Below are 110963 nucleotides of genomic sequence, written 5' to 3'. Positions count from 1 at the left end.
ATCGCAATCCCGATAGCAGGAAAAGAAAATAGGAACAATAGCGTAATTTTAAAATTTTATTTTATTTTTAATTAATATAAATATGATTTTTCTTAATACCGTTAGAACAACCGTTATATTACGGGCATTTATACAATAACAGAGTTTTATGAGGGTATACATGCAAATATCAATTTTGAAAGGGTAGTCATGCAAAATCTAATATTTAGAAGGGTATCAATGCAAAAAATCCTTTTTTTTTTCTCTAGGTTTTCTCAAACCAAAATCGAGACCATGTTGCCATTCAAGACATATATTTAGAGAGGCTAATATGGCTACGAATTAGGTGGCTGCCACGTGGCCAACCATTCCGAAAGTACTATGTGGGCCGAGGAGGGGAGCTGTCTCCGGTACTTCGTGAATTTTTGTTTTCTGATTTTATTGAATATATTCATACACGTACTATATGAAATACCTGCTTTAGAAAAAAAGAAAAAGAAAGCGCTATGTTTTCCCACCATCTTTCCACCATCAACCATAAGGCCTGGCGACGGTCTCCATGGGATGGTTTTAAGCCTTGTATGATGGAAAGCAAGGAGAAAAGGAAATCAAGAGCAAGCTTCAAACTGTCCTCGATTTCTTGTCCAAAGATTATCTCACGTAAACAATTATTGGTTCTTTGAAAAAAGTAATTTTATTTAGTGATTCAATTAGCCTAATTAGATGGTTTCTATTGATCACATATATTTTGAAATATTTGTAATTTTTAATGAAGCGTAAGATTTTTCTAGTAAATTCTGTTTTCTACTTGTTGGATCATTTTGGATATCTAGTTAGCTATATATTTCTATAAATTCTATTTCAATTTTTTAGAATTATTCATATTTAATTTAATTATGTAATTATGAAAATATTCTTGATGGTATCATAATGTTATAGATCATGGATGTGTTAAAATAGTTATATTAACCATGTTAAAAAGTTATGATACATATATATAATTAATACTTGATATGTTTATTATATCATGATGATGTCATTGATCATTCTAGATTTGTTTGATGGTCGAATCGGTAATCCATAACTTGGCCATTTTATTGATTCAATTATTACTCTAATTTTTAAAGTATGTGGTATGGAGTGGTGATAATGGTAGTCATGGTGTAGCGGTAGTTGCTGCAATAAAAAGGATAGCGAAGGTGACAATAGAGATAATGATGGTGAAGAGTGGTGGAGGCGGAAAATGGTGATGGTGGTAAAATATATGAGTTTCTTATTTTAAAAATAAAATTAAGAATTTACTCATTTTATTATTTCTAAAATAATTAAAATGATTTTTAAAAATAAAAAAAATAATAGTACCGTATATATTTTTTGTCTCAGTTTTAGTGATGCTACTTTTAAAAATAAAAAATAAAAATAAAAGATGCCAAATAGGCCTCAATTTTAATATAATATATAAAGTATTCTCGTCAAACTAAAGGATTCATAAATTAAAGAGGGACTTCTTAAATATCATTTCATATGTTTCATAGAGTGATTCTAGAATAGTTAGCAAAATATTAGCCTTGTTATGATTATTATTTTTTTCTAATGTTATATATAGTGACTACAAAATGATGCATCATTATATATGTGGACATGACTTGAAACATGAAATTTTTGTTCTAATATAATCAATAAATGACAAAGGGACCTACTACCAAATTTCATTTCATATGATATATATTGTGATCTAGCATGGTTTTGTGAAAACTATATCGAACATAAAATCAAAAATCTTCTAATAATCACTCAGTTACAGGGGACTTGTCATCAAATTTTATTTCTTATGTTTTATTTGGTGGTCTTAAAAGGGCTCTATAGTCTGTATGGAAGCATGAAAATGAATCTTGTTACAATTAATGATTTCATTTCACATGTTTTATATAGTGATAGTAGATAGTTGTGTGGTTATTATTGTATTTGTGGATAGTATATGGTAGCACAAAGTTTAGGTTTCGATATAATTATTAGTTACAAAAGGAGTTATTTTTTATATTTTATTTCTTATGTTTTATATAGTAATCACAAATTCTACGGTTACTATATGGAAGTAGGAAAATTAATTATAGTCCTTGAATGATAAAGAGACTTGTTATCAAATTTCATTTCCCTATACTCCTTATAGTGACAAAAGAATGGCTTTTGGCTTAGTATATAGAAACATGAGATTTGGGTATTGAAATAATCAAAAAAGCTATATAGGGACTGTGGACAAATATTATCTTTTATGTTTCATATAATGAGTACTGAATAATTTTGTGGTAACCATGCAAAAACATAAAATTTTGATTTTATTATAATCAAGAATTACAAAGGGACATACCATCAATTCGTTTCGTATCGCAATACCAAAAGTTTTCAATGGCCACTATATGGAAGCAAGAAACTTGAACTTTAATATAACATCATTAAATTTCAATACCATTTTTCATATAGTGACCATGTAGTGGTTTATAAGTCCCTGCAATGATGAAGTAATACATTATGATTCACTAAGGTTCTCATTTGGTTTAATTCTGTTGCATGATAGTAGTCAAAGGGATAAAAAGAGCGACATTACAAGTATTTACCGTTCAATAATGATACAATTAAAGGGTAAAAAGTTGAGGATACGTAAGTTGAACAAGGAAACTAAGAATACACCTTTCAGATTGCAACTATAGAGCTGCAAGTTGCTAGTTTATTCCCTTTATATATTGGTTGCAAGTTGAGGATAATGATGCACCTTCTCATTTTAAATTGGTGGTTGTAGATGATAATTGACATCTTAACATCAAGAAAGAAAGAAACACACACACACACACACACACATGCATAGCTTATTAAATTCTAGAAAAAACCTTCAACATTAATTGAGCTAATTCCCCTGTTGGTGCATTGTTTCTAAGAACATAGGTAAAATAAGCATATTTGTTGGTTGAATGCTCCTAAACCAAGCTTTGCCACAAACCAAGAAGGTTAGTGGATTAAGATTACATGATGAAAGCTACAGCATTAGATTGACTTGATGATGGGCACTGGCATGTTTAAAAAGTTTGCCTGAATTTGTGATGTGAGGGCGAATAGTTGTGCTCAAGAATGCAAGAAAATTTCCATATAGTTACAACCTTGATAGCATGTTATGTGAAAGAATCCATATGGCAACACCTTACAAATTTCTGTTCGTATACTAAGTGGCGAATCCAGTTCTTGGAAAAAATAGCAATTTTAATTACGATCATGAAGAAAAAATAATATAACATCAACTGGAAATAAATTGCAACTACAATATGCCACTGCTGATGTAAAGTCCTCAGGTATGGACTATATGCATGAATAATTAACCAGAGATAAATTGCAGGGCATATGATACCTACAGATCTGAAGCCAGAAAGGCTACTGAAATAAAAGAATGACTTTAGGGTTGGTATTGCCTTTAAAAAACAATTTACACAGTTCTTAGAATTTTGAGTTAGCTTGAGGACTTTGACAACCTATACCATCTATTTTTGTTAGCATCCTCTAATAAAAGAATCAAGAGATCATGTTTTAGTCTTCATAACTGAGCTGGGAAATCCGCACATTTATTGTCTTCCCCATAATAAAAAATAGTATATCCCATTCCAAACATGTATTTACATCAGCCAGATGTTTTAAAAATCTGTAGAATTGCCATTTGGTGAAACCTGGAGTCAGGATTCACTATAGTTCCTTCACAAAGCAAGATCTGACAGTTTTTACAGCATCATTGATAAAATCGTACAGGATAAATAGCAGCTACAGTACCTGAAAATAGAAGAGAAAATTTGCAGTTTCAGATACTAATGAAAACCTTAAAACAATACAAAGTTGCTATAATAAATGGGACTAGTAATTCACAAGCAGCTTAAGAAAACAGTTGCATGTATTCTTACAGAATAGAAAGGTGAAAAGAAAAGAAGGTAATTGCTGCGGCACGGAAAGTTGATTTGTAACCATATTTGTTGCCATTCAAAAATATCACAAGAATGCAATCTTATATATCAAAAAGTGACCCAACCATTACTCCATAGGACTGCCAACAATTAAATAATGGATAAATTATTATGAAGTAAAGAACATTGAATTTTAGGGAAACCCTTGGAATTCTAACTTGGGTTTCTTACTAAATAATTAGAAAGAGAAGTCTTGTTTCTCCTCTTAGGAGTTGGAAACTATATACATAAACATGACATTTGTTTACTGGTTTGAGACAAACACAGCTCAGAGACAAGAGAAGTACCTGTGCTGACTTCTCAATGTTTGCACTCGAGATCGTGACGCAGATTTTTTGCTGGAATACCTAAATGAAAGATTAAATCAGCATCAAGCGCATACAACACAATTATTACTATGCTAAAGTAAAGTGTGCAAACCTCTTTAAAATGATCCAACTCTGGCCGTAGTTCAGCCTCAATAGTTTCTGATTTCAGCTGCACATCATGAGAAACTAGCAAATGGTCCTTTAGTTTACTAAGTACCTGAAAACAACCATTGAATTATGCAAAGAAAAGATGCTTCTGTTCTTTACTAGATAAAACTGATAAATAACCATCTATAGCCTCTCCTGTGTACAGGTAAGTAAAACAACTGTGATAATAATCAGCAGATGGTCCATGTGTAAAGTTTGGGACTCAGCATAAGTAGCAAGACGACGACCGATTTCTTTAACATGCATAATAACTATCAAGGAGAGCTTTTTCATTCCCTTAGTAGCCAGAATCTTTTACCCAGGGTGATGCACCTACTTCGGAATTTTCTTGGAATCTCAAACCTGACACGATTCCTAAGTGCTTCCTTATTGAAACTGTTTCTAAAGTGTCCACTTCCCTGCACCGTCTCCCACATCTACTTCCAATTGTGGAGACTAAGATCATTTCTTTGATTTAAGTATTGGATATGTAAAACCAAGTCCTTGATAATAGGACTGGAAGACTCCACCAAGGACGTCTTTGACCTTGGGCACCTTCAACTGGTCTGTATCAGCGAGATTCTTAAAAACACAGACTCAGTATTGAAAAACATTCATTCTGAGGTATAGTCCCAAAACAGAAGTGGTAGAGATCCTTGAGGTATTTTAAGTACTAATGGTCCTATCCACCTATCAACTCGAGTTTCCAGGTAGAACTTTGTCATGGTATCAGAGCCATGATCCCTCTTACCTTCTGATGGCTCCACACCCCACTTTAATCCATGTGTTGCCGCTCCCTCCAGGTTCCCTCCTTCAGGCTCTACACATGAGAGGGGTGTTAAGAAATAGTCCCACATTATAAGTGGAAGGGATCCTTGTGGTGTTTGAGTACTCATGGGTCCACCTATCAACTCGATTTTGTGAGTCAGACTTTATCAATTCAAACATTCTCCTTTCTTTGATTGGTAGGTAACATATGTTCAAGTGTGGGATCTTAAGTAGATGAAGAACAAGAAAGCAAATACAAAACAAAGCATGGACCGACACCATAAATAGTGACACTGGAAGACAAAGATGATGAGAGAAAAGTTCTCCTCAACATTACGCTGATATCTCATTTTTCCCAATAGAATTCCCTAATCATTCTTATCGAGTCTTTTTGTTCTTATATTACTTGTCCAATTTATGCGCTGGAATGCCATTGAAAGCACTTGACAGGAACTTCAAAAGCCACGAGGTCATATTCTCAAAAAAATCCACAAGTTCCAATGTGATTCAATCAAGTCAAGCCACAAAACATCAATGCCAGTCCAAGGAACTCTTCAATGCCTGGCAGCCTTTGAAGATAATAATGTATGTTGTAGTTCAGAAATACTTTCTCATTCCAGTGGCATCCAGTAAGGAAAACAATAATTCTCAGGCTGATACCTTAATACACTACCATGCAGAACAGCATAACAGGAAAAAATGATTTTATGCTCCACTAGGGAAACAGGTCAACCTAGAATAGAACATGGCATGAGAAGCATACAACATAAAGACTATACAACCTGGGTTTTGTGTTTTAAGTGGCCATGGTACACGTACACCTGGGTATTACAGTATGCCAAGAGCATCATCGCCCTAGCATTTCCCATCAATGGTTCAGATATAAAGCATGACTTGAAGTTGAGAACAGATTTTATGACCGGTTTACAACTGTACACTTCAGATATTGGTGCAAAATTCCTAGCAAAGGCAAATATTGTCAAGAGAGGGCTTGCTATGAAACCTGTTATGGCCAATTGGTTGTTAGGAACATCTATGTTATTATCCACAGTTAAATCTCATGCAAACAAAGAGGCAACCCTTCAAACCCCCCTAGACTTAGAAAGAGTCTAGACAAAAGAGAAAGATGACTTTTGATGTAGGAAGCCATGAGCATAGATGAGTCTCCAATTGGTTGAGCAAATGGTAAGCAAATTATCTTGTAATGAGAAGGGTCAGGTGTGGATTCCACATTGTGTCTGTGTACCAATCTGTGCACCTGTGTCAGTCTGAGTTCACCTTCACATGTTCCAGCATAACTAAGTAATAATTTAACCAAAATACAGTAATGAAGCGAAAAAGGTGATGGCTGTATATAATTTTTCAAGTAAAAGTTGAAAAATTATCAAAACAATGTTGCTCCTAGTGAGGTTCAAATCCATCCAAACACATACCAGTTTAAAAACACCACCAGTATGAAAAATTTCCAGTCCTTGAAATATCACGCATTGGCATTTTTGTAGGGCTAGAGAAATCCGCATAATTGCACAAAGAACTCTAATCTTCTTTTTCATCTGGAAACAAGAAATGACAATGAAATCACTATAGCCATTCTAGTAAATCGATGTATAATTGTATGGAGCACTAAAAAGAAAGTGAAATGAAGTTAATGAAGAGAGAAGAATAGAAGTGCAACAATAGGAGTTTTATCTAAGGAACCTGAGTACATGCCTTGCCATATATGCAGTGTCAGAAATCCAACTTGGCATTATTTTATATGAAAAGTTAATTATATTACAAATACTCTTTTCTTCATCTGTTTAGTTTAGTTACATAGTACAGTGTACTTATGCAGAACCTTGCTCATGCAATAACTTGCTTTACAATGCACTTGTATAATTTATAAAGGACTTTAAATGTGACTGATGTTCTAATAAGTAGATCGATGTCAAACTCCTGCTTCAGCTTATCAGTTTGAAGAGAACATTATTTGCTCAAATTCAGAGTTCACATAGAATAGCCAAGTTCCAGGCACATCTCTGTTTCTTTGTTTCTCCTTCTTTGAGAATAATGGTGGGGGCACCATTTCAAAGAAATGATGTGAGAATTACCCAAAACACTTGAAGTACCTCCCAGGGTTTGGACCTAGAACCACTTCCACATGAAGGAGTTCAGTCTCATCTACAGCTCAGTCCACTAAAAGCACATTTTTTTGCAGATATGTTCATCACCAGTGGGACATTTATTAAGGACAAGAACCACAAGTACACATGAAGTAAATGTTCCTGAATGTGACATAAAAAGTAGCATATCAAGTACTTATGTCAAAGTTATGGACTAAATAAATAAAATTAGGAAAGAAAAATGTAGACAACTGTATATGTTTGCATCATAAAGTCTCATCATTGTAATGTCTAAATATCATAAAAATGCAGGACTCCGCATGAGCTAGCCCTGATCAGGGTCTACAATTATGCACAAAGAATGTTGGACAAAGACAAATAAAAAATGTACAGACTGAAAGGTAAAAATCAGATTTTAGTACAGACAATAGATGAACATGAACTTTAAACTTTGATTATGTCCTGCCACATATGCAACAACTAAAAGATGGTATGTAAATAAATTGGGACTAGATGCTCCAATGCTAGAAAGGAAAAGTCAAAACATGAGACCATGTGAAGAACAAATACAGAGAGATACCTCCTCTGAACATTCTTTTAGAGAGCCCTGATCAGCTCTTGGAAACTTTTTCCGGTGAAATCTAGCAAGTAGAGCAACAATCTGTGAATTGACAGAAAGCTATTTTCAATAAAATGTAGTTATATTGATCACCAAGGATTGAGATCATCTGCAATGAGTACCTCTATCTCTTCAGAACTGTAACCATGAAGATGCACACCATTCTGTAGAACATATGAAGTTTTTAGGTGGCAAAGACTGCATATTGTTCTGTAATTTAAATATCATTACAAAAATAAGATATTCCATGTTCAGCAATGAGTACCAAGAGTAACATAATGGTTTAAGGTTCACATTTCTATGGAATCAACAACTAGTGAGCTCAAAAGAAAAGGTATGAGACCTTCTTGCTTTTATATTTGTCTACCTTAAAACAAACAAATAGATACATGATTCGTTCTATGAAGGGCTGCTTTCTTCTATAACCAAACTGTGTCCAAAATTAAAGTGATTTAGATATATCCATCCCTGTAGTCTTAATTTAGGGTGTCCTCTGTAATAGTAAAGCAGGGTGGAAGAATACTTAGATAAATACAAAGAGACAACTGCCAAGATTCCTTAGTCAATAATTGCCTATTATAGTGGTCCAAATGCATCAGATAGGACAGTTAGGATTCATCTGGTTCTAGCTGAACATCACTCAGATAGTTCAATGCAGCATTGCCCATGCCAGAACACCTTTGGATAATAAGTTCAGAATTAAATATGATTTTTTCCATATCTACTGATCAAGTCAATCACGTCAGATTAAAATCCTAGAGCACAAGTACAATCAGAGAAGATCCTTGTCATGCTGGGCATGAACCTGACTAAAACATTTGGAGCATTGAGCAAAGTATTAACTCTTGAATCACAAGTTGCTTAAAATTCTTAGAGATGCATACCTAATGGCGCGTTTATTAATTTTTCTTCATGAGATGTGGTATTTGATCATTAAAAAAAAATAAGAGCAGATTTGGGAACAAAAAAGGAGTAGCTAAACACCTTCTTTATAATAAAATCAAAATCATGTCATTTTCAATGAGAATACGTTTTAATATTTTAATCTTAATTATCTAGTATGATCCATAATACCTCTAAGGAAAGAGATAAATGATCTAACATGAAAAATTTGCTGTTACCGCTTTGTGAGTTCATTAGGATGTTAACCCTAGACAAATGAGATCTTTTCAACTCGGTATGCTTCATTGATTCGCTCACAAAGAAAGCTTCGTTGAATAAAGTTGGCTTCCTCAATCCTTACTACAATATTAGGAAGCAAAATACTGAACTTACAAATTCTCTTTGTTTCCTACTACAAGATATATAAAGATAATTGAGCAAGTTATATCTAGATGCATACTCTTTGAAAATCAGGTCCTAAAGCAAGTACCTTGATTATCTTGTATGAGCGTTTGTGATAGCCCTTCTTGTCGATGAGTAGTCCAATATTATGAAGCAAGATTGCAGCTTCGAGGTACTCAAAATCTTTTTCATCCAAACAAATTGCAGCTTTACTCAAGCAATTCGTGAGGTCATCACATCTTCTAATACCATCAAAAAGCTCCTGGTTTCAAGCATTCACTTCTTGTATGTCATATTGAAAGATAAACAGAAATTCGGAACTAAAGCTTCAAGTAAGAATCTTAAGGGGAAGAAAAAAATGATACCTTGGCAATGCCAACACACCGTGCAGCCAATTTCATCCTGTTATCACTGTCAAATCTCATTGCAAGGCCGATCACTGATTGCCAACGAACATTAGCATTCACATCAAAATCCATGCACTCGCTTGCAAGCATCTCAGAGATAACCCCTTCCCCCAGTGCATACCCAGAGACCTCCATATTCTCAATGCCAAGAGCTTCAAAGATTTCCAGCAACAAGACACCGCCAGCAACTATAAACTCCCCTCTCTTCTTTGAAAACCCTAATCTCCTCACTCCCTTCACGTCTCCCAACCCCAATCCAAGAAGCTTGTCAACAAGAAGCCTCAACTCCTCTCGACTGAACCTCCACTCCCTGCTGAATTCTCTGCTGCTCATAAGATCGTCGTAGCCACTAAGAAAGATCGCCCTTTCTATCGACCGGATAGTTCCCGAGGACCCGACGGCAACCTCGAATCCGAGCTCCCTGATCTTGATGAGTGGCGATTGGCGGAGTGCCGACCGGATGTGGCGGCGGAGATCATCCAAAGTTCCATTTTTGATGAAGGATTCGGTCAGAGAAACGTGTCCTAGGTTCAGGGAGGTCGCGAATTGAACCTCCCCGCGCTTCCCGACGACGAATTCGGTAGAACCCCCGCCGATGTCAACGGTGAGCACGGATTTCCCGTAGACGGGGAGGAATTGGAGGACGCCGAGGTAGATAAGTCGGGCCTCCTCCTCGCCGGAGAGGACTTCGACATCGAGGCCAAGGTCAGAGCGGACGATAGAGAGGAGGTCGGCGCGGTTGGGGGCGTCGCGGACGGCAGAGGTGGCGACGAGACGGGGAGGGCCGTGGAGGGGGAGGGGCCGGAGGGCGGCGTCGAAGGAGCGAAGGGCGGCGAGGGCACGGAGGAGGGTGTCGGGGGAAAGGGAGCCGTCGGGGAGGCGGCCGCGACCGAGGAGGACGGGCTCCTTGAGGCGGTCGAGGGCGAGGAGGCGGCCGGAGGGGAGGGCGCAGGCGACGAGGAGCTTGAAGGAGTTCGTGCCCACGTCCACGGCGGCGAGGAGGCGGTGGTGGGGCGCCGTCGCGGCCTCCATGGGCGGCGGAGGTGGCCGCTGGGGTGCCGGAGGGGGTGCGTCCGGAGAGGAAGTTTGGGGAGTCGTTAATGTATAATACGGACGGTATCGGGGGCGGGAACATACGAAGCGGGATGATCTGGAGCGTCGACCGGGGGGTCGAGGATTGAGCGGACGGTGATCTTGGAGTATGGTGAGATGAGGCTGGCGTGGATGCTTGGCTTTCGGTGCTTAAGTGTATGCTGGTCCAGCGAAATGTGGACTCTCCAGAGCAGTTAGGGTCTGGTTTTGGGTGCCGTCGCGGTGATTTTTATCTATTACTAGAAAAAAAAAAAAAGTTCAAAAAAAAAAAAAATCTCTGCCTTCCTAATGGTGATTATTATCCATTACTTGAGAGAGAGAGAGAGAGAGAGAGAGAGAGAGAGAGAGAGAGAGAGAGAGAGAGAGAGAGAGAGAGCTCTAAAAAAAAGAGCATTTCATATGAATTTACAAACACCTTCCTGCATATTCAATTGTATTATAAAATCAATCTTATATTTTATGAACTGTTACAACGTTATCCACCCTCTTCCTAATTTCGATCAAAGCTTGCCAGCGATTCTTACTTGTCAGCTGACATAGAGGTAATTAGAAGATAATTGAATCTAGACATCATCATCACCCTCATGAATAAAACCCACCTCCGAGTTCTGACCCTAACTCCATCTCCTCCTCCAACCCTTCTTCCTATGATGGCTACACACCATTGCCACCCCCGTCCTCCTCTTCTCTTTTCCTCTCTTCATTTTCTTTTTTCTCCCCTCTCTTTCCTCCTCTTCTCCATTAGAAGAGGGTGAGGGAGAGAAATTTGACATCTATATATGTTTTTAAATTTGAGACTAAATTTAATATTTTGGAGTGGTTTTGGTTATTGAAGAATATTTGAGTGGTGCTAAATTTTGCAAAACAGTACATAAACTATAGTTGTTTGGTGCTATAGTGAAAGTAAAATTTTTAAAACAAGATAAAGTTATAAATTCTGCAGAAATCTCATGAAATCCTTTACGTAGATACATATGGGGTGGTCTAATTTATAGATGTTGTTTATCTTAATAAACTATTATCATGGAGCCATCATTGAAAGTTTATAGCCCATCTTTATCTAATATAAAGCATATAAGCTCGTTGTCCAATCTCTAAAAGGATTTTCTTTATCTAATGAAAAACTGAGAGATGGAGAAATATCTGTTGCTCTCCTAACTCATCGGTGAGTATCATTATGTCTGCCTTTATCCCACTCACAAAGCAAACATACATGCAGAATCTGACATTTTGGTCATGTCATCCTTTAACTAATTAAAGTCTAGCTACTTTTCAATATATTTGATGGTATATTAATTTTTTGTTTATAGTTTATGACTAAGATTTTAATCAATTTTTTTTCTTTTTTTGAAAAAAAAATTAATCAGTTTGCATTAAATTTCAACTTATCCCCAAGCCCCCTCTCCACATGCTTACTTTTCTAGTTTTCTTTTCTTTTTGGCAAACCAAGAACTAGTGGTAGGCCAGTTAGACAATGGTCACATACTGATGCTAGGAACCAAATACTCATGAGAGTCTCTTGTCTCGGTATTGGAAAGTAGGCCGATATTGGAAGAAGGGATTTAAAGAAGATGGGTGTCGATACCTGAAAGAGACAACTATCCAACAATTAGAAAAGAATCCGTATAAATGTTAAGTTAAAATTTTGAGAAGAGACCCTCCACCAATTCAATAATAAGTATCTTTCTTATTTTACCTTTTAATTATCCTTATCATTTATTTTAGAGTTCATAATTCTTAGTTCGTAGATTTGTGATTCATAGTCACCACTTCCTTCCACAAGAAGACGGCATTTTAGTAGCAAAAGTTTTTGAAGATCAAAGCAGCAATACCCGCTATTATGTACCCTTTTCGATATGGTATGCCTGCATACTTATCCAACCCAATTATTGACCTGTTTTCTATCCATCTCACCAATAAGAACAAGCAACAGTTTCGGGCATTAGCTCGGATGGTATCACCTCTCGCCTCCTATATGGGATGATGGCTATTTGATACTCTCATTCCAGCTTCAGACCTAATCTATCCACTGGACAATGTTCTAGCCTATATGGGATATCCCAATGCCTTCCCTATCTGAAAAAGGAGGAAGAAGAAATTATGGCATGCATAGAATTAATCCACCTTCTTCTTCTTTTTTTTAATTTTTGCTGCCTCCTATTAGTTCTAGACGCAAAAGAATATTTTTCTTCCGCTGCATAATCTTCCTTACCATAATTTTGATTGGGAGATTAGCGTTCCAAATTTGAGCTGGAAAAGGTGAGTGGGGAGTGGCTCGGACGACATTGTCAGGTGACATGGTGGGCTTTAGATCTGCAAGAGATCTACGGGGTAGGGCTAGCTTTAATGCATGGTTGGGCGATGAGGATGATCATGCCCCGGGTGTGAAAATTTCCCTTTTTCTTTGGAGGAGTACGTCTTGGATCTCTCAAGTATATCATACTTAGAGACATGCTTGGGGTTAAATGAGAAGTTACAGATTATTGTGGGTCAAGGCCCTATTTGGAAAGCTCCAAAATGGAGCTTGAGAAAGCTAAAATAGATTCGCGAAATTTTTACTAAACACTTTTTTTTATCCAAAAGTATTTTTGAAGGATCAAAAAATACCTTTTAGCCATTCAAAAACTCCTCCAAATGAGGCCTAAATAAAAAGTCACACTGGTAATGGCCAGGTGAACTTCTCATGTGCAATTAACAAGCACCTCAAAGCATTTTCTAGTTTCTAAAACCACATCCATACGTTACAAATGCTGTGAGAAATCTGCATACAGTTTTAAAAAATTTGTTATGCAATGTAGAGATTTAAGGTGTTTTTTTTTTCTTTCTTTCCCTCTTAAATAATAAGGTTCTAGATGATTACAAATCAACTCAAACCTTACATCATCCACACTAGAATAAAGGAGAATCTGCAGACTGCCTTTTTAAATTGATAAACTAAAACAAGCTTTATAAATTAAACTTTTATTTAAACGAGAATGACGACCTGAGTGATTTTATCTTCAAAATGCCCCTTTCTTTTATTCATTCAAGGACTACCGTGAGGACCCGTCCTGGCGGCTCAACTTCACCAAGAGGGACACCACGGATTTTCCTTCGGGATTCCAAAAGGCTAGTTTGTGGATTTTGTGAAAACAACCCCCGGCCTCTTAGAATTTTTTTTTTTTATGTAGCTTTTTGTAAATTTGAACTCTGTTGATGGCTCTCTTGCTCGCCTCAGCACGGCATCAATAGGGCAGGGTGCAGAGAATGCGAAACTTGGAGATGAAGTAGAACTTTTGACAGTGTTGATTTGCAAGGGCAAGAATAACCAGACTTCTAAAAATTCTACATCCCACTTAAAAAAATTCTACAACAATCTTAGCTTTGGCAATAACATTTCGCTAGTAGTACGAGTAAAATCTCATCAAACCTGGCCAAATCCGAATTTAGACCAAGAAACCAATCAATCACCAGGTCAAGATTCTAAAGTACTCCTCTCTCTCTATCTCTCTTTATCTAGAATAAAATAGACTTGTCATGCATCTAGCACGAATGGGACCACCATGCAATCCTGGAAATGATTCTAAAGTAGCTTTCTTCAAAACAAAGTTTCATGAACAACCTTTAGGAATTTCTCATCAAAAAAGGTGGGGAAAAACAAGGTGCTGCATAACCAAATATTCAAAATAGCCATCTAATCAGATATTTCAAACCAAAATACAAAAAGGAAACGTTGTTTTTGTAAGTTTAAGAAATCATTGCCATGTAACAGGCCAGGAACCAATCGCTGGGAAAGATTAAAAAAAGGAACAAATAACAAAGGAGAATACCAAAGGGAGGAACCTTCTCTATGCAACCAACAACAAAAGAACAATAGCAACGTTGTTTATGCTGCCAACACCAATCTTAAGTCACCCAATCTACATAGTTTGAATTCAATGTAACTGCATGCAATTATATTTTACATGCCTAAAATACCAAATGGTAAAAGCCCTCTTTGTCAATTCCACAAGTTCTCTTTCAAAGAAAACTACCAGTCATATCTTTGTGATTTCAAAAACATATCTACTAAGGGATGGAAGATGCTAATTTGTTACAAACAGAGTAGAAACTGTATGCCACGAGCGTTTGGAATCACAGGTCTAGCACCATGACTTGATCGATACATTATCCAACTAGAAAAAGAGGCATTTACAGAACCAGAAAACTCTCACCTCCTAAATGTATTGTAATGGGAGATAAAAAACCAGTAGTCAGGATGATCTACTTGTCGAAGGCGAAGCCATTCATCGGCAGCTTGCAGCAACGAGCTTGCTAGCTGCCGCTCATGCAGTCCATCGGACATCCAAATTGAACCCCTGAGCTTGTATGAAGCAAGCCCAAAGGCACGCAATGGTAACTTTGTAGACATTGCAGTCGAGCTGTTGACATTCCTTATACTACAGGAGCCAGCAGCCTCCATATGAGCAACACTGGTATCTGCCAAAAAAAAAAAAAAAAATCAAACATCAAAACTCTGACACATGAAACAGCATGAGCCCAAACATCTCAACGTAGATGCTACTCTCTCACTTCAGAAGACGAGGTGACGATCTACCTGGCGCTCTTAAAATAAAATTGTTTGGAGAAAGATGGTTATGAAGGACATGCATTTACTACAGAACCCTCTCAGTGTATTCTTTCAAAATAGACTTATAAGAGAGGATTTTATGGAGCTGTAAATGAAATCCCTACTCTAGGCTTACCCTAATTATTACAGAATTGAAACCTAAGTTGCCTCCAGGGTCATCCTCTGGTAAGCATCTCCTCTCTTTTATAATTGACTTGTGGATTACTCTCCATTTGGAAAATAAACAGTCACAGAGGTGTGAACATGGGAGAGCAAGGGAGTGCTTTTACAAACCCTATATGTGTGTGCGTGTCATCAAAAACAATGTCTCATGATATTACTTCATCAAAGAATAATATGCATTTGCATGTTCTTAACGGTAGTGCTTGCTTCATTCATGTGATTCAGCCTTTGCATATGGAGTCTCATCAGGTCTGAAATATTAGTTATAATTGATTAAATTGTAAGATATATTTCTACCCTTTTGTATGCATTGGAAAAGTGGTTAAAAGACACTTACCTTTAGGAGGTGTAGCTAGTGAGTGGAACGTCAAAAAGCACGCATCCAGATCCTTTAATGTCGGTCCTGTTGGTATCCTATATATCGGGTACCTGCAACAAAAACATTGTACACAGAGATCAGGTGTACATACATTATGAATTATGCTTTACCGGTGAAGGAAGGTTACTGAACAGATCATCCAGAACAGAAATATATAGCAGCATGTAGCCTCTACAAAGTGGCTGCCGGAGAAAGATGATTATCAAGGCTGTCAATAGAGTAATGAAAATCGTACCATGCAACAGACATCCAACTACATTGAAGCAGATCACAGCTCTTGTATGTCTTCAGCTCTGTAAATTTACTTGCAAGAACAGATATCTGCAAAACATGTCCGTGTCAGATGGATGCATTAATGGTTAATCTGTTAACTACTTAAGATTAAACTTGCCTTGTCAGCTAACGGTTCTCTTCCATATGGTGGATCCCTCTCTAGGTATTCGAATACTGGGAGGATCGCTGGATTGCAAGCCTCACTGTCATTGCTTAGAAAGCCTTCCTGGCCCATGCTGCTTGTAGTCCCCAAGGACGCCATTCTTTCCCTTAACTGGTCAGCTTCACTCTCGCTACTGCCCTCACTGCTAGTATCCATGTAAGGTTCCCCATCACTTTCCTCACCAGGCCGCCTTAAAATGGGCAAGAGATAGTATAAATATATGACACCGTCAAGACCAAGCAATCATATCAAATTTCGTATTCTTGCATGCACAGCACTTAATGTTTTAGCATCATGACAAAAATGAAAAAAAAATGTTTCAAGTTACTCTAACAAGACATATGCTGCTTTGTGACACCAAATTGAGAAATTTTTTACTTAGTCCTGTAACAGTCTTTCTAAATAAAAATCGATGCGCATGAATATCACACTCATGTACGTGAGTCCGATTAAGTTTTTGATTCCAATATCTATCTAATCTGCTTCACCTAATATTCAGGTACATGATCAACTATTCATGTATTTTCATTTGAAAAAAAAAGCATTAGGGAACACAGAAGAGCAACTATAAAGTAAATTCTCCTTCAGCTTGCTTCTGCATAATATAAGTCTGCTTAATTGGACACCAGTGTCCAGATATTGTGGTAGCTTGGAACGCAGTTTTTTTTTATTGGAACTGAATTTCTATTCTGTTATCCTTTACTTGACATTTTATCAACTATATATCCACTGCATTTCAAGTCAGAACTATTAAAAACAATATAGTAGATCATGATCTATCCCAAAAGAACTTTTCCAGCATGCTCATGTCATCTGTCTTTATAATGAAAATTGTATACCACAAGTATACTTTGGTTATCAGTGTTCGTGCTAATTATTTGCACATAAGTGTATCTTCCACTTCTCTAATACCGTAAAATTTCCTGCCAATTTCTTTTTATATTTTAAGTGCAGAAGGAATGAAGGGAAATTATCTCACATTTTTATTGAACTTGCAACAAGATGGATCCAAATTAAACATTTCTTATTTTACCCATGAAAAGAAGATGAAGCTATATTTTACATAGCATCGCAAATATAGTGCTTTAGTAATTCAAATTGTAATGAAAATGAGTAAAAAGCCTGCTTTCTCAAATACCTAGCATCAGGAGATATCTTATATGATAGCAGTTGCGAGTGGGTCTTGTGATGTTATATTTAATACCTAGTCAGGCATACTACATAATAGGTCATAAATATTGAGTCCATAAGATGTAGGTTTTTTTTGCATGTATACCCTCCTAAATATACAAAATTGCATTAATGCCCTCGTAAATTACTATTTGCATGTATATCCTTCTTTTTTTCTTTTTTGCATATGTACCCGTACCATTTAACGTCGTTAAAAAATAAACATCTTAAAATTAAAATAACTGAAATACCCTTATGGGTAGATGTGCAAAAAAATACTATAAATGTTTACACGCAAATAGCAACTTTTTGAGGGTATTCATGCAATTTTTCATATTTAGAAGGATATACATTCAAAAAATCTATTAAAAAAATTAAAATTCAGCTGAAATTTGCAAAGTCTTTTATAATTCAGTTGGATCGATAAGTCAAAAAAAACCCGACTCATATTGTCGTTTTTTTAAGATCTTGACTTGGTCGAGTTGAAATATTTGGTGATCATTTTAGTAATGCTATTTTTCATTTGATTTTGGTATAATAATCATTATTGAATCTATGGCATCTACATATCTTTCTTTATTTATAAAAGATTAAAGCATATCAAATTTAAATTAATTATAGATGCTTAGATTAGTATAATATTTTTTAGTGATTTGTATATGTTGGGTTGTTTGTTTTTGAGGCAAAAATTTCATAAAAGCAATATGATTTATCCTATAAGAGTTGATATTAATATGATTTAATCTTTTTTGTTATCTTTTTTTATTAATGAATTATCTTTATTGAATTTTGATCATTTTTTATTGGACTTTTTTAAGTGTATACCCTCCTAAATATGCGTAATTGCATAAATATTCTCACAAAGTTGCTATTTGCATGTATATCTATAAAAAATTTTTTTCATGTCTACCTGTAAGGGTATTTTAGTTATTTTAATTTTAAATCGTTTATTTTTTAACGACATTAGATGGTTTGGGTATATATATATATATATATATATATATATATAAGTAAAAAAAGGGTATACAAGAAAAATAAGTATTTTATGAGGATATACATACAAATAGCAATTTTATGAGGGTATTCATACAATTTTATATATTTTGGAGGCTATATATGCAAAAACCCCTAAGATGTATTAAGGGTGAAGAGAAAGGAATGCAAAATTTGTGAATTTAAGAAACATCAAGAAGCAGAGAAAACAATTTAAAAACTATTTACAGGAAGTAGAAGACATCAACAACAGTAAGGCATGCAAGATGATACAGCAGAACCAGAGCTCAGAAAGCAAAAACAGAAGGGCCTGCTGATCTAGTGATCTACCCCGAACAGCCTGTGGATGTATTTCCTGGTATCAATATAGGTAGACAATTGAGAGATATTGCAGACAAAGCACAGAAAATACAATGCACATAATCAGAATGACCCATAGGTAGCACGAACATGGAACAAATCTGGGTCTGAGAACAGGGAAATGACACTTTGAAAATACACTTAAAAAGAAGGAATTTGTAGAAAAGTATATATTTTAAAGTTCCTTGAATATTTTAAAATTTGAAACTTAAAATTAGGTAGTGATGTTGACATGTCGTTATATGAGGGACTCTAGGTATGCCACTTTTTTTTGGTTGCTTGAATGACAATCAATGGCAGTCTTTAACAAGGACAGGAAATACTAGTAAATCCAAAACAAAATATTTTGGTCTTGATATAATAACATAGCTGACTAAAAAGAAGGTGAATTAGCTGTAAAGCATGTACCAGAGTATGAATGTGGCACTTTGAGGTAAAGAAGGCATCTACGAATAAGAAAACCTTGAATATAAAAAGATGTAGGCTAGATCAACTAAAACATGGAAGAAATCTTCCACTTTGGCATTGAATTGGATATAACCACAACTTTGAGCTAGAGATGAATCAAAGTCCAAGACACATATTGAGATCAATGCTCTAATCTTTATGACATGTATCAAGGTGTATCACAAACTCCAGTTGTCTGATGATAGCATCAAGTAAACAAATACTCTTCTTCTAGGAATTCTGACCTATTCTGTATTTGCAGACGGACTCTTAGATCCCTTAATAAGCACATCTGCCATCTCATTGGCATTCATATAAGCATGATTGCCACAAATATTAATAACATCAATGATCTAAATAAGATTTAAGAACTCCTATGATTTACATTTCCCCTAACTTAGGATCTCATATTATGACATTCATAAATTTAGGTGCCATTTGGCATCACTTTAATTTTTTTATTTTCAGAAATAAAAAAAATTGTTTCTGTTTTTTCTCATTTTCAAAAATATAAATCTTTTTGGTATAATTAGTTATTTTAAAAACAAAAATAGCAATGGCAGCGAAGATCATGGTAGTAGCAGTGGAGGCAGTGGAGGTAGCGGTGTGTTGGTTACTGAGAGGCACCAATGATGTCAGCGGTTGTCATGGAGATGGCGACTGTAGTTATAGCGACAATGATGGTGGAGGAGTTCGCTATGTGGTAAAGCTCACGATGGTAGCAGCAGCGGTCAGGGTGGCAGCAATGGCAACAGTGGTTGCAATGGCGGCACGGTGGTAGAGGTGGCAGTGGTTGTGGAGGAGGTTTTGGAGGTGGTGGTAAAGTATGAGTTTCTTGTTTTTTAAAATATTGAAAGTAAGAATTTCTTACTTTCATCATTTCTAGCATCAAACATGTCTTTTTGTCTCGATTTCTGGAATTTTGTTTTTAAACCTGAAAAACAATAAATAAGGGCAATGCCAAACAGGCCCTAGTATCAAAAATCAAGTGTTTTACTCTCTTTTTTTCAAAAACATGATGGTTATTTACCCTGGCTCAAGTTTGAATCCAAGATCTCTCACTTAGTGAGAAAGGTATCAACAAACTAAGCTAAAAGTTGTTGATCTAACAAAACATAAAACTCCATGACATCGATGGCATTTATTTGACTACATAAAAGGCATGCCTCATGAACACCTTGCTATCGTCCACATCCAACATTCCATGGATGTTTGTATGAGCGTGAGTGCACAAGGTGCCACATAAATCGGTAGCATCCCTAATCTACTTTAGTTATAAAAGAAGCATCAATAATTCTCCCTTATCTAACCTAAATATAACAAACTTGAATTCACTTACCGCAATGGAATCACCATCAGAAAATCAAAAGCTTCTTTGAGACATCTAGCATTCACCTCATCATATCTCTTCAACAAGTAGTCCAAGTAAAGAGAGCATCCACTGTTTTAAGGATCTAGATCTCAAAATGAGATTCCATTGAGGTTCTATTGGAGTATATAATTCAAGGGAGGATTGCATGTTGTAATTAAAATGGTGGCCATGTCAAAGTCACCGATAATCATTATGCTACATCAGAATCAATGTTCATAATTTTTCTTTGATTGGAAAGCAGATGCAAAGTAATTCAATACTCCTTACAATGATCTTAATAATCTCCAACAAAAAGAGTAGACATATATCCACTGTAAATGCTCCACAACCTTGTTCTATCCACTATAAACGCCCAAGAACCTTGTTCTCAGGTCTCCACATGAATCTCATATACAGCTCCACTATTCCGAGAGAAATAAATAATGTATAGTGGTTTCTGCTGTTCGTCATTTTATGTATGCACTCATTGTTTGAATCTGACATCTTTAGGTATTTCTGCAGTAAGCTCCGTCTATAACTGGGATTTTGTTTAACTCAAAGAAAGGCTGGATTTAGGGGATGAATTGATTTCAGATTAAGTATGAAAAAAATGTTCCAGAGATGGAAGGGAATTACATCCCAACTCAGTTGTCCTGCCTCTCATTTTCAATTAAGAATCTGTACCACAGGAATGCAATAATTTCTTTTTCATTTGAACAAAATTTGGTAAAGGGAAAACACACTTTAACGCTTCCCAAGAAAAGAGGGATTCGAGAACATCAGAATTTTTAGCTAATTGACTAGTTAAACAAGGTATATAAGACTATCCATATTGTATTAGCTAAAAGAACTACTGCATTGTTTAGACGGTGACAGCTCCTAATTATAGTGTTTTTGGCAGGGAGATCCTTCTGGGAAGTTTCTTGGAGACACATAATTGTGCTATGATGCTAGACATTCAAGCAGAACTTATCGTTGTCCATAGACTGATCTTGAAAAGCATATAATGAGATTGTCCGGGATGGTCTTGTTCTATCAGCATCATGATTTAAAAGGATGTAGATGGGATGGACTTGCACATGTATTTTATCAGCATTTTATCTAATCACAATCTAAATGCTATATTTCCATAGCAGCAGCTTGAGACAATATATCTGTCTTTGAAATTATAACCTTTAGTGTCCAGCACTCTTAGTAGGTTTTGGTTCAAGGACTTGCCTCAAAGGTTTTTGTAATTCTTTAAGCAGGTCTGTAACCATCAACTGTTTACCATTTTTTGATTAAATTTTAGTATTTTGCCAAGAAAAATATATGTCTCTTAATAGTTCAATAGTTCTTCTTAGATGTTTTGCCTGCTACAAAGTCTACAAGCTGACTAGAGGAAGGTGCAAAAAAGGTGAACATGATAATCACTTTGTATTGTTCAAAAATCTATGAGATAACTTGAGTATGAGCGCAGATAGGATGGAAAAGATGGCAGTCATGTTGTCTTTAGTGGCAGTAATGCAAACAACAATGTGAATATCACATATTAAATTATTGGGCTCGAGGGTCCATCTACAAAGAGAAGACCAGCTAATTTGCATCAAGTTAAAACATCAACTTTTATCCCCACACTTAACATCAGCACATCCAACCAACAAAGCAAGCAATGCAACTTAAATGTCCAAAACAACCTTACTTAAGCTCTTGCCACTAACAATTCCTGAGCAACATAACAGAGATATCCTTCTACAAACCTCTCTCAACATAAACCTCTAGCCTACAACCGTTGGCTTTGGTTGACATGACGATGGTTCTAGTCTACCCACTCTAATAACCAAACTAATCAATATTTGAGAATTCATCATATGAGAAAAAGAAGAACAAGTTCTAGCATCTCTTGTCCCAGGATAGAGCACAAATAAGGGTATCCCATGGCAGATGTCAGAAGCCTCATAGACGTTTGGCTTTATATAACAAGATTAGAATATTAAAAAAAAATATCACATCAAAACAATAGGTGAATAGATTAAAAAAAATTATCTTATCAAAATAATCAAAAAATAGATGGACCAATAGATAAAGATGACAAATAAAAAAGGGAGGAGAGAGATGATGAATTAGAAAGAAGCAAAGCATAAAAGGATAGGGAAAGCTTTAAATATGTGAAGAACATATAGGGTATGAGAATGGGAGAAAAAGAAGTGAAAATGATGACAAAGAATGAAAGAAACTAAAACATGAAAGAGAGAACCATCTAACTAAAGAATTGATTACCAAATTTTGCAGAGCATCTTACAACAAGAAATCTAAATCAATGTTGAAAACAATATTAACAACGAGAGAGTTCCCGCAACTGCAACTATAGTGTTAAAAACAAAAAAAAACTCTTTAACACAGACACTACTCAAAATAGAATCCATATAGACAAAAAAAGCAATTTTCTTTTTCAAAAATAAATTCCTAAATATTGAATCTTTAAACTCCAACAAAGAGATAATAACAAGTTGCATCTCTCAAGATTTTGCCAATACCCTTTCTTATCCTAAATATTGAATATAAAAACGAAAAATACAAACAATATCCCGAACTATCCTCCCACACCACCAAGCCCTAAGACCCTCCCCATAAACCCAAAAACAACTCCTAAAATTCCACCAACCTGACTTCCCATTTGAAGCATGCCCACCACTCCAGGCCTAACAAACAGAGAGATACACACTTATAGATATAGAAAAGAGAGAGAGGGAAGGCCAAAATATTTCCCTCCTCACTTAGATACTCTATCCTATTGGTCTAGCACCCAACAGCAAACATACAATAAACCCTCCCTGCAGAATTTCACTATCCTACTAAACTAACAAACCACTTGCCACTCGCCACCACTTTCTACTCATAAGCCTCCTAATAAAGAAAAGCTAAAGAAGATAATAAAGTCAAACTTCAAAAAGTTAAACCAGATCATGTAAGTATTAGGATGCCAACCACTGAAATGAAGAACTAGTGAAAATGTTATCTTACAGGAAGTTCATCCCTTCAACATATTAATATAGCCATCCTTCCATCCACTCCACAAGATGAAGATGAAAAATGATATCCATGCCAACAGCAATCTAACATGCATAATAACCATAACCAAGGAAAAAAAAGGGTTCCCCTTCGTTCTTAGAGGTTGCAGGGTTAACTCATCCACTAGCTGCCACTCATCCACCAATTATGGACCAGACATGGACCAAAAAAATAGAAATGAGTTGGCGCCCGGTTCTGTTCAAACCCCAACAACAGATCCACAATAGTTTGATTTCACAAAAAAAGGAAATGGCAAAAGAGACTTAGAAATAGAGAAAGCTGGGGTGAGTCTTAATGAAGTAACAGCTTTCTTGCATGGTTCCATCTACTAAATGTCAAAGATTTTGGAAGAGCATTAAAAGATGGATATTTATAAGATATGGCACTATAAAACGAACTTGCAATAATCCATGTGTAGCACTACTTCTTCAATATACTTTTAGTTGATAAAGGACATGGTAGATGTTACGAACATAACCCTAGGGTCACAAACTCCAAGTTGCACTTATATGTGTCTTCTTGATGTAGATGTCTTGAGATACAGTAAAATGGAGGTAAAAAACAAGGTCAGACTATTTGAGGTAATAATGGCCTTTTCCATTAATTACTTACTTTGGGTTTGAGCTGGTTTCTTTTGGGAATCGCACGGCATAGTAAAATATGATTGTTGGTCAAATTACATGAAAATCAATGCAGGAGTTCAGCTTAAAGTTACAACACAGGTTAACGTACTTCATTGTCATTTACAAAAAGTTTTCTTTCTTTTCTTTTTTTTTTTCTTTTTTTTTTTTTTTTTTTGCAACGTTCACAAGAAACACTTTAAGAAAGAGATAGTGTTCTAATAATCATGATGATGAAAATGACGAACACTTGCAGGACTTGAGATAATGCCTTTGATCCTTCTACAATATGCAGCAAGAATACAATGAAAAACAGGTCTACATGCCTACAAAACTAGAAGCTATTGTGGCAGCATAGCCAAATATAAAAATTCAAGACAGGTAATAGATGTGCTGAAGCATGCTCCAGAATATTCAAGTTAGCAGCCAAGCTTCACGATTGGGCAGACTTAATGACATCTATCAGTGATGCTCACAAACATCTCAACAAAAAATAGGTTAGCCCACTGACCATGACTATAATTTTCTCTATAATGAAGCTGAGTGAGGTTTAGATATTTTCTGCATCCACATTATGGAACAAGAGGATAAACAAAAGTGTTGTAAATCAACCATGACACGACTAAGGAAGCTATAGACACACATAAGAGGGTCAAAGCATGCATGACGCCTGCATTGTAGGCAAGAAGTGGGCAAGAAAAAGGATACAACAACAACAACAACAAAAAAAATAAATTACCAAATTATACCCAGCATTAGCAGCACCAGTAACAAAACTGTAACAACAGTGCTTGAACATCTCAAGAATCACACTGAGCATTGGACTTTTAAATTCTGTTAGACATAATTAGTATGATTTGATAAAATTTAATGCATCAAAAAAAAATCTATTTTTTTATCAATGTTAATTCATTAAACAGAACAGACTTGATGAAAAACTGCAAACTCGAGAAGCTGCCACATGAAGAACGTCATTACATGACAGGCCATCATTTTGAAAGATGCAAATTTCATACCTCAATCTTATGGAGGGCCTCGACGGGTCAGCATAAAGCTGGATGGCAGAGAGGTAAGGCACATAATATTGAACAACACAGTCACTGCCATTTAACACCAGCGGCACTCCAGCACCATAAGCACTCCACTCCTTGAACGACTCCCAAAGATCTCCAAGGCAAAAGTAAGGCTGTGATTTTTCGTAGTTCCTCCACCCGCTCACGCTCGTCCCCCTTACGCTCGTCTGCCACAGGCCAGGTCTCCAACTAGTCAAACAATCAGATCATACAAACCCTACCCCCACCCGAAAAACAAAATCAACTTCCTCACCTTGGGGAGGTACTGAATGGGGACGACAGGAGTTGTGGACTCCAGAAACCGGTCAAGATTTCCAGCAGGAGGCAGTGGCCGGGGCGGGGAAGAAGAGGAAGAGGAAGAAACCGAGGGTTTCGAGGATGACTCGTCCAATTCGGCCCGGTTCTCGGCCACCTCAATTGGCGGCGGCGAGAGCACAAGGGACAGCCGGGCCTTCGGCCTCGCCGGCCGCTGCGGCAGCGATTGCTGCTGCTGTTGCTGCTGTTGCTGCTGCTGTTGCTGGAGCTTCTGCTGCTCAAGCTGCCGCCTGACCGCCGGCGGGTTGTAGAAGCGATCGACGCCGTGGCCACGGGCCGACGACGACGACGATGAGGAGGAGGACAAACCCCCGGAGCCCGCCATCGGACGTCGAATTGGAGGAATTCGAAGCCTGTAAAAGGGGTTGCGAAACCCTAGATTTGGGGGCGAGGCAATCGCCTTTCAAAGCTCTCGAGGTCGGTAATGGCGATCGGGGAATTAGGGTTTTGGATCTGGAGGAGAAAGTGCCGGTGACGGGGCGCCTGTGGTTCTCCGCCTCCCGTTCCCTTATTTTACCCCTCCTATTCTATTCTCTTATTTATTCTTTTCGTAAGGAAATTTCGCGGTCCCGTCACCGTTGGTGTCGATTACCCTCAGTCCTCGCGGTAGACGGATGCCGGCTGGCCCGTTTCAAATTTCTCTGCGCTTGAGTAGAATCTCTCATCTCAACCGTCCATCCCGGGCGCCGCCTTCGGCTCTCCGACGGAGGATCAAGATACGGCATAATTAAAAATATACGGAAGTACGTAAGTTAGATAAAAATGAAGATATTTTGCTTTAAAATATTATTTTGACTAGTTTCGTGACCTTCGTCCACGTGTTAAGTTCGACGGTGGATGTCCATCGTACCCTTTTCGTTTATCGCGATGATATCGATATCCTGAGGGTTACGTTTCGTTTCTAGAAGATGCCGGACATATCTGATCTGGAGTCAATCAGACGGTTCTAATAGGGAGCGGTTCTTGTTTCGTATTTCAACTGGAACGTAGAAACTACTACAGTAAAATTAATGTGAGGTCCAAACAATGGTGGCAACGAGTGGCTGCCAGTTATTTCACACGTCGATTCCAAAGATGGAGTTACAAGTTATCTAGGCAGGTCTTCGATATACGCGGCAGGTATTGCAGGCCAATTTGATCATTTTGGATGGCGATTCGGCCACAGTTATCGGATAGATTCGGAGGGGGACGAGGGGTAAGAACACGGACCACCCCCTGATCCGGGACATAGGGATGATGATGATGAGGGATAGGGTGGCCTTACAGGCCAAGTATGTATTTAGAGAAGCCAACGAGACGGCCGACTGGGTGGCTGCCTACGCGGCCCATCACTCAGAGTGAAGGGTGGCAATCGGGTCGGGTCGAACATAAACGGGTTGGGTCAGATGCAGGTCGGATCAAAAAATCATAAACCTGATCCCGACCTATTTATAAACAGGTCAGGAATTACAACCTGAACCTGTTATGTTTAATAGGTAACCCGACCCGTTAAATAGGTAACCTACTAACCTGTTTGCCCTCCTCTTTCTCCGCTGCCTCTAGGAATGCCTTTCCTGCTCCTTGTCATCGACCTTGGGATTATTTTTCAGTGGCTTTCTATCGAATTCCGGTCCTTTCTCGATCAAATGCCGGGCAATGACGTCCTTCAGGTACAAAAGGTCTTTCTTTTTTCGCAGCTTTGGGCTTCTCCTCCCCCTCTTCTTCATTGGAGGAGTATATTTTTGCATCCTTTTGGAGGACAATGGGGTCCTTCTTTCGAACCCTGACAAGGGCATCAAAGAACTGGAGGTCCCCTTTTAGCAAAAAAAAAAAAAAAAAAAACTGGAGGTCCTTCTTATTGGAGTCGACGAGATCGTCGTTACCATTGTCGGACGAGGACTCGTCCTTGTCGAAGTCTTCAGAGTTGTCGACAAGGTCGCGCTTCTTGAGCTCCTCGTACCTCTAGAGAGCCTCCCGCTTCTTGTTGTGCTCCAATCGTCGGGCGTACTGCTTGTCGCCCTCGATCTTGGAGAGGTAGACGTCCTCGGTGCCCGGATCGCAGGAGTGGAAGAGATCGATCCCCATCGCGGAGTGGAGATATGGATCTAGGGTTTGATCCCCATCGCGGAGCAGAAAAGGATATGCGAGCCAGAGCTAGGGTTTGATCTCTTAACAATCGATCGAACTTCATTCATCCATCTGCACGGATCTCAAAGCAGCTAAAATATATCTACGGGTTTTCATATATTAAACGGGTTAAAAGGATCAGACATCTAAAACCTATATTCGATCCAATTAATAAACAGGTTAAACGGGTCAACATGTTTAGGCCAAACCCAAACCTGGCGGGTCGAACACAGATCGGATTGGCGGGTCGGGTCATATTTTGCCACCTCTACTCAGAGTACACCTTCTGGTCAGGAGAAGGGAGCTGCCATAGGCACTCCACGAGTATGTATTTTTTAATTTTATTGGATGTACTCGCACATGTATTGTATGAAGAATTGGAAAAAAAAAAAAGAAAAAAAAGAAAGAAAGAAGGCCCTACGTCACTGGCCGTCCAAATGATGGTTCCCAATGTCGGTGACCACGGGCGGTAAGAATTTTGGGAGCATAGGAACCGTCTGATCAGGATCAAGTTACGCGTGTTTTGAAGCTCGAACGACGAGCGCGTATTTTCCCCAGGAAATAGGATTGATTTAATTTACAAAAGTAGCCCTTGGGTGATGGATGCTGCTCCATGAGAGTGGCGGACTTGTAAATACATATGTAGATCGGATTTAGTTTGCGCAATCGGTTTGATTAATTTACTAAACTAGCCTTATCTGTGGGGAAAGCTGATTCTCCAGAGGGGCATTCTTGTATATATGGAAAAATCCAGGATCAGAGTTCGGTTGGTTGACCATTTTACCTGTAAAAAAAGCAGCAAGCTAGGGTCTGTCTCGGATCAAGTTGATCTGAACCCAAGCTCGGCTTATTTACTAGGTGGCCCTAATTTCAGGCTCAGTCTGGCCTGTTGAGGTTAAAAATCAGGTCCGACTGAAATGCTCCGGGCTCGGGCGAGCCAAATAGGGCGCTCGAGGTTTGAACGGGCCTAATCATGGGCGGTTGGAAGATGGCAACTCAGAGGAGTTTGACTTCAAATTTCTATCCAATCCATATTTGTGTCTAGGTAGACTGCATCAAGTGGCCAATATAGAGCCCAATCCGTATCCATGCATCTATCATGGGTCAAAGGATTGGTTGCAATTGGCTCGATGGCCCAAGGCAATTAGTTAACCGAACTCATTTTTAGAAATTATTTGGAGCCTTGTAGTTGAAGTTGTTCTCTAACAAAGAGACATTGGGTATCTTATCAGGTGTTAGATCAAAACACTTCGACGTACATGAAGATAAGAGTACTTTTGAGTGTCTATGAGAAGGAAGCAGGCAATGGTACAATCCTTAGGGAGGGTGTGGAAGGTAAAGGAAAAGAGCGAGGCAAGGGAGTACAAAGAGTATAGAGTAATGTAGATGCCGAGAAAAAGACGCAGTGAAGGAGAGAAAAAAAAGAAAAAAAAGTATTTTTTACATAAATTAAGGTACCTATTTGAGTGGCTCTTTTTATATAGTTTTAAATTGCAGGTTAATGGTTAGCTCAAATTAATATGTAATTTAAATTGTAGGTATATAAATAAGTTGGCCTATATCAGCAATTTGAGCGACCTGCAGCTTGTCCTATGGGAATCCAAGCGGTCCCTCAGGAATGAAACAAGACACGTACTAAATTGTCTTGTTGTAACATTAGAAAATAGAAATTCGCAACATTATTAATTCGTACCGCAAACTTCGGCTCCCATCTTCCTCCGTATGCGACCCCTCATTGGCGGGGTTCCTTTTGGGGTCGCGCGAGCAGCTGAGTTACCTGATACCCGACTCCGACTCCGTCGACAGAGCGAGCGAGCGAGCGAGCGAGCGAGTGAGAAAGGTAGAGAGAAAGGGAGCTCTGATGCCCGACTTCTCTCCATTCCCCGGCTCTAATCGTTCTCCGGCCATGCGACCTCGGCCCCCCGCCATCGTCCAAGAGGGAGCCCTAATTCCTTGATTCATTCGGTTCGAGTCCCTGCAATGCCCTCGGAGCTCCATAGCGCCAGCACCAGGGACATCGACCTCGGCGCCGCCTCCTTTGGCTGTGGCAATCCCAAAGATGGCAGCTTTTTGAGATTTTATCGCTCAAGGTTTTGATTGAAGAAGATGAGAATGATTTGGACATTTCTTTAATATTTTGGACAAAACTGGGGGGTTTGTTTGAACGGGGGGAATTGCTTTACTTCGTTTGCGCTTTTGATTGGAGCCCTTGAGTCACTGAAGGCAGGTTAAAATAGTGCCAAAGGTGCCACCTTTGCTTTCTTTCTTTCTCATTTCTTTCCTTTCTTTTAATAATTTGGGGTTAGTTTGTTTATGAATTTGGCTGTTGGGAAAACTCGGGAAACTCCGAGGGGAAACATGATGGAGCTGTGAAACAGGAAGAGAAACTTCTGTGAGCTGGTTTCCACTGGTTTCTCTGTGGTTTCCCTATGATTTCTGGTGCTTCTCGTACAATTACCCATCTTTGTTGCTTCATGTCACATATTATTCTTGACTTTCACCGTCCAAACTTTTAACCTTGCTATTTTTCTAGCTTTTTATCGCATGAATATGTGTTAATCCTCACACTTCTATTTGCTCTTCATCCTTCTCTTTATTAATAAAGAATTCTTACAAAATTTAATATAAGAGAGGAGTTTTTGGTCCAGATTTTGGATTTTAGTAACAAGCTTCTCATGTAGAGCCCAACAAGCATTATTTTTTGGATACGTTCTATTGTTCTTGAATTCCTCGTGCACTGGATTAATGACCACTTTGTAGCTCAAAAATGGTAATCTAAGACAGGTTAACAATATTTTATTGCATACAAAGATATTCTTCATAATTCTTAGTGATAGCTAATCCTTGTTTAACTGGTTGACTGGAAATGCTTTTGGGCGGCCAAGTGGAAGGATGATATATCGACAACCTTCTCCATTCTGATGAATACGAGGACATTTTGCTTCCTTGAATTCTGCGTATCTGTTTATTTATTTTTGCATACCAAAACCTGCTTCAGCTCTTTTGCTTATATAATTACTGACTATCGATATTTTTTTTTTCTTTCCTGAATTGAGTTTTGGTTCAAGAAGTTGCTGTGATAGGACTTAGAGATGGTTGAGAGGGATTAGTTTTTAGAATAATTAATATTGGTTTGAATAAAGAAGTGGAAAGATCTAGGAAGAAGTTTGGTTATTTGTGTGAAGCTTCCTTGAAAAACTTGTTCAAGAAAGAGCTTGTTGATAAAACACTATTGCACAATTCCTGATCTCTGTTTGTTTTTTAGTTGCTTAATAAGGGGTACTATAATTGATACTGCAATCTGTCCCTTGTAAAGTTATTTCTTTTCCGCTTCCTCACTAAGGGAGCATTCACAAGAAAAGCAAGAATGATTTTTAAGGAGAAAGCGGGAGGGTATTGGAACCATCAAGATTTTATAAAGCTAGAAACACTTTAATGAGTTAGTGCAACAAAAAATCATAAAAAATGTCATTAATTTTTTAGTAATTAAAAATAAAATTAAACTTTGACTTTAATTCTTTAATTTATGTGAAAATTGGAAAAATGTTAGATGGAAAAAAGCAATGCACGATTAGTAGTAGTATGTAAGGAATTATGTCTGAAGCTCACTTTTATGGACTAGCTTTCTGTTCTCCTTGTTTTTTTTTCTACATGTGCAACTACTGAATACTCAAATGAGAGGCTTCCACATGTGCAACTACTGAATACTCAAATGAGAGGCTTCCATTTGTTTTCACTCTATAAATTCTGGTCTTCGTCTCTTTGTGCATGTAATTTCATTAGGGCTAACCAGCAACCAATGTGTTCAAATTAAGTGGTCAACTATTGGAGAATGTTATTGAGGAGAATGGCCTTTTCTTACACCTAGGAGTTCTGAAAATAAGTTGACATTGTGTGGTCTTACTGTGTATTTGCACAATGAGGATTATCAGGGCAAATCCTTACAAGCTGAATGGGTTCTTGGTATGTATTATTTAGAAGGGTTTTATGCTTTTATTCTTGCAAGTAAGTATGTCAGAACTATAAATCAAAGTGGTTCATGAATTTTGAAATTGGACCATCTGAATGACCAAGTGAAAGGGACTAATCAGATTTGCCCTTTTAAATAACACAAATCATGCTAAGAGAGGTGCAGTTTTCTTTTTCTTTTTTTTTTTAAAAAAAATTAATATTTTCTTAACCTGTTTTGTGTAGCAATGCTTTCCATGTTTGTTGGTCCTGCACAGTCATTTCTAGGTGTCAAACAGATGAGGTCAAGACCCTTTCCATTAAACTAGATGATAAGATGGTTTTATGAATTGTTACCTAATAATTTTTCCTAGTCTTCAATTCTTTGATGCTTGAATCATGTCGTATTTACAGAGGATGTCTCATAGCTCTCCTTTTGATGAAGAACATACGGGAATCAATGATGAGGGCATGGAGTTTCCAGCTATTGCAGATGGACACTTTGTGTTTGAGAAGGATAGTTTAATTTATAATGAAGAAGATCAAGTACGAGATGAACTTGAGGCACAACTGGGAGAAGAAAGTCAATCTGATGTTAGTGCAACTGTGTTATGGAAACATGTCATAAAAGGAAAGAAGTGTGGAAATGCTCATGGAGGTTCCCATGTCTTCAAATGCAAACATTGCCAGAAGATATACCATGGCACCTATACACGTGTTTATGCACATTTAATGGGGCATAAAAAAGGTGAAAGCAAAGGAATTGGCTATTGTTCCATTGTAAAGGCAGACAAAAATCTACAAATGCAAATTAAGAGGGAAGTTGAGCAAGTTGAGAGCTCACCAAACATTGTTCCACTGAAGAAGTCAAAGCTCAACACAAATTCTGGTATGACATCACAGGGACCTTCTGTAGCCCTTTCCTATGTGGGTCCATTTGAGAAAGATTATTCGACTCAAGATAGAGATGATGTTGATTCTAAAGTAATACGCTGTTTGTGTGCTAATGGCATCCCTTTAAGTGTGCTAAGGTCACCATATTGGGAAGAAATGGTATCAGCAATTAGTAAAGAATTGGGCTACAAAAGCCCATCTTATGAAAGAGCACAAACCGTCTTGTTGGAAAATGAAAGGGACAGGGTTGAAAGGGAACTAGAGGATTTCAAGCAGAAGTGGCCTCAATATGGAGTTTCAGTTGTTTCAAATGGTTGGACTGATGTTAAGAATCAATCCTTGATAAACTTCTTGGCCTCAAATCAATTTGGCTCTATATTTCTACATGCCCTTGACTTTTTACTGGTTGAGAAGTCCCATAAAAGTATTCATGACTATATGCTTGAAGTGATTGAAAAAGTGGGACCATATAATGTTGTTCAGTTGATCACAGATAATGCTACAGACTGTAGAGCTGCAAGTGAGGAAGTGGCAAAAACATATCCTTACATATTCTGGACTCCTTGCATGGTTCACACACTCAATTTGATATTGAAGGACTGTATAAATGCCCTCCCTTGGCTTAAGCAGACTTATACAACTGCTAAAGGTATAGTGAAATATATCTTATATCATTCCCAAACTGTTGAAATTTTCCAAAGTTATCCAATGTTAGAATTATTGAAAGTTGCAGCCAGAGGGTGTGCATCACACTATATCACTCTTCATCTTCTACTTGATGTAAGGGAAACTTTAAGGGCTGCTGTCATATCTGATCAATGGGAGAGATGGGCTGGTTTTCCAAACCTAGATGAGAAAGCAAAGCTTCCTGGAGACACTGTGAAGGCAGCAGTCCTGTCTGATAACTTTTGGGAAGCAGTACAGTTGGCTCTTTCTATAATAAAACCAATATATAAAATGATCAAATTTACTGATCAAGATGGCCCCCTTATTGGAGAGGTATGTGAGAGAATGGACAATATGTTGGGAGAAATCAAAGACAATTTGAGAGGAGAAGAGGACACCTTTATGCTTGTCAGGGAAAAGGTCTTTTTAAGATGGAACAAGGCAAGTGTTCCATTGCAATGCTTAGCTTGTGCCCTTACCCCAAAGTATTATGATGAAGAATACCTCCAAATACCATCCCCAGGGGGTAGGAAGAGGTGTCCTCCAGGTAGATATTTTCTTCTTTTCTTTCTTTCCTTCCTTTTTGTCTGTTACTGTATTCGTATTCTCTTCTGTTACTGTTACAACATTTGACTGTTTTGGCAAATCCTTGCACTAGGTATATTTCTTGCCTTCAAAATATCAATAATATTTTCCCTTTTCTTAACGACAGACCAAGATGATGATACATTTGAAGCTGCCATGACTGCAATATTTAAAATGCACCCAAATGTTGATCAAGCAGATACTGTTCGTGTGCAGTTCTTGTCTTTTGTGGAAAAGAAGGGAAAATTCTCCTCTGCAACAGCTAAAAGAGATGCAAGAAATCCAAAAATCAATGTTTTGCAGTGGTGGAAGTTTCATGGAGGGGATACAAAGGAGTTGAGAGATATGGCATTTAGAGTGCTTGCACAATCAATTAGCACTTCATCTATTGAGAGACCATGGAGCACCTATAGCTATATCTACAATGCAAAGCACAATAGGCTAAATCCAAGTCGCGCTGATGACCTGATGTATATACATTCCAATTTAAGATTACTATCCCGGTAGAATGCCTCTTTTTTCTAATTTATCTCAGAATGTTGATGCTGATTCTATTTCTGGTTTAGTTTCTTACCATCTACCTATGCATGTTTAGGTTTAATTCAAATTATAAGTATGGTCCGCATAGAAAATGGGATATAAATCCGGAGCTTCCTCTTATGGATGAATCTGCTTTACAGTGGGAGGATTTGTGCTTCATAGGCCTTGATGATGAGGACTCATTGTTGAAACATGCTGCTCACTCTAGTAATCCTATACAAGAGCTTTTAAGGATCATTGAAGATGCTCCTTCAAGCAGCGATCAATGTGGTGAACAAAATCTGATCATTAGCTCCATGCATGCAAGTGGAGGGCGAGGAGGGAGAGGAGGCCGAGCTGGTGCTAGTGGTAGGCTTGATCCAAAGGGGAAGACAAAGAAATTCTTGTAATGTGCCTTCTCGCCCTCTTTTTTATTTTTTTTTTTTTCTTTTTTGCCTGAAGATATATCAAGGAATAGAATATCTAGTGTCAACTGGTTTTACATATGTCAAAATCAAAGTTGTCAGAAGTTTCTCCTTAAGATTTTAGAACTAACTAAAGTTATTGTTACCTTCCATCTCATGCATTGTCTCCTCAAAGTCACTAATGTGACATACTCTGTTTTTTTTACTTTCCTTGAATCTTGTGCATCTTTTTCATGTATTAGTGTAATTGAGCTGTCTGTTACCCCTTCAAAAATTTAGTTGCTTTCTATAACCAGAATGTATGTCTAAATCAGAACATAGCAGATCGTCGAAATTAGCATTTCTTGCACATATTTCTTTCCCAACTATTGATGCATGACCTTTCTGTGTTTATATCATTGAGATTTGTTCAACAATGTAACCACCTTGTTTCTTCAAAATAAAAAAAGAAAAATCGACAATGATAAGAGGACAGGTTTTTGACCTCCTGTTGCTACATACATACGTCCCTACCTCATTTCTTCCTGTCTCAAAAGTTTTTTCCTCTGATTTGTGTTGTTTCTTTGACATTTCCTTTCAAAGCTATATGTTTGGACTTTCACCAAAAAGTCATATGGACCTTGGAAATGAGGTAACATTTCTACTCCTGAGTCATGAAGTGGCCTTTGTTACACCTTCAGCAAATAACGAACAAACATCTGGAACATGGCATTTCTTGCAATGGAAGCAGGTTATGTTATCAGCAGTGGATGATTCGATTTCAACTCGTATGCCTCAATCACTGTTTCTGTTTAAAAAAATGCCAGCTGTTTTCTTCTGCCATTTCTTAAATCATTTTTAATTCCGATTTTTTGTTTCAGAAATGGCTTTTGAAGTAATTTGACAGCTCCGCATGTGGGGATTCATGGATCAGAATATTTTTGGTTCTCTGGTATTTGTTAATTATCTGCTGTTCTTTTCTTTGTAGTTTTGGCTTGAAGGCTTCTATGCTACAGAACAAGCCCTTTAAAGATACTTCTTTGGGTAGACTTCTTCTTTTCTTCATCTAAATAGATTCGAAGATTTCTATGTTGATAAGTGGTAGATTTAGGAGGGAAGGAATAAAAAGACTCTCTTGCATGTAAAGAGCTTCTGATACTTAACAGAAAGGAGTCATGGGCATAAGAGGCATGGAATATGAGAAGCACTCTCAATGTGTTGATACGGGACAACATTAGGGCAGTGAATCTGCTTTTAGGTGATTCAGTGGTTTGTGTGCTTCAGATGAAATAGAGCTGGTAGGTTATTTTAGGTGTTCTTTTAATCTTAGAAAAGGAGATATAAACTTCAGATTCTCTGGAAGTAAATTCATGTGGAATGTTGCAATTCACATGTTTCAAAATTGTGAAGTATGAGTACAAACATCAACTTTAAAGACAACAAAACTAGTATTTGACATGTGGAATGCAAGTGAAGATGGAGAGAGTTTGACTGTTCTACAGAGGGGTATGTAAGGCAATTTTTATTTTAAATAAAGTTATGACATGCCAACTGCAATGCATGGTTAGACTCATTTCTTTTGTAATTATGTATTTATAGACATTTCTTATGCAATTATATATTTCTTATGAGAAAAAAATTAAGTTTTAGCAACAGATGGCTTTCCCTGGGGATGGTTCTAACCAGCATGGCAGTGATCCCTACTGTTGTTCTCTGAGAAGTGGCATTTTTTCCCCAGGTTTAGCACTCTCTTTTGAGGGAGATTCTCAGAGAAATGGTATAGTGTCTCTCCCCCCTTCCCCCTCCTATGTCAAATCAAATTGCTAAAGAAAGGTGGTATTAAGTTGAACACTTCATCAAAGACATCCATTCTTTTCTCCATCAATTTTCTTTGCCTAATAATAGCTCCATTTAATGGCTGCTATTTTTTTTCTAAGGCAACTAGCTTAATCTGAGGTCTCCTGCAATAAACCCACTAAAACTTAATTTAGCAATGAGAGGTGATTATTTGAGGGATGAATCATCTTATCAAGCTGAGAAGTCTCATTCTTGGGTCTGCTCTGATCTTATGATATGTGCATTTGTTGGTATTGTGGTCGATATCAAAAGAAACTGATATAATTATTTTCTTGGTAGGAAATCGGTTATCGCGTGCAGATTTTGCCTTGGATATTAGAAGTTGGAATCAAATGTAGCCATTGACCTATTGTTCAGTTGTCAGCTTCTTAAACACTAAGATAATGCAAATTAGTGTTTCATAATGAAAATATATTATACTTATGAAAAGTCAATTCTTTTCATATATTTTCCTTTGATAAGAAAGGAAAAATGAATATACTTTATGCCATTCTTTATGATATTTTCAAATTTTATTTTTAAAATAATAAAAAACCATTAGCTTCTACATATTCTTATATTTTACATAATTTTTTCTTGCATGTTTCCCAAACAATTAGATGTTATTTTCTAGCTAAGCTGTAATTAATGAGCAGTGTGGAATTTAATTCCATGTAATTTAAAGGGTGTATTTAATATAAAAATATTAATATTTTATATTATATTTTAATTTAAAAAATATACTTTTTATACAAAATACAATCCAACCAACCGTCCTAGCATTTGGACTGGTGATATGGTGACGCAGATCCTTAACCGTATTGGAATGGAATTATGCTAAAAATCAGATTTATATCCTAAATAATAGCCAACTTATATCCGTATTCAGATAGCAAAATATACATATAACTAATACTCAACTTGTATTTATATTTATTTAGAACATATATATATATATATATTTAATATCCAACTCATATTCAGATTTGTTTACAATAAAAATGAATACTAAATTTTATATATGTTTAATACTCGTATCTATATTTATATCCGCCAAAGAATTATGAATGTAGATATAACTATATATTAGCCATTTTCAGTCCTAGTGCTCATTTCTTATTTTTTGTGTGCATGCCGGCCGTACCATCTCTGGATATATTTTTGTTTTCTCAAGTTCAAGAATCCTATTGAAATTAAAAAAAATAAACTTTTTTTATTTAATTAAAATTATACCATCCATAGATCGTTTTTGGAAAAAAATTGCTTGCCGTACATGAATTCTAGTGTGCATTTTTTTTTCTCGATAGAACCATATTCATTCAGATTCATCTCACATGCTGAGATCTAGTATGCATGATGCAATTGCTAATTGTGTCCCCAATGGAAATTGACTCAAAGTTTGCTTCCTATTTATTATAGGTTCTTAGGAACTCAAACGAACCAGATGATTTTTTCAACTATACAATCATGTCACATATCTAAAAGATTTTGGGTTTTTTTTGCACAAATACCGTTCTAAAAATTTAAATTTGGGTGAATACCTTCTTAAATTTATATTTATTTCTATACCTTCATATAACACTATTTTTTCACAAATGCCTCTAATACAACAGTTCTTCCAATACCATTATTAAAAACCATATTTATTTAATTAAAAATAAAAAAATTTTGAAAATATTTTTTTGTCGTCTATCACGATCGCCTTATATATTTTTTTTTGCATATCTATCTATTAATGGTATTTTAGTTATTTTAATTTGAAACCGTTAATTTTTTAACGGTATTAGATGGTGTTAGATGACGTGGGTACATATGAAAAAATAAGAAAAAAAAATAAGAATAGTAAAATAAGTATTTTAAAAGGCTATACATGCAAATATCAATTTTGATAGGATATTTAGGTAAAATTCGATATTTAGGAGGAAGTTTATGCAAAAAAAAAAAACTCAAAAGATTTTTATGTAGGAATGGTTGGGCCATGCCTTTGCACACTTTGTTGGGCCATCCAATGCAAACATGACCCCCTTAAAGGAGCTTCATGTGAAACTTATAACTTCCATAGATGGCTTCCTCCTTGTTGACCCCTCCATGGTGAGACAATTGTTTATCTCACTAAGACTTGGTTTATCAAGCATCGTTCGTGCTTCGCCGCCGTCTCTTAGGGATTCTTTGGCTCTGCCAATTGAGTGGAATTCATGCCATAGATCTTGTCTAATGAGCTTCATGCGCAAATGTATAAGAAGCATTGGTGCTAGATTTGATTCAATTAATTTTCCAATTCCAGTAATAATAGACAACTACCTAGATTGTAACTCATATTGCTTCAGATCTAGTCAGTGAGCCTGCTAAATGCATAGAAATTGAATATGAGAAGCCTTTTTTTTTGTACATTGTTGGTATGACATTTCTGCTTTTTAAATGCAAAGAAATTGATTATCAAAAGTTTCTTTTTTTAATCCAAGTTTGTTCCTATTTTATTATCAGCATGACTATCATCCATGATTCTGCCTTTTAATTGAAAATCTTTTGACTAATGATCGAACATGAGTTTGAGGGCGGCTTCGGAGCGTACGTTCATATATCGATCACGAAAACCACATCATATTGCATGAATCTTCTTACCATGTTAACCATGCTTGTGCCTTAACCTATTGATCGAGCTTTATATCATTGACTCATTTTGACCAACTATGGTCCGAGTTTCCTGGCCACGATAATGCCTACTACCACCACTCTCTTTTCCTGCAAGCAAAGCAGCTTTGCTTTGAGTTGAGTTGTCCACACACTTTTTATTAGATAATCACAAGCTAAGCTGCCCACCCTTCTTTATGTGATGCATCATAGCCAGTACACTAGTCATCTTATTGCATCAGCATAGGTTAGAGTGTGGCTTTATTTTCAAGGAGATAAAATAAAGTATGGCCCGAGTCGCTCCTCAAGCCAAATGGGAGTTTCCTGGAGCGACTTGGATGATACTCATCTCTTGAAAGTTCTCATCTCCGAGTTTTCTCAAGATCAACTTTGATGAGAGTGTGTCTGATGGTGGGCATAGGGTCGAAGCGGAATTCATCATCAGGGATTTCAACTCTAGATTGGTGGCGGCTGGTGGCAGGTGCATCTATGATGTCTTGGTTCTCGGGGCAGAATTGAAGGCAACCTGCAAGGGCATTACCTATGCAAGGAGTATCTTGGGAGCATACTGCATCCACCTTAAGAGTGACTCGGTGATGGTGGTCGGATAGATTCAAGACCCATTTGGAGCAGGTGGGGAGCATCCGCTGCTGTAGAACATCCACAGACAGATAATGGATTATGCCGTTTTCCAGATCAACCATGTGTACCGAGAGGCGATCATGTCAACTGACTGAGTTGTCTCCTATGTGGCCCAACATTCTGGTGGTTGTCTGTGGGACAGATATGAGAATACTCTTCCTCCTCTCCACCTTGTTTTATTCTCCAACCACTGTGGATGCACTTACACTAGACTTGTATGGTCCATCCGCCTTATCAAAAAAAAGAAAGAAAAAAGTAGATAGAATAAAGGTAGTACTATCTTTTCATGAGTAGGAGCATGGTTGATAGGAGACAAGCCTACTTGAAAAAGCAGTATGATTAGGCCACACAAAAGATGATACTAATCATCTCAACACACCATTAATTGCTATGTGATGGTTGTCAATATTTCATATAAGAGAAGGTTATCCTTAGTGCCTAGCCGACTATATATGTGAGGTATATGTCACAATAGGTGAATCATTGTAGGTTCGCCTTTCTGGTGCATGAGGCTAAATGTGAGCCAGTCATATGAAGCAAAATGGATCCAACCATCTCATCTATACATGGTTGTTTAAAAGGTGTTTTGAGTGTTTCATAATGTCAGCTTATTTTATGATCACACTTGGAACATGATAGCGATCATAGCTATCAATTTCAGAAATATTCAATGAAACCAACAAGTAAGCTTTAATTTGGTGAGCCAAAAAAAAAATCTAAAATGATCACTAGGCTAGCTGTTTTTAGTCTTGTTCATCAACATGCGATTGTGAGGATGCCCATAAGCATAAAGGAAGCTATGATGGATATTTGAGTTGGTTTGTACATGCGTGGCATAAGGGGGAGGCAATCAGACAGCCCTCGTGAAGGGTTTCTAAACTGGTAAAAGACACCTTGAACTCTACTCCCAACACCGTAAAGTAATGGACTACAACTTTTCTCGCAGGATCAATGCCTAGCTACTATTCCATCACTCACTTTGTCTCAGTCCTAGCCTTTTTGCCTCGATGCCTTATCTTAACCAGCTAATAGCTCGAAAAAGATGTTGCTCTTTTCGGACCACTTATGTCTATCGAAAAACGATTAGTACTGCTGACTGGGTCGCCTCCTTTGTGACTCATCATTCTAAAGAGATCTTTTCGGAGAATCTAGCGTTTGTTCCTTTTCTCTTCGCTAACATTTTTTTTTTTTCTGATTTTGTTTGCTGCACTTATGCACGTTTGGTGTGAGTCGCCCTTATATAATAAAAAAAAGGTGAGGTATGAAAATGATGAATGTTAAGATCATCCTATCTAAAAAAAATCGGGCATTTAGATGGATGAGCCCAAGAGCATAAAAATACCACAAGAGTTCTGAACCTATTCGATATTAGATTAATATGTTTCAACACCTTCTCTCATGTATAGAGCTTGAGGAATGGAATCCGAAATGAGGGGCGACAAGCAAATTAGTAGGAGCATCGAGGTTTTAGTAGGTAAGAAAGATCGGTAGGCTTTTATATTATATTAAGATCCTATCTAAAAGCTTGAGCGATGAATGAGTCTAAAAATATATAAACACCATAAAAGTTCTTGGCCTATCTAATCTAACATTATTATTTCTCAGTGATGAACACCTTGTTCAACACTATTGAGTGCGAAAGATAAGAGTAAATTAGAGGGCTCCCTTCCATTCTCACCGAAGCTGTTCCTTGTTAGACCGGTGGGAAAAGGGGGACAACTAGGAGGAGGAAGGGTAAAACTAGTAATGCAATGGACACCTACATGGATACTGCACCCTCTTATAGGACAGGTGTTTACGTGGATTTTTGCTGTTTTTCCATGAGTAGGCGCTCCTTAGGATTTTTTTTTTTTTTGGCATCTGGGTGGGTGGATGGCCGAGGAAGAATTGATGCAAGGACTTCGATGCATAATTTTATTTAAGGGCATGGTCCGCCTATTTGGAGCAAATGATGAATAGTTCTTATCATTTTACGGTAGGGTTTGGAGGAAGGATTCTATTGAAGATGTTTTTGGTTTGCTTCCGAAATCGAAATCAACATATTTTTAAATAATTTTTTGAAAAAGATAAATCAGGTAGAATTGAATTTGAATACTGAAGGAAGAATCAGGATTGAATTTTGGAGAATTGGTATATTCCCATTTCCCTAGAAATGAGAGTGACCAAATGGCTGAAGTAAGAATCGCTTATTTTCATTTCTATTATAGAGCTTAACTCCGTCCAACCAAACATGTCATGAGTTGATATGAATCGGTATTCAGATTTATGAAATAATGCTTCAGTTAGGCTTGTTGGCGAATTTGCTAGGTCTACTTTTCTCTTCCATATTAGTTGATTACACGCATCTACATCCATCGCTCTAGTAAAGTGGCATGAATATGAATGGATGATTGCATCCATTTAAGACCACCTGATTGTTTAAACAGAGCACTTCAAGATGTGCAAAGCCCTAAAAAATTCAATATGCAAAGTTTGATTTGGAGGCCCACCATCTCAAATTGAAAGCAATCATCAAATCAAATACCCTACAATTTATAAAATCACGAAGAATTATAGCAGTTGCTTCATCTAGTTTTTTATTTTCAAAAATTCTTGAACATGGCAAATGGCTTGATCTTGAAGGTAGCTCAAAAGTAAGGTCAAAAGCAGGTGAAGTAATTTTCTCACAGAAAAAAAAGCATATGAAATCTTTTTATACTACTTTCATTGTGGAATAGCTTTCTCTTTGGAGGCCACCAACCTAAAAAAAAAACTCCATTAAATATTTGTCGAATGTTACTGTCTTTTTTATTTTGTATTTTATATGCCATCTCTCCTCATTATTGTTGGGCCTTTTGTTGCTCTGTTCATTACACTGCACTGACCACAAAATATGTTGATACTAATCAAATTCTTACTTTTCCCATCAGTCGCATGATGCACCCATTCTTTATATTGTCAACCTAAAGAGTTCTTTGTCATCCGTATGGACCATCAGTCTAATGGACCACAGCTTAGACAACCCTAAGATTATGTTAGCATGATCAGTAGATGACATGATATCTCCCATTGAATGAGTTAGGATGGAGATACCTAAACCCATTTTGCGATTAATTACATATGAGGATCCAGGTGCGAGCCTGCGTTTAGTTTTACATAGGCTATCTGTTGGATAGATTTTGGATACTTATACAAGATAAAGGAATTCAAAAAAATATCTTCTAGCTGAGTTTTTTAGGATGAGGTTTTAGGTTGTTACATTACATGCGTGGCGATCTTAATCACTTACTCATGTGGTATATACCCCAAGAGATGGCCCATCAACTATGCTGCGAGAAAAGGCTGTTCATGTATGGTGTACGTAAATCATCTCACTAGATCTTTGCTAAATGATTTATTGAATATTTCATAAATTGGTGCCAAATGATTTAGCAAATTTAACCTTGACCAAACTATTTGTCAAGCTTTAGAATTTATGTATATTTGTTATTTGGTGAAGCTATATGGTCTATATGAGTGATGTTTTATACCAATAATTTTTTTTCTTTTTGAGGGAAGAAGTAAATTAGTAAACAATGTATGTGATTAGTTATTGTTGCTCTGGTACTACCTATCTCATTTTTATTGTTTTTAGTATAGAACTGTGTATGATGTTTTTCTTTTACATATTTCAAATTCTGAATTTATTATTTTCTTTGTGCATGTTTCTATGTGTGGGTGAGACCCTCCTTTTCTACCAAACCCAGAACCTCTGTTAATTTCTTACTTGAACCCACCAGCATTATATTTTCTTATTATTAGATTATGTAGTATATTTTAAGTAGTTTATATATATATATATATATATATATATCTCGCATCTTTGCTAAATTTCGACTATATTTTAATACTAATTTTTTTCACATTCATTTGAGGACTAAATATATTTTAAAGTTTTAGTAAGACCAATATTATCGAAAACAGGCCTTTTTATTACGACAAAAACAATAACTATTACTACATTATGACAATAAATGATAAATTATAATCTTCGACTTAACTCAACACAATTAAAACTTAATTTCAGACCAGCTTGGGCGGTAGCTGACCAACCTTAGAAGGTAGAATGAATGACCATAATAGTACAAATAATAAATCTTTAGATTATTGGTACAAATCTCACCAATCGGAAATTTATAATTACCGCTACCTATATTTTGTATAACTATAGTAATACTCTTATTCTTTTTTGCTAAAATGAATGATTCATACAGTTCTACTATAGATACATTCAATAAAAACGAAAAACAATAAGTTCCGGAGCGCTCCAGATAACTTTTCTTTTCTAATCCACAGGGTATCTCTAGATTAACTGGCCACATACAAAGCCACCCAGTGCACAGCCCATTAACCATGGTAATATCTTTTTCATCAGATAAGCACGCATTAGAAGATGACATCATTTGATCTAACATATGGTAATACAACCATGATTCAGAAAAGAATATTATTATTCCACAGGAGATGTTAATCTAAATCTAGACATATTTATTTTGATGAAAAATGGAAAACTATATCATTTGCGATAATCCTCACATCGCTATTTGGCCCGGTCACGCTTTCGCCATGCCGTGCCAGCCAGGTGCGGGACGCGGTTCTCGAGTCAAAGACCGCGCTTTCTCGCCGCGCCCCAAACCCAAACCGGCTAGGTTCGGAACCCAGGCCTGAAGTTTGAATTTTTCGAACGTTGGAGTCCGGGAGCCTATGCGTTTTAATCCCTCTCTTCTTGAAATTTTGTGCATACGACGCGAGATCGACGGACCCGGGGGATCGTTAAAAGCTTCTAACCAGTCTACGTTGCTTGGTTTCCATTGACGAATACCATTTTTTTTTGGCATCTAACCCCCTCAATTTAAAATTTTTATGAGTAAACTCTCAGCACAGCAAACTGATTACAAGAGATTCCTATTGGTGTATAAATTCCACCATGAGCACATAATATGTGATGGATATTCCTCTACAGAAAACATCTTTGGTTAATCAATGCTTTAGTAGATATCATTTTTTTTTCTTTTTTTTTTGGCTTTTTCTTGTTTTTCTTTTCCAGTTTTTGCAGCGAATAGTTTGAAGTATTCCAAGTTTGGATATTTTCTTCCCCCATGGTTGATTGTGGACAGTGGAGAGGCTGATGAAAGGAAAGGGTTGTTAGTAATTGATGAGAAGACTTTCCTTCTTCACTTTTATATTAGGATAAAATCTTGTATATATCTATTAAATATAAGGTCATGTAAGATGGCTATTTTTTTATAAAAAAATTAATCAAATCTAGTAAGTAATCACATGGTGATCCTGCTAACTAGCGGTCTTTAAGCCACAACTATAGTTTGTTTTCTTTATTTTCTATTTTTTTTATCAAACCTATCGAAACATTGTAGCATTTATTATCTATGAGAGTTACTCAAAATGTATTTTTTTATACTTAATATACCATGCTTTCTAAAATTGTAGTCTTTCGAGACATATTGTTTCCTTGCAATGTTGTATCCTTTGGTAAGTTGAACATTGTATCATTGGAAGTAAAATATTTGATATTTTGACCTACTACATTTCTATTCAAAACTTTATTGTAGGGTGGGAAAACAAGAGCAAATTTATTGAGTTTGGGGCAAGTAGAAAGAATGTTATGATTAGAGGTAGCCTCTCATCGATTCATTTACTTCCAACTTTAGATAGTATGAAGGATATATGCTGTTTAGATTGGCATGTAAGTGTTTATACCATATCTTAACAATATTCTATTTGTCAGCCAGTAGCAACCACTACGGGGATTAAGTTTGATCAAAGTATGCAAGAATTACATGACTTGTGCTAAGATTGGATAGAGTTCGGTTATGAAAATCACACAAAGAATAGAGATCCAAGCCGAACAGATAGAATTTGACCATAATATAGATAAGTAGAATAAAAAAACCAAGTTTTGACTGTGAAAGATGATCGGTAGAAGATCGAGGTGATCATATAGGTCACAAATTTTAGGAATAGATATTGAATAAAGAAAGAGAAGACAACCAACATGAGCTATATCAGAATAAGTTAAGGACCAATATGATATGAGTATCGAGTCCATAGTTGCAAAATAATTGTACTTGTGCACATGCATAGTGATAAGAGAATTGGTAGCAGCTACTAAAACCATCAGAAGTGGAGACTAAATATGAGAAGCAACTATCGGAGTGGATAGTTATTGTGTTTGAAGGCAATTGTCATGTAAGTATAAATAAGTGGAATCGTACTCTGTAAAGGACCTTTGGTAATCAATCTAGTCAAATTACCTTTATCTTATCTTTGCTTTAGTCTTTGTCCTAGGAGTAGATATAACTTAGATTATCTACTATTGCCCAATGCTATAGCCTTTTCCATCCTTCTACCATAGCCCAGTGCTACACACTTCAACTGTAGCTCTGTGCTGCATCCTTATCCAATTCTATCTCTTTTGAATGGTGGTGTAACGGTGAAAAGTTTTTGAAGATCAAGACATCTAGACTCATGCTACTTTCTATCCTCTCTTCAGCCGACATCTTTTCGGCTAGTTCAACATAGGTAGCATGCCCGCACATGTATCTAGTTCTCGTCCAAGCAATGCGCTCTCTGCTCCAATTACTGAATTTTCTGAGGATCTCAAGCTCTTTGGTTCATTTGAAATAGGATGGAAAGGGTGGCAACAATAAGAATATATTTTGTTAAGGAGTAAGTTATCCTAGAGTAAATGGATTAACTTATGCCTGACCAACTTTGCTCTAGAATAAATTACTCCACCATGTAAGATGGAGTAGTTTGCTCTTAGTTATATAAAAAATAGCTTTATTTTTAAAATACTAAGTTTACTTTCAAAATAAACAAACTAATTTTTAGTGTTTAGTAAGTTAAGGTGGAATAAGTGAAGTATAGAAATAGTTATATCGTCTTGCTCAATGCTAGTGTTATGCCTGCATATACATCTAGGTCTCATCCAAGTAAATTTGGCGATGCACCGTCTCCTCCGACCAACCAAATTTTTTGAGGATCCCAATTTTCCCAGCTTGTCAAAAATAGGATGGAAAGGATGACAACAATAAGGATGCATTTAATTGAGAAGTAAGTTAAACCTAGAGTGAATGGAACAACTTACTTCTGACACTCTTTACTTCGGAATAAATTACTCCACCATGTAAGATGGAGTAATTTACTTTGAGTTACATGAAAAAGTAACTTTATTTTTAAAATATCAAGTTTAACTTCAAAATAAATAGGCTAATTTTGTGTTCAATAAATTAAAGTGGAATAAGAGAAGTAGATGAATATTTATTTCATTTAGACCATTTTTAATCCATAACCAAATGCTGCTTAAAATTATGGCAAAGCTAGCTAAAAGGCATTCAACTTACGAGGCTACCATCAGTGTCTTCAATTTCAGATCCATTGTGGTATGTATAAAGTAAGTTAGTAATAGTTAACTGATTGCTTGACACTGATGTGCTGCCCTTCTCTCCCCCTCTTTTCAAATTACAAATGAGATATTTTTGCCTTGGAAACAAAGTAGAATGCTTAACAACTTTAATGCATAGCTATATAAAGGAAAGGTGAGTTAATGATGAGATATGTGCCTGACATTCTTATCATTGGAGAGATATAATTAAAAGGTTTGAGCTAATTGGAAGGAACATTTGTCATTCAACATGTAGTGATGTTTAAATTAAATAAAACTTAAATTTGTGTTGGGTGAGGGGAAGTCACTAGGGAGGAGATGAGTCATGTTCCAAACGCATATATATATATATATTACAGATGAATATGTATGTATGTTTGTATGTATGTCCCTCTCTTTATATATATGGATGGATAGATATATTTGGCTACACTCAAGAGGCTTTATGCTCAGATTTAGTGAGATCTAGATCGGACGACGGGGGTTCACATCGATGATTTGAGCTATTGGTCGTGATCGACTGTCTCACAACTGTTTATTCACCAAAACTCATATGATTTAGAGATCTCTAACCTATGCATCAAGCGACAAAAAATATATTATTTTATATTATTTAAACTATCTAATTTTTTGACCACTTGATGTATAGGATAAAAGTCTCCAAATTACATAATTTTTTAGTATATAAGCAATTTAGAGGTAATAGATCACATATATCTCATTGTTTGATCTAGATCTGATGGAATCTAAGTGGAGATACATCTAGCATTTCCAAGTCCGTCCGTTTGTCTCTCTTTCTCTCTCTCTCCCACTCTCTCTCACACACACACTCTCTATGCATGTCATGGTGCTTTATTTTTTCACTAGGTCCTAGGCACAACTTGTAAGAAAAAATATATAGAGATGTTGATTTGGTAGGAGGGTGGGGTTGGCTGGTATACTACTTTTCTAGTTGATCTTAGGCACAAAACATGCAGAAAAAAATATATCGATGTTGGAGGAGGGGGGATACCATTTTTTTTTATAAGGTTCTTCTCCATGTGAGAGCCACATGGAGGTCTTAGGTTTTGGAGATTTTTATTATGTTTTAATAGAAATAAATAGGCAATTATGTTATCTCATCAATTTAGGACCGACTATGCATATTCGTCCGTTAGCCAATATTTACTTTCTTCAATCCTTTTTCTCCTATTCTTTCAAGTAGTTTTTTAGATACCTAGGATGGAACCCCAAAAGAGTGGCACCCTTCTAAATGGAATAAGGAATCCAATTGGAGGGTGATGCCTTTTACTCTATTTGTAAGAGGGTGTTACATCTAGATGTTGCAAAAATTTCCCCCTTGATATTCTAATCCATTTCAAAGGCATCCTTAGACAAACCATCATCATCATGAAATAATAAAAAATAAAATAAAAATTCTAGATATATATTCTAAATATAAATCTAAGTGATGTTATATAAAATAAATTTTAATTAGTCTTTATTGCTCAAAGGAGGTATGCATTTGAAATATATGAAGGTTCTCTAATACTTCAACCCTAATCCCCTAAACTTAAAGGCATGATATGAACTAAGTTCTAGCATAACTATAAAGATACTTTATCACCTTCGTAAGAGTGCACCTTTAAGGCTCTTGGAGCTACTTGGATTGGAATTTGGTGTTAGAGATTTTTGGTACAATGCATTGTTGGAGATTGTAGGCTTTATATCTAACCTTCAAGTCTCACCTTCATGTAAAATTGACTTAATTAAGTTAGCAAGAGAAGAGAGAAAAATATCAACAAATTAGTAGATAGAAATATAGGTTATCCAATATGATCATGTGTCACTGAATTATAGATCCTTGTGAAGAAGGTTTGGCAATATTTAGTTACCTACATTGCCATCTAATCAATTCAATATTTTATGAAGGTTCGTGGTAATTTATTTTTAACTTGGATTAACATACTCTTAGTATTCAAGGAAAAAAAAATCAAAATAAGCCTTATTTCTATTAAATTGGTTTAAAAAGCAAGAATAAGGGAGGGATAGTAATCTTGGTAATGCTTGCTTATTTCTTAAATAGTTATTCCAAAGGTGATCTGGAATAACTTCATGCATATTCTATTCTATTCTATGGACAAAATTATCTATAGCCTAAGTTATTCTAGAGACTATTAGAAATTCAAACACAAACAAAAATAAGTTGTGAAATAGTTACTTCAAGGGGAATGAATGTTGCTAATCCACATTTTTTTATTAAACCAAGCATAACCTTACAATAAAGAGACAATTTTAGGGTTATTCAAAGGCTAATGGTTCTAGCAGTATAGAGAATACATGGCTAATTATATGGTGATTTCTTTCACAATTGGTTTATAAAAGGATGCAGAAAGGCAAATGGGGAGATTAAAACCTCCATGTCTTCCTTATGCTTCTGGTTGAAGATTAAATAATAAAGAGAGACCTAAGCTTGGAATAAGTCTTATTCCTACTAAATGAAAAAAAAGCAAGGATAAATGGAAGAATAATTATTCTGATTAAATTTATTAATCTCAAAAGAACCGTTCCAAAGAGGGCCGGAATACATTTATTTTTGGAATAAGCCCCTCTTTTATTCCTTTTGATACCTTTATATGGACAAAAATACCCTTACCCTAAATTTATTCCAGTCAAGAAATAAATGATTCAAGAAAAACAGAATAGTTGTTTCCGCTCCACTTTTCTTATTCTTGAACCAAACATGGGTGTATTTATTGTTTTTCCAAAAATAGTTGTATCTAATATCTATTATTAGATTTGGTGACTAAACGTTCTTTAGTTGGAGATTAATAGTCTACATAAACTCGCTTCATACACCGCCAAATTTGGCACCAAATACATTCAAGACTTTAAACCTTTTTCTTTATAGTGATAGGTGTATTTTAATTATTTCTTCAACTTGTTAGCAAAAGAGAATACAGTTTCTTTTTTTGGTAAAAGATAGGAGGGGGGAGAGGAAACCATACCCACGTAGCAGCCCCCACTGGGCTCCCTTTCCACCAGAAAATGTTCGATATAGGCCGCAAATTTTTACGTACCCTCTCCAACCCATGGGCTCCCTTACTGGTTCATCACCCATATGTGAGTACATCATCCCAGCACCACCTCAGTATCGACAGACCAGATGGCGACTCCATCGGGCAAACCAAGCGAAGGGCATCCGGTTTCCATATTTTTCAATATGACTTGTTGTGCCTTATTTTTGCTAGTCTTATTTATATTTCAAAGTGATATTTTTTAACAAGTTATTGCATATTTTTATTTTTTGGTAACAAGTTAAAAATTATAAGAGAATGACAATTATATTTCAAGAAAAAAAGGTAGGAATTTATTCTTAGAAAATATTTTTAGTCTATTAACATTCTTTTTTTGGGGACAAGTTAAAAATTATAAGAGAAAGACGGTTGTATTTCAATGCATTCTTTAACAAGTTACCAAAAAAGAATAGCTATTTATTTAATATGCATAATGCATGGGATACAATTTTTTCTTCTCTTTCTGACTGCTTTTGAAATGTAATATGACAATATAATAAATTACAATAAAGAGAAAACTTCTACAGCTAAATTTTTGATTGCACATTAAGCAATTAACTTTAATGATAGCCGAACATATCAATACCGGCATCTTCAATATATGTTGTATATTAAGCAATGAATTTTAATAATTGCCTAACACATTAATATCGATATTATGTTGTTAATACCGATATATATATATATATATATGCGCGCATATGTACATACGCTATACACACATGCATGGATGAATGCCAACAAATCCTAAATTTCTCCCCTCGGATCAAAATATACTCCATAACAAGTTGAGTTTGCATTGCATAATCAAGAATGCATTAGTGACAACTTATCGGCTAATGCTTAAGGTTTTGAAAGTTCCATTGGTTGGTGCAAAGTTGGTTATAAAATATTCCATAACTGATAACATGTTGATCCTTAAGATAATTGTTTATATGGAAAAATGACTTGTGCTTAACCTTTCAATTGATATGGTCAAATCCAAGCCTTAACAGATATTCAAGGTGGCAATCAAGTTGCCTATATTAACACACTAATTTAGGCCTTCAAGCCCTAAAAAACCTTGGCCTTGTGCTAGAAAAAAAATCATAAGTAGTTTTTTTTTCCAATAAAAAGAAGGTGAAATTTGTACTTCTTACCTCCTACTTTTTTTTTAGGTCGACGTGAAGTCAGCGAGTGTAGGACGAAGGACTTTTTCGTTATCGTACTTTTTACTTTTCTTCTTATCCAAAAAATAACATGATCCATCTCTAATGAGTCCTACTATAAAAATGGTTTCATTTGAAGATTGCACTCAAAAAAGTTGCTTAGTAGCTACTGAGCTTTTCTATTGCTCCATTATTTGGCAGATTGCATGGTGCCAATTCAAAATGAGCAACAGAAAACTCTACAGCTGTTGAGTAAAACTTGTGAGTTGCTAGAGCATTGCTCATCTCACTAAGCACTCCTGGCATTGTCCAAAAGTAGTCAAGCCCCACAAAAAATCTCATGGGTAATACTAATGGAAAACAAATTCAACTTGCCATCCCTCAACCATTTCATGCATTGATATTATGGTAATACAACCCCTACATTCCTGGGAATTTGTAGGAGAGAATATAATAATAGCATTAAACATGATGGAGAAAAATAGATCACCACATCATCCCCCACCACATCAGCCAATCAATTAAATAGAGCTCTATATACTTGGTTTAGACCAACCATGTCAAATTTCATATCCATTCCAAATCCCATGTTCCAGCATTAGTAGTCAAACCCTAACATAGCTTGGAAAAACGAAACCCTAACGAGAACTCCATTTATAAAAAGCTTTATACAATGCCTTTTGAATTATCACCACACAAGTATGCCATTAAATCACTGTTGCCAACCTAAATCGCTATATATATATGTCAAAAATATAAAAAGAATAAAAGTATATATTGATGAGTGCTTGCAATTATTGAACGGCATGCTTATGGAGCACCAATTTACATGTTCAATAACTTCTTTCTACAAAAATCATTATTAGATAGTTGTTCACATATACTCGGAACCAATAAGATAATGAGGGGCGGTATAAAGCCAATAAAAATTCGTTAAACCTGTAAAGAAAAGCTCGATTCTCTAGTCAAATTAGTTAACCCTATTTGTCGGGAAACAAAACAATCTCATAAACCCAGCCAATAAGTGACACAAAGATAACTAAATTAGCCCACCAATAAAGAAGTATGAAGAATTGTACAGACGTGTGTTTAGTCCCACATTAGTTATATACTGGATAGACCTTGGGTAAGCTACATAATACCTTTCAACTAGTTTTCTTAGGTAAGATTTTAAGTAGTTACAAATAGTATCAAAGTGGATTCAGTCTATAATCTATGTGGATTAGAAGACACCGCAACATAAACATAAACCCTTTAAAGGCTGACCATTGACCGATCATAATATTTATGATTAGATTTGATTGGACCGAATTGGATTTATATTTTTAACCTAGCAAAAATTGTAGAGATTAAATAGAGAAAGTGTGTGAGAATGTGCAGGTGTATGTTTAGTCTTATATTGGCTATGCACAATAAATTTTGGAATTAGGGTTAAAAAATCTAAATAGTATATTTTGGTCTTTTTTTTTAATGAGATCATGCGGGCTGCCAGAAGTGTGTGGGCTAGCAATCGCTGTACCTGGCCATGTTTTAATTCCAAGCCAGTCCTCGTCATTTTTTTCTCTTACAAGTAGCTCCCTCCATCAAACAAGAACCGCCTCGGTCCGAGCCGAGAGGTTCCGACGGAGGCTCCTTTCGCTCCCTTTTTAATTTGCCGAGACCGCCAGCCACCAAACAAGAGGGGCCGAAAGCACCCCCCTCTCAGCTCCCCTTCTCTTTCCTTTTTGCTTCCCCGCCTCCCCACCCCCTCCCCATGGCGGAGGAGTAACCCCGAGAGCCATCCCTCCACCCCCGTCCCTCCAAAATCAGGGCTTTCCCTCCCTTTTGCCGGGGTTTCTGGTTTTTTTCCCGGTGTTTTTTGGGGCCGGAATGGTGGGGAATTCTTGAATCTGGGGTGATTCGGTTCTGGTGGCTCTCTTCCTCGATCGGGATTCTTTTTTCAGTTTTCCCTTCTCTCCAAAATCGTAGCTTTCCCTTATTTTTCCCCTTCTCTCTCTCTCTATGCGTGTTTTTTCCTTTGGAGTTCTTTGGGGGCTGGAATGATTAGAGAATGGTGAATTTGATTTGAATTGGGCAAGGGTTTCTGTTATTTTATTGGGGTTTGTTTTTGGGTGGATTTGTTAGTGAGGCTATGGCGTCGGAGGGGATTCTTTCTGTATCAGTGGCGTCGGCGGTGGAGAACGTGATGAATCAGCATAATTCGAGGCTAAGCGACAGCAGTTTGGCTTCAAGAAAGGAAGAGGAAGCAGGTGGGTCGATTTACATTTGTTCTTTGTTTCAATATTTGAAAAATAGGCTAGTTTTCGTGATCCAATGGCTGGCTTTTGCAATGCTCTGTTTTGTCAATTATAGTGAAATAAGTTTTCAAGAAATTTTTGCTATGTAATAAGATAAGAAGTTCTGTCGACTTTATGTTCTTTAATTTCATCCTCGACATAATTCTCTCTCCCTCTCTTTCAATACAAAGATTTGAATTCTGAACTTAAATACCAAGTAATCATTGATGAAGAATAAGGGAATAAAATTCTTTGGTTTTAATTTATAATGGCAGCGACAAGAAGGTATGAGGCAGCTGGGTGGTTGAGGAAGATGGTTGGGGTCATTGGTGGTGCTAAAGATTTACCAGAAGAGCCTTCCGAGGAGGAATTCAGAATCGGTTTGAGAAATGGGATAATTCTTTGCAATGCGCTCAACAAGGTTCATCCTGGTGCAGTGCCAAAGGTTGGTTCAATGGATTGGGGCATACTAGATCTTGCTATGATTCTTTTCCCCCCTTTTGTTCGATTTTTGTCGATGTTCCTTGGTGATATGTTTTATATCTCCTTATGATTATAATGTCCAGGTGGTAGAAGCTCCTGCAGATTTTGCTGTTCTCCCAGATGGAGCAGCTTTGTCAGCATATCAGTACTTTGAAAATTTAAGGAACTTTCTTTGTGCACTCGAAGAGATGGGTCTCCCCACATTCGAGGCATCTGATCTACAAAAGGTGGGTTTTTGAACTTGTTAGCCAATCAGGAGAATTTGTTGTACTTCAATCCTAGTTTTGAACTTTAAAGAAGTGACAAGCTTCTTCTTTTCCAAGAAAAAAAAATCTTGATAACTGACCTCCTCCCCCCACCCCTCTCATCCCAGTCAATGGCATTGCGTTCTTTAGTAATGCTTTGTGGGTCCAGTTTATTCTTAAACTGCATGAAAATGTGACCCTTTTTTTGTATATAGATATCTGCCAAATTTTTGTCTTCAAATGAAAAAAATTCATGCCTACTTAGTCTCCATGCATGATCTTCATGTTTTCTTTTATATTCTGGATGAAATTACAGGGAGGTAAAGGCTCAAGGGTAGTTAACAGTGTCTTGGCTCTTAGGTCCTACCATGAATGTAAACAGAAAGGCAGAAATTTTTCCTGGAAATATGGTGGAGTGTTGAAACCCGCCAGCACAGGGAAATATTTCGTAAGCAAAAACTCGGAACCTTTCATGTATTCCTTGTCTAGGACCCAAGCAGGTGACAAATTCCAGGATGGCTTATCACTGGAGCAGAACTTAAGTGCAGACTTTTCAATAGAATCAACTGAAATGGTTGGTAAGCTGAATCTCGTTAGATTTATTGTACTAATTTGCTCATACCCAGTTCAGCTAAGCAATCTCTGTTGGCTCACAGACAACATCACATTCTCTGAATATGCTTGTCCGCACTATTCTATCAGATAAGAAGCCTGACGAAGTTCCAATGGTAAGGATATGCTTGTCATGCTATTTGATTGAAATTATCACTGGACACAAAGGAAATAAGACACTTTTGCTGCTTCTTTTTTTGATGAAAAATTCTTTTGCCCTTTTGTAGCTTGTAGAATCAATGTTAAGTAAAGTCATGAAAGAATTTGAGCGTCGTACTGCAAGCCAAAATGAGATGGTAGGCCTACTTTCATTTTTATGTTATTCATTTATTTATACTTCAATTGAAGATATGTTTTATACTTTAGGACAATTGGAGCTCCATCAATAACCACATTTATCTATAATGATACTGCATAACTTTGACAGGTGAAAACAACTTTGAAGGACCTGGCAGATGATAATATCTCCAACGATTGTCTCTCCAAACAGGATGTTTTGTCAGAGGATTCATCTGCTTCTGATGAAACAAAGGTACTCATTGGATCTTCACTTCAAAAAAAGCATCCACTTGATGCTTAATTATGAAAAGGATAATTGGGTTTGATGTAATTAATCTTAGGGCTTGATTGATGACAACACTGATGACAATAATTCCTTCTCTGAGATGAATGTTTTGATGGAGGTCTCTTCTGCTTCTGGTGAAATGAAGGTAGGTTGTGGATCTGTATTCCACAAAGCTACTTGATGCTTAAGTATGGGAAATACAATTTCATGTAATAATTCAATTTCAAGCTCTTTTTGAATATTTTCAATAGTGTAGCGTGTCTTTTTAAATGTTTTTCCATCATATATTAGATATCAATATGGATCAACATGAATGTGGATGTAATTTAAATGCATAGTAATTTCATTGTATTAGATGGATATGGTAGATAAAATTCATGTCTGCTCGAAGGATGAAGATACTCTAAATGAGAGGCTTCAAAAGCGACACATAATTGTTTATCAACAACAAAGAGAGATTCAGGTATAATCTGCTATGATATTGTTATTTGAAGATAACTTTGATGATCAGATCTGTTTATTTATATTGATGTTTTATGATGCTTTTTACAGGAACTGAAACATGCCCTTCACATGACTAGAGCCGGCATGGAGTTCATGAAATCACAATGCTCTGAGGAGTTTAGCAGTCTTGGTAAGATTGGACATTATGTTGAGCATTTATTGGTCATCAGATATTGTTAGTGCTACTGTCATGGCTCTTTTTCTTTTCAAAATAGGCAAGCGTTTGCAGATCCTTGCCCATGCTGCTTTAGGTTATCATAAAGTTCTCGAGGAAAACAGAAAATTATACAATCAAGTGCAAGATCTTAAAGGTGACATTGGCAGCTTCTGAACTTTTATATTTTCTTATGAAAAGTTGGATTTCTATACTAAAATTATTTTATCCTTTATTAGGAAACATTAGGGTTTACTGCCGTGTGAGACCTTTTCTTCCTGGACAATTTGGTAGCATGAGCACTCTCAGCCGTATTGATGATGGAAATATTACAGTCATGACCCCTGCAAAGAACTGCAAAGAAGGGCATAAAACTTTTACCTTCAATAAAGTTTTTGGCCCAACTGCAACTCAAGGTTTTTGAAGACTATTTTTTGTTTCTACTTAGTCATCTGTAATATAACTTTAACCACCGAGCATTACACTCTTCTTGTATCAATGCAGAAGCGGTCTTTTCAGACACCCAACCTCTTATTCGTTCAGTTCTTGATGGTTACAATGTCTGTATTTTTGCATATGGCCAAACGGGATCAGGAAAAACGTATACAATGGTGAGGACTGACAAAACCCATACCCAAGCATTAAAATTTTGACCATATGAAACTTTGAGCATCATAATGGATCTAGACTGATTTGATTTAATTCTGTTATGCAGAGCGGACCTAAAGAACTTACTGAGGAAGCTCTTGGTGTAAATTATAGGGCATTAAATGACCTGTTTTATATCTCAGAACAGAGAACGGACACATTTTGTTATGAGATTGCTGTTCAGATGATCGAGATATATAATGAGCAAGTGAGAGATCTCCTTTCAAATGATGGCGGGAACAGAAGATATCCTTTTGAACTATCTCATTTTCTTTATTTAAAACCTTTTTCTTAAAAGAAGACGAGGAAAAATATTTTAATTAATACATAAATGCATTGTGTGTTGTTATTTTTTAAAATAATGTTGTATAATATCATTTACGTAACAGCAAATGCTTTAGCTTTACTAAGCTTCCTTTTATAATGCTGTTCAATTACTTCACTTCTCCACAATTCATACATGCTGGATTTCCTTTATGTGTAAAAACATTAGAAATTCGTAACAGCTCACAAAAAGGACTTAATGTACCCGATGCAAATTTGGTCCCTGTTGCATCAACTTCTGATGTTATCGAATTGATGAATCTTGGTCAAAAAAATCGGGCAGTGAGTTCAACAGCCATGAATGACCGCAGCAGTCGCTCTCACTGGTTTGGATTTAAATTTAATGTTTCCTGTTCAAATAGTAATTAGATGCAATTCCTCTTCCATATGCATTACTGATGGATTTATTTGCAGTTGCCTCACCATTCATGTTCAAGGAAGAGACTTGACCTCTGGGAACATTCTTCGAGGATGCATGCATCTAGTTGATTTGGCAGGGAGTGAAAGAGTAGATAAATCCAAGGTCAAAGGAGACAGGCTGAAGGAGGCACAACATATAAACAAATCTCTTTCAGCATTAGGAGATGTAATATCTGCCCTTGCCCAAAAGAACACACATGTACCTTACAGGAATAGCAAACTCACACAATTACTTCAAGATTCTCTTGGTAAGATAAGATATTTTAGATCTTATCTGACGATCTTATCGTATTGCTGTTGCGACAGGATTAAATTTCATCTTTTAATATTCAGGAGGGCAAGCCAAAACGCTGATGTTTGTCCACATAAGCCCAGAGGTAGATGCCATTGGTGAGACCATAGGCACTCTCAAATTTGCTGAGCGGGTTGCCACTGTTGAGCTAGGCGCTGCCAAGAAAAACAAAGATAATGGAGAAATCAAAGAACTCAGAGAGCAGGTTTTGCCTTCATTGCATTTCTTGAGCTGCATTGGTTGATACAGCCTGCACATTGTTTTATTTACACTGCTTTGTAACCTTTCTGAATGATAATGTTTTCTTCCCTTTGTTTCAGATAGCTAGTCTTAAGGCAGCATTGGCTAGGAGAGAGGGAGAAACTGAACACGTAAGAAGTACAATGTCCAGCCCTGATATACACAGGATGAAGTCTGGTGCAAGCTCACCATCATTTCCAAGATTCGGACAGCCAATGGAGGATGTTGGAAACATAGAGGTAATCATACTGTTAAAATGGTAACTCTACATCAGTGATTTGGACTTCGTAATTCATGCATAATCATCAGATGATAAATCCTCTATGATTGCATTTTATGTTAATTGCAATGCAGGGTAGACTTCCAGTATTATGTCAGAACGGACTGCTTAATGTTCATCTTTATGTGTGCTTAACATTGTACTGACACTATCAGCAGATGCAACTACAAGATTCATTTTGAGGAAAAATCATGATATAGAATTGACTTGACAAACTTTTAAGCATTCGGTGCATCTGCATTTTTTTTTTTTTTGAAGAAGAAGAAGACTTAACCCAAATAATAAATATTCTATGTAGAAATGGATTTTGGTTATGGATTTTTCATAGAAAATTTCCTTCACCATCTCCATTCAGAGAGCTGAAGATGTAACGATTCTCCCTGGCCATTTCAGGATCTTGGTCCAAAATCCATGATGGTTACTATTTCTCCTGGCTAAAAAGTGGATGCCCGTTTACTGTAGTCATTTTTACAAAGGTTACTAACATCATATAAACTTCCTTGTTTTGAGAGTTATCTCTGATCGTATAAATGATAGTAGCAGCTAAATGATAGTACCATCAGTCAACTTAGCAATATGTCAAGAAGGTTGTCTAGTTAATGCTGAGTCGCTGACAATACTTCTTGTGCATATTATCTAGCTTAGTGTTTACTTGCAAATAGGTAACAGTAAGTAGATAACTTTCCGATGAAGTTTGCATATGGTTTGCAATGTAGGGTATGCAATCTTTTCAGTGACTCATGTAAGTGCTTTTTAATGTAAAAAACTGCCTACTTCCTGTTTATTTCCTTCTAAATATCACCATTTGCTTTTATTGATGTCCATGTAACTAATATATTACCAGTTATTGAGCTTTATGGTGGAAATTTTTCTGTATAACATAGTATCAACTATCAAATATTCAGTCTGATCGTGTTCTTGCTTTGTTTTGCCTCTGTCTGTATCTGAGTTAGTTCCAGAGCAATTCTGCACTGATGCAAAAGAAGGCAGACTATGATATCCAAGAGTTATCGATGGAAACCAATCCTTCTCCATGGCCAGAGAGCTGTCCTGTAATCCAGAAGATGGATGACAAAGAAACAAGTTCTGGAGAGTGGGTCGACAAGGTCATAATTAACAAGCATGAGGTTGTCATAGGGGTTGAAGATTCCCCAAGAGATTCAGAAGGAGATGACACACAACCCGCTGTTTATTCTTATAAAAAAATTAGTCCTGATGCAGGAATTTACAATGAACAGCATAGAAATCAGGCTGAGTCTGTAGCATCTGATGATTCAGATGATCTGGATTTGGCGGCCAGTGATTCTTCAGAACAAGATATGCTATGGCAGTTTAGTATTCCGAAACCTACTGCGGCAGTCAGTGCAGTAGGATCAAGGATTAAGAAGCCTCAAACAAAGCCAATAAAGAGTCTGCATGTCGGGTAATCCATTTGTGATAAAGTTACTTCTTTATACTTATAAATCCAAAATGACTATAAATAAGATAGAATCTGATTTCTGATATGAAATTGGAACTTCTGATTTCTGATATGAAACTGAAACTGTCCCTAACATAATTCTGTTATTGGCATAACTGGTCATTCTAAAGAAGTTAGATCTAATTCTAATTCTATTGATTTTTGCTTGTACTCCAAGATAGTACAGAAGAACTTCTTTCAGAGATAGAGAGCTTCCTAAAAATTGCTTATTTCAGGTGGCAGATATTTCTATTTGTTAGGGACTGTTTTGATGGAATCTGTTGATCTACCTCCAACAATGCAGATCATTGTAACCTTAGTTAACCATGCATTTTTTATCAAGTGCTGCACTAGTAACGCTATCAGATTTGATAAAAAATTAATTAAGACCTCCGCCCGCCCATTTCTGGTTTAGATCTGCATTCCATCTTTTGATGCATTGACCGAAATTTGAGCCACTCTACTTAATACAATCTTCTCAGATTTTGTTGCACTATGCATGCCATCTCAGTCAACTCTCTGCTGCTAGATTCTCCACTAGTGCTATTATGCTTCCTTGGAGTTACTCATCTTATTCCTTTTTTTTTTTACCACATCATCCTCAATCTGAACCAGCACATTTTAAGAGACGAAAGCAATCCATGTATCTGAATCCTTGGACTGTATTCAGTGCTATGAACTGGCAACTGCTCCTGTAAGAACAGCCTAAAATATTGCTCCTTTTTTTTTTTTTTCCGATTGCAAGGTTTAAACGATTTGATTATCACTTCAAAGTTCATTTATACAATGAAAGGACTTGCTGTTTTTGCATCTTAAACCACAGCTTGATCTTTTCATTAATTAATAACTAATTAACTAACTCTGCCCACAGTTTGAAATTTGAGGTGCATGTCTTTAACTAACTTGGACTTATAATGTTTTAATGGTTTTCTTTCCTCCTCTGTGCACCAGGACGTCCCTCATCCAATCTCCATCTCGAGAAGTGTCGAATGGGCCTGGCCAAACAATGCGCCAGCCAGGGAGGATTCCTGTTTCCGGTGGCATTGGTGGAAAGAGGCCGGTTAGTGGAAAGGTGCCAAGTGGAAGGTAAGGCTTATAAGACAAAGATGAGAGATTTCCAGGCTTTCTTTTTATCCCATGGCACAAGAGATTGAGGGCCTTGTTCCCTCGTTGTAGATGGCAAAAATACTTTCTTCTGTTTGTTGCATGGATAGTGGTATTGATCGGTGCCAAAGAGGAGGATTCTCTCACCCTCCTGGTTTGCTTTCAGGCCAGTCCAGAAGTGTCAGTAATTCATAACTTAATTCATTATCTGCATTCTTACACTTCAGAAAGAAAAGAGAAATAGATAAAGAAATACAAAAAAAGATGATAAGGCAAAAGTTTGAAGCTCGGATGCAATGTTTATAAGAAGGCTAATATCAATAGCCGGTCGTGAATAAAAGCGGACGGTCAATGGATTATGGAGAGCCATGAGGTCGAGCAAACATGCTGGTAAAGTCAAAGCTCCAGGCATGCATAATGGCTGTGGCAAACAAGTTTGAACTACCAAGTTATTCTTGGATTATACATAAATTTTATGTTTTACTCATGAATTATTTGTGACTCATTTAAAATTTTTGTATTACAAATTAATGATGCCATGCATCCTTATTTGATGTCATTTATTATTTTTCTCTCTCCTATACGGCTATACTTATAAATAAATAAATTTAAAATATTTTAAAAAGTCGTATTATTTTAATTTTAATATTTTATTTTATTTTTTGTAATCAGAACTATTTTTGAATTTTTTTGGATTTTCTTTTCAAATTCCAAATTATGATCTGAACTCGTGACTATGAATAGGATTTAGAGATAAGGGATTGGGAATTAGGGGTGGCATTGCTTAAACATTTAACCCGTTTAACTTGTTTTAATCTATTGTAAATCGGAGTGGACTACCTATTTACTAGAATGAGCATGTTCCGAAATGTTTTTTTGACCCATTTAATTAATAGGTTAGGTTCGAATTGACAAATTTTTAATTTATCATATATCCAACCTGACCTGTATTTGATCCAACCCGACCCGATTGCCATCTTGACTCGGAATCAAACAAACGGTGGAACCTAGACAGGTGTTATATTTCAGTCAATTGGCATTAGAAATTATACTCTGGCTCACCAAGGACCGGCTCAATATCCCCAAAAGAGAGAGGCATCATCCAAATTACCCACTTTATTAGAAACAACCTGACATAAGTAAGAATGTTATAACAATAAACTGCTTACTACCATGTTCAACTTTACCACTCTACTAACATTCAGATACTATGCAATTACAAAATAAATCGTTCCATCCTCTTTGCTTCCTCTGTTGGATACTGTTCTAAGCTCCCAGGACCCAGCACTGAGTGTGCCAAGACAGCTGCTTGGCACTACTGTTTGGAACTAAGATGCACAATTCCAGTCCTCCTTGCAGCCAAGTACTTGCTAATTGAAAGCCCACATTTTAAGCCAGCGATCAGCTTAACCCACTTCCGAGGAGATGTTGGGATACCAGCTTTCAAATATTCCAAGACCATTTCCTCGCACTCATCATCAGGCATGTATTCATCCACTCTACCAGTACATGACTCAATTCCGAATAAGCGCGCATCTAAAATGTCATTCATGGGGGATACGTTTCCTTGGAAGAATGCAAGCTGTTGAAATTGACTGAAGTCCTGCTCCTTGGAAATGTCCTGAGGAAGTTGATGGAAACCCATATCTGCAGCTGATTCATCTGTCAGAAGTTTCAAAATCGATTAAGCATCAGTCTGGGAGACTCGGGAAGTAATTATATTGCATGACAGAAATAAATATTAACTACCAGTGTATGTGGCTGGGTGATCATAATTCTGTGGCTCTGGTCGGATCAGTCTGCCAACTGAAAGTCCCTGTAGAAAGATTATATTGCTTTAGATGAACTGGAAGAGTTCTGTATAAACTATAATACAAAATAAAGATAGATATCAAATGAAGAGAGATGATATGTTGCATGATTTCTTGCTCAAGATTCTCTGCGATGCATCATATGTTATCCACATCAAGAGGGTCCCATAAAATACATTGGAGACATTGTTGCTAACAAACATAAATCAAGCACATTTTGTGATATGATGAAATCTCAGTACCCTAATTGTAGAATGATACAAAGTTACAATCTAGTGGAATATTTCAAATTAGTTTCTTTATCTTGTATTGCTATATTCTGACTGCATTTAAGCTATTGCTCAAGTTATGATTTACATAAGTTGTTATAAGATTTGTCTTTTATCAGGGTTATTCTGGATATGAAGTTTAAGTTTTGTTGCTACATTTAAAAGAATTTTATAGAAAACCTTCCCCCCTTTTCCATGCCTTATCCTTTCCTTTTAACAGACTTTTGTATTAAAACCCGATCTTGAAAACAAGAGCAGAACTGAAATGGTGTTGTCATCAGCGGTTGTACAGGTACCTTATGCTAATACGAGTACCAAGCAAGGCGACTGCCTTCGTGCTTATTAGCTGCTTGATGCCTAAGCAGGTGAGTGACATACAGTAAGCAGTTCATCTATTGTCTATGATTATACCTATGTATATTAACCTGAGTTATATGTACTACATAGCTACTATGTTTATGAAGAACTTGTAGTAATACTATATAAAAAATTAAATGAATCATATAGAATTCATGCAATTAGCTTTTCTTTTCTTTAACATATTCTGTTCTCTTTCTGTGTCATATCACTTAATAAAACAAAAAGGTATGAGGAAGTACAGCCACAATATTCAAAATCCAGCCAGAACAACATTTAAATCCCCCAACTAAATCCTCTCCTCTGTCCTAATATTTTCTTCTTCTAGACAGTTGAGAATTCAAATTCCTTACTTTTGACGTTCCCCACCTAGTTTGTTCATTTATTGGCACTACTTAAAGGGCCTTTAGAGAGTAGTAGGTCAATTAGAGGGCCATGTACATCCTGAGTTTGCCTTTCAGTAAAAAGATTCTAGTCTGTGTTTGAGTTCACCAATCCTTGATATTCCTTAACTGAAGAAATTCTAATAATACTTTGTACAAGTACCTTTTGTGTAATGTCAGAATAAAATCTTGAAGAAAGCTATTGGCATCTTTCAGCATCTCATCTCTAATTGTTCAACATTGTAGCCTTAAGTTCTTATCCTTGGGTGACATCAGAACCTGAGCTGAGATGACTGCCAATACCGTTGCAGAGTATCTGCATAGTCACATGGTTTAAAATTCTTATCTGGATTAATGTAAAATTGTCCAAGTACTATAGACCTTCCCCAAGTTTATGTTGACTTGATGAAGAATATCAAGCTTTTACGATTATATGGTGAATATTTCATGAATAACTCTGGATTTTTTAAAAATATATCCATTCTGTTTTTGGTGTCTTTCATTAATTTCTGGCATATTCCCATGTTTTAAAAAATTGCAAATTTTCCCACGACAATAATGTTGAATACCAAATTTATTACTATGTTTAAATGCATAATGCATATTGTTATTATATTTACAATGTAAGTGTAGCCTTGTGGCCTTATCAACATGATGCAGGGTTTGGCATGTGTCAATGTGAATTAAACTAATTCCATATTTTAAATTTTAGTGTTTTGTATGTTAATATAGATTAAACAGGGTACAGGATGGACACATCAAAATAATGCAAATGCAGCAATTCAGCTTACACACTGATATGAGACGTAAACAAGAATCTATACTAGGACTTTTTTATAGGAGAATATGCTTGATACTAGTCAAGTAAGCCACATGCACCATGCTGAATTTCACTAGCAGGTAGGTGCTTCATAAATGAACTTGCTTAAAGAAATATTGACATCAAAACTATATTAAGGAAAGAGCTGCCTGTTATGCCGTCTATATCCTAATGCTAAGATCAATCCATATCTGCAATCCCTGATCATTTAATATCTCCTAGTCATTAGCCAATGCAAAGACCACGATATAATTTAGTAAAAATATCACTTACATTAGAAACTATTGGTTCTTGGAAGGAAGAAGACTCTTGAATTGAATGGACCTTGTCCTCAACAGAAATATCTTCTGCATGGAATAAAACATTTGAATTCTTATTGTGTGGTGCATTAGGTTGATGCCACAAACCAACTTGGGTAGTTGCTTCATCTGTCCAAAGTTTAAAAGTTAAAAATATTAACTAATTAGTATGAGGTAAAAATTCAAAGATAATAATACTGCCCAAACAAAAAAGATCCTGAGTCTGCCTACCATGATTTTCACCATTATTATATGGGATTTGTGGGTCCAATGAACTTGATCCAGGAACTGAAGGAACCTTTATTGGAGTGATGGGCTGGGGAAGGTTGTCAACCATTATATGAATGTCATTTGGATTTTCAAAGGCAAGCTTTTTGCAGTAGTCCACTAATTTCTGCAAGAAAATTGATGACAGTGTTTCAAATAAACATACAAAACTTCTAGCAGAAAATGCGAATTGGGTATAGCCTCAGTGATTGCAGCCCTTCTCCATTTCGGGGGAGGTTCTCCGTTCATACATTGGGAGCTGTCCAGTGTTTGACTCGGAATTTTAAATTGTCTGTCCCCATCTTAGTCTCCAAAAAGAAAATAAAGAGGGTACTACTACAAACTAGAATACAAAAAATATGATAAGCGTAAGGTAACTATAAAATCATAGGATTTTTTTTTTCTTGCCAGAAAACTTACATGGATGTTGTAAGAACTCATACCCCCCTCTCCATGAGGTAAAAAAGGGAAAAAAGCTCTTTCTCCCCCATGCACAAAATCACAATACCACTTACTCATCGTAGCTTGCAAAGCTATATTCTCCACCCTGGTGTTAGCTGTTGTCAGCCCATTTGGACCTGTGAACCTACTAAAGCAACCTTCTCTCAATTCTTCCCTTCTGCCAAACCCCATCACACCATTGCCTCCCCAGTCCACCTCACTAATTCAATGATGCACCAACTCTCAACAGAAGCAAACTATTGGAAAGCAAAGGGAAGAGACAAGTTCTTTTGAGTGTTGATGCAATAGCAGAGGGAAGAGAGGAGGGAAAAGATTGGACAGTGGCAGTTGTTATAGTGGTAGATCTGTTGCAAAGGGAAAGGAGGTGAGCCATGGGGCAAAGACAGTGGATGTAGGGAGATAGAATGGGATATGGTGGATTTCATGAAAGAAAGAGGAAGGTTTTTGTCCCCCACTCCCCATCTAAAGAGATTTTACTAAATGTTCTTCAGATATCAGAAGCTATTTGGCTTATCTTTCTCCCAAGAATATCTGGTTTGTTAGATTAGGACTCCAGCAGCTATTCTAGCAATAGAATCCAAACTCAACTCTCTTTGGTACAACCTTTCTAACCAAGCAAACAGGTTTTGTGAAGATTCACGTGGCATGGCACACTAAACATTTTCATGTATTTTCTCAAAAAAAAAATCATGTAAGTGCTATACCGAGATATGAAGGATAAACAGTCATTATATTGGGCCTGACTGCAGGTGCATGTGCAGTGCCAGAATGAAAAAATGATTTTTGTTACTGGTGTTTCTCAACTGGCAGTTTCATGCTAACTTAATATCAAGTTCAAGTTCTACAAACAGTTGCATGAAATATGATGAAGAGACATGGGACAACCATGATGAGTCAATATCGTGGATTAATTTACTGAATCTAAATACACACCTGTTGAGATGCAGTTAAGTCACCCATGGAGTGATAATGGCCATCAAATTTTGCTCCAAGGAGTTGATATATTGAGTTGAAAATGAGCACAAAATTCTTCCCTGAAACACTATATGAATAAAGCTCATTGCCTACAGGACACTTCTGAGCGTGTGACAGAATTCCTTGCCACTTCTTGTTTGGAATTTGTTTCTTTTTTGCTTTGTCACCAAGTAACTAAAAGTTGGAAGCAAAAAGTAGTGAACTTTTATTTTGAGTTTGCATGCTACCAGAATATCTTAGCTAAAATTTATGAGATAACTTGCTTACACTTTGCAGCCCTTCATGATTCATAGTGAAGGCTTGTAGGAATTGCTGCACGGTATGGATCCCTCCATCCACAAGCCTTTTATGAAATATACCATCTTTCATTATATTCTTCAAACGCCATACTTCATCGGTCAGTGATGGAGAATGATGCTTTTGATTTACTGCCACAAGATAGATTTACTGTGAGAGTAAGTACGACTGACAGTTGTATTACCATATTATTCATTCTTTTTTATCGTATTCTCCGTCTGTATTTGTACATCTACTGTTTATTGTAGATAATGCTTATGAATTTCAATCTGTATGAGACAATTTCGACACATATCTACATGGATCATATGTAATGTAAGTCTGTATGCTAATTGCAGTAATGCAATCCAATATAACTGAGGAGATTCTCCAAGACAGAATGATCATGTCACTGAAAACCATTTCACCAAGAAACAATGGTGCCAACTACTTGTCCAAATAACAGTTGCATAATATTTGCATCATGCTTGTTTTCCGTACAGGTTTCATAACTGATATCATAACAAAGTGACTGTATGATTATCACATGAGAAACGTATATAGAAACAATGATGCATTCAGTAATGCTAAATGCTACAGGGTAATTTCATAGAAAATGACTGCATGCTGGTAACCAATCATCCAGCCAGTTTAATTTCTGTCACTTGATAGCCTATTTCTTGATCAAGTCTGCAACTGTATATTCATCACACCCTTGAGGGCTCACTTCAGGTGGAAAAGCCCATCCCTTACTACACTGGCAACAACTGGAAGGCTGCATAGACCTGATATTATATATTTCCAATATGATGAGATCCTCTTAGTTAGCTTCCTGATCTCCATAAAACATAAAATTATTGTGATAACATTTGCCAAACCACCTCTAAATTCACAAAATTACAAAATGATCAGCCAAAGGCATTGGCTACTCGATTTAACCATGTTCGCACACACCTGTCAGAGGTGTCCCTACTCAAGGGGCAAAATACTCATGGGCAAAACAAGAAAAAATAGATGATTGACGAGTACATGCCAGCTTTTCATATTTGAAGGGTAGCTTTGAATATCTGCCATTTAGTTATAATCATAATTATCTCATAGGGATTAAACATATAAATTTTTTATCAAAGCAAGATCCAGACAGTTCTGAAAGCCGAAAGCAAAAAAATATTGCCACCATAAGCTCCACACACTTCAACAAAACATGACCAAATCTCAAAGAATTCTTTTTATGTGTATGATTTGGACAAACAGAAGTGATTACATTCTAGTATTTAGTAATTGAGAGTGTTCTCTGTTTGGCAACACATGACCAGGCAATAGTTCAAAATTATACTGATTCTTGAATTTTTGATGTCCTTTAACACAGTAATTTCGTTTTTGGAAATCGTGAAATGTAGAAGTCCATATTATTCAAAGACATATAACATGGTTTTCTGGTACTGCCACATACAAAGCTTCAGTATATTAACTTGAAAAATCTAGATGAGAAATTAAAATTAAAAAGGCATCAATGTATCAGATTATGTATGACAGGTTCAATAGTCTCAACCTTTATCTATGAATGAAGTCTTGGAAGTTGGAATATAATAATTAACAATGTATACGCTAAGATTACTTGTGGCAAGTAGGAAGGTAAGTATGGCTTTCGATAGCTAATACGAGTTGGGATTACCAGCGACGTCAAGAGGGACAAAGCAAACAAAACTCGCCAATAGCGCTTCTCTTGCATGCAAGGCAGCCCGCGAGCGAAGGAGATGCATTTTGAGTATTGCTGGTATTGGACAAGCTCTAAGGGAATAATCTCTTTCTTATTTCTTTCTGCCCTTTTTTGCATGAAGAAAGATAAAATTGACATAACAAAATAACAACTCCATTAAGTAGAAAAACAAAAGTTTTAAGATGATATAATAATTTTTTGAGCTTTAGCTTTGACTAGTATTATTATTTGTGACATTTTTTTGTGGATAAACTAGTTCAATTGAAGGCCCAATCGTTGAAAACAACCTTGTTAACTAATCGAGTTATGAGCATCAATGCTAATGAATGAGGGCATTAACTGTGTTAGTAACATCTTATCTGCATGTGTGGTATCATATAGTTGTTCTTCTTCATTGCAAACAGGGTATCTATGGCATGTTTTGGCATATATTGCAACATAGAGATGAAATTGTTTTCATTATTTATTCCAATGAATTTATCATTTCCCACCTTCAGAGTCGTATAGAAAAAAATTAAGAAGGTAAAAATATTAAGAGGAGATGAACTTACATTCCCCACGGCAATCTTTTACCCTAAAAGGTTCACTTATTCCTTCTTGAACTCTATCTTCAAAACATTCACTTTGAGAAAGTCTCACACCCAGCCTGAACTTTTGACTTCTTGTCCAACTCGAGTTATCTGTGAAGGTGGCATGAGCAAGATCACCAACACCTTTGTTCAGCTTAATAACCAACTCTCCTGTCAGCAATGGTCCTTTACCATCTCTTGGAGGTACAGCACGATCTTTAAACTGCTTCTCAGTCCAATATTCATGTACATCACCAACAAAATCACCATCAATGACAACTATCTCAACCTTAACCGAAGACAAGGGATTGGAAGTGATAACCTCCCTTAAGTTGGAATCCATTAGAGCTATCTGGAGATTCATCCCATCCTCTGCTAAAATGCTGTTGAATGTGAAAAACACCTTTGGTAGCTTGTTCCGAAAATGCAGGCGATACCTGATTTTCTTGTCCTGATTGCTGATCAGTCCATAAAAATGGCCATCAAAAATTAATACTGTTCAATGACCCAAACAAGGACATCAGTTATTATTCCTAAGCTCCCAGACGTGTATTGAGGAATTCTGGTATGATATAAAATAAAACACATTCTTCTAATGCATCATGACAGTTCTATATAGTTAGGCACTCATGAAAGAAAATGCACACACATGTGCCATAAAAGATGATAACCATATTGATATAAATAATGTCAATGAAAAACCTACCATGTGTAGGTATCAGCAAAACAACTGCAAATACTAAGAGCTAGTATATGTGAACTGTAGCAATGTTACATGTTGCTGAAATAAAGGTATATTTTTTGAATATTTTTACAGGAAAACTAGGAACATGTGAAGTTATCAAAAATATGCACATATTACTCAAAGGTCCTTGTACAATCTAAGTATGCAGAAAGAAGCTAAGGTTGCTGATCTTTTAAAGGAAGACACAGACTTCCTTTGGGATATAGGATTCAGATTTGCCGCACTTCACAATATCAACAATAAACTGGCAGGATTTTTCAGTCTACTATAAAATGCTCATCTTACTTTCCCAGGATAATATTTGCCATTAGGCAAATAATAGCACTTTTATGGTGAGGTATTCTTATTCTACTCTCAGGGACTGTTGGTTTGCTTGCAATTGGGTAGATTGTAGTTGCAAATGAATTGCAGACATCCAAAACAAAAGTTTGGATGCTCACAATTGCAACTCTGGGCTGCATTTGAAGTGCAAAAAATGGTCTAATCTTGTAATTGGAACTACAGGCGAAACTGTCCATGTTCCTATTAAAGATTTCAAGCAATTGTAACCAGCCCTAAAATGAGTCCCCACACCACTCTCCAACCACTGAGATTTAATATTATATAATTTCAACATATTAAATAAATATTAATTATTTTAATAAATACATAATAATGTATAAATTTATTATTATAATAGTATATAACTATTATAATATCAAATAAATTTTATAATAGTATAATACTGTAATGATTATTGCTATAATGTTAACGATATAACAATTATTATGATTGTCATATATTTATTTAATTATAATTATTGTATCCAAGGTTTTATAACTCGGATCAGCTTCGGTTTCGATCCCTAGGGTAGTTTTGGCAATGGCAGTTTTGACAATTTCAACAATTCCCACTGAATTTCAGAGTTTTGGCCAAAAGACCAGGAAAATTACAAAATTAACAAAGAATTTAAAAAAAAATCAAGGCAAGTTATTTTGTATCATGTTATTGTGTTTTAAGTTATCTAGAATCAAAACTTATATAATTTCTGCAATTTTAGGCTAGACTTAAACTATAATGAAGCTTAATTCATTGTACTTATCTATTGCATGAATTACCAAATATCACTTGATTGTAGAAGTTAATAAGTATATAAGAGTACAAAATTGAGTATATATATCAATTTAATATGACATGCTATTGCAGGGGGGGGGCATGCAAATCAGTATCATTATGACTTGGGTGGGAGAATTGATGCTGATGAGGATAGTGATGGGATAGTTCACAATCACCATTACTACACCTTATAATGTTGCTTGCTTCTTTAGAATTAAAGGCACAAATTATGATTGCATCTTACATGCCATTAACAAAGTTTATAGAAAATTAGACCTTGTCCAGACTAGTAGAACCTTAAAATGTATAATTCAGTTGCATGATGAATTTTAGAAAATGTTAAATATACTTAGTTGTTAACCTAAAAAAATATAGTTTCGGTTAGTTTTGGCCAAAATTGCTAAAACTAGCTAAAACCAGCCAAACCACCGAAACTATCCAAAATTGAAAATTCTGGTTAACTAAGGACCGGTTTTGGCCAAAGCCAATTTGTTTCAGCTGAAACTTTAAACCTTGATTATATCATAATGATTCTTATTATAATCTATATATAATATCACAATAATACTATAACTATTTTACAATATCTATTTCATAATAATTATTAGTTATTATAGTAATTTTTATGTATCCAACAATAATTTTAAAATAAGACTTTCTATTGAAATTATAAAAAAATATGTTCATAATTATACTATAATAGAAAAGTATATTGATATAATAATTATTATAATATTGCAATAATTATTTGATAAAATAATTATGATCATAAAAGGGTATCCCAATGTACAAAAGACTCGCCACTGTAAGGTCTAAAGAGGGTCAGATGTATGCAACCTTACTTCCATGTTTAGAGAGATTGTTTCTATGTTTTGAACCTATGATGACCTAGATCACAATAAAGAAGACTTATCATTGCGTCAAGGCCTGCACCTATTATTATGATCATGATGTGCTTATTTAATTATTATTTGATTATAATGACTCATTATAGTTTATATATAATATTAAAATAATATATAATATGATAATAATTAAATAAATATCATAGATATATAATGATTATAAAGTATATCTAACTCTATAATAGTGAATCTTTTTACTGAAATAATTACCATAATAACTATTTTTATAATAATCGATATGTATTTAATAATATTATTATCTAAATATAGAATTAATATGATAATTCTTGCTCTAATGTTATAATAAATATTTAATAGCATAATTATTTTTATGATTATAATATAATTATTTAATTATTATTATTGTATTTTAATGATTCTTATCATAGAATATATAATATTACTATAATAATATTAGTAGTAATTATTAGTGACGATAACAATATATTATAAAATATATATTTGTCAAGGTAATGATACATAATTTTTGTAATATGACAATTATTTTTAGGGGTGACCTTACTAGATCATTCGCAGGATTACGTATCTATTTGAATATCATAAAACCAAATAGCTACTATTGCATTTGCAGTTTTTTTTTTTTTTTTGATACAACGGCTGCTCACCCTACTCTGGTGTAGGTGCAACCAGCAGAGTTGTTAATTTTAGAAAAATTTTAATTTTTTTTAGTTGTTAACCTAAAAAAATATAGTTTCGGTTAGTTTTGGCCAAAACTACTAAAACTACCTAAACCGGCCAAACCACCGAAACTATCCAAAATTGAAAATTCTGGTTAACTAAGGACCGGTTTTGGCCAAAGCCAATCTGTTTCAGCCGAAACTTTAAACCTTGATTATATCATAATGATTCTTATTATAATCTATATATAATATCACAATAATACTATAACTATTTTACAATATCTATTTTATAATAATTATTAGTTATTATAGTAATTTTTATGTATCCAACAATAATTTTAAAATAATACTTTCCATTGAAATTATAAAAAAATATGTTCATAATTATACTGTAACAGAAAAGTATATTAATATTGAAGCATTGGGCATAGTGAACAATATTCAGCACATTTCAGCTGCAAGAAGATAAATCAACAAAAAATATATGGCAAGAAACTGGGCATGTCATCCCTTGAACCGTAAGAGAAAAGTTCAAATCCTAAAGTGATTATGGATCCTAAAAGTAGCGTCAATCGTTGAGACAAATTGTACCTGGGCTGGTAAACATTATTGGCACATAATGTCACTAGTTCTTCTCGAACCTGATCACAAAATGTAACATGATTTATCAGAAGCTAGTCAGGGAAATGAACAGTTTTAAACTCAATGTATATACCAGGTACCTCATTTTAGCTAAGATCATCAACCAAACAGTTAGCAATTTCCAAAGAGAACTAATTCTATTACTAATTTATGCATCTCTACTTTTCGATGTTATTAGTTGTGTTCCTTCTGTCCAAGATTTCAAATGCTGGCCCATGCCAATCCATGGCAGCTGGTGCATACTGTGCTGTGCTAGTATAGACACACAGCATGGTTGGCATAACACCTATCAATTATTTTTTAAAGTACTTTTTAAATAAGAAAAGGTTATTAAGTCCTATTTTATTTTTTTAAGCTGTGGAATGACATGGCATATTTGCTGGTATACCCAGCAGCAGTGGCACTTAAATCCTTGCTTTCAACAACATTTTATTATATTACATGCATGAGTTATTTCATCATGAACATATATCCTTAACCCTTCTATGTTTTAAGGATCGGGGTCTGCATGAAAGAGCCCAGCATTGTTTTTAACCCTTCTTACACCACATATTTCAAGCAAACCTATGTGATCTTGTTGTATATTCATTAACTCTGAATCATGAGAAAGATTCCTCCGCGATATTATGAGAAACAATATTTTGTTTTTTTTTTAGCATGACAATCTCATTTAGTTGTGAATTTTCTGAAAAGAGATCAGGAACTTCCATAGTTCCATTCAAGATTTACATATGGAAAATCAGCAATAGCAATAACAACCAACAGAAGGTAAGATATTTTATATAGTTTAGTATATTGGCTGTTTTCTTTAAAAATTCTATTCTCTAGTTCCCATTAAATGTCTTCATAAGGTGAGAGTTGAGGTCATAGTTGACTTATGGAGCAACATGCACATGACCAGGGTCTTCTTACAGTAGAATTTAAACTTAGTTTGGGCTTTATATATGAAATCCAAAGGAAGGTTGCCTAAAAGGCTACCTAAAATGGTTAAGAACCGCACTTTAAAGGGACTACATGGTGTATAACATCATGTGTGTATTAAGGGAAAAATATCCCTCTTTAAGTCAGCCCTGACCTATGCTGTCATGATAAGCAATCTAATCGACGGTACATTTAGTTTGTCCAACAAAGGAGCAGCCAACCCAAATTTCTGAAGACTTAATATGAATATCAGATGATAGGGAAGTGGTAAGGCTAGATTTTGGAAAAAAAACATTATGCAGATATCCTTGAAACACAAGTTATAACCTATGCACCCAACTCAAAACAAAATCCCAAGCCTTATCCTAAACTTCCCAATTACCTTAACAAGACGCAGACTGAAAAATATAAAATACACAAATACAACAGAAATATAATTGTATGGAAAAGATATAAAAATAAGAACTACAGCAACATGAGAGTCTAGATAAAAAAGGAAGCAATCAAAATTAGTAGCGGAAACTTCATTCATCCCTTAAGCACAAATTACCAGCCAAAGATTACAGATATACACCTCCAACCATATGTCAAGCTACCAACATTAAACACAATAAAAAATGTACATTGGGCAATAATAGTGCCAAACAATAAGAATAATTGAAATAACAACTCTGAAGATAAGTCACAAAGTTATCCTTTGAACGAAATTTTCCCACTAACATAAACCATCAAGAGATCAACCTGTCTTTGAGAAATCCAAGATTCATTACTAGCCATTTCTTGGAATCAATCCAGTTGGCAGCCATTTTTTGGAATCCAGAAATTCAAAAAGTTGGAAATCCAACCTCCTACTGTTGACTTGCTTGAAAACAATCCTACTTATTTTAAATTAACCACAACCTAAAAAATGTAAAACCAACAACGTATTACAACAAAAGAACAATTTAAAGGGACAAAGGCAATATGAGTGAAATCAAGAGAAATGTTGGCTCTTTTTAATATAAAACATCAAGAAATCAACACCTTTCTAAGAAATCCGTGCACCTACTGGCCATTTATTGGAACCCAGGATGCAAACTCAATCTTAAATTATTTTCTAACCTCCACTCTAACCTACCCCGCACAATCCTAATTACCTCAAACTAAATATAATCTTAAACACATAAATCACAAGGACGTATCAGAAACAAAAAAGAACAAAAGAAATACAACTTGAGCTGACACTAAAGATGAGGTCAAAGATCGAATTGATACCACTCTGCGAAACACCTTCTCGAGCTCCACCAAGAGCCGCTGCAAGCGCTGCTCACCCAGTACCTCTCTGAAATCAAGAAAGATATACGGATCAGCAACTTTAGTAGCAAATTAAGGAATAGAACCCCAACCCTAGGCACTTACAGGACCAAGGGCCGCCATCGCTTGAGAGCCCGAGATCTGCCGCCGTCCTCCGCCTCCTCTGGCGGAGGGAGGGGCCGCTTGGGAGCCATGCCTGATCGGAGGGAAAGCGATGAAAGCCATATTTATAGAGGAGACTGGAGACGAGGGAAGGAGCATGGAACGTTCTCAGAGTGCAAGAAGTCGTTGGCTTCGCGCTTATGGGAATATTGGAACGCGGAGGGAATGATCCAAAGCATAGATTTTCCAACGGCGAAGTACTTTTTTAGCAAGTACTTGGAAACTGTACTTCAACATAAAGAAAGGATGATTGATGGTGGACTTTTGGGCATATCGTCGGATAGGATACCTGTAAAATTTATCCAACCCAAATCTATTTAAAATCTCACTATTTGAATCTATCCCAATTTTGGTTAAAAATTTATCAAAAAAATTCAAATTCATTCCATAAAAAAATAAATAAATTCGTCGGGTTTGCACATCCATCCAATTAATTCTTTTTCGGATTGAATAACAGGTCGGGTCAGATACCCAGCCTAAAATTACAAAAAAAAATAAATAAATAACATCAAATAAAAATAGATATAAATAATTTGGAAAACAATCTAAGCACAAATAACTTAGTGATAAATATAGATGTTAGATATCCTTAAAATTTAACATTCAACATCTCTTACCATATATATTTTTATAAAATCTTATAATATATATATATATATATATATATATATATATATATATGCACATGTATATTATATATAATCAATTTCGGGTAGTAGAAATTCGGGAGGGGGGAAATTCCAAACCTGTTCCAAATCCATTACAAGTTTTAATTTTAAATCTCAAATAGTGGAAAGTGCCAATAGGAGTATCTTACCCGTCTGCTCTGTCTGCAGGTCGGCCAAGAAAGGTCAGTTATTTATAGCTCAATTGATTGTTTCTATTATTTACAATCCACAAAAAAAAAAAAAAAAAAAAGACAGAAAATGAAAAAAAGCTGAAAATGTGAAAGCAAAGAATTGAAGCTCGGATCATTTTATGAGAAGGCTCATAACTACAATCCCATCCTTTCTGCTTTCAAGTAACATGTTCTTTTTGTTCAATTCCGTCTGCTAAACCAATATGCTTTCTGTAGTTCTACTTGATTCTTAGTAATCTGGTTGGGCTCCATTCAAAATTAAAGACCAAACATGCGAGGACAACCTGAGAGGCTTTAGCATAAAGCCAAGCCTAAACTTGTGTAGGCTAAACAGGATAATGAAATGGAGGCGGAAGACAGGTTCAGGTCAATCTAACTTATGGGATCAGGTCCAATTCCAGCACCGATGACATCCTTGGTAATTTATTTGCATCAAATTCCAACAATACCCAGAGCTGTAGCAGGATTTGTTGGAATATCAAGCACTAATAAAATTCTAGCAACCATAGAAACCAAACCGTAGTTGGAATTGAGATCTCATTCAAAAAGAAATATAGCAAATATCTGGAGTTTCCTTTTTTATCTTATACGGATGATCTCCAAAAATGAAATGCCACTCCTTTGACCTTCTAATAAATTCGGATTGTGAGACATTAAGATTCAATCTAAGTTACGAAAAAAACTATATTGTTATTAATTGGATATAATAATATGATTGAGGAGAGATGCATCTGGATGTAATGCTAATTCAGAAAGATCTAGCTCTTACAGAACTCTTGTTCGGATAAAAAATGATTGCACGGAAAATATTTTAGAGAATAAAAGTGATACATGTGAGCATGTACAGCCAACTTTGAGGAAAACCTCATTGCTGATACCAAGCTCAGCAAGCTTTCCATCTTTATCTACTCTGCAGGTAACATTCAATTCCACAACTACAAAAGATAGGAAAAAAAAGGCATTTACTTGCACAATAGAAGACCGGAGAGGAAGCGAATGGATGCTGATAATTCAAATAAAGGAACTAGAATTGAAGTAGCACACAAGTTATACAAATCATTATTCCAAATTACATAACATTTTTGTCCCTTTATCACCTATAAATTGACCGCAATAGTACTAGAAATGAAGCTGGTATATACTAAAATTTCACACATATAACAAGAAACTGAAAGTTCTGCAGCATGATTACTACTATTTTCAACTTTTCGACTCTTCTAACGTGCAAATACAGTGAAAATGTGAGAGATAGATCCTCCTATCCCTCTTTGCTTCCTTGGTCAGATGTTTTTTTGAGCAATCTTCGTAGTCAAATGCTGTTCTCAGCTCTCACCACCCTGCTCCAAGTGCATGAAGGCAACTAGTTGGCACCATGTTTGGACACTCCAGATGCACAACTCCTGGCCTTCTGGCGGCTATATGCTTGCTCATTAAAATCCAAAATTTGAGGCCATAGATCAGCTTAGCCCACTTCCGAGGAGATGTTGGGACAGCCGCACCACAAAAATCAGGCTGCCGGAATTCCAAGAACATTACCTCCGATTCATCAGGCATATTCCTGTCCCTTCCACTGGTATGCATGGATCTAAATGCGTTCCCATAACAAATGTCAGCTGTGTCGGGACTATTTGCTTGGAAGGAAAGAGGCTGCTGAACCTGATAGAATCCCTGTTCATCTGAAAGGTCTTGATTAGGATGCTGGAAACCCCAATGGGCAGCTGATTCATCTGTCAGAAGTTTCAACATCAATCAAGCAGCAGTCGGGGAGATAATGGAACTTAATGATATTGCACAAGATTAGTAAACGTTAACTACCATAATGTCTGGCTGGGTAGTCAGGATTCAGTGGCACTGGAATGATAGCAGTTGCTGTCCTGGTGGGTGTGGGAATGCTGCCGACTGGTAAATCACCCATCTGCATTACAAGATCCTGCAAAACGAGAATAGTATTGTTTAAGATGAACTACAAGAGCACTTTATAGAGTATAAACTATAAAACAAAATAAATACATGCATTGAATGAAGAGAGCCGATATTTAGAACAATTTCTTGCTCAGGTTTCTCTGTGATGCACAATACGCTGTCCACATCGACGGGGTCTCGTGTAATTCAGAGGAAGCAATATTGTCACAAACCATAAACAGGGACTTTTATGAGCCTGAGGAAGGAGGGCATCAAATTGTTTAGATCCCATGACATACAGTAATGAGCTGCTTGTTAGCTTGGGACATCAATTTCTTGCTCAGGTTTCTCTATGTATTATCTTATTGATGCAGGTGACTGATATACAATTAGTAGTCCATGTGACCATTTGTATGTATCTTGATTTATATATTCTACAGTTAATTATTTTAATAATAAAATTGGTAGTAGCTCTACAAGACAACAGTGATATATGGAAGTTAAAATCAACATCTAAGAAATCATGCAATTTACTCCATAATCTTTAACATATTCCCATCTCTTCTCTTCTATTGTATCAATTGATAAACAAAAGGGAGACGGAAGCATGAGCACAATATTCAAGCTCCAGCTAGAACAAAGACACTCAAAATCCCTCAAAATAAATTTTCTCCTCTTTGTTTTCCTCCTCTTTGTCCTAATCTTTTCTTCTTTTATACAATTGAGAATTCAAATTCCTCCTCTTCCTCTTCTTAGCTAAATTCTTCTTTCATTTATTTATTATTGGCATTAGCTAAAGGGTCTTACCTAACCCTGTTTTTTTGTCTACGATAAGTTAGGTTTTTTGCAATTTAAAGCTTTTAGTATTTTTTTTTTGAGAACTAGCTTTACTTATATGTATATATTTATCATTTTTTTATAATATAATCAATTATTGCAGAACTTCAATTTCAAAGGTCTGCCTGGCCCCTTAGTAGCTCACCTTGGTGATTAAGGGATTAGCTGCCTAGGTATCCAAAAAGCCAGGGTATGCACAGAAATAGATTTGCTTTCCTTCAATTCTCAATTGTTTACCTTTTTCTATTACATGTATCTGGAAAAAAAAACTGTTCCCCTTCTTTTGTTGTTTCGCAGCGAGTTGAAAATACATATTTTCCTCCTACAAAATCAGTTTTACGCAAAAGTAGAAATAAATCAGATCAGACTTGAGATAGATTTCCTCAAACCACATAATCGACATCCCTTTCCTTCCACCACAATTAAATATTCCACCAAAACCTCAATATTCCTTAACCAAAGAAACTCTAGGAATGCTTCCTTTGAAATAATACCTTTTTCTGTAGCGTTTGGATATAATCTTGAAGAAAGCTAAGAGAGTCTTTTAACACCTCATCTGTATTTTTTTCCTCTTTGATTCAACTTGTATCACCTCATCTGTAATCCTTCAAAATTGTAACACTAAGACCTTAACCTAGGTTACATCAGAATCTCAACTCAGATGACTGCTAAATTCTGTTGCAGGATATTTGCAAGATTGTATGGTATAAAATCCTAGTAGCAATGTTCTCTGACATAATGTAAAATCATTTTCAATATTCTTAGAGATTTCATCACAGCATTTTTTCCCAAGGTTTATGTTGACTCAATAAAAATATCAAGCTTTTAGTTTCTGACTTATTCCCAAGTTACAGCAAATTGCAATTTTTCCATGACAAAATAATGTCGGAATGCAAATTTAGTGCTATGTTTTAAATGGGTATTGCATACAATATTTGCGCCTTTGCGGGCACCTAATGGAGCCACCACCTGGGCTTTTACTATAGAAAAGGTGCCTAGGACACCTTGAACCATGGATAAGTCTTGGGGTTGGGTTTTAAGTTACGGTGGCGGAAGGACCCTATGGTGCACCACCCCTATTTTTCCAACAAAGGAGGTCCTTAAGGGTCCATATGCTTCCAAGGTCATGTTTAAGCATGAAACCAAGCCTACATCTAGATTGGTAGATGCTATAAAATACATGTAGAAAATAATCCAAAAAATATTATAAAAATAAAAAAATGCAAATACTTGAAGAAATGCACTAAAGGAGATGAAAGAGGCTATAGTGCCTCCAGGTTCTTCGGCTGCTTCCTCCACCACCCTCTTTGGTATTGGGTCTCCACTTAGAGAGAACCCCAACAAAGGAGTAGGTCTTCTTGCTTGTCTTGAAGGTAGCTTGATTGGAGAAGGCTTAAGTTTAATGGTGTTGGAGGGGAGAGGGCCATGGATGTGGGATGGATGAGGTAGAGGATGAAAGTTGAAAGCAAGGTATGCCGTCTCGATGCTAGACCCCATATTGGTACCAATTTATTACTATATTGGTACGCTCAGTATGGGGCCAGTTGAATGTATTGACACTCGGTACCAAGGTTCGCCGAACCGGTATCGAGACCTATACTGGTCGGCGCCTTGTACGGTTCAGTATCGGTTTGGGCCGAACCGATAGGGCATGCCAGTTCACTGACCGGCATACCCTATTTTTTTTGTAGTTCTTTTTCTTTTCGATCTTTTTCTATGAATTTAATTCTAATGTGATATTTTTTTTGATAATTTTTTTGATATTTTTTGATATTTCTATGATCCCGATTTATCCTAGATAATGCATCTATTGCTTTAAAATGATGCAAATCATAAAATGAACAACATAAAATAACTTCAAATCAAGATACAATCAATTACATACTTTTAAAGTCCAACATACATACTGATATCTAAAATCGGGCCGAGTGGCAATGCCTCTCGTAGATATCCAGATTATTAGTATAATCAGAAGACACATTAACCCACCCCTCTAACCAAGTGGTGGCTTAGTCTTTGTATGTTCATCCTATGAGGAACGTGTGCCGAATTATAAGCAATCTTGCTAAAGCTTTAGCTTTGAGAGATGTTCTCTAGCTGATAATACAACTGTGGAGAGGCCTATCCGAATATGTCGGCAGCAAAATCTAACCCGTGAGATGCTTCGAATTGCGTAGGATAGTAGCTCCGCGCTGTGGCAATAATGTGGTTCTACAGTATCATTAAATGCCACTGTAACAGCTACAGTGCAGCTATAGTATCTTTATAGCGGCATTTAATGTCACTGTAACAGCTACAGTGTAGCTATAGTACCATTACAGTGCAGCTACAATATCATTATAGCAGCATTTAATACCACTGTAGCTATGCTGTGGCATTTTTTGCGCACGCTCGTGCTTGCCCGCAGCCAGAAAAAAATGGCGTCGTAGCCGAAACCCGGCCGAACCAGCCGAACCGGTTTGGTACCGGTTCGGTACTTGGTTATAAGGTGGAAGCTAGTTGTTGGCTAATAAGGAGGTGGCTTGAATTAATGATATGGATAATTGAGAATTTGTAGGGATATGTTTCCCAAATCTATGTTTGTTTGGATTGTTAGGATGAAAAGATTGGGTGAAGGGCTGGGATGAAGAGGGAGATTATGATCCAAGGATGGAGAGAAGTGCTAGATGTTAGAAAAAGGCTACTTCCCTCCTCTCTTGGATTGATGGTGTGGAGGACATATAGAAGGCTAGGGTTTTGTAGAGGAAGGAGAAAGAGATCAAATGGATGAGAATTGAGTGGGCTTGATGTGGTTAGGACTAGATCCAAGAAAGGTTTTAAGCATTGAAGGGATTTCTAGGGAGAGATATAAGGGCCCAACACAAAACAGCAATACCAAGCCAATGCGTGTAGCAGATTTGGCATCAAGGAGAAGGAGAGTTCGTTGTGGAAAAGATCTCTCCTTTATCCTTATTTGAGGTAGGAATTCATGCAAGAATGGTTGTATGCCCTTGGGAAAGCACATGGCACATGGAGAGAGGATGAGGGATTGAGTTAGTTATGGAAAATCATCACAAAAATGAGATGGAGGGATGCTAGACTGCCAATTTTCACACTCATAAACAAGTAGTCCCAAGTGGTCCAAGGACAAGAGGATTGAGGCAAAAAGAAAGTAGCCCACGTGATGGAATATTCCTCAATCTTCACTATGTGCACCTATGCTAAGGAAAAGGTGGTGAGGATATCAAGGATGATATTGATGAGGCTATGAAATTTGGGCTTATTCTAAGCCTACATGGACCTTAAGCTGGATCTAATTTCAATTTAAGAGTAGATTTTTAGGCTTTTTATGTGTATGAGTTATGTTTGGCCCTAGGGCTAGGTTAATTAAGCTTGGGTTAGGTAGGATATACAGGATCGGGGTTGAATCAGGTCCAAACATGTAGATCAATTTAGATTGGGTAAGAATGGTTGAATTAAGAAGGATTAACCAGATCAAATTAGTATGATTAAGCTGGATCAGGTTAAATCGAGCAAGATTAGGTAGGATCGGTTGAATCATTTGGATCAAGTTGGATCTATTGGTCAGATCATGTAGGATCAAGTCGAATCATGTAAGATTAGGTTGGATCGTGCAAGATCAAGTTGGACCAGTTAGGATGAATCGGGTAGGATCACGTCAAATTGGGTCAGATCGGGTGATTATGATAGGGTTAAGGTTAGATTAAGGGATCCTTAAAAGCTTTTTAATGAGAAAAATAAAAAAAAGGGATAAAATAGAAAATCAAGGAAAAAATTATGAAGATATCGGTAGGGTTTCAACTTGGGCTAACCCAAATCCACCAGCTCAAGCTGCTCATTAGGTAGGGTTGGGTTGAGATTTTATAAATTTGGGTTGGGCTTCGGCTCAAAAATTGCAACCCAACCTTAAGTAAGGTTTTGTTAGGGATGACATTCAACGCAACCCAACTCGATCCAACCTAGAATATTTAAATAAAATAAATAATTCAAATTTATGTTTCATATGTATTAGTTATTTGTTTATATATTTTAATCATATTAAATTATTTGTAAATGTACCATTAAAATTCAGGACTAATTGAGGCCTCAATTGAACAAGTATTTATTCTAACAAAAAATGTCCCAACTCCCAAACCTTTCCCTTATCTTAAATTTACTATTTAACTTGATTTAATCCAATTAACATGATACAACCCAACTAACCCAGCTCGAGCCAACTAAGCCAATCCAGCTTAAATTAAGCTTAAGATACATACGATTGGGTCAGAGAAATCCCAACCCAAGACCAGGTTGGATTGGGTAAAGGTTGAGGTGTTTAAAGGTTGAGTTGGTTTAGGGTTTACCCTCAACCTTATCCAACCTGCTTGAGTTGCAGCCCTATATACCGGATTAGAGGGTGTGTGATGATGGTAAAGATGAAGGATAGGGATATAAGTTAGTCAATGAAGCAAGTAGCTACGAATTACGACAACTAGGAGGTGTCTACAGTATCATTCTATAATACTAGTCTTTGTCACATGCATTGCACATGATAAGTCTAGTATTTGTGGAAACAAAGATATTTTAGTATTTATCTCTTATATAGCATAGGTTCCATTGTGGAATTTTTTATTAAAAACCTCCTGCTATTCCAGAAAACTGTAATTATTAGACAGAGGCTTCACTTTTGTGGAGTCCGGCTTCTCATGTCCAACTTTTAGAGTTTTCTTTATATATAGTAGAAAGGTCATGTTTTGGCCTTAGAGGAGGTTGGCATGTATTGGTTTAAATCAGTCTGGAATCATTCAACGTTGTAAAATTAGTGCATCCACCAGTACTCTAGATTAGATATGGATAAATCATAAATGTATCAAAATAGTAAATGTGAAGCTATGCAACAGGTACACTAATATCAAGCACAAACAGTGAAGCATAAACATGAATCTATTTAAAGATCTTCCAGTTCTACCTCTCTAACAAAGCAAACAGGTTTTTGTGATAGTATGGGACAGTAGCTATCGTGTTTCAAATAAGTGGTACATTGAGCTATGAAGTAGCTATCAAAGTATGAGGCTTGTGGGCAGGTTCATATGCAGTGTCAGAAAGATAAAATAATCCTTGTTACCAGCTCTTATCTTTTGAATAGTTACCAGTACTTCTCAGAGTCTAACACTAACTTCTCAAATTTGATCAGTTCAGAAAACAGTTGCATGACTTATGAAATATATATGTAAGAACCACGATAAATCAATTTCTTGGATTAGTTTCTGAATCAAAACACCTGTGGAGATGTAGTAAAGTCACCCATGTTCTGTCCTGCAACATTATGAGTACAAAGTTCGTCGCCTATGAGACATTCCTTAGCATGCGCAATAATTGCATCCCACCTCTTGTTTGAAATTCCTTTCTTCGATACTTCATCACAAAGTAACTAAAAATTGACAGAATAGATGTAAAATTTTATAAGTTCGTGCCCTACAACAATATCTTAGCTAGAATATTTATTGGAGACTTGCTTACAGTTCGCAGCCATTCAGGATCCGTAGTGAAGGCTTGTAAGAATTGCTGCACAGTATGGATCCCACCTTTCTCAAGCCTCTTGTGTAAAACACCGTTTCTCATTATATTCTCCAAACGCCACACCTCATCAGTCAGCAATGGAGGATGATGCTTTTGATTTGCTGAAATTATCACAAGACAACTTCAACGTAAGAATAAGTGTAGCCAAAGTTGACTAACCATATTAATAGAAATATAATTATCATATTTTCCATTTGTCTTTGTTAGTCTAAGTTTGTTGTACTCTCCACATATATTTACATGTATCATATACATGAAGTCCTTACACTGATTATTTACATGCAATCCAGTATATCTGAAGACATTTTCCAAGACAGAATAATCCTGTTACTGACCCGTTTACCGAGAACACAGAGAAACAAAGGAGCAATTACTTACACACTTACAGGTTGCTTAAACTTTCGTCATGTTCATTCTCCATGCAGGTTTCTAACTGATATCAAAATGCCTGTGTGCTGATCGTATGAGAAAGATACATACTAAATGGAAACAATACCGCATTTAATATTTTATACAAAACAGAGATCATAGGAATTGCAAGAGAGCTGCACTTTTAGGACATCCTTTCCTCTTAAATTCTAGATGACTGCATGCTGGTGACCAATCAGCTCAGCAGTTCAATACTTTCACCCAATTGTCTATTTCTTGGCCGCAACTTTACATCCATTACATCCTTGAGGGCCCATTTCAGGTGGAAAAGCCCATTCCTTAATGGACAACAACTGGAAGCCACCTTATTGTGATATTATATCATTTTCAGTATAATGACAGCTTTTCACTTAGCTACCTGATCTCCATGAACCATAAAAATACTGCACTGGAAAGCATTAGCAAAACCACCTTTAACTAAGAAAATTATAAACAAAACAGCCAAAAGAAATAGTTTACTTGATTCAGTTGATGCTCACACATGCTTATCAAATGTGGCGTCATTCCCTATTCACTTAAAAGTTTCAACTTTCAACATAATCCCTTTTCTTCATGAGAAAAGGTGGCATGACTTCAATAAAATTACAGCTTTCTTAGCTAGAAAATTAAACTAATTTTCTAACTTGGATTTTGACTACTATTATTATCACATTTTTCATGGGTAAGCATGGTTCAGTTGAAGACCTCACTACTGCAAACAAACTTGTCAATTAGGGAGTCATGGGCCTGAATGCAATGGAAACATGATGTTAACTTGCTAGCAATAGTACCTGTGTGGTATCATAAGATGTTCATTAGAAACAAAATATCGATGGTGCATCCCGGCATATATTCCAACAAAAAGATTGGTCTCCTATAGTAAGTCATTTAAATGAGTTGTCTTTTGTTTTCACCTTTAAGTAGTTAAAGGGTAAACAAATTCAACATGAGATGAACTTACATTCCAGACGGCGTTCTTTTACCCTAAAAGGCTCGCTTATTCCTTCTTGAACTCTCTCTTCAATGTTCCCACTTTGACAAATTCTCACAGCCAGCCTGAACTTCTGACTTCTCGTCCAACTGGAGTTATCTGTAAAATTGGCACAAGCAAGCCAACCAATCCCATTGTTCAGCTTAATAACTAGTTCTCCCACCAACAATGGTCCTCTGTTACCTCTTTGAGTTACCACTTTATTTTTAAACTCTTCCTCCGTCCAATTTTTTTGTCCATCACGATCAAAATCACCATTAACAACAACAATCTCAACCTTAACTGAGGACCAGGGATTGGAAGTGATAACCTCCTTTAAATTAGAATCCATTATAGCTATCTGAAGTCCCATCCTGTCTGCTGATACAATTCTGCTGAATGTGAAAATCTCCTGAGGTAACTTGTTCTGAAAATGCAGACGATACTTGATTTCCTCATCCTGATTGATTGGTAGTCTGTGAAACAGGCATTGGATATTAATATTCTGTTCCATGATCCATACAAAGGCATCAGATATTATCCTTAAGCTACAATATATGAATTGAGCGAATCTGGTACAATGCAAAAAAAAAAAAAAAACATGTTCTCATGCATCACAGCATGGTTTCTATATGGTAAAACACACGTGAAGTAAATGCACACACGTGTCACAAAAAAACAATCACCAAACTGACATAGAATGACACCAGAAAACAGAATGTACCAATTGGAGGTCAGATCAACAACCACAGATATAAAGAGCACATGTAAACTTTGTCAAACTAATGTAGCTATAAAAAACAGTGTTTTCTTTTTATTTTATACAAAAAAACTAGTTAAAAATAAATTATCGAAAAAAAATAGTTCTGGTGCACATATTATTCACAAAATTCTAAAACTCTGGTTTTTTATTTGAAGCACTGGGCATTATGCACAATGGTCAGCTCAATTTGGCAGCAAGTAGGCACAAACAAATAAAAATTTATGGTAGGAAAATGGTGTGCCATTCCTTAAGCTATAACAGAAACATTCCAAGGAGTGACATTTACAAGTACTAGGAACTTTGAGACAAGATGTACCTGAAAGCTGGCTGAACATGGTTGGCAAGTAATTTCAGTACTTCTGGAACCTGATTACAAGTACCATGATTTGTCAGAAGCTAGTCAGGGAAGTGAACTGCTTTAAAGTCAATGTATGTATCAAGCACCTCATTTTACCTAAGATCATTGATGAAATAATTGAAGATGTCCAAAGAGATGAAGTCATTCTATTGTTAATTTGTGCATCTACTCCCAGTTATTTTTGGTTGAGTGCTCCTTCAATCCAATCTTTTTATATTACATGCATGAGTTCTTTCATCATGAAGAGTTATGATTAACATATTGAATTGAAGGACAGGGATCTCAATGAATGAGTCCAACATTGTTTTAACCCTTCTCTCACCACATATTTGAAGCACCCCTGTAAGATTTTTCTGCATTATTAATAGACTTTAGACAATGAGAAAGGGCCCTTGCAAGACTATAACAAAAAATGCATTATGTAACATTAGTCTCATGTAGTTGGGAGTTTTCAGAAGGGATTGAGAACTCCCACTCAAGATTTCCTTATGAAAAAGCAACATCAGTCATCTAATTTATGATGTTGATTTACATTGAAAATTCTGTGCTTTAGTTTCACTTGCATGTCTTCATAAATTGAGGGTGATAACCATAATGGATTATTGAGGCAACTGCACCTCATTTTCGTGGTCATGCAACAAGACAGGGTCTGCTTAGTGTAGGACGAGGATTTAGTTTGGACTCTATATATGAATTCCGATGCAAGCTTATCTAAAAGAGCTAATTGAATGTTTAAAGACCGAAATGCTAAATTATTTAGCAACACCCATCTAAAGACCGAGCAGTCATTTAGTTTGCTTGGCAGTCTAAAATAATGCTTAATTGTTTAAGAACCCATTTAATCCCATTAACTGCTTAAATGATGCTTCCACAATTGATCTGGAAAGTCAGTGTGTGCAATGTTTAATATATTATTCAACAATTAGGATAAAATATCAAATTTACTAAGTAAAATGATGAAAATTATTGTTTTTTATTTTATATTTAAATGTTTCTTTTGAGGAAATACATAACCTATGACGTGATGCATGTAGATACATCAAATTATATTGTGTACCAAGAAAAATCCTCCCTCCTTTTGTTAAACTGTCCTTTACTGTCATGACAAGCAACATAGTTAATGATACATTTAGTTTGTGTAGCCATGAAGCAACCAACCTAAGTTCCCAAAACTTGGAACAAATCTCAGATGACAGGGAGAGGAAAGGCCAAAATATTGGGTAAAGGTATTTCTCTTTGAAGAACATATTGCAAACTGAAGACAAAAATCAACAACAAATCCTAAAAGATATTCTAACTTCCAATTAAACTTATTTAAACACAATTTAAAATTTAGAAAAGACAAGGATATGTTTCCAAAATTTAAAAAGAATGCAAGGAAAATAACAAAAAGTAGGAAGTAAACTAGGACATATTTGCAACTGATAGGCAAGAAAACAAGCTTTAGTACATCAACAATACAATTATCTCTGAAGCACAGATTAAAAACCATACTTCCAACAAAGACAATAAATCTAAAACCTTATCCTAAACTTCCTAATTAACTTAAAAAGGAAACTTGAAATATATGCGTGCGTGTGTTGCATCTGTTCATGTGTGTGAGCATGTGTAAAAACACAAATATAACAGAAATATAACATTAAGGAAAACATATAGAAAATAAGAACTACAACAAGTCAAGAACCTTAGCCAAATGGGAAGAAGGTAAAATCAATATCAGAAACTACATTCATCCCCTAAGCACAAATTAGCAGACAAAGATTATAAAGATTCAAATAGAAACACAACCCTCAAGTATATATTAAACTATCTAAACCTAAACATTGAAAAAAAAACACATATACAAAAGTACAAAGAACATGTCCAAACATAAATATGACAAAATATTTGTGTGCATGTAGAAACACAAATATGATAGAAATATAACATTAGGGGCCTGTTTGGGAAATCCAGTAGGGCTGGGCTGGGTTTCCCGTTGGACCATAGATTACACAGTCTATTTAAGTAAGGCCCATATCAACCCAATCCCTCTCCAGCCCAAATCTTGTGAGAGAAACAAAAAGATCTCCATAGGTCTTTTTTTTATGTTACAATTCAATAGGCCTATAGATGGGATTTAGGCCAAGATTAGAACGGGCTTTTAGAAAATAAAAGGGGCTGGGCAGGCTAACATGCCCGAATTCTACCGAAAATTCAGCCTAATCCTATTGGATTTTCCAAACATACCCTAAGAAAAGATATACAAAATAAGAACTACAGCAAGAGGAGATCCTTGGCATAATGGGAATAAGGCAAAATCAATATCAGAAACTGCATTAATCTCCTAAGCACAAATTATCAAGAAAAGATTCAAATAGAAATACAGCCCCTAGGTAATATATCTTAAGCTACCTAAACCTAAACACCTAAAAAAATGTACGGAAGTGCAAAGAACATATCCAGAGAAAAAGAATTTTTGAAAAGAAGACCACTTCACTCGACTTCCCATTAGCATAAATAGTCCAAAAGAACAAAAGCAATCGATAATATAAAACATGAGACCAACCCCTTTCAATGAAATCCAAGCTCAGCCACTCACTTCTTGGAATGCAAAAATTAAGATGCAACACCAAATAACATATAAACTTCCTATTGTAGCTTATTTAAAAGTTTAAATACAATCCTAGGCAAGATCTGCAATTTCGATATCAGATACTGTATCAGTACTTTATCGGTTCAGTATGATACGGTATGGTACGATATGCTTCAGTATCGAGTTAGCTCTCTAATCATTTTTCTCAATTTTTATCTCGGTACGTCTTGATACAGCTCAGTATGCTTCGGTATGGGCCTATATATACTTCGATACATCTCGATATACCTTAATACAGGTTAGCACGCCTCGACACAGGTCGGTATACCTCGGTACAGGCGGTACATCTTAGTACAGAGCTGTACCGATTTGAAGTTAACTTTCATATTGGTTTTCTCTCGGTACAGTGCGGTATACTCTATATCAGATGGTATGGGGTGGTACAACAGACCATGATCCTAGGTATCTTAAATCAACCACAATATAAATTATAAAAAGCACAATCTAAAGGAATAAAAAGTAATTAGACTAAATTATTAAGATTGTTTTTCCTTTCTCTTCCATTTTTAATAAATTATAGAGACTATAATCTAAAGAAATAAGAATTGATCAGATTCAATTGCTAAGATAAAAAGTAATCGAACTAAATAATAAGATTGCTTGTCCTTTCTTTTCTTTTCTCGGTGTGTGTGGGCAAGCCCTCAGAGGTGAGGTGCCAACGAACTATGCTAACTCTAACAACCCAGGACCTCACCCAAAAAGACTAGCCGGAAGATATTTTTTTGGATTTCTTAGTCCTGTATAAGTACCCAAGATCTTCTCGGTGAATAACCGATGTGGGACTAAACACACGTCAACATGGGTTCCTTGGCAAAGGTTGCTTGTCATTTCTTCTATTTCATCATACATTTTATCACAATTCAAGGCTCAATTTATACCACTCTGCGAATCACCCTCTCAAGCTCCTCCGGAAGCAGCCGCTGGAGCTCGGCTACAACATCCCTGAATGAAATACCAACAAGAGAGTACAGATATAAGCAAACCCTCCACTTTTTGTTTTAATTAAAAAGAAAAAAAGAAAAGATGATGAAGAAGAAGAAGAAGAAGAGAGAAGAATACAAGACAGCAAGTCGAGATACTTACTGGACTAAGAGGCCCCGCCATCGCTTCCCTATCTGAGATCTATTCCTGTCCTCCTCCGCCTCCTCCGCCGGCGGCAATCGCTTTGGAGCCATAGTGGAGTTGAAGGGAGAAGGAAATCTTTATAGAGCGGGAAGAAGAAAATGCAGGGAAGGAAAGCTTTATACAGAAAAGTCTCCGCCTGTTTGGATTTAAATTGTGTTACCGGACCTAAAAAAGAGAAGCAAAAGCTAAGCTCTTCTTCCAACGGCTAGAAGTGCTTGGAAAGTGCACACTTCCGCGTGCGTGAGTGTATCTACGGAAGATTTCATGTCAGTTCGCCTGAACTTATGGTACCGCCAAAGAAACGCGTGAAGGGCTGCAGTCTCCGACGTGGAGGTTCCAACGAAGGATACAAGAGAGGCCCACACGGATTTTGACAAACTTAAACACGTGCTAGGAAAATTTTGGTACATGACGGAGATCGAACATTCCTCGTACGTTCCATGCAAGGAGCTATCTCAAGAATGTCAACCTTAATGTTGAGAAATGTCTTCTTGCTGCTATTTGTTAATTTGTTCTTGGCACCGTGCTTTGGGATTATGCATGTGGGGTAACTAAGCAGAGCAGTATCATATTCCCTCTCCATCGTGAAGTGGTAATTTACTAAGCTAATTTTTTGGTCCTGTTATGAAGTGTTTTGTCTCATGTTGAATATTGAACGTTTAATTGTTAGAAGAAGGCTGCTCTTTAAGCTTTTGAAATGTTAATACTACAGCATAAATCCAGTTTTAGCATTCGGAATAGGTTATATATATATATATATATATATTAATTTTGTGCCGGTTTAAAGAGTCATAGCTAACATTTATTTTGCATGCCTGAGATTGTACATATTGAATCATAAGAACCGAGATTCAATTAAACTATCATATTCTCCTTATCATTTTAAAGATCAAATAGTTACGCAACAGCCCGAAAACAAAGTTACTCAACATTATATACATCATTGACTTACCCAAAACAAGATTCTTTAATCTCATTTTAAGGCAGAATCCTAACACTGGTCTACTACCAACCCCTTCACAGCCCGTTGCAACACAATGAAAGTTCAACTCACCCTCCAAACAGCTACCAACCAAGTCTCGGAAGGACACTCATATTAGGACCAGTTTAATTTATCCGATTTACTCTAAAAAATTAAGAAGACGAGCATGTACAACTCAGGCAATAATGTAATATGGTTAACCTTGGGACCAAAATAGAGAGCACTTCATTAAGGTGATCTTAAAACCTCATGCAATGGTCACACATGCCAGGTTCACGAAGATGGACAAAAGGACCACTTCGGGTCTGGGCCAATCTGAGGCTTTTTAAAACAGAGGAGCCGTGTGCAGAGGCCGGCAATATTATATTCTTTTTCCCTAGAATTTTATATCAACTTGACCTAACTCTAGCCCATTGATATTTCTATTAACTGAAGCCTAATGCAAGCCATGCAAGTGCGAGGCACTTCCTGTGGCTACAATCTCTCAACCTCTATAATTTAATAACTACACTAGATTTTGATAGTCTCCCGTTTCTATCTCAAATTAAGAATAAACCCAAATAAGAAATGATGAGAGATGATACAGTAAAATGGTGACAGATGACTGCAAAACATTAGCCTTGTAATCAGATGGTGTGGCACTCCAGTAGTTTTAGATTCAATGTCGAAATGGACGGTCGTCAGCCAACCAACCCTTCATGCTTACCAATATTTCTAATCATAACAACAGATCTACAAGTTTACTTCAAATATTGTAATGGCAACAACGAGAGATCTAAGACCAAGATCAACAAAACAAATACAACAGAGGTATAAGGAATTACCTCCCTAACCACACTTGGAACCATATATCAACTTACTAGAACTCTCCGTCAGCTCAGAATTGCTGTTAGGAGCCTATTAAAGCAGACGATCCATTGATTCAAACCTTTTATAAGTTGGCATGCTATTATATCAGACATCGATGTCCTTCAATCCATGCACCTTGACATCATGGCTAACACCTTCCCCTACGGGCAATTAGCCCTGGCCAACTCCGCAGTGAGCAGGTTGACAGCCTCTCCAAATACACCTCTAAAACCAGGCTCATATTTCAGATATCTCTTGTATCATAGCACAAATTCTCCCAGTTATTTCAAACATTATACCACAGTTATCCAGCCAGAATATACAGTTCATGCAAACGAGCCATACTTAAACACGCTTGAATCATATGACTGATGGATAGCATTAACACATGCAGTAGGTCAGGTACAAGAGTCAGTAGAATGAGCAGCTTAGTCCATTAAATCTTGAGCAAAAGCTTAGGGCATTAAATCAAGATGACAGGTCTAAAACTTTATGGAGAACAGAAAAGATGCTTGACCAAGCTCTGTTCGAGTAGTTTTCCATGTATGTACAGCTATGCCCACTAAAGGGGGAATTAAGAATCCCTCCAAATCTAGGTACTAATAATATAATACATTCTATGCTCTCTTCTCTCCGCCGTAATAAGACAGTTTAAATATAACCCCCAGAATAACCCTCTTCTGGCATCTGGCCAGCATGTCATGATAGCAACAATGCAGCTGCCCAGGGACCATCTTTGGGCGTCATCGTCATTGGCTGCGGCCGCTGCTGTCACCATGAATGAAGGGGGAATTCCCCTCATAAGGAATCACCAAATATTGTGGACAACACAAGCTCCTGCACAAACTTGCTCCTCCAAGTTCTCTCCTCCTTGTCTTTCTTGGATAGAGATGGCCCAACACTGGCAGGCAGGCAACTAAAGGTTAGGCAAATAAAGTGAAAATTTCTTTTATAAGCACACTGGGTAACAAGATGCATGGAAAAAGAGCCTTTTTTGCCAGAGTCTAAGCATGGTGATAATTCAGCAGTAGGTAATCGATGTTTGAATATTTCCTAAACTCTCACTCAGCACTAAGATGCAAAGCAGCAGTTCCCAAGTGCTCAGTGGATTGGAAGGTCAAAATGCTAAATACGCATTAAAAGATATCTAGACCTTTTGCAAAATCTTAAAGACTCAAACGCTGGGTGATGCATCTCTTGCCGGTTTCTTTTGATAACAGGAAGGAGTTTTTTTTTCACCCCTTCTAATAACGTGTTGGGCGTTGAGCATGAGAAGGGAAGGGGAAGATTAGATGCATAGGCATGTTTGGCTACAAAATAAAAGGTAGCACTCCAATACTCATACACTCCTCAACCCTCAGAAAGGTTGTGTTTGGTCCCAGGTCTCATTAGTTCAAACTTTAGGCACTTCATTACATCGGCACATTCTGGCCGAGAAAGGTCTCTGTCAGGGTTTACTCATACACTCCTCAACCCTCAGAAAGGTTAAAGGCCAAGCACTCGTTCTGCCTCAAACCCATCCGTGATTTTGTGACACATAAATAACTCATTTATATTTAATGATTATACATTTGACTTACAGAATTTGGTCGAAATCAAATGCCTATGGTTCCATCTTGATAGGGTTACTGGGTTAAAATTGAATGATCACAGAAATAGATTTAACTGAAATCTGAAAGAATGAGGACAGAAAAAGAGTAGCACAGCAGGCAGACCAGAGAAAATTACAAAGATCAAAGCAATTTAATTTAGCACTTACCTTCTTTTAAAGTGTGAATTAAAACAAATATACTTGGGACTTTATTGCAAAGGAAGGATGAGCAGATAATTTGCATGATCCCATGAAGGGCATTCGTGCTTGCATTCTGTTGTCAAATGTAGATGTTTAGGGAATAACAAAAGGCATTACCATGTTCAATTGAGTCAGAGGCAGTTAGCAGTTGGGGATTTCAGGAGTTGAGCAAGCTGTTCTAAAAGCATTAATACAGACAGAACAATCAAAACTGCCAAAGGAAGACACGAGAATGAGATAATCTAGAAGGCCTGGGATGGATGGATCCCTACGACTAATTCTAATGCCTCTACAGTGGTGAGATACGCATAGGAGTTAGGAATGTGACACCATTTTTTTCTTTTCATGGGGAAAAGAAATACATGCCAACAGGAAGATGATTTCGTATGCTGCATCATATAGATTAAGCATAGAGAACACCAGAAGGATGGAATAATTTGGATTTGGCAATCAAAAAGCTTGCTCATGCTTAAGTGCTGGTGTCCAAATAAATATGGAAAAATCCATCATACAGGAATAGAAAGATTCTAAATTATATGGCACTCTACACAGCTTTTAATACCCATTGCCCACCCTCACAGAAAAAAGCATGCTTTGTTATAAGTTTACATTGGAAGTACTGGTCCCACTGCCAAAACAAAGCTATAATACTCCTATAAACTGCAAATAATGTGCAGACTGAGCAATAGGAGGCCTAAAATTCACCTTTTTAATAGTCCTAATAAAGTCATGACCTGATAGGAAGCAAACAGAGTGCATTTTTATATTAATAAAAATTGAGAAGCTTAATTTGGAATGTAATTTAAAATGTTCCTTTTCTCTGTATTCCATTTCTTGTTTGTGTAGTAGGGGGAATGAGGGATAATTATGCCTGCTTACCTGAGGATATTAGTTTTGTTTTTCCACTATTCTCTTGGTCTCTAATTGCTTGAGCTTTCTTCTTATCAAGCCTCCTTAAATTTCACAATTATAAGGAAGATACCACAGCTAATTCCATATTCAATTCCTTTGAGGTAGGTTTCTCCAAATGAGAATAAAAACAACAAATTCACTACCAAGCTTATCAGATAAACTTTCACATTTGCTACACTCTCCAGACTCTTGACAAATTCTTTCTGCTATTTCTCTTATTATCCTATTTACCATGCATAATGCTCACCCCAGTAATTAAAGAGCCCAATTGTCACTTAGAGACACCTCACACCAGACATACCCCCTCACCTTTTTTGGGTAGAACCTTCTAATACTAACTAAACCTTCAAATCCTAGATTCTCTCAATCTGGTTCTCGTTCACCTCGAAGGTGATCGACGGTAACCAGCACTGCTCAGGGAATTGATCAAGGTGAGTCTCTTCCCTCTCTTTCTCTCGCTCTCTCACTTCTATTTCTCCCTCTCTACTTCATTTTCTTTTCTTTTTTCTGATGTTGTAAACCCCATAAGGAATGGGTTTTGGTCCAACCCTTTAAAACAGGAATTTTTTATCATGGTTATCTTTTTCTTTCTTTCCTTTTTCTCTTCTCTTTAGCTTTGGAGTGAGAGCTTAGGATGCGCTAATGAGCATCCATCGTTGTGAGTGGTGTATGTTTTCAAGACATCCAAGCTAATGATCTCCAACAAGATATTCCACCCCTTGGAAAGTAATAATGCTCTGTTTTCTTTTTTTCTCAAAAAAATATGGCTGTGATTTGGAGGGTTTCAACCTCATGCATCTTTATAGTTGCTATGTTTTATATTTTGAAAATTCTGTTTTTTATTTTTGAAAATTGTTCTCAACAGGAGTAACTACTAACTAGTCAAATAGGGTAAATTCAATAATATACACTGTAAAATAGAGAAACGAAAGTTTTGTATACTTGAATGGGATTTGAACGCAGCCACAATCAATAGAGAATGACTTCTCTATCATTTGAGATAAGACATTAATTATCATAGATAATTGCATTCTATAAGTCTAACAAAAACAATAAAATTGTGATAGATTTATAAGTATTGTATTTTAAGTAGAACTCACGCATTAATTGTTAAAGATGTATCTCTATTGTCATGTGATGTGGACAGTTTATTGAGAAAATACATGTTTTAACCTATAATTGAAATATATGAAGTTATAGATTGTTTATAAATTTTGTATAAATTCTTTATATAAATTTTGTCACCTAGGTGGCTGCCTAATCACCTAGGCCATTGGAGGGTCCATTGTCTGGGGCCACCTAGACTATTTGACAACTATGGCTAGCCGAGAGAATTGCTTCCCAATCTACTGACCTAATGGTCTCTATGAGGATGATATTCCCCATGCACCTGAATTCTAATTTGAACTTTTTCTAACTTTATAATGGTACTTTAGCAAGAACTGGAAGTTAGCCATGGAAGAAACGACCATGCTCATTAAAACATTGGAAGTAGCTGTACCTAGCCAGTGAATCACCTACCTGAAGGAAAAGTTAACAAATTAAATGCTCAATTAGTCACTAAATGACATGCAGAGATATGGGGTGGACTTTTCACTCCTTTCTGTCCTCTTACAAAATTGAATCACATATAGGTTAGTTGCTGTAGTGACTTAAGGGTGGCATGGCTACCATTCCAATGGGATATTGCATGGTGACCTGTGAAATCGAACCACGTATTAGTTGTTATGGTGACTTACGGGTAGCATGACAATCATTTCAACTGGATATTGCAAAGCAATCTACATGAAGTTTACATGGAGCAGCTATATACACCTGTTGCTCAAAAGGAATCAGCTAAAATAAGAAGAATAATGATTTTCAATTTAAAGCAGGGTTTCCAAGTTTTATTAAATCAAGTAAAAAAAAGGATGTGCTTCAGGTTAAGGAAAAGCAAGTAAAATCAGTCTATAGATGATATCATGCTCTAATATCACGATGACTTTCAGGTTAAGCAGGATCACGGCACCATCCAAGCTCAATGCGCGAAGCATAATTACAATGCTTATGTCTATATATGATCTCATGCTCACTTGCAGCAATGAAGAAGAGGTTGAATAAGCGCTCTAATACTAAGTCATTGGGACCCGTAAAATATTTGCCACCCATCAAAGTAAGCAAACCTATAACTGAAAGAAGATACATGATAAAACTTAAACTACGATGATTGGATCAAAATACAGAACTTGGAGTGCAATGGGAAGATCTGATAAACAATTTCATGGCATACCTAGTCGGAAGATTAGACATAACATTTGTTGTGAGCCAGAGTAGCCAGTTCATGCACCTCATATCAGTAATCATTAGTTCCTATACTTTAAAGGAGCTCAAACAAGGTAAATCATCTAGCTTTAACAGTCCACTGGAGGCCTTAATGCGTCATCTTTTCTTTGGTCAAATCAATATTGGTGGATAAGATCTTCAATATGACAGTCTAAAGTTCTGTACACAATACTAGACTTCCATTACAATTAAAAGAGAACTATCATGCATACATGAATCAATGCACACAGAGGCACAGAAAATGCACTAGGTAATTAGATCCAATCAAGCCAAAAAAGCTCCCTAATTGGATAAAAAATTACTATGAAACAAAAAAAGCATTTACAAACCAAAAAAATATTTTCCACATTCAGTTAATAAAAAAATCAACATAGCAAAACCAAAAAAATTACCAGAATTGACTACACTAGAATAAGAGATCTCAATTTATTTGACACAAGTGGCGGCATGCATTTCTAGAGACGAAGTTAAAAAAAAAAAAAAAAAAAAAAAAAAAAAAAAAAACAAGTAACATAACTACTAATGCCATTTGAAAATAAGACTATTTCTCCCCTTAGAAGTCCAATTTATAGTTATGAACATACTATGCCATGTCCTTATACAAACAAATGATTGATCAGGAAAGAGTAGAAAGTAATTCCAAATCATTTTTCTCACCATCTTACAGAAACACTTTTTCTTTCAGAGTAATCAAGTGGAAGTCAGTGAATCTTGAAGGATTACCACCACCTTATTGGAAATATAATGGAAATTATCATAACATTAATGAAAAAGAGAATATAATTGAGGGAAAATGCCAATGTTTCATACCTTTCTACTGCTTTCTCATCTGAAGTTTTGTCATTCAAGGATTCAGGCTTTACATCTTTTGATAAATCAGCCACTGGAAAGTTAAGAATAAATGATGACAGCAATGGATCAGGTGCAGCATTGGAGGGAGAAAATGTAAATGAAGACCCCCCAGAAAGAGATTGTAGATTCCCTTCTCGCAGATCCTTTCTCAACAAAGAAAGTGTAGAATGCGACCCTGATGAACCTTTACGGAATCTCCTCCTACACTGCATGTGAATTATTATTAAGGAATTCAAAGCCTACTGCTCAAAATCAAACATGACATTTGCGCAAAATGAACAAAGTAAAGATAGCTTGACAATTTAACAATTTGATTCGTAGAGCAGGGTTTGGTGTACAATAAACAACTATAGTGCATCTAGAGACAAAAACAAAAATATTCATTGCTACACATAAGACATATGATATCAACGACAAGAAGATAGGATATCTTAAAGAAACTCGCATGATGCACTGTTAAGTGCCCAACCATGTTCGTGCCAACCCTAGATGCACAAACAGGACATACCTGCATTAACAAACAAAAGCCAGTTCTAAGCAACAATATGTTTCAATACACATATGCAGAATTTTAAAACATAAACAGACAAATACTGCAAATGATTATTTCTGGGCCAATGATAAACGAAAAAAAAAAGGAGAAGTAAAAAAAAAAAAAAAGATTGTCTCACAATTCCCCAAAGAAAATTAAGAAAGCAGAATAAACAAAATAACCTAAAAAATGTCATATTCACATCAAACGGGCAATCACCTTAAACCAAAAACAAAAACTTTAAAACACCACTAGATCATATAAAAAAGTTCCACAGTTTTACTTGCATTTCTAGATTGCAAGATACATTAAAATTTGATGTGATTCTGTACCTGAAAATTTAAAAATCAAAGTGCATATGTATTAAATCAAGTATCTATGACCTTTCATGTGCAACCACTAATATCTGATTTGAAGCATGCCAAAGAAGGTGATAAAGGCTTTATGGCTTAATTTTTTTTTTTGCTCAAGTCATTCAATAAGATCAAATGGAATTTCACTTGCTTAAACTAATAGAACTGCGCTCTTTTTTCACATAGTAAACAACATATAGAGTTTAGATATCCCATGCTCTCAGACATATAATTCCAGGTTGTCCAGATTTAATGCCAAGCACCTACCTCAATCAACTCAAAAAATGCTTAACAGGAGCAGCAAAAAATCATCAAATAATTTTGGCAACACCAACACATACTTTACTGCATTAGTATTGAAAACTGGCATGAAGTACATCCTACACGCATCCAAAAGCACTGTGTTCCATAAATCATCAGTCAAAATAGAGGCCGTTCTTCATTTCTCCACATTCTTTACTTCCTATTATATCTCTTTATCACAGTCATCCATGTTTTCATGTGCCTGGCACATGATGGATATGGATGAATGTCCCTTTTGGATATACAACAGATGTCCGGTGGGGGTGTTTTATATATCAGCAAGATCTAAAAGCAAAGAGGTAAATCTAAAGGTAAACAAAGAAAAATATCTTAGTGACTAAAGCAAAGGAAAGTTAGTTTTTATAGATTCCAGAAAAAATCATGTATCAGTCTTTTATCCAACAAAATTCTTTAATTTATAGCAGCAATCTATAAAGTTCAATTAGTAGCATTCTAATTTGCAGTCTAAAATTGTCCCACCCTGCCCATCCAGCAAGCTCTAAAAGCAGCATGGACATCCTAGACCATTACTAACAACATTCCAACGATATCCGCTTGTCTGTACAACTTCAAGCCAACTGTCAAAGAGGTGGAAAAAGATGACAGGATCTACCATATATGCATACTAAATTTCTAACTACGCAAGCAAACAAGAACCAATTGATGTGATTTTATACAAGACTAGACCTTGAATTCATATCCTACCATAGAACTTATGCAAACGAACAAAAAAAACTGAATCTCATTAATTCTAAAATGAGAAAGACCAAAATCATTATAAGATGGTATCATAACAAAGGGGAGCTCAGAATCCACTCATAGTGGCCGCATAAAGAATTGCTTTCACTGAACAGTGAATTGGACTTCAGCATACAACGCACTCACACAGGAAATCTTAAATAATCAATTTATCAGATATGAGTGACAAGAAGAAAATTAAAATCATTCAGAACAAAGCAATAAGTTATAAGACAAGTTTTAGCATCACTGGTTATTGAGTGGAGAAAAACACCAAAAATCCAACTATTAAATAAATGCAAACAAGAGCTTCAGAATCAGACAAGAAGGAAAACCTTTAAGAAAAAGGGGTTTTTAAGCGTATACCCTCCTAAATATGCAAAATTTCATGAATACCGCCATAAAGTTGCTATTTGCATGTATACCTTATAAATATTTATTTTTGCTTGTCACAATTACAGTCATTTTAATTTTAAACCGCTTATTTCTTAAGTACGTTGGATGGTATAGATACATATGCAAAAAAGCAAGAAAGAAAGGGTATACATAAAAAACAAATGTTTTATGAGGCTATATACAAAAATAGCAACTTTGCAGAAATATCCATATAAATTGGCATATTTAGCAGGCTATACACTCAAAGACCCAAAAAAAATAGCAGGCTTACTAAATATCACTTCCAGACGCTTAAAACCCCAAAAAAATTTAGCAGGCTTACTAAATATCACTTCCAGACGCTTAAGAATCCACTTTTTTCCATGTTACCGTTCATCCCATCAAGAAGATGTTTCATAATCCAACTTTTCCAGAAAAACGCAACAAAGATCCCAACTTTTATCAATTATTTACACTAAAATCCCCCAATAAACTTTGTATTCCCTTAATACATGAAAACCCAAGCAGTTCTGGTGCATCTTGAATTCTCAAAAGGGCCAGTAAGGGCCAGAAACGAAACGATACCCCATTTTTGGCCTCAACCGGGTGCTCTTCGTCGATATGGCAGCAGAGCCCCACGATATCAAAATCCTCGGAGCAGAACGGACACCGGAACTCTGCGCTCGAATCCTCAGCCCCTCCATCGATCTCCTCATACCCAAGGCACAAATCTACAAACCAAAACACCCAATGAAACCCCACTCGGAACAAAAAAGAACTCCGAACCTAGACAATCGACAAAGAGATACTCAATCCTCACCGAATCGGGATTGGAGGACGGACTGGTGGCGCTTCGAGGCGGCCGAGAAGCGGCTCCAGCAATCAGCCTCCATGGCTTCCTCCTCCCTCCGGTGTTCCCCCAATCCAGGCTTCTAGTCCCCCGGAGAGCAAGCAAAAGCCACGGAAACCAAGCAAGACAACACTGATCCCTCCTACCCTCATATAAAATTTGCAAGGGCGATATATAAGAGAGAGAGCTCCGAGCTCATTTGGGGAAAAGGCGGCGAAAGAGCTCAGCAATTGCTTCCTGGGAGAGCAAGAAGAGAAGAAGACGAGAAAGAGACAGGCAGAGACCACCGACCCAGGAATGTTAGAGCTTTTTGGAATTATATAATTAGTCCCGATCGTTCTCCGCAAGAGGGAATGCCGCCCGACGTGTACACGTGGCGAGATTCAAATCGTGGCGAGGAATGCTCGCGGCTGCGGGAAACGGGCCGTTAGTATAGTACGCATAAAGTTGGTCGAGATGTTGTTATGCGGGGATCGAGATCGGACCGAGATGCGTCTACTGATTGGTTTAGATCAAATCAGACGGCAGAGATTATTGTCGCATAGAGATTATCTAGGATAACCGGTTTGCGAGATATCTACAGCTTTGATACGAACCTGAAAGGGAACCGCGAGGAAAACTCCAGGGAAACTGACGAGTTTCTAAAAAGATTGCGGCCTACTTAGTGATGTTTGTCGTTGTTGTTTTATTTATTTATTTGCTAATGCAAGTTGTTCGATACAACAAGAGTACGACTAAAAAAATAAAAAGTTATAGAATATCCAAAGTAGCTCTCCCTTCCCTTCCGGGCCCACATAGTGCCTCTAAAATGACTAGTTGAATAACCAGCCATCCAATCTGCAGCTCCATTAAATTCTTCCTTATGTTTGATCCGAAAAGCACTAATATTTGTTGTCTGAATATGGGCAAACATAAGAAAAATGGAATAGCTTCTCTGCATTGGAATGCTCCTCAGCAAGTGTAGATATCTTATGGTACAATAAATATTTTATGTGAAACTCTTCTAACTTTAGGCTCCCACAATTTTTTTTATTGATTAAAAAAATTATTAAGTAGACCAGATTTATCGTATCAATGAATGATAAAATGATTTTATTTTTCCTTCTAAAAAGAAAAGGAGAGAACATGAAATGATTTCATCCATCTATGGTGGACCTGGATGGTTGCTATTTTTTGTTCCCGAGGGCATGCATGGAGATGTATATGGGAACGAAGGATCTACCGTCAATGTTGACGAGATGACTTCACAGGAAAATCCCTGGCCGTAGATCAAATATCGCAGAGTATGTTATCTTTTATAATTCGGGGAACAAATGTGCGCCACGTGGACGGGTTCAGTGACTTCCAACACCGCAAGCTTGTGGCGCAAGTTATACGCGAGCTTTTTTTTCTTTTTTTCGCTACGATGAGGGAAGGATTGGGTACGAGCATACCCACAGAAGACAGCTGATTCAACCTATAGAAATACAATGAAGTCCGGTGGGTCCGACTTGCATTGGCCATGTGTCAGATGACGATTTGCTGAGTAGGCCGTTGTATATTATTCAGTTGGTAGCGTGTCTTGCAACCGTCGTATATTATTGCGCGTGGTGTCGGAGGCGACGTGAAAAAGGTTAAGCAGGTGAACGCATGTGCCCGGATCCTCACAGAGGACATAATTGTACCAATTATGAGTAAACCCATAAAAGCACCCTCAAATGATCGCCGGGCCACCAGGGAACCGCCTGCTCTGTGTCTGTTTTCTTTTTGTTTGTTTTTTTTTGTGTGTGTGGTTAGGGCTCCGTGCAAATTAATTGAAAAACCTGCTTTTCATCATATAAGATGATGATGAGTGAGAACCGGTGGTTCAAGAATTTCTCTACGCGTTCGCGTGGTTATTCATCATATAAAATGAATAGGTCACCCGTTATTGCCTGCTTTCGTAGCTCAGTTGGTTAGAGCACCCGTTTAGTAAGCGGGAGGTCTTGAGTTCGACTCTCAACGAAAGCATATTTTTTGTATAGACTGTATCTTTCTTTTTTTTTTACTTTTAATGTATACTGGCAATCAGTTGCTTTTGTTTGTATCTGATGTAAAATTTGATTTAATTTTGGATGGAGCAATGCAAAATCTTGTGTGTTATGTTTTTGTAATCTATCATTTAATTTATTTAGAGATAATCATACAAAAGAAGAAGAAAAAAAACCAGATTGCTTCTAATTTGTAAATCCTTTTACTCCAATAGAGCTTTTTTCCGCTATTTTTGTATCCTTGAGATTTAACCCAAGCATATAAAATTCATTAGGTAGGTATTCTATTTTAATATGGTTTGCTGCTACCTGATCATTGTGGCTGCTAATGGTTCACTAAGTCATACTTGATTGACGAACTCAAGATGAATTTTTAGCAAAAGACAATGAAACCTTGGCTGACTAGATTTATTATCCTTGGTTGATTAGATTCTTTATTATTTCTTTATTTTTGAGAAAAACATTTTCCTATTGATCCATACTTAATTTCTTTTAAAAAATGAAAATAAACAAGGGAAAATGGCGGGGCATTTCTATTTATATTTATGCTTTTCGGTTGGTTGTCCATGTGTGTGAGAGAGAAAAGTATATTCTATAGATTTTGGGTTAAATTTTATGTACGAACTCATTTTGTACAAACTTTTGCCTTCAAATTCTATGATGCATAATGGTTTCAATACCAAACTATTATAAAACAAAAGTTAAAATTAGAATTTTCATAAACAAATGCACCTTTTTGAAGACTTTTCTGTGTTCTATGGCAATTTGATTGTTTAGGGATTGCTCGGGGAAAAAAAAAAAAGTAATAGCCAGCACTCTTAATTATGTCAGGAGCCCAAAAAACACTATCCAAGAGTGCAAGAAAAGTTAATTTGAGATCAAAAATAATTCCTTGAAATAACATTTAGTGTATTCACATCTTACTTTGCTTGGTGAGATTTAACTGCTATAGGGATCTTGTACTGCTAATGATATACCGTCATCCATGCTGAAACAAGCTGTGATCCTACAATAAAAATAGAATGGGAATTACCAAATATCATTGCTTCCAATCTTGACTTTGTTGCATATCCTTGACTAAGTTTGCTGATCTAACCAGCAGCATTTGCTTCATAGTGAACATAGTAACCGATACTAGCACATATTAGAACTGGTAGCGAGCAAAGGTTTTGCACTTATACTTTAGCAGCTTACATTCCATTATTGTTAGGAATTCAATCTAATCTTGGATAATTGAGAGAAGTTGGTTAGTTTTGAATAACGTATTATGAAATGTAATTACCAAAAATAGGAACTTTAACTAGTTAATTCTTTACTTGGTTTCAAACTTTCTCTAGGTGACATGTATTTTAACTTGTAAAGGCCATGCCGAGGGTTTCGAACCGATATCACATCTTTAGCCATTAACAATTCTATTGATCCAACTTGATAATTCTCCTTGTAGAAAGTGTTTTCTTACTAAAGATGAGTAAGCATGAACCAAGCTTTTCTCTCTTTTTTGGGTGTATTTTTCTAGATCTTGGATCCATCCAACCAACCCCAGTCCCTCACAGCCAAGATTCAAAATTCTAGAAAATCAGAACATTTTAATGAATTGTTGAAAGTCTTCTACAACTTGTTCTGTTGTGTAAGACACACATGCAGCACAAATCCAAGCCATCATGGTGGCTCCTTGCTGTCCTCGTCTCCAAATTTAAAACTTCAACAAATGCATGCGACCGTTGACAGCATTCTATATCCGTTGGATTCCCATCCGACGGACCGCCCGGAGTAGTCGACCGTTGGGTTTCGAAATTCTCGTCGGTGCCTTTCCGCTGCCGCAAGGTCATATCTGACCGTTGGGAGAGCACAATTTGAATCCCATCTTGGCCCCAAACGGTTACCAAATTTCAAAAAGCTTCTCAGAATCTCCAGCCTCTCTCCTCTCATCCCTGAGGTTTTCTTGGCATCTGGGTCCCGTTCCATTTGCTCAAATACCTCCTCTGCTCTTCCGATTGTTCAGAAACTTCCTTGGATTTCGGTCTTTCCTTGTGTTCTTTGTCCCATCCACGATTTGTTGTCTTGCTTGATTTCTGGGGAGCACGCGGAAGGAGGACAGAGGTTGCCAAAAGAAATGGCTCGAAGGGCTTCATCTCCCGCTTCTCCTGTGACCATAATGGTCTCTTCTGAAGGAAAGGGAGCAGGAGACGGGGCTCTCCGGAGGAGCATCGGCTTGACAAGCCCGGCCCCACGCCATTCCCTGTCCAACAACCCAAATTCTCCAGCCGCTGCAAGGCCAAGCAGCCAGGTATCGAGTGCCGGTGGTGCGAGGTACTGCTTCGCATCCAAGGATGAGATCGAAGAAGTGAGCTCTGAATTCGTCCGGTACACCGTTCACATACCCCCAACCCCCGACCACCCGCCAACGGAGTCTCAACCTGAAAGGAGTTATATCTCCGGCACCATCTTTACCGGTGGTTTCAACTGCGTGACCCGCGGTCATGTCATGGAGTGCTCCGCCGATAGCCCTCCGACGGCGAAGTCCGCAGGAATGCTGTGCAAGATGAAGGGCTGCGACGGAGCTGCATTTCTGCATGGCTCGAAGCTGCCATGCGAGTGCGGCTTTGTGATCTGCAAGGACTGCTATTTGGAGTGCATTGGGAGTGGAGAGCAGTGTCCAGGGTGCAAGGAGCCCTACAGAAGCATGACCGATGAGGACTCGGGGTCAGAGGCCGAGGAGCAAGCCCTTCCGCTGACATCGATGGCAGATTTCAGAGGCGGAAGAAGGCTTTCGATGATAAAATCGACCAAAGCCCCAAACCAGCCTGCTGACTTTGATCATAACCGCTGGCTCTTTGAGACAAAAGGGACCTATGGGTATGGGAATGCTGTCTGGCCCAAGGATGGGCATGGCGGTGGAGCAGGATTTAAGGGGTTCGAAGAGCCACCCAGTTTCGGGGTAAGAAGTCGGAGGCCATTGACGAGGAAGGTTGGGGTATCTCAAGCGATTCTCAGCCCATACAGGTAAAAATATTAGTTTTGAAGTAGATGGGATAAGAATTGTTACTTGAACTGAATATTTTGTCTTCCTTTAATGCATTATTTCATGTCATTTGTGGTTTATTCTAATTAGGCAGTGCAAATCATTCTTTTTGTAAAGAAACTATTGAAATCTGGTTCCTAGTTTTGATATGGTTACACTTGGTGAAAATTTAAAGGATTAACTATAACTTGACATCCAATATAGCCTAGATGCAACAGTTAGTGCTTAAGAAAATACAGCATCAACTTAAAGAGAACAGAAGAGGGAGAATAACAGGGCTAATATTTTTATACTCCACCTAACCTTACAATAGATTAACCTGGGAGGCACTCATTGTCAATCAAACTTCTGAGGAGGGCCCGGATCTACAAATAAACCTGAAGAATCTTTTATAGCTTTTGCTTCAGTGCATTTGAGCTCATTTATGAGCTCTTTATCGTGATTTTCAGAAGCAAAGGCCACTCAATTTTCTCTTGTTTTCATCAGAAAGCCATTCTTTAATCCTCAAATCATCCAAGAGCAAGCATTACTTACTCTATAAACTATGATACGGAAGAAGGGACAAATGGCAACAACATTTAGGCCACTTTTGGGGGGAGGAAACATATTGTAGTCTTAATATTTGTAAGCTGATTCCCATTTCTTCAGTCATAATATAGTAGAATTTTCTACTGTATTCGAGTGTCTGAATACAAGAAAGATCTCTTCGATACAAATTTATTTGTTTTGAAAGATGCGTGAATCTTTTTAGCACTGTCAACTTTCACAGGTTGCTGATGGTAATTCGCCTTGTCGCCCTTGGCTTCTTTCTCGCTTGGAGAGTTCGACATCCTAACCATGACGCAATGTGGCTCTGGGGAATGTCCGTAGCCTGCGAGCTTTGGTTTGCATTCTCATGGCTTCTTGACCAACTCCCCAAGCTCTGCCCTGTTAACAGAGCAACAGACCTCTCGGTTTTGAAAGAGCGCTTCGAGTCACCGAGCGCTCGCAACCCCAAAGGGCGATCCGATCTACCAGGTATTGACGTAATTGTCTCCACGGCAGACCCGGAAAAAGAACCTCCTCTTGTCACCGCGAACACCATCCTCTCCATCCTTGCAGTCGATTACCCTGTCGAGAAGCTAGCTTGCTACCTATCTGATGATGGAGGATCCCTTCTAACCTTCGAGGCTCTAGCTGAGACCGCAAGCTTTGCAAGGATTTGGGTCCCCTTCTGCAGAAAACATGACATAGAGCCAAGAAATCCTGAGGCCTATTTCAGTCAGAAGCGCGACCCTCTCAAGAACAAAGTCCGGCTAGATTTTGTCAGAGAGAGGAGGAAGGTTAAAAGAGAGTATGACGAGTTCAAGGTGAGGATAAATTCTCTGCCTGAATCCATCAGGCGGAGATCCGATGCATACAACGCCCACGAGGAGCTGCGAGCGAAAAAGAAGCAGGAGGAAATGGGAGGCAACCTTTCTGAACCCATTAAAGTTGTGAAAGCTACTTGGATGTCCGATGGCTCGCATTGGCCCGGGACTTGGTTCTCGCCTGAAACTGATCATTCTAGAGGTGATCATGCTGGTATAATTCAGGTATCAACTCTCTTCTGATGCTTTACCTTTAATTGAGTAAAATTCAGGTACCATCATAAGATATAATTCAGTGAAAGTTACCTTATGTTATCTTTTTTAACAGGCAATGCTTGCTCCTCCAAACTCGGAACCAGTAATGGGCACTGAGGCAAACGAGCGTAATCTCATCGATACTGCCGGTGTCGACATTAGGCTGCCAATGCTAGTCTATGTCTCTCGTGAGAAAAGGCCAGGCTATGATCACAACAAAAAGGCTGGTGCTATGAATGCTCTTGTTAGAACCAGTGCTATAATGTCAAATGGCCCCTTCATTCTGAATCTAGATTGCGATCACTACATCTACAACTCCATGGCTCTCAGAGAAGGGATGTGCTTCATGCTTGATAGAGGCGGCGACAGGATATGTTACGTTCAATTCCCTCAGAGGTTTGAAGGGATTGATCCAAGTGACAGGTATGCAAACCACAACTTGGTGTTCTTCGATGTCAGCATGAGGGCCATGGATGGACTGCAGGGTCCGATGTACGTCGGAACTGGCTGCATCTTTCGGAGAACTGCTCTTTATGGATTTAGTCCTCCTCGTGCCACCGAACACCATGGATGGTTTGGAAGGAAGAAGATTAAGCTTTTTCTAAGGAAACCGACAATGGGGAAGAAGAGCGATCGGGATAACGAAATCATGCTGCCACCTATAGGGGATGAAGAGAATGAAGAAGGGGACATGGAATCATCATCGCTCCTACCTAAGAGGTTTGGGAGCTCGGCTACTTTAGTAGCTTCCATCCCAGTTGCAGAGTACCAAGGAAGACTACTTCAAGACCTGCCCGGTGTCCGGCAGGGCCGCCCTGCAGGCTCTCTTGCGGTCCCTCGAGAGCCACTGGATGCTGCAACCGTGGCCGAGGCAATCAACGTCGTATCCTGCTACTACGAGGACAAAACTGAATGGGGTCAGCGAGTGGGGTGGATCTATGGCTCTGTGACTGAAGATGTCGTGACTGGTTATCGGATGCACAACAGAGGCTGGCGGTCGGTCTACTGCGTCACCAAGCGAGATGCCTTCAGAGGGACGGCCCCCATCAATCTGACAGACCGCCTGCACCAAGTCCTCCGGTGGGCGACGGGTTCCGTCGAGATCTTCTTCTCAAGAAACAATGCGCTCTTTGCCACAAGGAGGATGAAGCTCTTGCAGAGGGTGGCCTATTTCAACGTGGGAATGTATCCCTTCACGTCGATCTTTCTACTGGTATACTGCATCCTGCCAGCCGTTTCTCTCTTCTCAGGGCAATTCATAGTTCAATCTCTAAGCATAACTTTCCTGATATTCCTACTGGCCATCACTATAACACTCTGCCTGCTTGCATTGCTCGAGATAAAATGGTCTGGGATAACGTTGCATGAGTGGTGGAGGAATGAGCAGTTCTGGTTGATTGGAGGGACCAGCGCTCACCCAGCAGCGGTGCTGCAAGGGCTGCTGAAGGTTATTGCCGGCGTCGATATCTCTTTCACTCTAACATCGAAGCCTGCAGCGGCCGATGACAACGACGATGCGTATGCCGAGCTCTACGAGGTCAGGTGGAGCTTCCTGATGGTGCCCCCAATCACAATTATGATGATCAACATGATAGCTATCGCAGTAGGGGTGTCAAGGACGATGTACAGTGAATTCCCTCAATGGAGCAAGCTCCTTGGAGGGGTGTTCTTCAGCTTCTGGGTGCTGTGCCATCTCTACCCATTCGCTAAGGGGTTGATGGGAAGGAGGGGAAAGGTGCCAACAATTGTGTTCATGTGGTCAGGCCTGCTTTCGATCGTCATCTCTTTGCTCTGGGTGTACATTAGCCCTCCTAAAGGAAGTAGGAAGGACTTCATCATGAACTTCCAGTTCCCATGAGGACGAGAACAGAAGTTTACAGACGTACATGATGATCTGGTATTCTGGTTCATGTAATGTTGTCGTTCATACTTCTTTCTTTGTCCTGTTAGTTTCCATCAAAGTTTCTTCTTTTTTTGTTTGGAATGTATTAAATTTCTTCGCCCTCTATGATGGAGGAATCTTTAATTTTCTCGAAAATGAAACTTCGCAGTGTCCATTTTCTTTGTGTTCGATTAATTCATCTTCTTTGAGAGCGTCATGATCTTTCCAAGTGCGAATCTACAGCGGCGTTTTACTGTAATGGCTCAAGCGCATATTTGTATAATTCCAGGTTGTATGAAGTAAATCTCAGATGAAAATGAGATTACAATTAAAATCTCTTTTTATAAGGTAGTCATCATATATAAAATATATAAGAGATTACAACTAAAATGATACTAGGATAGAAAGAAATAATAAATAAATTTCT

At 36.8% G+C, this 110963-nt stretch overlaps 8 protein-coding genes and 1 non-coding gene across 17 annotated transcripts; 4 read left to right on the top strand and 5 right to left on the bottom strand.

Annotated features, from left to right (window-relative positions):
• Positions 1 to 3408: 3408 nt before the first annotated feature.
• On the bottom strand, positions 3409 to 10733 carry LOC103699733 (exopolyphosphatase). Of its 2 annotated transcripts, none has more exons than XM_039116312.1 (8): positions 9571 to 10733; positions 9294 to 9467; positions 8044 to 8085; positions 7883 to 7963; positions 6634 to 6753; positions 4398 to 4502; positions 4265 to 4315; positions 3409 to 3789 (listed from the first exon to the last, which is right to left on the bottom strand). In XM_039116312.1, exons 1-8 carry the CDS (start codon positions 10642 to 10644, stop codon positions 3781 to 3783), a joined length of 1656 nt encoding a protein of 551 aa, XP_038972240.1. In that variant the 5' UTR covers positions 10645 to 10733; the 3' UTR covers positions 3409 to 3780. The 2 variants fall into 2 exon arrangements, with proteins under 2 accessions (XP_038972240.1, XP_038972239.1); XM_039116311.1 differs by having other exon boundaries at positions 4265 to 4324; positions 9571 to 10727.
• A 3770-nt stretch (positions 10734 to 14503) lies between these two features.
• LOC120104708 lies at positions 14504 to 26196 on the bottom strand. The gene is made up of 6 exons (XM_039116310.1): positions 25609 to 26196; positions 25299 to 25522; positions 16246 to 16480; positions 16090 to 16175; positions 15813 to 15904; positions 14504 to 15162 (listed from the first exon to the last, which is right to left on the bottom strand). The coding sequence occupies exons 1-6, from the start codon at positions 25993 to 25995 to the stop codon at positions 14894 to 14896; spliced, it is 1293 nt and encodes a 430-aa protein (XP_038972238.1). The 5' UTR covers positions 25996 to 26196; the 3' UTR covers positions 14504 to 14893.
• A 3154-nt stretch (positions 26197 to 29350) lies between these two features.
• LOC103712617 lies at positions 29351 to 36365 on the top strand. Of its 4 annotated transcripts, XM_039116308.1 has the most exons (6): positions 29402 to 30021; positions 32139 to 33831; positions 33997 to 34372; positions 34465 to 34794; positions 35396 to 35580; positions 35674 to 36365. In XM_039116308.1, the coding sequence occupies exons 2-6, from the start codon at positions 32142 to 32144 to the stop codon at positions 35694 to 35696; spliced, it is 2604 nt and encodes an 867-aa protein (XP_038972236.1). In that variant the 5' UTR covers positions 29402 to 30021; positions 32139 to 32141; the 3' UTR covers positions 35697 to 36365. The 4 variants fall into 4 exon arrangements, with proteins under 4 accessions (XP_008797407.2, XP_008797405.2, XP_038972236.1 ...); XM_008799183.4 differs by having other exon boundaries at positions 29360 to 30021; positions 35396 to 36365; XM_039116309.1 differs by lacking the exon at positions 35396 to 35580 and having other exon boundaries at positions 29407 to 30021; positions 35781 to 36365.
• A 16908-nt stretch (positions 36366 to 53273) lies between these two features.
• On the top strand, positions 53274 to 65038 carry LOC103712616 (kinesin-like protein KIN-14P). Its single transcript, XM_017844157.3, has 21 exons — positions 53274 to 53777; positions 54080 to 54249; positions 54371 to 54514; positions 54849 to 55106; positions 55189 to 55260; positions 55372 to 55440; positions 55572 to 55676; positions 55765 to 55854; positions 56065 to 56172; positions 56262 to 56343; positions 56429 to 56524; positions 56607 to 56783; positions 56872 to 56978; positions 57083 to 57261; positions 57504 to 57665; positions 57754 to 58007; positions 58093 to 58256; positions 58372 to 58530; positions 59525 to 59994; positions 60982 to 61116; positions 63496 to 65038. Exons 1-21 carry the CDS (start codon positions 53660 to 53662, stop codon positions 63518 to 63520), a joined length of 3144 nt encoding a protein of 1047 aa, XP_017699646.3. The 5' UTR covers positions 53274 to 53659; the 3' UTR covers positions 63521 to 65038.
• LOC103712667 (calmodulin-binding protein 60 D-like) lies at positions 62233 to 76005 on the bottom strand. Of its 3 annotated transcripts, XM_017844155.3 has the most exons (11): positions 75690 to 76005; positions 75546 to 75612; positions 73320 to 73369; positions 69535 to 69800; positions 69325 to 69453; positions 67045 to 67205; positions 66736 to 66951; positions 65305 to 65467; positions 65048 to 65202; positions 62884 to 62950; positions 62233 to 62796 (listed from the first exon to the last, which is right to left on the bottom strand). In XM_017844155.3, the coding sequence occupies exons 1-11, from the start codon at positions 75776 to 75778 to the stop codon at positions 62450 to 62452; spliced, it is 1710 nt and encodes a 569-aa protein (XP_017699644.2). In that variant the 5' UTR covers positions 75779 to 76005; the 3' UTR covers positions 62233 to 62449. The 3 variants fall into 3 exon arrangements, with proteins under 3 accessions (XP_017699644.2, XP_008797473.2, XP_026662542.2); XM_008799251.4 differs by having other exon boundaries at positions 69325 to 69800; XM_026806741.2 differs by having other exon boundaries at positions 69325 to 69837; positions 75690 to 75760.
• Positions 76006 to 77594: 1589 nt separating this feature from the next.
• On the bottom strand, positions 77595 to 91398 carry LOC103712666 (calmodulin-binding protein 60 D-like). Its single transcript, XM_017844156.3, has 8 exons — positions 91118 to 91398; positions 90913 to 90976; positions 87361 to 87410; positions 86273 to 86757; positions 84844 to 85004; positions 84605 to 84754; positions 78421 to 78535; positions 77595 to 78332 (listed from the first exon to the last, which is right to left on the bottom strand). The coding sequence occupies exons 1-8, from the start codon at positions 91207 to 91209 to the stop codon at positions 77935 to 77937; spliced, it is 1515 nt and encodes a 504-aa protein (XP_017699645.2). The 5' UTR covers positions 91210 to 91398; the 3' UTR covers positions 77595 to 77934.
• Positions 91399 to 93335: 1937 nt separating this feature from the next.
• LOC103712615 (protein DEHYDRATION-INDUCED 19 homolog 2-like) lies at positions 93336 to 102308 on the bottom strand. Of its 3 annotated transcripts, XR_003386686.2 has the most exons (6): positions 101990 to 102308; positions 101755 to 101900; positions 99299 to 99376; positions 98827 to 99080; positions 97216 to 97392; positions 93336 to 93891 (listed from the first exon to the last, which is right to left on the bottom strand). XR_003386686.2 is itself a non-coding variant. In XM_008799180.3 (5 exons), the coding sequence occupies exons 1-5, from the start codon at positions 102060 to 102062 to the stop codon at positions 93789 to 93791; spliced, it is 654 nt and encodes a 217-aa protein (XP_008797402.2). In that variant the 5' UTR covers positions 102063 to 102308; the 3' UTR covers positions 93336 to 93788. The 3 variants fall into 3 exon arrangements, 2 of the variants coding, with proteins under 2 accessions (XP_008797402.2, XP_008797403.2); XM_008799180.3 differs by lacking the exon at positions 97216 to 97392; XM_008799181.3 differs by lacking the exons at positions 97216 to 97392; positions 99299 to 99376 and having other exon boundaries at positions 93402 to 93891; positions 98827 to 99074.
• A 1626-nt stretch (positions 102309 to 103934) lies between these two features.
• Positions 103935 to 104008, top strand: TRNAT-AGU. The gene has a single exon. It is a non-coding gene; the product is annotated as a tRNA-Thr (tRNA).
• A 1898-nt stretch (positions 104009 to 105906) lies between these two features.
• LOC103712614 (cellulose synthase-like protein D5) lies at positions 105907 to 110731 on the top strand. The gene is made up of 3 exons (XM_008799179.4): positions 105907 to 107031; positions 107820 to 108624; positions 108728 to 110731. Exons 1-3 carry the CDS (start codon positions 106142 to 106144, stop codon positions 110510 to 110512), a joined length of 3480 nt encoding a protein of 1159 aa, XP_008797401.2. The 5' UTR covers positions 105907 to 106141; the 3' UTR covers positions 110513 to 110731.
• Positions 110732 to 110963: the final 232 nt, after the last annotated feature.

Source organism: Phoenix dactylifera, unplaced genomic scaffold (assembly GCF_009389715.1).
Source record: "Phoenix dactylifera cultivar Barhee BC4 unplaced genomic scaffold, palm_55x_up_171113_PBpolish2nd_filt_p 000077F, whole genome shotgun sequence".
Classification (NCBI taxonomy): domain Eukaryota; kingdom Viridiplantae; phylum Streptophyta; class Magnoliopsida; order Arecales; family Arecaceae; genus Phoenix; species Phoenix dactylifera.
Note: the sequence above shows the minus strand (reverse complement) of the source record. Positions and strands in the feature narration are given on the sequence as shown.

Bases quoted from the DNA above. Each gene is read 5' to 3' on its own strand.
- LOC103712614 (XM_008799179.4), top strand. From the start codon at position 106,142: ATGGCTCGAAGGGCTTCATCTCCCGCTTCTCCTGTGACCATAATGGTC. The intron at 107,032-107,819 runs GTAAAAATATTA...CAACTTTCACAG, and splicing joins GCGATTCTCAGCCCATACAG to GTTGCTGATGGTAATTCGCC. The intron at 108,625-108,727 runs GTATCAACTCTC...CTTTTTTAACAG, and splicing joins ATCATGCTGGTATAATTCAG to GCAATGCTTGCTCCTCCAAA.
- LOC103712666 (XM_017844156.3), bottom strand. From the start codon at position 91,209: ATGGCTCCAAAGCGATTGCCGCCGGCGGAGGAGGCGGAGGAGGACAGG. The intron at 85,005-86,272 runs GTAAGTTCATCT...TGATAATTTCAG, and splicing joins AAAAGAACGCCGTCTGGAAT to CAAATCAAAAGCATCATCCT. The intron at 84,755-84,843 runs GTAAGCAAGTCT...GTCAATTTTTAG, and splicing joins ATCCTGAATGGCTGCGAACT to TTACTTTGTGATGAAGTATC.
- LOC120104708 (XM_039116310.1), bottom strand. From the start codon at position 25,995: ATGGCGGGCTCCGGGGGTTTGTCCTCCTCCTCATCGTCGTCGTCGTCG. The intron at 16,176-16,245 runs GCAAGTTTAATC...CATGTTTTGCAG, and splicing joins GAGAACCGTTAGCTGACAAG to ATATCTGTTCTTGCAAGTAA. The intron at 15,905-16,089 runs GTACGATTTTCA...TTTTTGTTGCAG, and splicing joins AGTTGGATGTCTGTTGCATG to GTACCCGATATATAGGATAC.
- LOC103699733 (XM_039116311.1), bottom strand. From the start codon at position 10,644: ATGGAGGCCGCGACGGCGCCCCACCACCGCCTCCTCGCCGCCGTGGAC. The intron at 9,468-9,570 runs GTATCATTTTTT...GCTTGAAACCAG, and splicing joins GGTGTGTTGGCATTGCCAAG to GAGCTTTTTGATGGTATTAG. The intron at 4,325-4,397 runs GTTTGCACACTT...TCTTTCATTTAG, and splicing joins AGTTGGATCATTTTAAAGAG to GTATTCCAGCAAAAAATCTG.
- LOC103712617 (XM_008799183.4), top strand. From the start codon at position 32,142: ATGTCTCATAGCTCTCCTTTTGATGAAGAACATACGGGAATCAATGAT. The intron at 34,373-34,464 runs GTAGAATGCCTC...ATGCATGTTTAG, and splicing joins AATTTAAGATTACTATCCCG to GTTTAATTCAAATTATAAGT. The intron at 34,795-35,395 runs GTAATGTGCCTT...TTCCTTTCAAAG, and splicing joins GGGAAGACAAAGAAATTCTT to CTATATGTTTGGACTTTCAC.
- LOC103712616 (XM_017844157.3), top strand. From the start codon at position 53,660: ATGGCGTCGGAGGGGATTCTTTCTGTATCAGTGGCGTCGGCGGTGGAG. The intron at 56,784-56,871 runs GTTTTTGAAGAC...GTATCAATGCAG, and splicing joins TGGCCCAACTGCAACTCAAG to AAGCGGTCTTTTCAGACACC. The intron at 59,995-60,981 runs GTAATCCATTTG...TCTGTGCACCAG, and splicing joins ATAAAGAGTCTGCATGTCGG to GACGTCCCTCATCCAATCTC.
- LOC103712615 (XM_008799180.3), bottom strand. From the start codon at position 102,062: ATGGAGGCTGATTGCTGGAGCCGCTTCTCGGCCGCCTCGAAGCGCCAC. The intron at 99,377-101,754 runs GTATCGTTTCGT...TTGTTAATGCAG, and splicing joins CGGTTGAGGCCAAAAATGGG to GTATGTCCTGTTTGTGCATC. The intron at 99,081-99,298 runs ATATCCTATCTT...ATAATAATTCAC, and splicing joins ATCATGCGAGTTTCTTTAAG to ATGCAGTGTAGGAGGAGATT.
- LOC103712667 (XM_008799251.4), bottom strand. From the start codon at position 75,778: ATGGCTCCCAAGCGGCCCCTCCCTCCGCCAGAGGAGGCGGAGGACGGC. The intron at 73,370-75,545 runs GTATCAATTCGA...TTTTGTGATCAG, and splicing joins AGAAGGTGTTTCGCAGAGTG to GTTCGAGAAGAACTAGTGAC. The intron at 67,206-69,324 runs GTAAGTTCATCT...ATCTTGTGGCAG, and splicing joins AAAAGATTGCCGTGGGGAAT to TAAATCAAAAGCATCATTCT.